The following is a 106,862-nucleotide window of genomic DNA, read 5'->3' as shown; positions in this document are numbered from 1 at the left end:
TCTATCTATCTCTATCTCTCTATCTATCTATCTATCTATCTATCTGGTCCTCATAGTCAAGATTACAAATGTGTGTGTACTGTTTAGTTTTATTTTTATAAAGGTGCTTCTTCTCATTCTGGATGGGGATGTGACGGCTCTGAGGATCGGCCTGAGCTCTGCTCATGGTGTAGGAGTCCCTGGTTTTGTCTGCTCCTCCTACACCCCTGGGGGGGGGGTAACTAGCTTAAATACCCGACATACCTGACTCCACATTCTCAGCATAGCTGTGGTGTTGTACTAGTGAGCCACAGACTAACACGCTAGTACGATGTTCAGTGTGCTGTCATTGAATACCCTTGTAGAGCAGCAAGATTTGCATGTCTGTGTGCAGAGTATTTTAAGAACTGCACAATGGCAAAGTGCTGCTGCTGGCTGACCTCACCTGGCTGAGGCTAATCAAGCTTATAGTAAAAACTGGAGTGGGGTGAAACTGCTAGATATGTTTTGGGGGTAACATGAACCCCACAGAGATTCTGAATTGATTGAAATATTTTAGGCTACTGCTGCACCTGTGGGATGGATTTTTTTTTAATTTATTACAAATATTTTGCATGTGTTTTTAAGGGAGTCAGTTATCTATTCAGGGATATCAAGATATTTGGGGGTCTGACTGGGGTGGGGGTAAATACTGGGGCGATTTTTAAAAGCTGCCCCCTAGTCGTTATACATTCCTAAAAAGTGAGAATTTTGGGGTACTGCCTCACTTGAGACGGCTTGATCTTTAAAATCGTAATTTAAAGAGGAGATGGTCAGCTCTTCAGGGATACCAAGATATTTTGTTAGGGGGGGGGGTCCTAAGTGGTTTAAAAGGGGGTAATAAATGTCCCAACTCGTCATTCTATTCAAGACTGGCACCCCCCATCATTCGATGAGGTCTCTCTGTGCTGTTCCAGTCTCTCGGTTTTATCAACAAGGTTTTGATATTCAGAATACTCGATGACGAATAGCTTCAAACACATGCTTCAAATAGCTTCTGACCCTCTCTGCTGTTGATTTTCTTTGTTTAAATAGACTGCTGAAGTTCATTTGTTTTTTAGCAATGGGTTGGTGGCTTGTCCTGCCTCTGCAGTCATCGTCCTGGGTTACAAAAGCATGCTTTGTAAAAAGTACAATGAAGCGTTTTTATTAAACCCAGTCTTGTCTAGACTGAAGTGGTTTCGGTGAAGCTCAGAACCAAGGAGGAGGCTTGGACCCAGGCCAGAATCAGTGCTGGGGGTGGGGGGGAATGTTTCCAGAGAAATAGATCTCTCTTCTTTTTAGATTTAGCACTGGGAGGAACGTGCTGTTCTCATGTTTCATTATGTTTTCAGAATTAAAACGGACTTTACAATATTCTTTCATTTTGAATTGGTCTGAAAACTAAAGTACCATATTACAGTAATAAAATTTTAAACCGGGTTACTCTATCTTCTCACTTACTAATGAGAGACACACGGTGCAGTAGAATTTATTTATTTACACATAGTTTATGCACTGGTTCCCTTTGCATGATACTTTCACATGCAGCCATTTATTTATAAATTCTGTTACAGGAATGACTCTGAATATGGTTATTTTTACCACAATACTTTTCAAACAGTGTTTGCTAAAATGTTACGATATACAACCTGGGGACTGTGTATTGGGTACCCTTTAAACAGCCCTTGAAAAACGTAACCCATGCCTCTCTCGTACGAAGACGGACCCTAAAATAAAAACACCTTCAGACAGGGATGTTTCTGTGCTGCAGACACCCTTGTAAATGCCCTTGCATTTCTGTAGCTGGCTTTTCATCCGTCCTGGTTATTTGAATATGACTCTGAAGAAGTGAAAGCCCACGACTTGCTCTCCACCACAGTCACGTCAACCGGAGGCTGGGACCCATTGGAGACTTGCCACTGCTGTTATCGGTAGATAAAGAGAATGTTTATTCTGTAGCACAGGATACAAACAGCTCATAGCGCAGCTTCACAGGATACAAACTGCAGGCAGACCACTTCAGGTACAGAGGTACAAACTATCAGTTTCACTTTCCTCTACTATTACCACCCACCCTTATTTAGTGTGACACGCTGGCTTTGGAAAACATAAGCTCTCTAAATGATTCTACTAGTTACGATGTTTAAACTGCGTAAGACGCTGCTCCTGACAAGCCGACAAACCTGAGCATCTCTCTCTCTCTCTCTCTCTCTCTCTCTCTCTCTCTCTCTCTCTCTCTCTCTCTCTCTCTCTCTCTCTCTCTCGTTCACTAAACCACTGTGCTTGTATGTGGTACAACTCCCCCCACTACTACACAGATAGTTTATTTTAACATGTTGCTTGTTTTTACATAAACTCTACCTATGTACTGTACAAAAGTACATTTTTAATAACAATAATTACAACAACTTCATAAATACAAACCCATCCTCCCGGGTAAGTTTTTTTTTTTTTTTAACCGTGATGGTTTTCCATCACTGACTCAAACTGAGATCAGGGATTATAATATTCTGAGAATGTAAAATGGATTTTGTGTTGACCGTGGTTTGACTTGTATGGGTTTAAGAGTGACCTTTCTCATCTGCAACGAGTTCCTGACTCTTCCTGTCTGTGCTTTGGGGATGTGAGTGAGTGAGTGAGTGAGTGGGGGGAGTGGGGGGGGGGGGGGGGGGGGAGGTTGTTCTAGTTGACCAGAAAGGAAATGTCAATTTTTCCGCCTGTGTTGATATCAATAAGTGTTCATCTTATCTGTTAATCCAAGGTTATGTTTGTGGATATTCACTTCAGTGTTTACAGTAGGGCAAATCAACCATGTCTTCTACCAAGGACTGGTTTATCAGATTTTACACCCTTACACACAAGCTGTATTTATGTAATGTTATACAATATTTATTTAACTATTTTTGATTTTATATAGAGATATAGATATATATATAGATATAGATAGGTAGGTGTCATAAAAGTACCTGAAAAGCTGTATTTGCAGAATTAAGTTACATTTAGACTTTTTTAACTTTTGTGGTTAACACAAGAGTAAGTTACCATAACAATTTAGTTAAAGAGAAAAGGCAAATAACAGCAGTTAAATATACGCCAAAAAATTACAAAGTAACCTGACAATGGCACTTAATGGGTTGAGAGATGTGGGGGTGAGGGGAGACCTGTACAGTACAAAGGCTATACATCTCTAATGGATTAACTGCTGTGTAAGTAGTCCTTTACCCTCTAAACTATCACATGTTAAAGAAAGTAGACTTGATTCAGTAGCTGTAGCCATTTCAAATTTGACGTTGATTTTCACAAACCGCATTCAGTTAGTGGTTTAGAATGCATAGATAATGTGAAGGGTGAAATTAAGGGCGGGCAGGGCAGGGGGTAAACATTTAAATACTACGTCATTTTGGATTTGCATTGGTGTACTGTTTTTAAACCTTTATACAATATGCATCTTGATGTCCATTATACCAAGGGATCATCTGGGACCAAATGAAGAGGTGTGGGTTGAGCCAAACACTTCTGCAAGCCCTAGCCCTGTACACGGTCTCCACGACGCAATGTTGAGCCGTTCCTTACAGCACTCGAGCGCCTTCGCGATGGCCTTCTTGACTCAATCAGTTTTGAGAATCCAAGTCATTTTGAGTATTTCTGTTGGAGCACAGTACTGTGCATGCTTGAGTGCGTTGGAATGGGGGAGGGGGTGGAGTCCTCCATTGTGGGGGGGGGGGGGAGGGGGTGGAGTCCTCCATTGTGGGGGGGGGGGGGGCGGAGTCCTCCATTGTGGGGGGGGGGAGGGGGCGGAGTTGTCCATTGTCTTTGAACTCTTGGGGCTCAGCTTGGTGCTTATTGAGGTCTCTGAAGGGCTTCCACTGTTCCTGGCACATAGCGGCTTCCCTATTGTGTAAGATCCATACGTCTGACACGCCATGTCGCTCCAGTCTCGCTCGCATGCATACAATGCCTCCCGTGCTGGATGCATGTCCAGTGGGATGGGGGGGGTAGGGTTAGCTGCAGTGCTGCGCTTTCCTTAAGTTCTGGAGCAGGCTTGGGCGACTCCCATCCCCCAGGGCCAGTCCGTACCAAATGTAATGGGTGTCTAATGAACTAGTTTAGGCGCTGGGTGGAGGTTTAATTGGTTAAATGATTAGCATGGGCGGAACAAGGACCTGGCAGGAAGGGAAAAGGTTGCTCATCACTGTATTGTAAGGTGTGATTTCAGTAGGTGGAGGTGCAAGGGGGCAGGCCTGACTATACCGTGAATCTGCCTGTACAAGCATTTCACACACAGCATCGCTGGTCACCACCATTCGTGTGTCATTTTATTTAACTGCTTATGAACTACACTTAGTCCAGCACATGTGTTCCCATTTCATACGGCACACATGTTGCACCTGACCCTAGCCAGGCTCATTACAGTTCAGTAGTTCCTCTACCCTTCTCGGTGCTTACCGGCAGCAGAGTCCTAGCAGTGCTTCATCAAGCTCTCGCTCTTTACCTGCGCTCAACTGCAGTCTAAAGGGCCGGGGCTGAACAAGTCTGAAAGGCATGATGGGACCAAGAGGGGTCATGAAGATGGGAGTGAATTCAACTGTGTGAGACCCAGCCCTGTAATAATGATGATTCTGGTGACCTATGCAGTATTTCTTGTGGTATGCAATCAGCTAACACCTTATTCCATTACTTCCTTTGCTTTGTTCTCTCTCTCTGCTCTTGCTCTCTCTCTGCTTTCTCTCTCTGCTCTCGCTCTCTCTGCTCTCTCTCTCTCTCTGCTCTGTCTGCTCTCTCTCTCTCCATTCTTGCTCTGCTGTCTTTTGTTTCCTTAACTGGCTCAACAATAACCCCCCACCCCCATTCCCTAAACCAAGTCTCCAGTGAGCTTCGATACCCGGACAGCTGGACTAACCACAGCCCCTCAATAAACAGGGCTGTGATCGCAGGGGGATTCTGGGAGGGGCTGATGGGGAAGCACAGCTGACTAGCTTCCTTTTTGGGGGGAGGGTTATGTGTGTGGTTTGGGTCTAGTTTCTCTGGATGACATGCATCCCTGTTGGTAAAGGAACAACTGAGTAAACTTTGCATTAACCATCCCCCCCCCCCCCAAGTGAGGGTCTGGTTATTCCAAACTGTTGGTTCGGCCTACATAGTTTACTTTTAGCTCTTTCTCTATTCTGATTAACATGGGTGGATGGGGCATTCATGACTTCCAACAAGCTTGATTTAGGAACACCCCTGTGTTGGGAATGGATTCTTGCAATGCAGCGGGTTTGTGCATTTGAGAAAGGAGAGGAAGACTCGTGAAATTAATTGGACTCAAGTTGATGAGAAGCAATTACCCTCCGCTGTACGAATTAAAACGGTGTACTGCTTTTTTTATACGAAAAATGAGAAAAAGCAGGTTGCGTAGAGGATTTATACTGGACCCTGACGCACCTGATAAAACGAGGGAGTGGTTGTACAGTGTTTGTATTTGTTTTTCTGTGGGTCTCTCGCTATATCACGGCCCTCGAAATATAGCAGATTTATATTGGACTCAGACACCCGCGATATATCGAGTGGGTGGTGTACCACTTATTTTATTTCCCTATGTAATTACTGTTTCGTTTTAACTTTTGAATTTGAGGGGTAGGTAATAGAAGCTTAGTCTGGTGGGATTGCATTGCTCTTGAGTTGTCCATTTCCAGCTGCTCCGCCGTACAGTCCTGCTGAAATGACCGTGTGTCTCCTGTTGCACGATTCAGTCTCTCGCTGTGTTGGTTAACTCCACGTCCGTAGTGTATTGTATGTGATTACTTGCTGTTTGTTAACAAACTGCTTTGCAGTCCCTTAGCTTATTGAATGAGTTTACAACTAGAAATTGAAAAGGTATAAGGAACGGAACCCACATTTCTGTACTTCCTTGCCTAATGCACTTGTATTTCTATTTTAACAGGTTGTTTTATCAGCTGGAAAAAAAGGGGGACTGGCTCAACTGATCCTACGAGTCAAGATCAAGCACTGCAATAGACTAAGCAAGAAAGCGCCAGGGAGATGAAATCGGATGGGGTTGCCACAGCGACGATGGAACCTGAAGCTGGTATTGGGGTGGAGCCTGTGAATGAGGCAGCACCCCCAGGGGAGGAGCAACAGCAGCAGCCTCCTCCACAGCCAGAGAACAAGCCAGCCACTGAGGAAACTACTCCCCCTGCTGAGGAGGAGGTGAACGACAAGGTCCCTGTCGCCCAAGTCAAACCCAAGACCAAAGGTGCTCCAGTCAAGGGGAAACCTGGCGCAGCAGCTGGGAAGCCTTCTGGGACCACAGGAACGTCTTCCAAGACCAATACAGCCCAGCAACGGACCAGTAACGGAGATCGGAAGACGGTTTCCAATGGAGTGGCCAAAAAAACGGTGGCGGCAGCAGTCGAAAAGAAAACCACTGCATCTGTTGCTCCAGCAAAGAGACCTGTTGGCACGGCAACATCCAAAGTGGCTGAGAGGAAGCCAGCCACAGCCAGGCCAGCCACTGCACCCGCCTCTTCCTGTGCCGCGGCCAATGGGGTGAAGCAGCCTCCGGTGAAGAAGATGGCGGCTTCAACTGGGACAACCGCCACAGCGAAAGTTCGGCCCAGTACTGCAGGTGCGTGTACGCTCACAGGAGTGTGTGTGTGTGTACACTGCAGCTCTCCACTTCTGAGCCTTTGCGTGTAGCAGCAGACTGTTTTAAAGAATGTATTGGGTTAGGTAGTCTAGTCAGGGAACACTGCCTCTCTTGTTCTGGGAAAACCATGCATGTTACATTAACAAATCATTTGTGGTTGAAATGATTAGAGCCAAGGACAGGGAGGGAAGGGAAGTTGTGGGGTTTAAAGCTGAGAGGTTGATGTATGATGCTTAATTTAACTATCTGTTTTTATTTTATTATTATTTTATTCACCTCGTGCAGAGGACCTCAGAAGTTTGGGTGTTTTCATTCCTTAATACAGATTGAATCGGTGGCACAGAAGCGCAGTAGTAGATTGTAATGGCTTCAGTTCTACAAACACATCTCCTATGAAGTATTTCCAGCTGTTGTGGGCACAACTCCGAGTACCACTGAACCAGCCAGTCATAACTTCAGTCCACATGGGTGTCGCCTTCAGTATTTGCATGTTATTTACGGTGTATTTGTTTCTCTGATAGGTTCTAAACCCGGTACGACAGTGCAGCCTTCAAGAGCAACATCAACGGCAGCAGCTCCCAAGACAGCCAGGTAAGTTGCTGGAAATAACACTCGGATTCCAGAGTGGGGAAAGTTGATAGGAAACTGGATCCCTGTGTCCGCCATGTTGGCTCTCCACATGTAGCATTCGACATAACATGTCCTTGGCGTTGGAGCCGCAATGGAGTGTCGTTGCCTTAACCCCACTTGTCAGCATCTGCAAGCCCATGTCACAATCGATGGGTAAACCCCACGAAGTTGACAAAGGAATGGAAGGTCGCGGGTGGCTAGAGGTGGCGTGGATGTTGAATTTGTTGATGTCAAAGCGTGATGTGAAAATTGTGACTTTCAATAGTGTTGGCTGCTGTTCTGTATGCCAGTGAAGCTAGCGGAGTGACACTCATGTGTTGAACTTGTGATCTGAGGGTTCGCTTGAAAACCTGCAGGTCATTGACGCACTTCAGCCTCTTGTGTGGCACTTTAGTTGCTTTCAAAGTTTCACGTGGCATGAAGTTCTCGAATGTAAATTATAAACTCAAAGCTTCACTGAACTGAGTTTTGGCTGCTCTGGAGGTGAAATAAAATACGGTATGCTTTTAAAAGAATCCAAGTCTATAACATTCCTTGTATCTTACAAATTAACAGTGTGGTGTACAAAAAAAAAAAATACATTCCACTGAGCTCCACCTTGATTAGTCATTTTTAATGTGTTGCAGCTGGTACAGACAATTGCACGATGATTTATTACTTACGAACAAGTAAAAAGCATAAAATGAGATTCTTATTTAAAGCCTTTCAGAAAGCCAAAACTGGCCTTTACAGTCAGCTTTGATCAAGAAGATTGCACAGAAGGCCAAGCTGTGGCGTTTTGTGGTCGACAGACCGCAATGAAGGATAGCAGAACACCCATGCAGGACAGCTTTCAAAGGGGTTTACTGTTGAATAAGTTATGAGAGAATCGGAGTCTGGTTAATTGAACATCACATCCCCGGGCTATTGGGTGAATCTCAGGAACACGTCTGGCCAGCAGGGACTTGAAACCCCATCATAAGAAGCCCTACAATAGAGAGTGGCGTGACTTTAAATTACTATGATGAATGTACAAGCATACAAAATGCTAACGCACATGCATATTGTAGATGTTAAATGCTTGAGCTAACCTTTTAACATATGCTAATGTTTAAACATTTTAAACTCCAGTTCGCAGCCCTGCTGCTAAGATGATAGTCTGGTCCTGTGCAAAAATCTTAAGTTTAATAGCGTAGTCTCCTAGTATTCCTATCGTGTGTGTGTGTGTGTTGTGCAGATCTGCTGTAGATACCACTTGTGCATTGCATCAGAGATCTCCTAATCTGGATGCCACATCATTTGTGCAATGTTCAACAGCAAGTTGATCTTGAACTGTGGGGGGGAGGGGTCTCTCCTTTTGAATATGGGTTTCAGGTTTTTCCTGTCCCAAATGAGATCTGCTCGTCTCGCTGTGAGAGGTAGACTAAAAAAAATCAAACAAAGCGTCTGCACTGATTCTTATCTCTGGCACTTTATAAGAGACATGAAAGCTGTTCATAACCTCCCACCCCCTTTCCACTCAAGATGGCATGAAACATTAATGAAGACATTTCCAAGCTAATATCCTGCCTCGTAAGCCATTCCCAGGCTGCTGTGCGCTCGGAGACCAGCTGGAGCTGCTTGATGGATCCTCTTAAGATGTGGAGTAGTTGGTGTCTCTGTGCACGTGGGAGCGGATGTGCAGGTCTATAGCACACAAGAGGAATGCAATCTAGTAAAGGGCCAGCAAGCCACAAGGTGAGCTGGATTGTAATGCGCTGTTCTGGCCAGCGCTTTTGTCCTGGATTGTAATTGGCTCAGGCTGTGCTTGATCAATAGAACTGTTTCTTTGAGAGAAATCAATGAATCGGTTGGTCTCGGCTTGTGGCATTCTATTTGTATTGCACAATGTGGGTAACACCTGGAATCGGACGACCGCTAGGGGGAATGAGTCTTGTTTGGCTGGAAAGTGGTCTGGTTCAGTGTGTGTGTATTTGTATTTATTTTTAAAGGGTGCAAAGTGAAATCTTCTTCTGCTTGACTTGGTTTTTTATAGTTCTTTTACAAAGGTCAGTTCCGCTTAAGAAATTGAGTAATTTTGCCTAAAAAAAAATTGAACCGATTTTTACTTCTGCCTTTTTTTCAGGCAGTGGCTTCCTCCAACCACTGCCTAAAATAGGCATGTGCGGGATGTTTTTTTTGATGGAATGGCTTCCTAGAAAAAAACTGACACCCTACAATATCGGATTCACCTAATTTTGCTTAATAGTGCAGTCAAAAAATGTTTTCTGGAAAATCTCTGAAAAATGATAGGGTGAGGAAAAGCCACAAACATTTGTTTTCTTTTCTTCATGTTTTTGGTTGGCAACAGGAAATAAGTAGAGGTTCACTATAGCAAATGAAATTGTGGGTTATCCAATTTTTCGAGGGCAACTGATCTGGGACACTATCACCCTTCATTTAAATATGCTTTATTTTGCTCTTATCTGCCCCCTATTTTACTACATTTAATCCTGTACTTCAGAATATTGTAATCTGCCAAGTGTTTAACCTGTAGTATTTTGCACTTAATCATATCCTGATGTAACTTTCACTATTATCTGCTGTATTATTGAATTGTGGTTTGTCACACTTGAAAAAAAAATTATTGTATTTCTTGCTCTTATTGTATGACTTGTATTGTAACACTTGAATGTATTTGTATTTGCTTGCGATTGTAAGTCGCCCTGGATAAGGGCGTCTGCTAAGAAATAAATAATAATAATAATAATAATAATAATCAGTAAGACTGGAGAGGCGCTGTTATAAAAATTAGATTAGGTTTCTATATCCGCATCACTCATGTTTATTATAACCTGTTGCCATTCTTTTTATACAGTACTTGTAAATATGAATCGTATGACTAATCTATATAACCGCCTGTCTTCCCTGGCACTATAAAGCAATGTCTGGCACTGGGCATGTCAGGATTCAATATTGAAAAAAGCAAAACTCTGCAGTGACTGAGGCAGAACTGCAAATCAGCTGAGGTCATGGATTTGATTTATTATACACAAGAGTGTTTGTGCTTCAGAATTCAAGGGGATTATAGGCTCCTAGTAAACTGAGCACTGCTCTTTGCAATGCCCCAGATACACTGGCCAAGACTGGGAACATTTTTAGATTCCCTATTGACTCACTTGAATCTTTTTTTTATATACTGCATCTTGTGTTCGGCACTTATTTTTTTATACATGGGGCGGGATTATCAGTAAGGGATTACATTTCTAGTTAATTTGTTTCGACCAAATGTAGTGCTCCTGGAAAGTGCCCCTCATTCATCCAGCTTGTCTTGACATTCATGGTAAAGGTCAGAAGCCAGGGGAAGAGAAGGGAGTTGATGTTGTGAATAGCATAATTACACATCTGCCCTGCGGTGATTTCTATTAATCCTCTACTGCACTGCATGCCGGACGAGACCTTGGATCATGCAGTCATGTGAAATATATAACACTGGTGTGCTTTTTTGCATAATCCCTTTGATGGAGGTAATGCATGCAAATAGATGCACTGTGTTGTTCACCTTGCTTGAATTATTCAAACCAGGAGTGTGGAAGTCTCCCTCTTTCTGAAATAAAGAAGAATGTCTTGCAGTTGATGGCGTTGGGATTTGTCCTAATTGTTTAGCAGGCTCTTGTTTTTACCAGCGACCAAAGCCTGGAGCTGCGGTTCTGTGCCTAATTAAGCCACGTGCCTAATTAAGCAAAATGTTAATTGGCTATTGAATATGTAGGAACTTCTATATCACCACTTATTATTTTTACAGTATACAGCTTGAATGGTAGAGCGTATAAAATAAAATGCTAAATTCTAAAGATGTTCATTTGTCAGCTCATTTCGTGGTTCTCATATTGGGGGTACCCAAAGTTTTACCAGGGGGTCCCCGGGAAATTCTGGAGTCTTCTCGTTTTGTAAAACATCCACACATTTAAGGTATAGAAATGTTGTGAAAATTCGGTTTGGCAGTGCAGTGTGGTGATGTGTGGTCCAGAGACCGGTCTTGTGATGCTTCCAGGCAAAATAAAACACAAAACATCTACTTGAATTGAGTTTATTACATGAGAAGGGTGTGAGGCCGGTTTTAAATCTTTTCCTCTGTTTTCCTATTCAAGAAGTTAAAGAACCTCTGGGCTAGATTATTGCATTAGTCAGGTTCCCACTGGATCTATTTAGTGCTAATCTGACTCATGTTAAATGTGCAACACTGATTCTCCTTGTGTTTTGTTCTTTTCAGACTTGCTGCTTCCTCTCGCCCAGCAACCAGTGCTGCTCCCAGACCCGCCCCAGCCAGGGCTGGAGTTTCAGCGCCATCTAGTTCCAAACCTGCTGCATCGCAGCCTAGCAAGCCAACCACTCAACCGAGCAGGACAACCGCCCTGCCCAGCAAGACCGGCTCGGCTCCTGCCAAAAAAGGTAGGCGGGAGGTGGGAAGGACTTTAAAGGGGGCTGGGTGAGAAGCAAGAGTGTTCTTTAAAGGGAGTTCCCAACTTTTTTTGTTTTTACGATTTCGAAAAGGTCTCCCAAGTGCCCTTTGATTTTCTTGTTGACTAAACTTGAAGAAATGAATCTGTTTCCATGCAAGTGATTTTGGTTATGATTTCATATTGCAATGCATATAAATGTTTAGCAGCGTTCTAGCCTGTGAAACACGAGACATACCCAGATTTTGTGTTTTTTTTTGTTTGGCACATTTTTAACTGGCCACATTTAAACCTACCTGTTTTTAATGTTCTGTTTTAACTATATTGTTATGATAACTTTCTCTAATTGTTAACCGTAATAGTTGTCAATGTTACTGTTCTGCAAATATACAGGTAGTGAACAAAAAAATGGAAACACCAATGTAAAGTCACTTAATAGGGCATTGGGCCACTATGGTATCCCGCTCTGTGGAGTTCTCAGCGGACCGTTTTTGATGAAACTGGCTGCTCGCGCCCCAGGTTGAAATTTGCAGTCAATTGATCTGCAGTTGCTCGCCTGTTTTGCCTTGCACTTCGAATTAATGCACGGATATCACGATCCTGGAGTATGCGCTTCTGCCCACTGTTGCCCTTTGCTGATGATGTCTTTCTCTCGGAGTTCCATGCCGACATCACCTTAGAGACCGTTGCTTGTGAAACATCAGCAAGTTGAACTGTCTTGGTCACCTGAAGCTCCTGCCAAACATGCCCCAACAATCACCCCTCTTTCAAAGTCACTGAGGTCTCCTCTTGCAGCCATGCTAGACATATTTATAGGCAACTAGGCCTGTCCAGCATTTTATACATGACCCTAAGCATGCTGGGATGTTATTTGCTTAATTAACGCATGAGTCACACCTGTGTGGAAGCCCTTGCTTTCAATATACTTGGTGTCCCTCATTTACCCAGGTGTTTCCATTTTTTGTTCACTACCTGTAGCCCTCCAGATGCTTTTTATTACGCCTCAATATAAAATAAGAAAATGAAGTCTAAAATGTACTAGTTTCGTGGTGTTTTGCTCCCCACAGTAATGATAAAGCTCAGTTTTCTATGTGTTGAGCTTCATAGCCGGCGTGAAATTTCACTGATCTGAAAATAGGACGCAGCAGTTTGTTACAAACGAAGGATTACTTTTTTTATGTGAAGTATTTAGAACGTATAAAATTACATATACAGCTTGTGTTCTGATTTTTTAAGAAAATTAACTGGTACTTAATGGGTTACAGAAGATGAAATGTAATTTAGAGGTGGTTTTATAGCCTAGATTGTTTTACTATTCTTATGCAATGAATATCTTTCCATGAAGCTAATTCCCTCCTTGACTGTTCTAGATGTCACAACCGCCTCCAAGAGGCCTACGACCACGGCTGCCCCAGCAAAGACTGCTGCAGTGAAGCCCATCAGAACCGAGCCAGCAAAGGTGACCCCTGCTGCTGCTGCCGTGAACAAGAACGCGGACCCCAAACGCTTGCCCTCAACTCCCAAGGCGACTGAGAAAGTAAAATTGAAACTGGATTCGAAAACCCAGTCCTCTCCGTTAAAGAGCGCCGGGAGTCCTCGCAATCCTACCAAAGCCGGGCTGATAAAAACCGCCTCCCCCAGCCCTAAGAAATCCATTGGGAGCAGCGCTCCAGTGCCGGTTAGGAGGCTGGGGACTAAGCCCACGCAGTCAGTTCAGCCAATCGTGACTAGCGTGGAATCTAAGAAAGGGTCCAAGGCGACGCCTGCTTCTGCTGCGGTTGCTGAGAAAACTATTGCTGTTGCAGCTGTTCCTCCAACTGAGCCAACAAAGCTACTCCCCCTAGACCTGAATGAGGAGGTGGTTGTTCCACAGAGCGCTGTCGAAAGCTACACTAGCCCGACAGAGGATGCTACTGAGCAGTCTGTGCAAGCTGTTCTCCCTTCCCCCGGGGCCGCAGCCAAAGAGGTGGTTGTTGGCGAGGGAGCTGCTTCAGAAATGCATTATGATGTGCCTGCAGTAGAGCTCGAGAACACAAATGACATTCCGCCCGTCGCTGGAGAGAAAGGAAATGCAGCTACTCTTCTTTCTCTAAGCGAGCCGGTTGTCCCCGAGCCTCGTGTGGAGGAGACAGCTGTTGCATGTTGTGAAAGCCAGGAGAAGGCTTTAGCTGATGAACCAGTGGTGGAATCCATGTTGCCAGAAGAACCAAAAGAAGTCCAAGTGATGCGTGAACAACGTTGGGAACACCAAGAAGAATTTAAGTTGGAGACTCCATTGTGTGAATCAGCATTACTGGAGAAGACTGAGCAACCAGAACCGGAGGAGGAGGAGGAGGAGGAGGAGATGCCTCCTTCAGGGGGTGCAGAAAGAAAAGAGGCAGTCGTGCCAACTGATGACGACAACATGGGAGCACAAAAAGACAAGGGCGAGATTGAAAAAGCAGATGCAGAAATTAACGAAGATGACGAGATTCGGTCGGAAGAAGATTTTAGTCACTCTTCGGTGTCGGAGATGGGGGAGTCCCAGGCCACCGAAGAGAGGTCCAAGACAGTGGCAGAGCAAACGGAGTACATGGAAAGGAGTGAACCCTCCGGGATAGACATGCACCAAGGGCTGACTTCCGAAATGGACTCGGAAGACGTTAGCCAGCCCTGCATGTCCGAACTGAGCGCACCACAGTCGGACGCTGGACTTATAGAAGGAATGGAAAGCATGGATGATTTGAGGGAGGTTGGCCGTGGTGGTTCCCCTGATATTGGAGCGGCTCCTGATGTTCAACAAGACTACTTCCTGCAAGAAAGAGGCGCGCCGCATCCTGTTAATGCTTTGGATTTGGAAGACCGGGAATATGATATGGATGTCGGATCAGAAAAAGCTGACCCTGAAAGCGCAGAGAATGTGGAACATGAGGACGATGAAGATGTCGAGATGGTGAGCGAGGTTGTTACAGAGAGTGGGCTGGAAAGTTATGGAAACCCTGATGAAGATGACCTGGTGGAAGAGATGTCACGTGATGTGGACCTTAAGACCCCTGATAACTTGAACTTCTTGAGTGCTGCTCCTGCGGTGGTTTTTGAAGTGCCAGAGCACGCTGCCCGAGCGGTCCAGCCTCCAGCAGAAACTAAAGTACCGGAAAACCATTTGTCTGAGAACAATCCCTTTGTTTCTTTCACTCCTGAAGCCGACGCAAGTCCTGTGCAAGAAGAGCCCGCTGGATTTCAACTAAATTCTGCTGAAAATATAATGGACCCATACAATGCGGACTTGCAAGAGGATACTACATTCAGTGCCACTAATATGGAAGGTGAGCCACAGAGTGTGGAAACTGTATTCTCAGAAAAAGGTGCAAGTGATTCAGCTTGCATGGGAGTTGAGCTCAACTCTTCAAGTCCAGATGAACTGCCTACGCCTGTATGTGAGACCCCAACGGAACAAGAACTGCTATACTCCATGGCAGCCAAGCCTCAGTCTTTGCCAGTTGAGTCCCTGGCGGAGCTGTGCAAACAAGCAGAACTTCACAATCCGCCCAAGACCGAGAAAGAGGCCACACCTGGCAGCCCCCAAGAAGAGGCTGACAAACTGCCCTTCGAGAGCCTTGCCTCACCCCCTGAGAGGGAGCCAGAGAAAGGACCGTCAAAATCAAGCACTCTGAGTGGCCCAGAACTGGCCGCCCAAAGCAGCAGCGAGACCAGCACTCCAGAGGAGCTGAAGGATTACGACAGCAGTTCTGGGGTCGAATCTAAATCGGAAGAGAAGCTTGGAGGAATTCAGCTTCATCACCAGATTATCAGCCCGCTCGAGGACCTCCCGATAGACCAGGATTTGGGGATACACCTAGAAAAGGGGGATGAGGAGACAGAGACCCTCCCCGCTGATGACATTTTGGGTGATCCCCCAACAGAGTCTGTTGCTTCTTCTGAAGATGTGACCGAAGAGGACCACTCCGACACCGAAGGGGAGATGCTGATTAATGACCCAGGAGTGGTTGGATTCATTGGGATAGACAACGTGGCTTTCGAGGAGAAAGGGAAGAAGTTGATGGAGGAGGAAGCTGCTGTGGATCCCGACTGCAAACTCCCGGCCGGGCTCCAGTCTGTAGATGAATACGAGGAGCAACATATGATGTCCACCGATGCCGGCGGGCCAGACACCCCGCATTCGACCAATTCCGTGGCTTCGTACGCCTTTGACTGCACTTCCAATGCCCACTCCATGACAGAAAGCTGCAGCAAGAGCCCCGGTATCTTCTCTCTGGAGAACGAAGATCAACTCCTGGAGGAAAGCAAGGACCCCACCTTGATGAAGGAACTGAATCTCCAGCAGGTTGAGGAGCAGACACAGGGGGCTGTTCCAACAGCGCCTGACTCCAAAGGAATGGACTCTTACCAGAACAACAAAGACCGCAACGTGGATCTCCTGCCCTTGGAGGACACATCTCCCTGCGAGACTGTCCCGCAACTACCAAAGTCCGGGAACAAGGGAGACTGCGAGTATATGTTTTGTGTGAAGCCAGCGTTTCCGAATGTGCTCGGAAACCTGGATACAGACTGTTCCTCTGCAAACACCGGCATGCCAAACATGATCAGTGACTTGCCTAGTGAGGAATCCGACCGTGATTCCCCTGACCATGCACTTAACTCTCCGGCAGCTTCGCCAAGTGATGGGGACCATGCTCCACCCTACTACTCCGCTATTTGTGAAACCACTGATAGCATGCTTACAGGTAACGTATAGTAATGCATTCGGGGAATCGCCCTTTAGACTTGACCCAGTGCCACCCTTTATAAAAGCTTAAAATCTTGTATGTGCAATAGCTGCTAGAACCTACCCTTGAAGAATAACACTACAATACACTTAATCATTTAGCCCCTATGGATTGGAAGACGTTTTCCTGTGAAGCCCTTAATAGAACTATTAAAGGACTCTCACCTTTTTGTATATTCCTTCTGTTTTTAACCTGAGACTTTTCCCTTTATAATTTGTTTTTGTATGTGCGTCATTGGAATGTGTTACACCTCTTTCAAACTTAAGGGATTTGTACTCTTCATTTCCTGTTTTGTTTGTTTATTTGGGGGGTGGAATTTCAATATAGCTTTAAATAAAAGTAGATATTTAATATGACACTCTTTGGTAGTTTTTATTTTAAAGCGTTTAACTTTTCAAAGGTTAAGATTTGCACAGCATTGTAGAACGACACTAGCTTGCCTCCATAAGGTACAAATTATGTAACCTGTGAAAGTGACCTATTTTAGTAACACCATATTTGACACCACCACCAGGATTACATTGCCGTCATTTTGTTTGTGTCTCATTGATTCCAAACTCAAACCCTCTCCCAAGATTTCCTCCCCTACTCTATGTCTGGGAAGCAGCACCACATTGTCTTGTAGACTGTCCTTGGTGAACTGGCACACTGTAGGGAGTAAGGAACACCTTGAGAATGGGATGATGGCACCAGTATCATGCATGACCACCTAAGAGTTCCAGCTTCCCTACACTGAATCTTGGGTACTGCAGCTGGTTCCTCCGTTTTAGAAGCACTAAACACACAGCAGCATTTAAACATCATGGAGAGAATCAACATATTTGATTTTGAGAAGGTCCTGTTTTGACAAGTCCAAGGTTGCAGAATTATTGACATAAAAAAACCAAGGCGTCTGCAACATTAGTGCTACTGTCTTCAATCCTTTTCTAGTCTAGGTGTCAGTGACATGGTTGGATCAAGATTGTGGACTGGAATGGATGTTCATAAGTGAGCGCCCCCCATCACACATTTATTAAATTGCATGAGTCTTGGGTCCATCAGGAGTGGGCAATTCTGGTCCTTCCCATCCAGGTCATTTTATCAACTGTGTTAAATGTCTAAATCATTTAACCATCTATCCAGCCCCTACACTTGTTCTACTTGGTGTAAAATGATCCTCTAGGACCGGTGTTGCCCACCACTGTCAACACACACCACCAAACTCTCTTTAAAGATTTACTTGGTCAATTTCATGGTCCAGGGTAAAAACAAATACATGTTCTTACACTTTTTCAATCCAGTACAATAGATATTACTGCCACAAACTTTGTGTGGTGATTTTTGAAACACAAAGACCTGCAAACAGAACTTTAAGGTATATATATTCTCAAGAGGCTTCTGCACATAAGTAAATACTGTGTCTCAGAGGTATATATACTATTCAGCTCCAGAGGAATGCTGCTGGGAATGCAGCATTGGGGAGTAATCTTTCATTTCGACCACAAAGAAATGTATTACGAAGGTAATCGTTTTTAAATGTCACAGAGACACGTGACGCAATTATACAACGCAACCTTTTTTGGGAGTTTTGGTTTAAAGTAGAACTGCTTTTTATAAAGACGTTTTTGTTATTTCATTACTATTGTGTCTTCTGCCTGTTGCGTAAATGCTGGCATCTCATACAGGACCATTGGTCAGTAAGCGGATACTTTCCACTGTTCCAGAAGATTTCAAATGTCATTCTAGAATGCCACCCTTTGTGTGTTTTGCCCCTTTTGAACATTCAGCCAAGTGACTTCATCTACCTGTTTTTTAGACTGTCTTGAATTAGAAAGGGTGATATGCAGTCTACAAGGAGTGAGGCCAAAAGATTAGTCATGTTGCCATAGCAGATCCAGAAGACGAAAGCACTCAACCTTTTTTATTTATATTTAAATAAGTAATTTGGGTATTTGATTATTTCCCATATTAATGGGATCAACACTTTTTCTTTTTGCCTCGCTTCTAACACTGAACCCTTTCTATAGACTTATTTGATGTTTCATTTTTGCCTTGTCCTGTTCGGTTTTGTGTGTGTGTGTGTGTGTGTGTGTGTTATTTAACTGTCTGTGTTGTGGTCCATTCCGCCTAGTAAAGTCCACCTTCTGTTGCGGGTTCAGTCATAGACCCTAGCAGTAGCTGTAGTAGCAGTCTTAGCAATGTCCACCCTTTTCATCGCTCGTGTGTAAAGAAAGAATAAGACAGTCAGGCGCCCTTTAACGATCCAAAGTGATGTCGACTGTTTCGCAGGAGACCCGAACGGGAAGATGCAGATGTCCGCCGCCCCTAGTCCTCCGAAACCCCCTGCCTTACCACGACCTCCGCCCCCGACACAGATGATCATCTCCCCAGGACAGCACTCCCCCTCTTCAGTCCTCAGCACCATTTACGAAGCCATGGAAACCACCGAAGACGAAGAGGAGGAGCTAGATGAGGACGATGTGTTTGAAAAGGAGCTGGGAGAGCTCGGAGGAGACTGTGAATCTGAGAGAAACGGTGACAAGGATGAACATCCGCTCCAGACCAGGAAGCGGCTTCTCCTTCTCGGCTGCGGCAAAGCAGACATGGTCGAGCAGCTCATCAACCAGACCCTGCTGATCTCTGGAGAGAGAACCCAGCTCCTGCCCCACAAAGGGGGCACCATCAGCGAGGTAGAGATCGGCCAGTGGACGCAGCTGATTTCCCCAATGGACGACTCGCGGGCCAGCATCACCTCTGTGACCAGTTACTCTCCTGAAGACATGACATCTCCACACGGGGATTGGACTGTTGTAGAGTTGGAGACCCATCACTGACATCCAACCTGAATAATCCAGTTTAACTCTCCTTAAGCAATGATTCAAGGTCTTCCAAAAAAAATGGTGGTGCAGGAATGGACGGATGGCTCTTGTTGCCTTGCAATACTTTAAATGTCTGTGTTAGGAGCTTAGACAAACGAAGGGTCTTTTTATTTTATCCCCCCCCCCCCTTCATAAACCATGCACCGTAGGATCTCCCCCAGGACAAGCTAAATGGAATCAAAGTATACAAAGCTCAATTCAAACCTGTTCGTTAATGTGTGAGTGGTGTGTGTTTTTTTTTGTTTTTTTTTCATATGCAACGTGTTTACAAATCGTCTTGTAAATGTCAAACTACTCCGCTATGGGCGTCTTACTTCCAGTCGATGGTAGAGAGGTTTAAGACGGGCTCCTAGATTTCCAACACTCAAAATTGTGTGTTGCCTGGTGTAAAAACCAGGAAAGATACTATGTCTTATAAGATGGTGGCCACTGCCTTGCGCATTGATTTGTGTTGGTTTTAAAAGCACACAGGTAAGATTTTATTTGTTTTTTTTTCTATAAAGTGACTGTGAGAAATATGGAGAACGCCAGGTCTTGCACACTGTAGCTTCTGTTAGTCTCTTTGTTCTCAGATCAGCCATGACTCTCCTGGATCTAATTGAAGTCAGGTGGACTCTCAAGAGGTCTGGAATGGATACACTGAATTCTACTCAGGTTCTGAATTGTTTCAGTTTTTAATACGAGGTTGAAAAAAGCAGCTTTGATTTACTAGATGACCAGATTCATGCGTTTGGGAGGGTTGACACTAAACTTAAGGTACCCAAATCCTTCCCATACGCCCAGCGCAAACTGCGTTGAACTCTGATGTCTAGATGGTACTTTTTTAGGTTAACAAGTATGCAGTATCTTGTGTCTTCCGGATTTTAAAATGCTGGATTTGTAAAGAAGTTTTCAAATGTTAAGGAGGGGTGGGGTTAAGATAGCTTGACTGTACTCCCGAAGGCAGTTTCTCAGATTAGAAATTAACTTTGTATAGGGCCTGCCCTGTAGACTGTAGGTCATTCATTTTGCTGCAGTTTTTGTTTTTAACTGGTTCTATTTGATTGTGGTTCTGCATTTCATACTGCTATAGTTTCCACATTTTAAAACAGATGAGCTCATTTCCTTTGTGTCGTTTATTTGTGGAAGCGGTGGTTGGATTTTGTTTCTTGGCATTACTCCGGTGATGGAAGGTAAAGGCAAGGAAGACTGCTAAGCAGTCCTTGGAGATGTGTTCTGTACTCTCACTACATTAACCAGGGCTAGGCAAAATAGATGTGTGTTCTGCAGATGTTTTGGATGTCCTTCTGACTTGCTATCACAGTCTCTGTGGGGAAGCAAGTCATTTTCAACTCTTTGTATGCAGGGAACTGTTGTATTGTGAGTGGTTTTATACATTTGTCGTTTCACTTTTAATGTGACTGCCTTTTTTGAGTTGAAAATGTGAGTTTTGAAAATGTGAATTTATTTATACTTTAGACATTAATGTGCACTAGTGGTGGGTATTTAGTGGGACTGTGTTCTACAGCTGAGATTAAATGTAGATTGTATGGTACCTCATTAAAAAATATATATTTACATTTTAAAACATAATGCATCTTTGTATTAGATTTTAAATCCTAGCCATATTAACACAGTAAGCTGTTAGTTTTAAGGTCTAGGATTGAAAAGGCAGCTTGATAATGGAAAAACAATATGAAGATTTGATATGAAGTTTTTGTGGCAGTTTTGTAGCATTTTAATTTATGTATTTTTTTGTGTGCGTGTGAATAAAATATTTCTTAATGTGAGGATTTTTCTTGTTTTTTAATATACAAACCTATATGCCTGACTGATATATTGCAATAAATAAAATTCTCAATTCTACTCCCAACAAAATATGATCTCCTTGCAACACAAACTCTCCCCTGGGATGTTAAATTATACTGAAACTAAAACACAAAAATATTTCAACAGCACACAAAAAACTGAACAGTCGTTTTTAATTTTGCCACAAATATACCTTACAGTCCCTCTGAGGAACATGAGTGCGTAGAATAACTATTGCAAACAATTCACGTGCAAGAGGTTTCAGGTAGGAATGTAATATCACAAGAAGCCCCTGGATCAGTCATTTAAACTCCTAAACAATCTTTCTGTACAGTGTTTTCAATGGACTAGTAATCAAAAAAAGAATAGGCACTTTTGTGCAGCAGGATATACTGCATTGACATTTGGCAATGTATTTTTACAACACTATGTAAGAGCAACAGGAGTAACCAATTTAGGAGGCGGGGGCTTTAAGAAGAATAATAAGTACAACTGCTTTTTAATTTATTTTATTTTTTTCTACTGTGTATTGAAACAACTACTTAAACAAATCTAACTGCTGACAAATCAACATTGGTAAGAAATATATACACGCAGCGGTTCCAAGCACCTCTTTGGACGAATCTCAGTGCAAAAAACCCAGCTGTGGGGTGGGGTGTGGTTTGCAGGAAGGCTGGCAGGGGCTTTCAGTGCATCATGCTGCCCCTGTCACCGGGGGATAAAGTCGGCTGCTCCCTCTGGTTCAGCAGGACTTCCAGAAAGAGGTCAGTGGCCTGGATCTGAGAGGGCTCTTCAAACCCAATGATCAGCAGCTGCTTGTAGTCTCCGCGGGACTGAATGCACGTGATCCTGAGGGAGGAGGCAGAAGCAGGCTTTCAATTATTAGTGTTTTGGACCATGAAACACGGGTTATTAATAAGGACGGTTGTAATGCAAGACCAAGTTCCACCACAAAGCACATGTTGGGCGGGCAATTCCTTTAATTCTGGATGGTTTTTGAGTAACTCCTCATGTAGTCGGCTCCTCTTTTGGGTCACCTCTGATATTTAAACAGTAGCTTTGCAATGGTGAATAATAAACTGGTGCTGCTGGGGGGGGGGGGGGCAAACACGGGTTTGAACATGCTTTCATTTTGAACTGTAGTGCTTCCTCGTTGATCCCATAACACTCATTCGGTTCATTCCTAGCTAGGCCATGTTGATAGCAAGAGTCCAGTATTGTACTGTGTATATGTCCTGTACTCGTTCACTGCTTTCAACACATTTTTCATGACAAATGGTGAAATAAGGGTGCAATTTTACTGTGTAATACTGCTATATTAAATAGAAGAATCTCACTCAAATATTACCTGTTAAAGAAAGGAGAGAACCCCTCTTCTGTACAGTAGAATGGGTGCTATTTATTTCAGACCTTGTCATATATGTGTATGTGTGACTTATACACATACATTTACCAGTACACTGTAAAATCATCAAGCAGTATATTTCTATAGATTTTTTTTTGAGAATCTTATCTCAAGAAACCCAAAGGAAACTTTCAGGTATTTTTAAACTCAGCACTATTGAGTGTTCAATAGTTAGAAGCAGTTTGGAGTAGTGGTTAGGGCTTTGGGCTCTTGACCGGAGGGTTGTGGGTTCAATCCCTGGTAGGGGACACTGCTGCTGTACCCTTGAGCAAGGTACTTTACCTAAATTGCTCCAGTAAAAACCCAACTGTATAAATGGGTAATTGTATGTAAAAATAATGTGATATCTTGTAACAATTGTAAGTCGCCCTGGATAAGGGCGTCTGCTAAGAAATAAATAATAATAATAATAATATATAAATTCTGCTATCTGAATGAATACACAATTTTTGCAACCAAATGCATTCCAAGCAGTGTGTGTGTGGGTATTCAAGTATTTGTCCCCGCACTGTAACTATCGTCATGTTTGAAGCTCTGTTTACATACCCTTGGTGCTGTTTTCACTGCTCCCTTATTGTGCAGTTGATTTTTCTTTTTTTTTTTTTTAATCAAATTGAAAACTTTACATTTTTAAAAGTGCAACACTAAAAAGCAGGTCTTTCCTCAATGTAGGTCCCCCTTAACTCTTTAAGGTACAAGAGACTTAAGTGTCCCGCAAATAAAAACAATGCCAACTTAATTCTTTTAGCAATGAGGTGCACGAAACAGGGTTGGATCCGGTCATCCAAATTGTCAGTTTCCTCCTCGTGATACTTAAGTTGCTCTCAAATGGACTTTAAGAAGAAACCGTTTGAACAAGCGCTCAATTTCTTGTGTACCTGAAGGGGTTACAACCACAAACCCTCCCCACCCCCCCCCAAACCTGAAATCTTACCAGGAGAACAGGTCGTCATCCCCTGGCTTGGGGTCGGTTTGGATCCACTGACCGATTGACCACACACCCAGGGCCTTGGACTCGCAGCACAGGAAGTAACTGCCATTGCAAATGAGAGAGAAGACTGGGTAATACGTCTTTGTAAGAAATCCAAATGTATAGAAATACTGAAATAAGCTTAAAATGGGGGTGTAAAGCTTCTTTTAGTGCTACTTTCTTTACAGGCGCTATCTTATAATAATAAAGGTATGTATCATTTGTAACATGACACAAGACCAAAAGCAGAACAGAGCTTGTATGGTTCTTGAATGAAGGATAAGTGTTGTCTTATAGGTGCTATGAATACATACCCTCCCTCTCTCAGTTTCTTTTAACAAAACAGTCCCTCGTTATTTGATCTTATTATGCATCATACAAGTATCGCGATGCGTGCCATATCGCAACCTGCATATCGTGATACATATCGTGACATTACAGTATTGTTTATACTTGACAAACTCGATACATCTTTCTCGATGCCGTTGAGTGTGAAAGTAGACCCTGCTGAACCCCCTCCAGCTCTCGTACTCACTACTCCGTCTCCACAGGGCTCCCATCCCCTGCGTTGGCGCTCTCCAGAACCTCCACGTTCCACCTCATCCTCTTGTACAGGCCGGGGGGCTCCCCGGCCGCGCTGTAGGGCACCGGGCGACAGTAGCGAAAGATGGAGATGTGGTACCATAGCCCCAACTGCACCTCCCCGCAGTAGAAATACGAGACACTGCCAGGGAAGAAGGGTACAGCTGCAGTTATCACAACTGTAGGCATGTGCCTTACAGCACGGGTTTACTTACACTGAGGGAATACAAAGCCACTTTGTGGCTTGGGACTTGGTTTCAGGACTGCACGGCACAGCAGGGGAGACTTGGGGTTTGATACATCAAAGTTGCCTCAAACTCAGTCTGATCTCCTGGAACCAGGTTTCAAGCCGCTGTTCCTGAAAAAGTGGCTTTGTGTTCTCTTAAACCTTTTAGTCTCAAGGCCTCCATGACATTAAGCACGCTGACAGAGGACCCCCACCCGCAATCCAGATTTGGATTCCTTTCGTGAGAGAGGGTGTTCGTTTGTACTGGCAGAAGTACTAATGCTTTCATGATGTTCAATGTCGTTTCTATGATGTTTGAGAAACCGCTCCGTCATACCCTTACGTGGTCGTGGTACGCTGTCAGCAGATGCAACTTAATTCTGCCTATAAAGGTGAGTGGGAGCGGTCTGGTTTATTTTATTTATGTAGGGGGAAGACAGTATATCAAGAACTTCTACTGTAAAACCATACATTGACAGAAATCCTGCATTTTTATTAATTTTTTTATTGAAAAATGTAAAGTGCATCAATATAATTGCCTATTTTGTTCTTACAATCACCCTCTTTTGTTGTATAATGGTACATACTGTGCTGTTAGTACAGGCATGAGCGGATGTTAATGTTATATTAAGAATAACCCCAAGTGTTCGTATAACCTTTCTTTGTCCGGGTCGTTTGGAAGAGAACACTTCTGTATGTGCTACGGCTCCCCTGAAACCAACCTAGGGGCCCCCTGCTGTACAGGTATATAACTGCAGTTCCATGTGTCAGGTTATTGAACCCTTGTGAGCAGTGTTACCTAGTCCTGTCCTGTTAACTCAGTCACAGTCGGAAGTGTAGCACCGATGGCTTCCATTAGAATTGAATTGGTTAAGGGCGCAGCGCCAGCGGCGTACCTGCAGGGGTCAGTCTCCTCCAGTGAGATGAAGTCGAAGGAGGCGTACATCAACACCAGGTGCTCAAGGCTGCTGGAGAGCTGCTGGGAGAACTGCAGCAGCTGCAAGAGGACAGCGACAGACAGCCTGTTACACAACGCACTGCACCACACCCATACACTTTCAGTGATGCAAGACTCCCCATAGCAGCTTGAGCTCAAAAACACATTCCTGAGCTTAATCTAGACACAGCCTAATTTAAGAGCATGCAGATGTTAAACGTTTAAACATGACATAATACTAAGTGTGCTGGCCAGTTTATCTCGTACAGCAGCCCCTCGCACATAGACACCATTGTGCCGTATACTGTATAGGCCTACTGTACAGATTTAGATTTTTACATAATGTAATGTGTACAGAGAACACATGCATGTTTTTTAGGACAACCTGTCTGTCTCCCAACATGTCCGGTTTAGCGAGGGACTACTGTAGTCAATATTTCATCAGTCTTTTCCATATACAGTGCTGCACACACATATAGACATGTAGCGGTCTTTTAACAAAATGTGTTTAATCCTGCAGTTTAAACGCAGATGACTGGTTTCACAAGACCCCAATCAGCACTAATCTTGATACTGTGTTATCTCAGGTCAGGTAGCCCAAGATTAGTGCTAATCAGGGTCTGGAAACCAGTCACTAGAAGATTGAACAGAAGCCCCTACCATGCCTCTATTAGGATCCCCTACGGGTACGTGTTTGCTCAGTGGCAGTGTTCCTCACCCGTTTCTTGATGTATTCAGGCAGGGGTCTGCACTCGGGCAGCAAGCTGCGGGCCGTAGACTCCAGGTACCCAAAGTACGGCTGGCACGTCTTCAGGAAGGTGGGCACTGCCCGGGCAAAGTCTTCCTTGTGCATGCGATCTCGGCTGCAGGAAAGGGAAAACAACACAGCAGCAGCTACATGTGAATTATACTTTCAAACCTGATCTGCTGCCTTGTAACTAGTTCTGCAGTATAAAGGGCTTGCTTTGTAAATGGAGCACACTATGTGTGTATATATATATATATATATATATATATATATATATATATATATATATAGTGATTGTCTGTTTCCCAGTTTAAGTTTGCAAAAAAATAATGTTTAATTAAAGGTAAATTACCTCTTTTTGACAATAGGAAAACACCCATCAGATCACAAATAATTGCAACTGTGTCAAAATCTGACAGCATACCACTTTCTTACATTACACGGGTCAAGTTTTGGTACCACTAACACTACACCGGCTCTATAGTCCAGATCACGGCTTCTATCAAAGTGAAAAACAATGTCCACAAACTTGAACTTGAAGCTTATTTATAAACTTCAGGTACATTCAAACAGTATTCCAATTCCAAAAGCAAAGAAGATGGTGACAGACAAGTAGAAAAAGGCATGCGAATAGAATGATCTAGCGAGAAAAAATAAATCAAATTCATTTTTTTTGTATTTTATTTAATTTTCATTTTTCCTGAGGGATATCAGACAACGTCTGTTAGGTAAACTGTTCCCCCACTGCTACCACTAGTTTAATGAAAATTGATTTGAGTTTATTTCAAGGACTCGTGACTCAGACTCGAATGATAGTGACTCAGATTATCATATATATATATATATATATATATATATATATATATATATATATATGCGCTGAGATGGTCGCTTATAAATTACGAAAACATTTCAAGCAGCTTTTGTTTGAATTGTGCAATATTTGCCCCCACACTAATATTTATCAAAAAAAGAAACGTATAGGTGTTTTGAATGTACTTTTTATAGCATTAGTATGGCAGTTTTCACAGTAAAATAGACAGTTCCAAAGAACCTTAACCTGACCTGTACAGAAATCATTAAGACATTCAATAAAGTCACTTTCAAAGGTCAAACAAAGTTCAACGTCAACAGAAATCAGTAACGGGTATGCCCACCATTGGCATCGATGACGGCCTGACATCTCCTGCCCATGGATCGAATCAGAGCCTGGATAACATGCCGGGGAATGGCAACCCACTCCTGCTCAAGTGCCTGGAAAAGTCCTTGTGACCTCTGTGCCTCGGGGTGACGTCGTCGCACACGTCGATCAAGCTCGTCCCACAAATACTTAATGGGGTTCAGATCTGGTGATCGAGACAGCCAGGGAAGCACTTGAACTTTGGTCTGAGTGAGGAAAGCTGTGGTGGTCTGGGCTGTGTGCGGTCGTGCATTGTCATGTTGGAAAGTGACGTTACGATGCTTCATGAATGGGATCACGAGCCGTATGATCTCATGACAATAGCGCTGAGCTGCCAGGTTGCCTTTAACGTGAACAAAGTTTGTTCCACCACGTTCTGAGATTGCCGCCCACACCATGACACTCCCACCACCAAATCTGTCAACCTGTCGCACACAGCTGGCCCCAAAACGTTCATGACGTCGCCTGTGTACCTGGGCTCTTCCATCTGCACGTCGAAGCAGAAATCTGGATTCATCACTCAACACCACGTTTCTCCATCTTTGTATGAGCCATACTCTGTGATCATGACACCAGTGAAGTCGTTGTCGACGATGTTGCGGTGTAAGAATCACTCCTCTAACTGGCCTTCTTGCTCGGATACCTGCCTCCCGTAGGTGGTTTCTGACAGTCTAGTCGGAGATTCTACGCCTGGTACTGCAGATGTTGTAGAGGCTGCAGTGGTGAACCTGTCAGGCGTATAAATCTGTCCTGGGCTGCTGTCGTCACACATGGTCTACCGGATCTTGGGCGGTCAAGTGTTGTTCCACGTTGCTGGTATCAGTGCCAAAGTCGTCCTATAGTGCTCTGGGAAACATTCAGACGCCATGTCATGGCAGACTGAGATTCTGGTTTCCAGATGTCCAATAGCATTATTCTGTTGAGCCTCAGTAAGTCTACGCATCACTTCAAATGTGTCCACAGCGAGCATCAATAAGACATGCAAGCTGAGAACCCTCCACTTTTATAGCCACATCTCGGCATGTTGCACATGCAGTGAATGCACGGGAAGTCTTAAGCAAATGGTGTTAATTCTGGGAATATTCACGTGTTTTGTCGTTCTGGCGTACATCACGCGTTTCTGAGCCTGACAATGTGACACTGTCAGCAAAATGTGTTTAAATAATATACAATTCTTTTGAGGGGCTCCCGAGTGGCGCATCCAGTAAAAGCACTCGCTAGAGTGCAGCATGCGCTCTATAGCCTGGACGTCGCCGGTTCGAGTCCAGGCTATTCCACAGCCGACCGTGAACGGGAGCTCCCAGGGGGAGGCGGTCAATTGGCCAAGCGTCGTCCGGGGGGAGGGAGGGTTAGGTCGGCCAGGGTGTCCTCGGCTCACCACGCACCAGCGACCCCTGTAGTCTGACCGGGCGCCTGCGGGCTTGCCTGTAAGCTGCCCAGAGCTGCACTGACCTCCAAAGCTGTAGCTCTGAGGCGGCTGCACGGTGAGTCTGCAGAGTGTAAAGAAGCGGGCGGCTGACGGCACACGCTTCGGAGGACAGCGTGTGTTCATCTTCGCCCCTCCCGAGTCAGCGCAGGGGTGGTAGCGGTGAGCTGAGCCTAAAAATAATTGGGCATTTCAAATTGGGGAGAAAATAATAAAAACTAATTGGCAACGACTACATTTAAAAAAGAAAAATACAATTCTTTTGATCAAGTTTTGTTGCAAGAGATTGAAGAAAAAATATCTGCTATGCTATATATAGATCAGCTATTTATATCTGACTTACCCATTTTCTGAAGCCCCTGATATGTAATGAGTGATAATAATCCTGCACATCGCAGACTTTATGTGATATTGGACTTGGAATACAATAGTGACTGTGTGATATTTGTTAAAATATGCAAATAAAAAGTATTTTAAATGTATGAATAAAAAATAAATGACCTGTAGACGAGATGCGTTTGAAACTCCTCTGCCTTCTTCAGAAGGTACTGGAGCTGCTGCTCTACTGGCTGCAGCTTCTCCTCCATAAGGGTGATGTCATAGTAGGACGGGGCTGTCCGGGGGTCTCCTGCATTCTCCTGAGCGTCCTGGAAGACGTACGGACCTTGACAGTTTGAAGGGAGTCCAGGCGAACGCAGGAGAATCGTGGTTTCAATCTTTTCTCCGCCACTTTGAGCTAACTCCTGGTTGTCTCCGTGAATGTTGTCTGGACAATACTGGCCCGTGGCTATCTCAGTTTCGGAGATCAAAGTCTTGCCGTGCTGGCTCAGTTCTTGACTAGTGGTGGCCGGCACGATAACTGAGATTGAATCTTCTGAGTGAGACATGTTGAGGCGGAAACGTTAAAAAAACCACATATTAAACACATGGTTATCAAGATCATAAACAACAATAGTAACAGAGTTATTTCCTAAACAGGAGGAGAAACGGAATAATAAAAAAGTAGGTAGCAGATATACAGTCAGCCTCGGTTAACTCGACTGGTGGATAACTCGACACCTTCGCTTAATTCGACAGACAGTCTAGGTCCCGAATTTTCTCCATATAAAATATATTCATCCTGCCTCTTTTAATTCGACACCGCGCTTTACTCCTAACGCGACACTTATTACAGGTACCGAAGGGATAGAAACTATTAAAAAGATTAGTGGATAACTCAACACTGTCGTTTCATGTGACTGACCTCTCTGACTGGAAACGAATCGTTCATTCATTCAAACACAACTATCAAGTGCAGCTGGTCACAGAGTCAGTTCATAATGCGTGAGAAGTGAAAAATTACTTCTCCTTTAATTGGTTTTAAAGCTCAGGTTATTCGGGTTAACAAGCTTGTCAGCAGAACTTTCAAACCATGTCTTTTTGCATGCGAAACAATCGACAATGCTTGATTTCTGTGTGAAACTGTAAGTTGTTTATAATTGTTTTTGTTCACCGAGTTAATTCTGTATGAAGTACATTTGTTAACTTTTACTATTTAAGTCGTCAAATTAGACAGTACAAGCCAATACCTAAAAGTATAGCCAACAGTTTTCTTGGTTGGATTGTTTTTCGTAAAAATAACTCTAGTTATTTTATTAATTCTTATTTCAATCGAACCATACGAGTTTGTACAGTACTGTATACTGTAATTGATTCATTCACTGCAGGTCTTTAAACCGTTTTCATAAGGACATTTAACTAAAAATAAACTTGTAAATACCGTAATACTGTAAAGGTGTGAGTTCTGTTACTTATATGCATGTTAATGCCATGGCTAGTGTGCACCCGTGGTTAACGCGGATAAGTCAACACTAGTGCGTTTTCCATCCAATTATCGAGCAGGTTACTTGGTAAAATTGCTAAAAAAAAAATAGTAGCAACATAAAAAAAGGTTTTCCATCCACTGCAAATTCTAAAGAGTCAAAGGGAATTCCCTGTGACATTTCGTGATGTCATAACCTAATTTGCATGTGTTGCTATGTTTTCAGGTTATTCGCAAAAAATATGACTCGAGGAGACTAGTGGCCCCAGATCAGCCAATCAAAAGCCGAGTTTTAAAATGGGAGAAAAAAATTACTGATTATGAAAAGATTAACAAATTCTGACATTATTTCTCAGTTTGTGTTATTATTGCGTACATCCGAAATGATACAAAATAATGCTGACAGTTCTCCCATTTACAAATCGCAGGTGAGGGGAGGGGGGGTGTTTACTGAGTCATTTATTTTAAATTAATATTTTTATCAAAAGGTGACGCATTCTATAAGATTTGCTTGTGTGATTGTCAGGCAAATCAGTACATTTTTGGCAGTGCCACGGTAAAATGAAATAAAAAATACTGATTCATCTGATTGGTTTATATTTGGGGAAACCCCTGATAAGTCCATATATGGATAGTATTCATCACATGATTTGAATTAAAGTATAATATGATTCAGAAGGATTCCCTAAAATAGTCAGGGAGCAGACTACTTGTTCATAGAAAACAAATTCATGATTTCAAAAGTACAGTTTGATAACATAATACACATTCAAACAACTCACACACCAGGAAATTAAGTTTCTAGCACTTTATCAGTAGTCTAACATAAAATAAAAGGTCAATTTCTTTCACATTTTATAGATTTAGATTGATAGATAGATAGATAGATAGACAGATAAGACTGATTTGCGCAAAAACGTTTCTTGCTCTTATGTTCTTAGCTTGTTTTTTTTGTTGTTTAGTTGTGTTGTTTTTTTTGCCAGGGTTTTATTAAACAAAATTGCATTTTTTTTATAGAACCTTTTTTTTAATTGAAATGCATGGGTAGAAACTTTGAACTTAAAACTTAAACAAATCAAGTGCAGAGACATCATCATATTCGTTCAGTACCGCAATTGTAAGAATAATTGTGTTTCTTATTTGCTCCATGTCTGCCAACTTGTTTTGTTTTTTTTTTATCACCGGAGCATGCGCACACAATCTGACGTCACTGGAACGTCAAGAAGGGCGTTAGGAGTAAAAATTCAAACCACCTCTAGCGAGGGAGCTTGTCACACGAGTAAAAACTTCTTAAAAGTCGACTTAAACCGTTTTCCATGGCGTTTGTCGCATTTATTTTCTTATTGGCATAAGTTTTACCGAGCTTCAAAGTTGGATGGAAAAAGGCCTACTATTGTCATCCCCGTGGGGTGTCGCGTTAACCGAGGCTGACTGAGTTGAAATTACACAACAAAGACATTATCTGAAAAAAAAGTACTTCTTCACAATCTTACCAGTCTCGCTGCTTGTCCTTGCCAGATTAAAATCCTGCATTATAAATTTTAATCGAAGTATTTGGCGTGGATAAAGCCATTCAGAACGCGAGTATACGTTAGAAGCGTTCAAACGACGCTTGCCGTTGGCGTCAACTGTCGCTTCTCGTCTCCTAATCCTATTGGTTGATGGATTCAGTTGTTTTTCAGTTAATAGATACACAGGACAATTTTTTTAGTGTGATGCAATATAAATTATAAGATAAGAATAAGGACTAATACTTAATATTTCAAATCTACGTTCGTTTTTGCTATATGTAATTTGAGAAAACGCCAGCCGCTGTGTCGTTTCCTGCAGTGCACGTGTTTACCTCTGACATACATATTCGGTTTTAATGTCTTTAAACACCGACCAGCGTTTGGCTAACCTTTGAATATCAGCTGCCTGGCTAGCATTTCTATTCCCAGGATACTTGTCCTGTAATTCACGTTTTCGTCGGTGGCTAAAGCCGCTCACACGCCCAATTTGCTCTGAATTAATAATTTAAGCAAATACTGTATAGGCGTTATTTTTTGTTACCGGTAGATGGCACCAGACTACCAGACGCTGCGTGTGAAAATAAATGACCGTTGCTACAGTACGTGGTATGGTAATCCATTCTAAATAATGGATATCCTTTATTGTGGTATTCATTTAATCAGCAGACTGTAAGAGTGCCTAACATTGCTACCCACAGATCTTTTGCTTTTATTGAACTTTCTTCATGGCAAAGGCGCATCAGTGTAAAGCATGATTTAATGTGACTAAATTAATTAATCACAGTGCCATTGCAAAGCCCCTCCACATTAGATACAGCACAACCATCTGACTTCCATATATATATATATATATATATATATATATATATATATATATATATATATATATATATATATATATATATATATCAAACTACGTTTTTTAGTAATTATACAACATGCTTGTTGGTTTTCTGTTAATTTGGGACCACTGTACACACTGTTGACTTTTTAGTTTTTCTCAATACTGTTGTAAAAATAAATGCTGTCTTTGACATCACAATCCACTGTAGTGTCAAACAGCTTTCAGGACTTAACATTAGAATGTGTATATTATAGACATGCTCATCTGATCCTATTATCAATTAGTCATTTAGCAGACACTTTTATCCAAAACGACTTACAGAGACTAGAGGGGTGAACTACGCATCATCAAAAACTGCTGCTGCAGAATCACTTACAATAGGATCTCGGTTTTACATCTCATCCCAAAATTGCAGCACAAGGAAGTTCAGTGACTTGCTCAGGGTCACACACACAGTGAGTCAGTGGCTGAGCCAGGATTCGAAGCAACATCCTGGTATTATTATTATTTGTTTATTTAGCAGACGTCTTTATCCAAGGCGACTTACAGAGACTAGGGTGTGTGAACTATGCATCAGCTGCAGAGTCACTTGCAATTACGTCTCACCCGAAAGACGGAGCACAAGGAGGTTAAGTGACTTGCTCAGGGTCACACAAGGCAGTGGCTGAGGTGGGATTTGAACCGGGGACCTCCTGGTTACAAGCCCTTTCCTTTAACCACTAGACCACCAAGTACATTTGTTTTCCTGCTACAGGGGCTAGCACTGCTCATCCTGTTCTGCAGAATTTAAATGACAACTACTCTGAGTAAGGTTACCAGATTACCAGACTGAAAAAACAAGATGTTGTCCTTCAATTCATGGATGCTGTAGCAACTCTGAAGCAGTTCAAATGACTGTATATATAATAACACAATCTTAATTGAAAATTTAAACATCGGGTGTGTTTATTGCAGATCACAACAATTCACTGTTTTCACACTTTTGTCGCCTGATCAAAACATGTTAAATATACAAAGAGCCAGGTTAGGAAAATTCAGTTTTCCTGGGACGTCTGGTAACCCTAGTTTTGAGCATTTCAGATTAACTCTGTCATTTAAAACTCAATCCATCAAACCGCAGACGAATAACAAGTTGGCTTCCATGGTGTGAAAATGCTGTTCTAGGTCTCAGACTCCACTCATGAGTTAAACGGCCTGTATGGCTATCTTGTGGCTCTGACACGCTGAAATCACCATGCCTTCCTCCCTCGGGCAGGACAATGGGATATTACTGAAAGCTCTCCATACATCACAGATCACACACACTCAGGTATTTTCACCTGCAACACCTCTAGAACTTTATCACCAGCGACACAGTCAAATATCGAATTTGCATAATGTACTCTTGCCCTGTCAGTGATGGAAACAGCCTCAAGCATGGCTGTAGTCACAAGGGAATAGCTCATAGATGACTATAGGCTTTAGTAAGCCAAAGAAACCCAGTGAGTGACAGAATCAAACACCCAGATTCAGAAACAAAGTGTCAGTGCTCACTTAAGCAGGGGTGCAAAGCGTTTTGAAAATTGGTGCTAAATTGTTTTGAAAGTTTAGCACCAGAGAGCCTACTGGTGCTTAATGATCAAACCCTGCCCCAATCAAGAAGCGTCTCCTTCAGCCGCTCCTACATGACTAGGTAACCCATTCCACACCCTCACCACTCTCTGTGTGAAGAAGAGTCTCCTTCAGCAACATGACTAGGTAACCCATTCCATCCCCTCACCACTCTCTGTGTGAAGAAGAGTCTCCTTCAGCAACATGACTAGGTAACCCATTCCATTCCCTCACCACTCTCTGTGTGAAGAAGAGTCTCCTTCAGCAACATGACTAGGTAACCCATTCCATCCCCTCACCACTCTCTGTGTGAAGAAGAGTCTCCTTCAGCAACATGACTAGGTAACCCATTCCATCCTCTCACCACTCTCTGTGTGAAGAAGAGTCTCCTTCAGCAACATAACTAGGAAACCCATTCCATCCTCTCACCACTCTCTGTGAAGAAGAGTCTCCTTCAACAACATGACTAGGTAACCCATTCCATCCCCTCACCACTCTCTGTGTGAAGAAGAGTCTCCTTCAGCAACATGACTAGGTAACCCATTCCATCCCCTCACCACTCTCTGTGTGAAGAAGAGTCTCCTTCAACAACATGACTAGGTAACCCATTCCATCCCCTCACCACTCTCTGTGTGAAGAAGAGTCTCCTTCAGCAACATGACTAGGTAACCCATTCCATCCCCTCACCACTCTCTGTGTGAAGAAGTGTCTCCTTCAACAACATGACTAGGTAACCCATTCCATCCCCTCACCACTCTCTGTGTGAAGAAGAGACTCCTTCAGCAACATGACTAGGTAACCCATTCCATCCCCTCACCACTCTCTGTGTGAAGAAGTGTCTCCTTCAACAACATGACTAGGTAACCCATTCCATCCCCTCACCACTCTCTGTGTGAAGAAGAGTCTCCTTCAGCAACATGACTAGGAAACCCATTCTATCCCCTCACCACTCTCTGTGTGAAGAAGAGTCTCCTTCAACAACATGACTAGGTAACCCATTCCATCCCCTCACCACTCTCTGTGTGAAGAAGAGTCTCCTTCAACAACATGACTAGGTAACCCATTCCATCCCCTCCCCACTCTCTGTGTGTGAAGAAGCGTCTCCTTCAGCAACATGACTAGGTAACCCATTCCATCCCCTCACCACTCTCTGTGTGAAGAAGAGTCTCCTTCAGCAACATGACTAGGTAACCCATTCCATCCCCTCACGCTCTCTGTGTGAAGAAGAGTCTCCTTTCCTCCGTCCTGAGTCTCCACTTATGGTTGTTGGTAACGTTGAACCCCCTCAGAAATGACTGGCTTTGAAATAGAAAGTAGAATGTGGGGGACTTGTCTTGTAAATAAGCATTATTTAAGGGTTGAATTTCAATCGGATTTTGATGTAATTTGATGTTGAGCTGTGCAGAAAGTGCGTCATTCGTCAAGCCTATAATGAAAGGGCGTTGATGACGACATTAGCTAAAAACGTGTGTCTGCTTGATATAGTTTCTTGCACAGTTCCAGGGTTCTTCAGTGCATGAGTGTACAGAAATAAAAATCCTGAATGGATAGAGTCTCTCATAAAAGGAAATTTGCACTGTAATCTTTTCCCATGGTTGGCCATGTGTTTTTTAACATGCATTACCATACATCTCCGGGCTTCACAATGTTTACCTATTCTTAACCATGCTGTACTACACTGTGCTGCGCTTTTACTAACTTTTATAAATACATGACCTGTAGACGAGTTAGAAATAGTAAATAAAAATATAGTGAGTCAAGGAGAAGTCTCCACAAATATAGGAATGCAAACGTGTGTGTGTGTGTGTGTGTGTGTGTGTGTGCGGATGCGGATGCGCCAGGGAGGTCGTAAATAAGTTGGCTCCGGCAGCCTCATTACACTTCAGCCATCAGCACAAGGCTAATAGGAAATCAAATTACGTGGAGGAAAAGCGCTGAAGGCTCATTTATTACAGTGAAGCTACGGCATGTTTGGTCCCCACCGCTACTATTTCATCTTGGCGAAAGCGAGTCCAATACTAGCATGAACTCAATAAACAGCTTCTCTCATGTAATACAGATCGGCAGTGTGCAATTTGGAGAACCTTGCAGAAATGTGAACAGCTTCTGTCATGCATGTAGCTGTGTGATTGTTTATTTTATTTATTAATTTTTTTAAAAGCCACAGGTATTACGGCTTCATGCAGCGAGGGAAGATACGAGCCGACCCCGTGCACCGGGGCGCCTATTCCACAGCGTTTGATTTGCGGGTCAATGAGACAGGAAGACCGAAAATGTTTGTCCACTGGACCGTGACGTTTATTTTAGTTTATTTATTTATTTATTGTTATTTAGATTTTATCTTGATTGTTTAAAGTTGTATATGGATTACATTCATCTCTGGTTCGTAAGCGTGCTGTTGAAAAGTAGCGTATTGCGGTAGATCACTAGTAAAAGCACGCTGACTATTATTAGTTTAGCCAGGCTGTTGCAATAAACCCAGTGATGGCGAATTTGTGCTTTTCTTATAGGCTTATAATAATAATGATGTAGCAGCAGAAATGACACATTCCAAATGCCACTAGCAGGTAATTACCGGTCCCTATAATTAATACATCCCCATTCAGTAATGATTTTTTATTTGAATTTTTAGAAATTAAAAAAAAAAAAACATTATGAAATAGATCCATAATAGGAATAGTGTACGGAACTGCAATAGTCGCTTGAAAGTACACACACACACACACACACACACACACACACACACACACACACACACACACACACACACACACACACACACACACATATATATATATATAATTCTTTTGAAGGACTGGTCTGTTCTATCAACCCTGGATGACGTGACCGCGGGCGCGTTCCCGTGTCCTTTCTCTCCCTTGCTCGCTCGCTCGCTCCAGCGGCATCAGTATCAGCCTCTCAGTCTGCTTGCAAACCAACTGGCCGAAAACAAAACAGAAACAGCAGCGAGAGGGAGGGAGAGGGAGATAGAGAGAGAAAGAATAAACTACATCGGGACTTGTCACAACAGCTGCCTGTTTTAAAAACACCTATTGATCTTACCCGACTACCGGGATACTGATAAACAGATCTTACTGAACGCGGAGTGGCGATGGCTCGTTGGTGCACGGAATAAGTCGGGTTTTTTTTGTTTGTTTTTTTACATTTTGTTTTGTTTTGACAAAAGGGAGGTGTTGCAGCAACTGGGAGCGAATTTTTTTTATAGTGTGCCCGAATATATTCGCTGCGGACCGATAAACCAGACCAAACCGCAGCGGTAACAGAATTAATATTGCACCAACGCTACGCCTGATATTGATTTTAGTTGAAAATAACAATAATATCACGGGAACTGCCACTCTTGTCAAATAAGTACTGCACGTTGGGTGAAGGCAATTTCACGTTTGCCAATGATAGACTGGGAGGAAGCGGTGTATCAGTAAGCTAACCCCGCTTCTCTCGTCTCTATCTCCCGTCATGAAGGATTCGTTTACTCGTAGATCGGAATAAAACACCGCTTTAAGAAGACGATTTGGGGGGGAAACCAAGGCGGTCTTCAAAGCATAACAACATACACTTTGTTCGTGGTTTCTGATAAGAAGAGAAGAATGGCTAATGATTCATTGCAAGTAAGTTAAAATAAACGGTTTTGTTTATTTATCTATGTATTTATATTTGTATTTGTTTAACGCCCGGCTTGCTGTTTGGGAGGCAGCAGCGGGCGTGTGTTGTGTTTTGTGGTTTGATGATACATGTACAAGTTTAATTTGCATTGAAAGACAATGGAAATACACGCGATCCTAAATTACTGCGCCCGGCAATGTTCAGTAACATTTCAAGTTTGTCAGTCCGTGTTTCGCCGTCACGCGTTAGTTCCAGGGAGCACGATCATGTTTTGCTGTAATGATTGGTAAGGTTGCCTTCGCTTTTATTAGTGTTATTGTTCCTTTTAAAGTCGCGAAACAAGTATTATCCCAAGTTTAAAAGCATCTGTAAGAACTGATCGGTTTGCTTGCATTGCACTGTTGTGGTATGAGCATTGAGCTGGGTATTAATTCGTTAAACCGCACTTTCACTTATTATTATTATTATTATTATTATTATTATTATTATTATTATTGCATTTTCCTTAAGTCCCTAAACCTGTATTATCATAAGTTTAAAAGCATTAAATAAATAAATAAATAAATAAATAAATAAAAACTAATCGTGTGCTTTCATTGCACTGTCCTGATACAATGTGATCAATACGCGGGGTATTTAAAAATTAAACAGCACGCGATTGCGTGTAACTTGAGCCGACGTCTGTTAGACAGTAAGCAGGTCTTTTATGAAAGCAACATGTTACCGCATACACACTGAACCACTGACCGTAAAAAAAAAGCATGGCGCAGAATATTTATGAATGTCCTTTATAACAATCTTGATAGGATTGACTCGCTTGGCAGAGCCTTGGCATTTATTTATTTCATGAATGCATTTCTTGTTAAAGGACACACTCTTTATTTAAAATGCACCTGTCTGTGTTATGGCCGTCTTTCTACCATTTATGCTTGAACGTGTATAAAAATAAATAGAGAAATAAATAAAAACACAAGCATTGCGCTTGCCACCCGTTCCTTCCTCTTCAATGGAATGGTCCTGATCGTGTCACATCACCCTGCCAGTCTTTCACGCTCTAATCCCTCCCCAGTTACGTAGTGTGTTCACTGCGCTGTGGCACAGCGTTTCCTAGTGGAACCGGTTGTTGTGTATTGCTTGCATATGCTTGCGCATTGCTGCCTGCACGCTGCTTGCGTTGTCCCTGCAGCCAATCGGGTAAGTCATGGTTTGACGAACCGGAGTGATCCGCGCACGGCTCCATTCTGTCAGTTAAGTGCGGTTTGGGAAAGGTGTGCAAGCAATGGTTATCAATTTGCATGCAGTCAACGCTTTATGAAACCGCGTGGTCTCTATGGTGAGGTGGGGAAGTAGGGCTGCCTATAGTGGCCATTCTTTGAACTACTGTACGCAGTATGAACCCTTTTTTTATTTGTAGGTCTTTCCATATTCAGTTACAGCGGTTTACAATTCATTATGGAACTATAAAAACGTTTCTGTTGGGTCCTAGTGATATATGTATATACGTGTGAGTGTGTGTGTATATGTATATATATATATATATATATATATATATATATACACACGCAAAAGCCATCTTGAGAAACCCTCCATCACAGCAACATCTTTTTGGGAGTGATTTTGTGGTCTCCAAAATACAATACCTTGCCTGTTTATTGAACAGTTTTGCCAATGCAGCTCATTCCAGTTGTGTCTTTATTTTGTCTTCAAATGCAGTGACGAACCCACAGTGAAAACTAGTTTCCATTGATGTTCCACACATTTCAACTTCATCTTGGCAATGTTTATAACCAGCCAGAACGTTTTAAGGGTTAACGCATATCTGATGTTTCAATGCCAAACACTAACACCCTTACCACAGTGGTTACCACCCCTGCCTTTGGGGTCACTGATCTGAACAGCGACTGACCAGGGCAAGCAGTAAGGGCTGAATGAATGTGCAGGGATGGGAATAAGACTCCAGGTGCACAGCAGTTAGATCCATTCCTGGTTTCACTATGAGTTTGATAAGACATACCTGAGCTTGTTACCAACACACTGTGGCTTATCAAGCTGGTAGTAAAACCTGGAATGGGTGAAAGTGCTATGCAATAGGAGTCTTACTCCCACCTCTGCATAGCAGGGTGGTTTGGTTTTACTGTAAGTTTAATTGTTACCTATACACTGTGGCTAATCAAGTTCATATTAACACCTGGAATGGGTGAAACTGCTATGCACTGGGAGTCTTATTTCCATCCCTGATTTGCCTAAATGACACAAACCCTGTGTGATTCCCTCAACCATCTCTGCAAGCAGGTTGACTCTGTCCAGGCTCAGAATTCAGTGCTCAGTCCAAGCATCCTCTCCAGTGACTGCTGGAGTCTCCTATTGTGTGCAAGGTCCGACCCGCCCTGTACACACGCTCTGTCACTGAGAGCTCAGACCAGTTTGCAGGGCGCCAGATCCTGCCAGAATGGTTATCAGCAGAAAGCTGAAGTCACGTCCTGTTTTGTTAAGTGTTGCCTATAGGCTAACCCATGCTTCTGCTCTTAAAAATGTGGCCGTTCCCACTGCATTGCAGGTCTAGCATGCCATGCAGATGGGTCTGCAGTTGGTACAGCTCAGCGTTGGTGTGCTTTTTCTGTTTCATTTGAACAGCAGGTTTAAACCAGGCGCACAGAATGCTCATAATCTCAGACTAATGTAAAGGTTAAAAAAATGTTCGCAGGAGCAACTGTTAATCAATCTATAGCCAGATGAATCTGAAAGGTGAATAGGAGGATAGGAGTCAAGTTTGGGGAGGATCTGTGAAAATTCATGGCATTGATCTTGTTCACTGTGGACAGACAGACAGACAGAATCTCTACGTAAGGCAGTCCTCTTTTTAAATGATGACCTTAAACAGGACTGGGTGCAAAAATCTTGGAACATTTTTTATTCTGTTTTTTAATTTATATATATTTTTAATATATATATTTTTTCAATTTGAATTTATACATTAGAAAAAGTTTGGTGCTTTAATTAACGTAGAATAAAGTGCTCGGATGACATCCTTGGCGTTGACCCTTACAGAAATGCACAGTGAAAGCATAGCAAAATTGTAATAAAGCATATTGAAAGCCTGGTAAAGCATAGCAAAATGTAACAAAGCATAGGTAAGCATTGTAAAACCCAGAGAGGGATGGTAAAGCATATTTAAAAAGAAAAAAAAAAACATGGTAAACCAGGGGGAAAAGCAAAGGGAAAACTGCAGCATTTTCATAGAAATCTACCATTGTAAACTTCTATAAGGAATGCCAGTGATCTACAAACCAGTGCACACCCTAGCACTGCATTAATCTGCCTAACAGCTGGATCTTGTTTTGCACAGTCAGCACGAGGGTAGGTATCCTATGATGACTAACAAAGGAGAATTTCTTTTCAAGGCAAAAGACCAGGCGTGACTGGGGTAAGCCTGTTCCATCCCCAGCGCAAGCAAGCCGTCAATAAAAGGCTTTGGAAAGTTATATACACATATATAGTCATGTACAGTGGATCAGCAGGCAGCTGTGTTTACAGTGTTAAGACAGGCCTTGGTGCTGATCTGCTAGGCGGTAGAGTGTATGCAGTCCATGCATGTGCCATGCCCTTTCTGTTCATGAGTTTTGTTAGAGGCTGGCTCTTCTAGTTTAGATCTGCATTGCAGATTGCATTTGTACTGTGTTAGGGTTAGGGTTATATTGCAGTAGCACTGGAACCTCTGTGCTAACCAGGCTGTTGGTTCGCTTAACAATAAAAAAAGAGCCTGAAATGTCATCAGTGAACCTGATAAAGATGAACCGTTTGGTTCCAGCAGCATATCGTGTTCATAGATTAATACGTCCAGTGGCAGCTGGTGGTTATTTGTGGGTGCCTACACCTGAGGTGCAGGTGAGGGGTGGGGTACAGGGGGCCCTCCTCAGTGGTAGAAGCACTAGTGGATCTGTTTCTTGTTGGAAGCGATACAAAAAGTTTGCTTGACGTCACCCCTACAGCCAGCCTGTTCACAGGCTAGCAACAAGATTTAAAAAAAATAATATAAAATATTATATAAATATTAAAAAAAACACAAATATACTGTACGGTATATTTAATAACCGATTACCCCAAACAGGCAGTAGTGGTCTGTAAAAAAACAAACAAAGAAAAATAGCCAAACACAGCACCTGCATGATGTTGGAAATCCGACAAAACCCAGCAGAGCTTAACCAAGTGTGTGTGAAGTGCTGCAAGATCCAGGACTTGCTTAACAAGTAAGCATGCTAGAAATGGAGCAGCGGGAAGTGACAGAGCAACAGGAACTTGAGGAGCTGACACACCCCGAGTTCTTGGAAGTTTTCACCCCAAACAGACAGAAAGCCACCATGGAGATAGAGGGTTGAAACAGCTGGATTCAGGTAGGCAAAGCCAGGGAAAAAAAGAAACTTAGTCAAACACAAGCACCAGAAATCAAAACATAAAAATTTAAATGATCAAAACCAACATCAAGAGAATGAAAGGAACAACATCCAGGACCCTATAAACAGTGCTGACCAGGCAGCAAAAAGAGGAGGTCATGATTGTTGGGGACTCCATATTGAGAAACACAGCAAGTTCAGTGTGCAGCCTGGACCACCTTACAACAACAGTGTGCTGCCTTCCAGGAGCCTCTGTCAAGCACATCACTGAGAATGTGGACAGGCTCCTAGAACGAACAGGAGACAACCCGGTAGTAATCATCCACATCGGTACAAACAACATTGGAAGAGACAGGCCAAGATCCCTGCAAAACAAATTCAGAGAGCTAGGAAGGAAATTAAAAAACAAGACCAAAACTGTGGTATCTTCTGGGATACTACCAGCACCTTGCAAAGGACCATATGGACAGCTGGAAATACAAAATCAAAATGCATGGCTGAAATCGTGGTGCACACAGGAAGGCTTCACCTTTCTTGAACATTGGAGCACATTCTACAACAAGGACTATCTATACAGGTGGGACGGACTGCACTTAAATAAAAAGGGAACCAATCTACTCAGAGAAAGGATCCTCGAGGAGGTTCAGAAGCATTTAAACTAGAAAGGAAGGGGGGAGAAATCAACAAAAAACAGAAGGGGGACCACATCAAAATAAGGGCAACAACTCGGGTATGATAGCCATTCTAAATGCTAGAAGTCTCAAAAATAAAATGTTAGAACTTGAAGCTACTGCACTATCAAGTAACTACGATGTGATAGGTGTTATAGGAACTTGGTAATCCGAGAGTGATGGAGACGAATATAATATTAGTGGGTACACACTGTATAGGAAAGACAGGCAGGACAGAAGAAGCGGAGGGGTAGCGTTATACATAAGAAATAGTCTTGAAGCCCAGGTGCTAAATCTGGAAGAAAAAAACAATGCAGAACAATGGACAAAAATTCAAAGGGCATAATAATAGGGCCATGCTATAGACCACCAAATTCAGACGCCGAGCAAAATAATCTGTTATACAATGACATTAGAAATGTGTGTAGCAAAGGAGAAGCCATACTAATGGGGGATTTCAACTTCCCCCATATAAAATGGGAAAACCCGGCGGGGAGCACGACAGCCGAAATTGAAATTGTAGAAATGATAAATGACTGCTTCCTAATGCAATTTGTCAATGCACCAACTAGAGGGGAGGCATGCCTTGATTTAGTCTTTTCAAATAACAAAGCCAGAATAACTAACTAAAACAGAAGTCAGAGAACCATTGGCAAACTCAGATCACATCATTAATAAGAGACTGGGGGGGCGGTCAGCGAGCAAGCAAACACTGGTAACCAACCGCCCCTGAATACGTTGTGTGTAGCGTGCTCTAGGATAAATGTTTGCCTGCCAGGCTCATCCTTTCAAAATACGCAGTCAGTTACATTTCATTATCTGTCAGTACCTGGCATTTAACTCCCCTCCCGTACTTGATTCTCAAAACACTGAGCAAAATAACAAAAACACAATCTGAGGTTATAATTAGTATTGGGCGAGACCAAGATGCATCACAAATTAAGCATTTAATTACCCCCTTACAAGTTCCTGGTAATTAGCTTCTGAACAGGTTATTATGATCAGCTGTTTCTAAACAGCTGGGCTATTGCTTAGCAGTAAGCAGAGGCTTATTTTGAATGCAAACACAGTTTCTTCCCAACTGTGTTTATTTATGTTCTTTCAAGATAGGCAAATATTTCAGTGTCAGTAATTCAACTCTATTGATAAACTGCTGCTTGTCACAAAGGCTGATTGCTGCTAGAGCATTGGACTGTGTTTGAACTACAACACATTGAAATGATTATATGGAAGTAAGCAGACATGACTTTTCATCTATAGATCAGTGGTTCCCAACCCTGGTCCTGGGGACCCTCTGTGAGCTGGTTTTCATTCCAGCTACGCTCCCAGTTACTTAGCTAGACCCTTCATTCAACTGATAATGTATTAATTAGACCTTTTTACTTGTTTTCAGCTCTTAAACAGTGGCAGCTATGACATTTTATAAGTAACTTGAACTTTGTGTTCTCTTTGTGGTGTGTTCTCTTACTATTTTAAATTAATTGCAAGTGTGGCCTTTTAAAGTAATCGATTTTAAATTCGACAATCACTATCTTGCCTATTTTGGCAGGGTTTTTTTTTTACTTTCAGTGAAGTGGTTTGGTTTCATATGCATAACATATCCAAACTACAGAAGTAAAGGGGTGATCTAATAAATTTGCACACAACTCTAGACTTCAAAAAGCCTTCAGACACAGCATGTGTTAGCTGGTAATGTAGGTTAGGACAAACCCCCAGCACAAAGACTTTGGGATCAGCAGCATGTATTTGGGGAGCATGGAGTACAATGCAAGATAAAGCATTCGGACTCGCTCGATTTGGGGGTCCATGGCTGGGCTGTTGGGACACAAGGTTGACAACAGGATAACTGAAGAAAGGTGGAGGGATGGGATTCGATGGAGAGAAAAGAGGGGTGAGTGACAGCTCCATGTATATGTTTTATCATTGGCTGAAAGGTGATGTGTTTGGGGAGGTACAGCAGGAACACAAACTCGATTGCCTATCATCTACAGCTATGGCCAACATAACTCGTTTTGCTTCATAAAGTCGAATGAAAGCTGCTGAATAATGTTACGGTAACATATTGAATTGCATACCGCGTTGTAGTTTTCCATATACTGAGAGAAATTGAAAAAATGTGACATTTCGAAATCTAACATGAAATACTGTACTACTAGTATGGCTTCCGGTGGACTTTTTGCAATATCATTTTGTAGTTTCTTTGATTAAATGCATGTTAAGTAAAACATTTAATTTATGTTCATATAGTGTCAATCCTAAAATTCTAGGTGATGGAAAACTTTTGGCCAAGCTGTACATGTCTGGCAATCTATCTTAGAGCCGTTTAATCTTTCCTCAACCCTGAACACTTCTATTCCTTTTGGCAAGAAATTGAATTAAACCAATGTGGAAATATCCTGCAGCTGAAGAACAGGGCTGAGCCTCGCTGCTCTCCCTCAGGGACAGTCTGCCCTGCTGCCCTCCTCCCTCTGATTCCTTTAAAGCATCAGCCAATTGGCAATCGAGCTGCAGTGTCTCTGTCCAATCAGAAGGGCCGGTCGAGCAGAATGTTTTGGTGGAAGATGTAGAGATGAGTAAGAACAGATTGCTAGCAGCTGTCCTTAGTGTTTATGCTTAGAAACGTTCTTTCTTTATTTCTGCTGTTGGCAAAAGGTTCTGAAATTACATTTAAACCACAAGAGCCCAACCCACCCCCAAATTTCTAACCCTGCTCAGACATCTGGCTCCTGATCATTTCAATAATAGACTTTATTGAGGGGAGTTCTGAACCCCAGGACTGGGTGAAGCAGCAGGGCTAGTGTGAGTTTCTAACCCTGCTCAGACATCTGGCTCCTGATCATTTCAATAATAGACTTTATTGAGGGGAGTTCTGAACCCCAGGACTGGGTGAAGCAGCAGGGCTAGTGTGAGTTTCTAACCCTGCTCAGACTCCTGGCTCCTGATCATCTCAATAATAGACTTTATTGAGGGGAGTTCTGAACCCCAGGACTAGGTGCAGCAGGGCTAGTGTGAGTTTCTAACCCTGCTCAGACTCCTGACTCTTGATCATCTCAATAATAGACTTTATTGAGGGGAGTTCTGAACCTCAGGACTGGGTGCAGCAGGTCTAGTGTGAGTTTCTAACCCTGCAGATGATTCCAGGGCTAGCGTAAACTCTGTGGTTCATGACTGTGTCTTATCTCCCTCCAGGTATGTCCAGTGACACTTGCAGTTAAACGTGGAATGACTCAAACTGCTGTGCAACGGGAGTCTTAAGTATTTAAGCCCTGATTTCACGGGGGTTCGTTGACGGATCCTTTTATTAAAAGGAGGTTTGCCTCCCCGAGCTTCCAGATTGCACTTTGCTACGCTAATCCAGTTAATGCATTCCTCTAAAACAAGGGTGAATTTTAATAGGCTTTTGATTGTGGTTCGGAGCCCAGAAGGTCTAGGCAACAGATATTGATGTGAGCTTCTGTTAACCCGAAAGCAGATTCATCCTTTGTGGACAGCAGTCCGTCTTGAAGCAATGTAACCTCCACCCTGGTCCATTAATCCATTATGATGTTGTTATATTATCCCAGAATTGAGCACCCCTGTTTTAGTTATCCCAATAGTGATGAAACTTGCTTAGGATGTTCTGTAGTTATTGGGAGTTCTATCCATTAGAGGTGTACTCAATCAGCCTCCTGTGTCCTGTAATAAGCAATGCATTAAAAAAAAAAAAAAAAAAAAAAAAAAGTATTCAACAGCAAGATGCAAAAAAAACAAAAAACACTTGCGTCTGCATTTATGCATTGATAAAACGTTATCCTGCATATGCATAATATATGCATTGATAAAACGTTATCCTGCATATGCATAATATAATATATGCATTGATAAAACGTTATCCTGCATATGCATAATATAATATATTAAATATTCCAGATTTTACCAAAAGCTTGGTTTAGCTTGATTAGCCATAGTGTTGAGGTACAGTAACAAACTCAAGTGTGTCTTATTACTTATTAGGACTGGGTGCAGCAGTAGGGCTATTGTGAGTTTCTAACCCAGCTCAAACTCCTGGCGCCTGATCATTTCAATAACAGACTTCATTGAGGGGAGTTCTGAAGCCCAGGACTGGGTGCAGCAGCAGCAGGGCTAGTGTGAGTTTCTAACCCAGCTCAAACTCCTGGCTCCTGATCATTTGCAAAATATGTGAAATACAGTTCAATTGCTCATCCGAAAAGCCAAACACAATGTATAAAACAGAAAACTGCAGAATGCGTTGTACGGGGGTGTGTGTGTGTGTGTGTGTGTGTGTGTGTGTGTGTGTGTGTGTGTGTGTGTGTGTGTGTGTGCTTGTGCGCACGCGTTTATGTGAGGGATGGTTGTGTGTATTTGTGGGATTGCTTACAGTAATCACAGCTGTAGATCTGTGTGTAGATAGGATTCATTTGAGCACTGCAGTGTGGTTCAGAATGCCTCAGCTTGCCGTTTCTTGCACTCTGGTATTAGTGAAGGTGAATGCATGAATCCCCCTTGTTCTTGAGAGCTGTTATTATAACAGCTGTAATGACACGCGGGGTTAATTTGCACCGCTAAGATCTTACACGAGGAGACAGTTGTTTTTGCTAGTGCCTTGGTTTGGCTTGTGATACGTTTTACTATAGTATTGACCCCTGGGCCTCACAAAGGTAGATATTTAGTTTGTCGCCCTGAAATCACGTGGCTGGAGGTGTCTGATGGTCTAGATATCGATTCATTTATTTTTATTTATGTTTTTTGTTTGAAGGGTCATACAATTGCACAATGATAAGGTCATTACAATACAGTGTAACTTTTTTTTTTTTTTTTTACTCTGTTATACAACAAAATCATTCGTACATCTGTACATACAGTTACAAAACCATCAATGCATCAAATGCCAAAAAAAAGGAAATAATTGACTGTGACATTAAAAGATCATTTTGCAAGGCCAAATTTACTGAACCTTTGTTCTAGTGCATTGTATTTAAATATTTGTATTTAATAGATATATATATGTATCAATAACAATCAATAATAACCTGTTACATGCAATGCTTTCTACAAGCTGCCTATGGCAGAAATAATTCATTTTCAGGGTCCCCGAGTGGCTCACCTGGTAAAGGCATGGCCACGCTGTGTGCAGGGTAGTCATATGGGGCAGGTTTGAGTCCTGGCTGTGTGCAGGGTAGTCATACATCTGGAGAAAGCGCTGCAGAACCCGAAGGGACAGTTTCTCCTCATCGTGCTACAGCAGACCCTGCTGGCCAGGCGTCCAGTGAGCTCAGAGTGGACATCTGCAGGGCTGGCCTTTGTCCTCCGGAGGCCAGTAGCTCGCTGACATCGGCTCTCGAGTTCCTGGGTGCAGAAGAGGAAGCTGGCTCGGCCGTGGGATTGGAGGACGCCCGCTGAACCTTCAGTTCTCCTGAGCAGCTGTGTGGGGAAAAAATAATTGGACATTCTAAATAAAAAATGTAAAAATCATAACAATTCATTTTTACAGACACCACGTTTTGTGGTCAAAAAAAATGTGTCTAAATATCAAATGAGGGATTGCATTTTAATTCACGTCGGAAAAATCCACTTTTAAGGATTTGTCAGTATATCTTGTATTGTGCCTAGAACATACATCGTAGTTCTAAAGTCAAATAGTAGTTCATTGTTTGTGATTTATAATAAGTAAACTGCATGCGATGACATCTCTGATAACCAGAAGAGACACCCTACAGTACACACCGTGCATTACTGTCCTTAGAGATCGAATGAAACACGCCAAGGTTAACATAGAGCACTGTGGCTTTTTGTTGTGCTACAGGGGCTCCCCATGTTTACTAAACACAGCACTGTACCTGTTTAAACTGGTTTCGCCAGAAACCTATATGACTTTCCATTCAATTATCCTTTCTCATTAAATAAGCAGGATGCTGTTCATAAAATAAATGAATCTGATTTATACCTGGCTGCCTCTGTGTTCATTCATTGGAGCCTGGAGTGTAAAGAACGGGTTTTGATGGGCTGTGTTTTCTTTGTTCGGTGTGAAGGGATTCCTAGTATATCTATGCATCGGGATGGTAATATAGTATGCATTTATATACAGTAGTGTGCAGATTTAGTTACATCCTTTACTACCTGCATGAAAACCTCAATTTCAATTTTCAGTCAGTAATCAGCGATATAGAAACAACAGGCACTTGTGTGTGAAAATGTTCGACCACTTTGTGCTTCAAACAACTTCTAAAAAGTCTCCTGCATGTCAGCATTTGTGGCTGCGTGTTTCTTTTCTCCTTCTGTTTTAAAGCAATTGCACATCGCAGTGGTTTGATTTCATATGCACAAATCAGAACCATAGAAGCAATGGGGTGCTCTAATTAATGTGCACGCTGCTGTAGATAAATAGCACATGGGGTGCTGCTGCCGTTTCCTGGTACATAATCGCTTTGTGCATCTCGGTTCAAATTCACTCCACTGCCCTTGTGACCTACAGCACAGGAAACACAATGTCACTGCTTATTGTTTCTGAATATTACCGTATCCTAAAGCAACATTTAACCAAACAAACAAAACAATACAAATATTGTAGGCACAGTAAAATGGGAGGTTGGGACAGTCATGTCAATAAAGCCCTTAAGAGGGAAGATAATGTTTTTTAAAAGCATTCATTAGCAGTAAGGGCGCACAGGGCAGATTAGACAGGTGGTTTTCAACACTGCTGTGAAACGTGAGCCCTGTGCTGGTGTAACATGATCAATGATGTCATGTTGTTGCACTGTGTGAGTTTCCATCTTCATTGCGGGAGGCCAGCCTCATTGCAACACTGTGTAACACTCAGTAACAGGACATAATCCAGTGGAATCCAGAGCCATTTTAACCTCTACCCCTACTGGCTCCAGAACAGCAACAGAAGACCAACACCAGTCATTTAAAAATAGAAACGAATAGAAAGCTCAGTTTGGTTTAAATAGCAAGTTTGGTGTGGTTGGGACAGCAACATTTTACCAGTGGAGACTTTATATATATTTAAAAAAGAGATAACCTTTAAGAGCAAAAGCTGTGTCCACAGAACTTTAAGGCCTTTTTTTTTAAGGACTGATTTGTGTTTTCAGAAGTTTTTAGTTGAACTGAACTTCTAACCCTAAAAAAAAAGCTGAAAAACCAGTCTTTACAGTTGTGAATAGGGTCCAGTTTTAGTTACTAGTACTAGTTGTGGAGTAGTGGTTAGGGCTCTGGACTCTTGACTGGAGGGTTGTGGGTTCATTCCCAGGTGGGGGACATTGCTGCTGTACCCTTGAGCAAGGTACTTTACCTAGATTGCTCCAGTAAAAATCAAACTGTATAAAATGGGTAATTATGTGTAAAAATAATGTGGTATCTTGTAACAATTGTAAGTCTCCCTGGATAAGGGCGTCTGCTAAGAAATAAATAATAATAGTTGTGAAACATTATTGTTTTTTTTCTTTCCTTTTACAAAATAAAAACGTGTTGATTGCGCTCTGAAATATGCAGCTGTTTCTCTCTCTCTCTCTCTCTCTCTCTCTCTCTCTCCGTCTCCCTCTGTCTATCTCTTTTTTCATCTGTGTTGTTCAGTGTCTGACCTTCAGTGTCTGCACAGCTTTGATTGCTTGTGTTGCTGCTGAGCTGAAAGCACTGCACTGTACAGATCTGTGCTGCGCTGTGCCCGTCTGTCTGCCTGCCTGCCGCCTGCGTTATCTGTGGGACTGGCTGGGGGGGGGGGGAGCAGGATGTTGAGCGCTCCCTGTTAACCGTTTTTCTGGTTCGTCATCGCTGTATTGAACTTGTCTTGCGTGTATCTATATATTACTGACCACAATCACCTAGTATGCTCTTCATTTGTGGCAATTTGCATGAGAGAGCTGAGACAGATGGAGAGTTTTCCCCCATAACCCTCCCTTCCAAACACAGGAATCTGTTCTGTTTTTCAATCACTGTATGCCTTATAAAGTTCAAATCAATAATATTGCTATTCTAGAATATGCCCTGGACTGGAGGGAGCACCCTTTCTCTTAGGCAGTGAGGGAGGGAGCAGTTCAGTCTCCATGCCTCAAGCCTGCCCTGGACTGGCGGGAGCACCCTTTCTCTTAGGGGGGTTAGGGAGGGGAGCAGTTCAGTCTCCATGCCTCAAGCCTGCCCTGGACTGGAGGGAGCATCCTTTCTCTTAGGGGGGTGAGGGAGGGGAGCAGTTCAGTCTCCATGCCTCAGGCTTGAGGCTTGAAACTTAAACTAGCTCAGTGGTAACTGCACAAGTCATTAATTAATGCCAGTACAAAACAAAAGATTGAAAGAAGGTCATTAACATTAGTCTCTGTAGTTGTGACCTGAATTGAACACGGTTTTTATCACTCTGCAGCTTTAATAGCTGGTTTGCTGGCTAACTCTTAGTCAGTGAAACTGTGTTGGGGCCACAACCAGCCGTGGTATCTGGGTGTGTCTCTTAATAGCATGTTTGGTCTGTGATCAATGAGGGCTAAAAATATCTTCAGGAAATAAAGAATTTCTCCACGTCCCGGCTGGTCTGTGTTTTCTCTTCCAAAATGTAAGGGTCTCTTTTGCTCTACTGCAGACAGACCGTCTTTTCTTTCTGTCTTTTTCTCTGCTCTTTTTAAAATCCTTTTTTGTTAATGCCAAAGGGTTAACATGACACCAATCAATGTCACTTCACTTCCGCACCGAGTGTTTTAAAAGCAGGTTGGAAGCCAATTTTCCTCTCGTCCAGGGCGCTGCCATTTTTCACTGCCATCCTCGGTTGTAAAGGTGAGGGAAGGACATCTTTTCTTTTCTAGTTTGGAAATCAACACGTTAAGAATGGGTTTATTTAATACCGGCCGACGAGCACGGGTATCAGCACAGCCCTGTTAACTACATCACTATGTGACTCGGAGCGCCTCTCTGTGTTAAAATCACTAAACAGTTGGCGGGGAGAGTGCTCTAGCAGTTTGTTACACGTCTGATTGTTTAAAAGCTGTCGGCCCCTGATCCTGTCCCGTTTTAAAGGGACAGATTCTTATTTGTATTCTGTGATCAGTTACGGTTCAGGTAGGCATGATTCGCCATAATTTCAGAATTTAATAAATGTGACGCACAGCCTATCAGGAACATCTAATCACAGCGGCATTGTTAGCTTGACCCGTTAGGTGCAGCTTAACCCATTCAGTGCCTTCGTTCTCCTTTGAGGACAGGCTTCTTCGTAATTTTTTGGAGCATTTTTAACTGGCAGCCTCTACCTGTTTTAATTTTCTCTCTAACTATATTGTTATGATAACTTACTCTAGTTTTGTTAACCGCAATTAGTCACGTTTAAATGCAATCTATCAAATTACATAAATACAACTTGTATTTGGTACTTAATGGATTAAACAAGTCAAATCTAATTGCATTTAGTAAGAACGTAAGAAGTTCTACCCCCTGATCAGAGACCAGCGATGCAAGTTAATGACACTTGAATTTCAAATACATGTGAAGTGCTAATCATGAGCTCTGTATAAGGACACACCTTTCCAAGCTAAATCATTCGCAGTTCTGTTTTGTGTTTTACACTGAGCGATCCTTGTTCTTGTATTTGTATTGGGCAGCAGTGTGGAGTAGTGGTTAGGGCTCTGGACTCTTGACCTGTGGGTCGTGGGTTCAATCCCTGGTAGGGGACACTGCTGCTGTACCCTTGAGCAAGGTACTTTACCTAGATTGCTCCAGTAAAAACCCAGCTGTATAAAAGGGTAATTGTATGTAAAAATAATGTGATATCTTGTAACAATTGTAAGTCGCCCTGGATAAGGGCGTCGGCTAAGAAATAAATAATAATAATAATAATTTGCAACCACTTTTAATCAGTTTGAAACGATAATCGTTTGAAACGATTGTTGTACAGTAGAATTCTGTATTTGTACCTGTCTGGTTATTTAGAATAAAGAGAGTAAACATGTGAATGGGTGTGTAGCTGTTTATGCTACTATTAGTATAACTGCAATTATAATTGTAATCACTGCAGCATAATCGTGTTTTGCAATTGAACACAATAGCATTGCAGTTGCAATTTACACAGAGTTATAAATGCATGGAACAGCCTACCAGCTGAAGTAGTATGATCTAAAACACTGGGAACATTTTAAAAAAAAAGACAAGATTCTGTGCTTCCCTCTGCACATGAATCGAGATGTATTCCGCTTCTCGCAAGTGAAAAAACCCTGTCGTTGGTTCAGACATCCTAAATAAAGTGGTGATTTGAATACAGAATTGCGAAATGCAGCCACGCGGTTGCAACGTGTGTTTGTCGCTCCTTAGTTAGGCGCTGTGATAGGGGGTTCATTTGTAAACTAAAAAGCACCAGAGATTATAATGAGGAAGAGGGATAGCAATTCTGTCTGTAGACCTGATGTACTGACCTGGATTTACAGCATATATGCTTCAAGCTCTCCTCTGCTTTGTTGGTTTCGTGACCTCGCTGTGTTTAAACTTAATCTTCAGGTTTGAACAACACCAGCGGCGGAGCGACAGATCTGATGCACAGGAGAGACGACACTGTTGATGTTAAGAACGCTCGTTTTCTTGTCGTTTTGAGGTGTAAGAAAAACAATGTTCTTCGTAGACGTTGCAAACTAAAATATATCATTCAGTTCATGGAGCATGCTGTGTATGTACGGTTATTATACGGTTCGTCTTTTGAAAACGGTTTCATTCTCGCCTGTCGTACAAAAAGGTACCGGATCTAGGATCCGGTGCCATCCGGCACAAATGAACTCCTGCAGTGTGGATTGTGTATAAGAAGAAAGAAGTCGCCATGTTTGTGTCAGCCTGCCTCAGTCTGTGTGAGAGGTGTTGATTAGACAGAGAGAGGTTACTAAGGTTACCTGAGACCGTGTCACCATAGCGATGGGTTCTATGAGGTCACGTGTTTACCAGATCAACAGAGCAGGCACCTGCCGTGTGGGAGGGAAGGAGGCGAGCGGTTATTTTTAGCAACAAGTAATCCTCAAAGAGTAAACCGCAGGTGATCCCTTCAGGCAAGCGCATGACGCACAATTATTATCTTTTTTTGTTTTGTTTCCTGAAAGATTAGTTAGTCGTTTACTGGAAGTGTTAGGCTTCCTGTAACAAATCAGGCCATTCTGTACCCTAATAAAAGGAATGTCAGAAGCATAGCAAAGTGTAATAAAGCTTAGCAAAAGCGCGGTGAAGCATGCTGTAGGTGAGCACTGTAAAGCCCAGAGAGGTATGGTAAATAATATTGCAAACTATGCCAAACTGTGCTAAACATGCCAGTGTCAGTAAGGGTGTCCAAAGGACAACAGCCATCATAGGAGGCTTAGTGGTCCAGTGGTTAAAGAAAAGGGCTTGTAACCAGGAGGTCCCTGGTTCAAATCCCCCCTCAGCCACTGACTCATTGTGTGACCCTGAGCAAATCACTTAACCTCCTTGTGCTCCGTCTTTCGGGTGAGACGTAGTTGTAAGTGACTCTGCAGCTGATGAATAGTTCACACACCCTAGTCTCTGTAAGTCGCCTTTGATAAAGGCGTCTGCTAAATAAACAAATAATAATAATAATAATAATAACAGCCAGATTACCACAAGAGTTAAGAAGCGTAACCGCAGTGTGGAAATCCACCACTGTTTAGATCATCTTATTTTATTTATTTTTAATTTAGTGTGCCCAATTATTTTACCCGTGATTTTCTCCCAAGTTTAGAATGTCCAATTCTTTTATTTTCCCTCACCGCAACAATTCCCCGCACAGCTCAGGAGAACTGAAGGTTCAGTGTGCGTCCTCCGATCCCACGACCAAGCCAGCTTCCTCTTCTGCACCCAGGCACTCCAGAGCGGAGGTCAGCGAGCTACTGAAGGACAAATGCCAGCTCTGCTGGTGTCCGCCCGAGCTCTCTGGGCGCCCGGTCAGTAGAGTCCGCTGTAGCACGATGTGGAGAAACAGGTACATCTGGTTTTGCTTCCCTAACCCAAGAGAGTGCCTGAGCCAAAGTAACACTCCCTGTGGAATCACCAGACAAGACTGGAGGCTTGGCACAGCCAGGATGCGAACCTGCGCTTCCCTGACTGTGTGACTCGCTGATCACTGAATCATGAATTATTAGGGGAAAACCTGGTAAAGTAGACCCAGTGTTTAATCTGTGTTCTGAATCCTCCACAGAGAAAGAGGACTCAGTTTTTTTTTGTTTTTTTTTTAAATAAGTAATAAAGAAATGACAGACGTTTTGGCTAGAAGCCTTTTCCAATGTCTTCAAATGATTTCTGTGAATCAAAACTCCTTTCAACATGAAAAAAGACTTCTAGTCAAAACATTTGCCATTTAATTTATAAAGTTTCTTCTGTTTTTTGCGCTGAATGTAGCACTGTTGAACGTTTGTTAGTTGTGGATAGAGAGCAGTTTGCCTGATTAGACGTACCTGGAGATAGATTAGACACAGACTTGATACAGTAAACCTTTTTTCATTGCAGGGCTGGGTACTCACACTAGCCCTACTGCACCATCCTGGGGTTCAGAACTCACCTCAATGGAGTCTATTATTATTGAAATGATCAGGAGAAGGAGTTTGAGCAGGATTAGAGACTCACACTAGCCCTGCTATTGCACCCAGTCCTGAGGTTCAGAACTCCCTTTGTTCAAGAGGCTGTGTGGTCCAGTGGTTAAAGAAAAGGGCTTGTAACCAGAAGGTACCCGGTTCAAATCCCACCTTAGCCACTGACTCATTGTGTGACCCAGAGCAAGTCACTCAACCTCCTTGTGCTCTGTCTTTTGGGTGAGATGTAATTGTAAGTGACTGCAGCTGATGCATAGTTCACACACCCTCGCCTCTGTAAGTCGCCTTTGATAAAGGCGTCTGCTAAATAAACAAACAATAATATATTATTGAAATGACCAGGAGCCAGAATAATCCGGATAAATCTGATAAATGGTAAATCTGCTCTTGAGTCTGAACAGAGTTCTGTAAAAAACAGCTGGAGGGGCTGATTTACATTCAATTACAAAACCTTTTGGGAAAACTAGAGGTCCACTCCCAGCAGCATCTACTAACAACTGCACTGAAAGAAAGAAAGACATGCAACCTCCAGCAATGACTTCCGTGTCATGCCTCTGGAAGTCAGGATTGCTATAATAGTCCTGCAGTGGTGTGAAAGATTGCAAGATATCCCTCAGAGGTGCAGTGTGGTGCCAGGACCCTAAAATTAGATGTAGCTGAGGCTTAGAGATTTAAAACCACTCTCTAATGGAAAAGAAAATCTCTTTCAACTGGCGTTTCTAACTCCACTGTGGTCTTTGACGCTTCCTTTGATGCCTTCGGGTTATTTTTTTTAATTTGCAGGCGCAGCTGATAAAATTAAAGTCGATAGCACTGACCTACTTCGGTCACAATTTCTTATTTACATTTTTAGACATTTTTAAACAGTTTGCGTGAACTCTGTGGAATTTGAGAAGCTGTCCTGCCATAACTTATATAAAAAAAAAACATATATGCATTATAAAATAAATATATATAGATCAGAAACTTAACGTGGTACAATTATGCACGCAGCGACTGAAGGGGATATCTGTGAAAATAAGGTGTTTTTTGCTGGTTTTTAAAACCTGCTCAGTTTACAGCAATCATACTTATTAAAGGAATCTTTTAAAGCACAAACATTTAACATGTAATGGGTGTGTAGAAATGTACATGCCGATTGCCTTGTTGTAATTATTCTTTCCCTGTGTATTGGATCATTCTTACACGCAATTTGTTCCATCTTTAAACAATATCATCTTGCAATATTTATCACACCTCTTAATGCTGAACAACATACTGAACTGTTTTTTTTTCCTTTTAAAAAGAAATAAAAAAAAGATGCAAAGTAGATTCTATCCACATGAACAAATATAAGAAAATATAAGAATGTGTCAAAATACAAGTTAATTTCTCCAAATATAAACTAAGGTTACCAGTTTTTGGCCCGGTTTTGGTATTGTATTCACGTGTTTTTTAAAGTACAGAACTGCAGCAGTTCTGGCTTTTTGATTAGTTGACAATAGAAAGAAAGCAATGAGTTGTTATGATCTGCAATAAATCCCCCCGATGTTTCATTTTTAAGCTTCAGAGTTGCTACGGTGTCAGTAAATTTAAAGGGAAAAAAAAAACATTCCAGTTTTTAACTCTTGACATTAAAACCTGCAGTTTTGATAAACATTTGATAACATTTCCGTCGTACAGATTCTGGTCCTTTTGTTCTTGAATCGGTGTGACCTGCTGAAAACCGTACAAGCAGATCTGGTACACTGTCTGTAGAGGAGAAGTCTGGTTTCTTTGAGAAGGAATGACGTTCTTGTAATGTGTTTGAATCTGCGATGGCAGATAACTGAGAATCGAAACTGATCCCAGCACACCACCACACTGCAGCCCGTCTACAGATCAGAAGCCAGTCAGATGAGCTTGATAGAAAGGTGTTAAAGATCAGCTTTTCAAAACGAGACAACATAAGAAGTGTCTTGTTCTTCTAGGCAAAAGGTCTCTCTCAGCGTTTTACACGTCTATCGAGATCTCTCTGTTAACTTTATTAGTACTGCAACGAAGCATCTTCTCAAAGCGTTAACTTTGCAGTGTCCAGCAAAAAAACTCACAACCCACATTTTCATTTTATTTAGATCTCCTTGCTTCTTATTACCAACTGAATACAGCTTTCTGAGAACTGAAATGTTTGTGGGTTTTTGAGGTTTTCCACAACAGCTTTTTTCATTTTTTTTACAATAGTGTTTGATGGTAATATTCAGAAAAATGAGGTCATTTGAGGGATACCTTTTCTTTCCCCAATTTTTTGTTCTGGTTCTGCGAAGTGAAAAAAAAATCAAAAATTGAATTTGAAGGAAAACTTCTGTGTGTATCCGGCTAGAGAATTTCTTTAGTAATACTCCGATTTTATGATTGACTTTTAATCCAGTAATTACCAATAAATGTTTCTTTGAAAAAAAAGTAATTTGATACTTTCTATTTTGAGGGCAGTCAAGTTAATCAGACCTGTGACATTTAAAGCCGGCTGTGGAGATCAAAACTGGAGCTTTATCGTCACTGTGGGGAGGAAAACACAAAGAAATGTATCATTATTCCGTTTCTAATTTTATATTGAGGCATCATAAAAGCATCTGAAGGGCTGTATTTAGAGCATTGTTACATTCAGACTTAACTCTTGCGCGTAACAAAATCATAACAATATAGTTAAAGGGGAATTTAAAGTACAAACGAAAACAGTGGCACCAAATGGGTGAAGTTGATTATGATATACAGTATATTACAGAAAACAGACACGTAACTAGTAATGTATTGTGCTGCGTTTTACCCACAGCTCTCCCTCTCTCTATCCCGCTCCGTTTACATCTCCCACCCCCACACTCATGGGGCCCCATTCCAGGGCTTGTTGTTGGGAATTCCCTGGAAAACAATTCCTGTGTAATCGCTGGCAACTGGAGTGAGTGAGTGGAGAATAATTAGAAATAAGCGGGGGTTTGAATTATGTGCTCGGTGAACTATATAGAAAGTGCAAAATGTCAAGTGGAAATTAAATGACAGTGTACAAAGTTCAAAGACGTGGTTTCCACAGATGTATTCTATCATGCGTTGGCAGCTTTGTACTGATCTATATTTAACCATCTATCATAAGGTGATGGCTGGGATATGAGCATAATGACCTGCTTGACTGAAATTGGCTTATGACCAGTTTAAGAACAGACACAAGGAAATAGTGAAGGGGCCCCACCCTTATTTTTTCAGTATAAACACCTCCAGATCTCCTATCCACCCACTGAAGTATACCGACACCTCCCGGCAGAAACAACTAACCTGGGCCTTGACCTTAAAATCTGCTGTGTGGTGCTAGTGTCCGCCTTGCATAACAAAACATCATTTTTTGCTGTCAGCATCATTTTTACTTTATTGATAATCATTGATAATGACAATAACAGAATAAATGCTGCAGTTCTAAGACACGGCCCTACAGGTGTGCATTATGTCACTGGTTACGCATTTTGACCTGCTTTGTCAAGGGCTTTTTCTCTTCTCTCCGAACGCAGTTGGCAACCAAGTAAGTATTTGTACTAAACGAACATTGCTGTTGATATGTAACAGTGTTAACAAGCACACCACCCAGTTTCAGTGGAGGAATCTGAGGATAAAGGGGAGTATTTGTAAAGAGAAGCAGTGTTTTTGTAAAGAGACGAGAGTTTCATACCTCTCTGAGTCAGGTGACAAAGGAAAATAAACTGACCGGAGAGGAGGGAGAGAGAGAGAGAGAGAGAGAGAGAGAGAGAGAGAGAGAGAGAGGAGAGAGAGAGAGGAGAGAGAGAGAGAGAGAGAGAGAGAGAGAGAGAGAGAGAGAGAGAGAGAGAGAGAGAGAGGAGAGAGAGAGAGAGAGAGAGAGAGAGAGAGAGAGAGAGAGAGAGAGAGAGAGAGAGAGAGAGAGAGAGAGAGGGAGAAGGGGGGGGAGGTGTCTGATTAAGGGGAGCATTCCTGGGATGTGTTCTCATGGCTTCAGAAAGATTAGAGAAGTATGCAGGGATGCAGTGATATCCTCAGGCTGTTACCTCAGTTTGCGATTGTTTAGTTTAATGTTTTGAACGTAAGGGATAACAAAAAATATGATTGTTGTGCCATTTTTGCGGAAGGTGATTGCCATTGATAACTCCGTTGTAAAGGTGGGGGAAGGACGGCTTTTCGTTTTTCGAAATCAACACACCTGCTTGTTCTAACTAAAAATTAAGATAAGAATGTTTAAAAAGGTAGAAAATAGTTGTTTACCATATTCCTTTGAATTTAAGATGCACTTTTAAACCACTTTTTGCATCTCAAAAATAGCCTGCGTCTTAAATTCGAGTACAGTATAGTGATGCGTGTATTAAAATCACCAACAAAAGATGTGACTACCCGAGTACACAAGCAGCAACGTGACTGACTGCTGAGAAATACAGGCAGCCATTTTCAACGTCATTAGCGTCCTGAGGAATTCAAAGAGAAGCTTTTACAATGTCAGCATTTCTAACAAACAGTACCAGCTTGGACAGATCGGAAATGCTGATCAGACTCTCGTAGTTTCAATGTGCCAAGCTATAACACAGCTCACAAACTGGGAGAAAAACCAGATGCGAGTAATCACGACTGGAAATGAGAAGCAGCACAAAACTGTAATGCTCTGTGTGACAGCAGACGGCCGCAAACTGCCTCCATATGTGTAACTGAGGTTGTGTCTTTGTAAACGCAGATTTATTTGATGTTTTATTTTTTTCCTCAAATTGAGGGTGGGAAATTTGGGCTGTGTCTTCGAAGGAATATGGTATTTGGTGATTCCTTAAGTGGGAAATGTTTCTGGACTGTTCGTTTTGTGAATATTGAATGCACTGTATGTTTTAAGTTGTCTTTCTTTTTAGTAGTGTTTTGATGGCATATACTGAACACTGATACAGACTGTTTGAAATCATGGTCAAATCAACATAGTCCTAACTCCTGTGTTGGTCTGCACATATTAGGAGTCCTCTATGCTTTCTTGTCAGTTAAGCTGAGGGAGTGGGAGGTAGTAACTTTATTAAAATAACCTCATGGCCACTGACTTTGCACACACCAGGGAAGCACAGAGGCGAGGAGATGAAAAGAGATTTGAGGAGGGATCTGGGAACGGGCGTGTCTCAGACACATGGGGTAATCAAAACAATCTGGAGAAGGGTGACCTCATTGACTAAACATTCTAACCCACAATGCACTCTGCCTTCTGGGGAGGAATGGAACTGATTGTCTGTCCTGGGGAGGGGGGACAGGAGGTGCAGGACGATCCAGACCACATTGTAGTAATAAAAAAAAAAGCACAGCAGTGTGCACATTTATTAGAACGCCACGTTGCTTCTGCAGTTGTGATTTCATGAAATCAAACCACTCTCACTGAAAATCTTGGAAAATTGTCAAATTAGGTGCATTCATTAATTTAATTGATGACTTTCATAGGCCACACATGCAACTGATTTAAAATAGCAAGAGAAAAGGAACACAGCCACAAATGGTAAAATGCAGGAGACTTTTTAGAAGATTAAGATGCCTAATTAAAGCACAAAAGTGGCCTAACATTTTCACACACAAGTGCCTATTGCTTCTATATCACTGATTACTGAGCGGAAATGTAAATTCTCACCCCCAGAGGTGTTCATGCAGGCAGGTATATGAAGCATATAAATGACACATCTTGAGGTGTTCTGATAAATTTGCACACAACTGTATGTGTCAAAAGATCAGTGCTGCTTCTGGGATTTTGGTGAGGTTAAGATCTCAACACAGATTAACTGAGCAGCAGGTTCACTCACACTAATTGGATTGTGCTCAGATCTCAGAAAGATCTACAGCTCTGGCCTGAAGTGTTCCGGTAGACTCTTGCAATTTTTCTTTGATTACATGATAAATAGAAGATATCAATTATGTTCATATAGCCTCAGTCTTAAAATTCTAGGTGATGCAAAACTTTTAGCCATAGCTGTGCAAGTAGTATGTACTGTATAAATATTTATAATAATCCCCAGCCCTTTATACAGTATGCAGTAGATCAGGTTATTGTCAGTACTCTGCTGCTAAACTCTTATTACTGTGATCCAGCACTGTCCTAAGCTCCTGGTGAATGGATTTTCAAATAACCGGAGGGGGAAAAAAAAGATTACAGATTGAGCAAAAAGGAATGAAAGGAAAACTTCAATAGTTTGGCATAAGTGGGACACAGAGAGATATGGCAGCAGAAGAATTAAGGCATTATAATAGCCTTTCAAGTGAAGAGGCTGTTGGAACAAAGCTTAAAGCAATCATTTTTCAGGCTGATACAGAATTGCTGTCAGTATTTCCTGTTGCATGCCATCAGAGCATACGAAAGCATTGTGTGCGCACAGGGTTGCTCTTGTAAAAAAGTGTAATAGTGGACTTTTCCCTCAATGCTTTTTCTGTAGTTATAATATGCATTTGTTTGCCTTTTAAAAATATGCTTTATTATACCTCTCTGGGCTTTACGATGCTTATCTATGCTTTACCGTGCTTCCACTGTGCTTTATTACACTTTGCCATGCTTTTACCAAAAAAGAGCTCTGTTGACATTGTATTGCACTGTGTTGTACTGTATAGTATTGTACAGTAAAGATTACACAAGGGCTTTGGTCTGAGAATGAGGTTCCAGTAATAGCAACCACACACTGTCATCTGCATCGCAGCCTAACTGGGTGCTGTGGAATGGGCTGGAGAGAGGGTGAATGGGAGCTTTATATTGCAGACAAGGCCGTGACAAAGGACTGGCTGTAAAAGGGGCCAGTGTGTCCACAAGCAGTGCCGCAGAGATGAAGCAGGCTGCTCTTCAGCAAAGACATTCACTTGAGGGCCTGCTGTCCCTCCCATTAAATCAGAAACACCCCCAGCAGCCGCCTGGCCGTCCTGTACCGTGCAGAGCGACTGTCCCGCGGTCCAACGTGCACGTGGAGGGCCCCCTTACCCAAATGTGACGAAACCTGCGATGTTAATCTGGGGGTATGGGGAGGAACTTGTCCTGTCTGTCTGTCACATTTACATTTTCATGCATGCGGCGCATGTAGGTCAGGGGTGTCCAATCACGGTCCTGGAGGCCATTCCAATCCGGGTTCAACAGATAAAATGAGATCATGAACTACTTCAGAGTCTGCATGGAGGTTTCACGGGTTCAATTAAACAATTTAGAACAGGGTTGGAACAAAGACCAGGAGTGGAAGGGCTGGCTTTCGCTGTAATTATGTAATTATGAGAGCAGGTTAACGATGCTGTTAAGATAATTGCGCTAATCGATTTGAATAGCGGACACTGTTTGTTACATTAGCTGTGATGTGCAAACGCTGGCTTTCTCCACAGTCGGTTCTTCGTTTTAGTTTTGCTCCCTGGCTCAGGGAAGAGTGCAGCTGCCACTTGTGAGTAGAAGAGCTTAGCCTCCCCCCCCCACCTTCCTGTATCAATGCCCTGTAATAATAACACAGTAATTCAATAAGAAGGATGTAGCTGTACACTCACAGCAGGAAAGCCAGATCAATGTGCCAGGGCTGCCTCATGCACCTGTCATATTCCCCAGGCTTCTCACACTGTATCCGCAGGGCGAGGCGAGGCCCCACAGTTAAAGCTACAGCGCAGATCAGTGTTGCTCCAAACCCTAGGATTACATTAGAATCACGATGCACTTGTCTTTTTAGCAGTCCAACCCCTTAGTTTCTTCTTTTCTCAGAAGCGGAACCTTTTATCTTGCCTTGTCAGAGCAGTAGAAATTGGAAAACCATTTTACAAACGAAAGAAAAAAAGACTGACAAAGACTGCTGTGTGAAGCTACGAATACCCTATTCACACAATCTGAAAACGTGATTGTGAGTTTCCTGACAGCAAAGCATGGCAACTGAAAACCATCTTTAACCCATTAAGTGCCATTGCCCTCATTTCCCTGTTATTTACCTTTTTAACTATATTGTAATGGTAACTTACTCCCAGTTTTGTTAATTGCAAAGGTTAAGTCTAAATGTAGCTGTTAATTCTGCAAATATAGCCCTTCAGGTGCTTTTATGACGCCTCCCCACAGTGATGATGAAGCTCCATTTTCTGTGTGTTGAGCTTCATAGCCGGTGTGATATTTCACTGCTCTGATTACGGGCACGTCTAACTTGACTCCTCAAAACAGTTTTTAGCCAAAAATTCGGTACTCGACGTGTTAATCTAATGGAGAGCCGTAGAGCATGTTTTGAAATCAAAGCGCGCGTTTGCCGCAACATGTGTTTCTTTCAAAACTGCACATTTTGAGACAAAACGCAGCCAGTGGGTTTATGGAAGCATTTTGTTAAGTGCAATCACTTTGAAAGCAGAAGGAATAAAGAGAATGTTTTCACAGCCCTCCCTGTCCCCTTTGCAGGGCTCTGCTGGAAACGAGAAGCCTGTGGAACTGAATGAAACTGAATGAAAGGCTGCTTTGTGTAGAGCTGGGCTCAGCTGCTCATGATTTGATACACTGCGGCACAGAGAGGAATGACCCACAACGAGAGGGAGAGAAGAATGAATACACTAGTGCAATACTGGCAGTGTAGCTCCCACCCTTTAAAATGCGTGTTATAAACTCATTGCATGTTACACCCTCTTCAATCACTAATATTAAAGGGTACATGAGGACCTTTCTATTGTGGTACATGCTCCCATGTGTTGCTACAACTGTTTACGTAAGGTGTATGTGCTTTTAAATTTTTTTTTTTAACAGTTTGACCACTTTTTTAAACTTTTTAAAATTGCATTCCCTGCCTCAAGATGGCTTCCCATGTACCCGCATGGACTTCTCAGAACTACATTTCCCATCTTCCTCCTGCTCACATATGTAACTGAAATGGATGTACCAGTTAGCAGGAGGATGATGGGAAATGTAAAACAGTGGTCAAAATGTTAAAAAAAAAAATGTAAGGAATACACACACCTCACGTAAAAACAGTTGTAGCAACACGTGGGAACATGTAACACAATAAAATAAAAAGGTCCTTATGTGCCCTTTTAAGAAATGTTAAAACTGTTTTTGTGAACTCCACAGGGTTCGAGAAGTTGCCCTGCCAAAACACATGTGTGTTGTAAAGTAGGTATATAGATAGGAAACTTAACATGGATCAATCACACACGCAGTGACTGATGGTATTATACAAGGTGTGCAGTCCACTAGTAATACAAATACTACACTACAGTGTTTCTCACAGTATGGACAGTAGAGGAGAAATCTATACATTGTGCTTTGGGTTGCCAGAATTCCAGAGAGAAAAACTTAGCACACTGCTGCTGTTTTGAATACAAGAGTAAAACTGGGACGATTTGAACAATTTTACTGTTTCTGATCGGGACAGAAAGTGAAGGCTGAAAACTGTGACTGTCACAGGTTCCGCGGGATGTCTGGTATCATTCATTCTGCTGGCGTGATAGAGGAGGATGTTATACAAGGGATAACTGCCATACTCTATTCCTTATAAAAGTGTCCCATTGTAAAATAAGTCTAATAAAGCATAGCAAAAGCACTGTGAAGCAAAGGCAATCATTGTAACGCCCAGAGAAGCAGGGAAAAGCTTAAATAAACATGGTAAAGCAGGGTAAACTATGGTAAATGGTATAACCATGGCAAAGTCATGGGGAAAACATCAAAGCTGGCATGCAAATTACTGGAAATGGATTCATGCATGCGTTATGCAAGGTAATATATAACAGCTGCATCTCCCTGATGCCAGTTTGGTTCAAATATATATTGTATTAGATGCCTAGTTGATGTATTTTTTAATGTGGGGGAGAGAAAACAAAAACAAGAAGTCCTTCCAAAAGTGAAAGTAAATCTCCCTGTCACAAGGACACAGGGGTAGCTTGGCGGGTCTCTGTGGGAGTGTTGGCCCTCTTCCCTCCCAGCTGAACTGCATGCCGATGCAGGCCTATCCTAAACAATAACCCCTCTGTCTCTGCGCTCCCCTCTCTCTCTCTCTCCAATCTGCTCTCTTTTCTCCGGGAGATCAATGGGCTGTGCCTTCGGGGTGAGTGGGTGCGGGGTGCAGCTCTCACTCCCACGCCTGACCAGGGCTCTGCAAGACGAGATCAAACGCAGCCCTTCTGAGACCCTGCTCTGTAGCACTGTGCATTGTGTGCGCTTTGTAGTGACCCAGAACGAATATCCTGTAACCAATCACAGCGCAGACAAAACTCCAGTACCTCTTATCCTGTGTACAGATGTTATCCCGTGCAACACCACACCCAATTCCAATATTCCCCAAAAATTGCAACTTTCTCCGGCTTTGTTTTTAATAAACATTCTCACCACCACACAGCACTTGTCGGTCTACACGCGTTAACTGTGGCAGTAGATTCTGGACTGAACCATTTCAAAACCGGGGGAGGTGGGGGGATATAAGTAGTTTACAAAAATAAAAATGTTTTATTGTCCCGAGTCCAGTCTTCATGTGCGTGATTTATAGTAAGTTAATCCGTGGGGTGTAGGGAGCCTCTTCCTGTAGAAGGGAGGTCATTTCACACAGTTTGAGTATTCGAAGTGCTCACCTTCGCTCTGCAGTCCTCTCGCCCAAACTGCACGCTATGACATCTCATACAAGAAGAGACACCCCACACACGTCGCATTAACTTATAGAGAGACTCGTTACAGGTGTGAAATATGACAGGTATTTCAGCTAATGTATTTCCACAGCATGATTGTAGGTGTTCCTTTGGCTGCCTCTGTCCATGTTGAGAGTGCATTACTCATGCACGCTTTGCTGTGTCAGGACGGAGCACAAGGAGGTGAAGTGACTTGCTCTGGGTCCCACACAGTGAGGCAGTGGCTGAGCTGGGGTTGAACTGGGAAACCTCCTGGTAACAAGCCCCTTTCTTTAACCACTGGACCACCAAGCCTCCTATGATTGGAATCATGTCTAATTTTTAAGTGCATATGGTACACCAGTGTGTAACCTTTAACCTCCCCCCCATTAGCAATACCCTAGTGCAGAGGTGCACAATTCCGGTCCTGGAGGGCTGGATCCCTCCTGGCTTTTGTTCCAACTGTGTTCTAAATTACTTAATTAGACCAATAATTGGTAATAATTGGTCCAATTAAGTAATTTAGGGCAAGGTTGGAACAAAAGCCAGGAGGGACACCGGCCCTCCAGGACCGGAATTGTGCACCCCTGCCCTAGTGTATGTGAACACAGCAGCGTGCATGTGTATTAGATTAGAGCACCCCATTGCTTCTGTAGTTTTGATTTGTTGTGCATATGAAATCAAACCACTGGAACTGGAAATCTTGGGAAAATCGTCAAAATAGGAACATTAGTCATACTCTAATTTAATTGATGACTTGAATAGACCACACATACAATTAATTAAAAACAGTAAGAGAAAAGGAACACACAAATGGTAAAATGCATGAGAGTTCTTAGAAATTATTTAAGATGCCTAAGGCACAAAGTGTTCTAACATTTTCACCCAAGTGCCTGTTGTTTCTATATCGCTGATTACTGAGCGGAAATTGAAATTCTCACAGCCAGAGGTTTTCATGCAGGTAAGTATATAAAGGATATAAATGACACATCTTGAGGTGTTCTGATGAACGTGCACACTGCTTTAATAGGCAAGCCAAGTCACATGACTCCCATCTCATGCACACCTGTCTGATTCACTCATTAGTCCTCTTGATGCAATGGAAAGAGCATTAGGAACTGGTATTACCAACTGGTTCTTTAAGAAGGCTGAAAATGCTCACGAAGACCGAATATGACTGTGGACACAAACACAAACAAAGCTCTTCCCGGAATGGCATACAGTGAAGCAGCTTCTTATTAAATAATTAGATAAATGCATTACCTCTTATGTAATAATGTGTCGCTAGAAGTTCAGTATACAAATATTGTGTTTTTGTGGTCACGTGTCAAACAAACAACGTGTTTCACAGCTACAAATTGAGTTTTCTCTTAACAAACCTGGACCGAGATGGTTGCCTTAGTTAAGATAGTGAGATTAAGAAGTATTGACCTGTATCACTCCATCGTTACAGTAAGTTCTTGTGTTGTAGAATTCACTGGTGTTTTGCTGGTTTATTAAAGGCCCATAATAGCGTGTAAGGATTGCGCTGTAAATAAAAGTTCACTGCAAACTGGGCAGAGACTAAAAAGTTCCGCTGAAATAATCAATCTGACGCCAGAACGGCCAGATAACCTCATGCTTTGCACAGCTGCATTCAAAATCATTGTTTTGTGCATCTAATCTTGCCATTGACTCTTTTACAGTCTTCCTCTGTTATAATCTGGGTAACAGAAACTGTCGGATTGGATTGCAATAGCAGTAGCGCACTGTCGCTTTAATGAAGCCGCCCGCGTGACTCCGAAGCAGGAAGTTAGCAGCAGAGATCAGGCCATGTGTGAGGAAATGAGAGAGGGAAGCAGTTTAGGGGTCTGGTGGCAGACAGGGCTTAAAGGTGCAGTGTCCCTCACAGTGTGCGCAGTTCAAGACTGTTGAAAATGCCTCTTTTCATGTCCTTTAAATGGCTACGTTTGACAGCCTGTTGCAATATACAGTAAATAAACGTACTTAATTACAGAAAGAGCACTTATTATTTTTACCATACTAAATTAACTATACCTTATTGTTAGGTCTTGTGTTGTCAATGCCCTTATTAAAGTTTGCCCTGGTATTTTTGCACAGTATTTTACCCTGCTTTTCCCATGGTTATACTATGCATTTACCATAGTTTACCATGTCTATACCTCGCTTTTCTTTACCATGCTCACCTATGTTTTACCATGCTTTCACTGTGCTTTATTACACTTTGCTGTGCCTTACTACAGTAACTTTCGTAAGGGCTTCTAAGCAGTAATACTGGTATCTGCTCTGCTGTCGTGTGCATCACTCTCTCAGCACACCCCTGTAAATTGTTGACAACCTCTTTGCTGTCTAGTCGCATCATTTCTTAGATTTTCTGTGTTTGTGTTGTTTGGGTTTAGGTTTTATAAGCAGATAGCAGATGGCACATGCTGGAAATACCAGTGCTGTAAAAACCAAAGACTGTGTAAAAGGTACAGCAGGGTGCAAATGCATTCGAACACCTCAAGATATGTAATTTATATTCTTTATATAGCTGCCTGCATGAAAACCTCTGAGTGTGTGAATTTCAATTTCCGCTCAGTAATCAGCGATATAGAAACAATTGGCACTCGTGTGTGAAAATGTTAGACCACTTTGTGGTTTTAATCAGGCTAAACAACTTCTAAAAAGTCTCATGTATTTTAACATGTGTGGCTGTGTGTTCCTTTGATCTTATTATTTTAAATTAATTGCACATGTGGCTTATTACAGTCATCAATTAAATGAGACAATCGCTAATTTGTCTATTTTGACACTTCCAAGATTTTCAGTTCCAGTGGTTTGATTTCATACGCACAACAAATCAAAACTACAGAAGCAATGGGCTGCTCTAATACATGTGCACACTGCTGTACATTGGTGATTCCATTATGAAACACTTTCATCTGACAGACCTAAAGATGTGGCAGTTCTGCTGTTCTGCACACAGCACAGGGTTAAGAGCACTGTCGCTGGCCCTTTAAGACCTGGAGCAGCGCTCTTCAGCTCTGGTGATTGAATGTGGTTAGGGCTGGACGCTCCGTAGTTTTTACCTGATCAAAGCAACGAAACGCCATGAAGCCGAGAAGATAGGACCCTCAATGCTATGGATGGGGATTGTTGTGAGTGTAGGTACCCCGTTTTTTTTCATTTGTCTTTGAGAGAGAGAGAGAGGCAGAGTATCCCATTACACTGTTTTTGGTTAATCACACCACCTATGCAGTTTGCTGGCAGGAAGTGCTTTGCTGTAAATAATGCAATTCAGGGAGCTCAGATGCTGCCTGTACAAACTATTTATTCATAAATATATTATTATTATTTGTTATTTAGCAGACGCCTTTACCCAAGGCGATTTACAGAGACTAGGGTGTGTGAACTATGCATCAGCTGCAGAGTCACTGCAAGTGCATCTCAGCCAAAAGACAGAGCACAAGGAGGTTAAGTGACTTGCTCAGGGTCACACAATGGCTGAAGTGGGATTTGAACCGGGGACGTCCTGGTTACAAGCCCGTTTCTTTAACCACTGGACCACACACAGCATGCATTTGCTTTCACATTCCAGATTATCATCTCTGTTTGTTAAAGAAATGGGTATGGCAGTAACGTGCCAGGAATGCTATTTTGGTGTTTTTGGGATATGTTGATTATACAGAGAAGCACCAGTATTGGAGTATTGGTGTGCATAATTGCCTTGCAGTGACCTGGGGGGATTCATCGGATTTTGAACCCAGAGCAGGTTTGGAACCAAGAAGAACATTCCAAAGATTTGCCCAAGGGTTGCAGATCTGCTGTGGAATGAAATGTGGAGTGCAGGGGTGGTGAATGGTTTTGCGTTAGTGGAATTTGCGCTGTGAAGACACTTCTGCAGGTGTGAAGACTGAGTATGGAACAGGACAGGTGTACTGAACCTGAGGGTTAATGTATAATGCTATGACTGTTGTTTCCCCTTCTAAAAGTTTACCATGATAAATTAGCATGGTGAATTTCCAGTTTTCCCATGCGTTGTACTATGTGTTTACCATAGCTTACCGTGGTTTGCCATGCTTTTTCATATGCTTTATACCTGTCTGTGCTCTACAATGCTTGCCGATGCTTTACCATGCTTTCACTGTGCTTTATTATATTTTGCTATGCTTTTACTGTGGTAAACTTTTATAAGGGTTACTCAATTACTCAAGCAAAAGGAGTTATCAAGCCAAGCCCCCAAACACAATGTACTGTACATTAGTGTGATCACTAAACAAACTCAGTTCAGCACCATTGTCAGCCACTGCTTGTATTGAAAGAGGCCCAGGACTGAATGGCACGCAGGCAGGTCATGATTGAGGTCTGTCTGTCTGTCTGTCTCTCACTCTCTCTCTCTCATGGCTGTGCTCTCCTAGCCCCAAAAGTATCTGTAAGAAAACAACGTAATTTAATTAGTTTCGAACTCCTGAGGTCTGTGTGCTGAGTTATCTGTTTCAAATGGACTGGCTGTGAGACCCCATTACCGCTCTGAATGCTGCACTAATTCATAGCGCAGCATCGATCTGGAGTCTATCAAGGTAGTAACTTGTACAGCAATAACACTGAGCATGTTGTTTAGAGTCTCAAGCGTCTAACATTTCAGTGCTTCCCTCTATTCAATTATTAGTTCTTAGTACCAACTTCCTGCTTTGTTTGTTGAGACTGCTGACGAGTAATTCACAGCTTTAACTTTTAACAGTGACTTCCCTGTAATATAACCTGTATGCTGGACGTGGCGTTTTCATGTTCGAATACCCTTTCAAAATTGAAACAAATGTTATTTTGAATTAGCTGCAAAGTGTGATCCATACCCTATTAAGGTAATTACAGTACCCCCTCAAAATCATATTAAAGAAAGGAGAGGAATGCTGTTCTGTACAGAAGTTTTTTTTTTTCGTGCATCAGCTTCCTTTGTAGGATATCTGGGTCGTATGCAGTGGTGTGTATATTAGAACTCCTCAAGATGTGTCATTTATATCCTTTATATAGCTACCTGCATGAAAACCTCAGGGTGTGAGAATTTACATTTCCGGTCAGTAATCAGCAAACAGTAGTCACTCATGTGTGAAAATGTCAGACCACTTTGTGCTTTAATTAGGCATCTTAAACAACTTCTAAAAAGTCTCCTGCATTTTACCATGTGTGACTGTGTGTTCCTTTTCTCTTTACTATTTTAAATGAATTGCAAGTGCGTCCTATTAATGTCATCAATTAAATTAGACAATCACACATTTGCCTATTTCGACAGTTTTTCAAGATTTTCAGTTCCAGTGGTGTGATTTCATAAGCACAACAAATCAAAACTACAGAAGCCACGGGGTGTTGTAATGCATGTGCACACTCCTGTATACACAGCAATATACAATATATACAGTAAATTCTGTTACATGTCACCATTTTTGCCACCGAATACATTTCAAGCAGTGTTTGCTCATTAACTCGAGTATGAAAACTTTCTGGTAATTGAGTAACATTTCAGCAAAAAAAGAACAGCCTGCCATGATCAAATCAATAAAGAACAGACTTCGGAGAATAACCTACTTCCTTCCCCCTCCCCCCATTTTATAAAGCCGTTGCTAAATCTGGGTGTTTAAAAGGAGGTTCAAACTTGCTGCTCATGGTATCAGGAAGGAAGTTGTGTAGCTAGCCTAGTTTGCACAGAATCCCCCTGTCTCTCTCTCTCTGTATTGAGATTAGCTAGAACAGGAAACACAGGGGTGGGGTCCAGCTATAGGAGACACCAGTACTGTCAGTTTTCCAACCGATAGCAGAATCCGGGGGAAAAAAACAGCGGGATTTCCCAGGATGTCAAGCGAGGCTCCGTCCGCTGAATCCCAAAGCAAGTTATTCACGGATCAGGGAGATACCGCGTCAGAACACGAGCATGAGAGCGAGGTATCAGCCTGGGCCTGTTTTTATAGCGGGTTTATAACTGTGTCAGTCTGTCTGTCTGTCTTTTCATCGTATGTTTCCTTTTGAGCTTCGAGAAGGGGGGCTTAAAACTTGCGTGAAAATATCACATTTAAAAACCTGAGACGTATTTTCAGTTTGTTTATTGAATTAGGTGAACGAAGTTCGGTTTGATTTGGATACGTGCGCTTTGATGACGCAACTTCGTGGTGTTTGGGTTTTCTTAACAGAAGACGTTTGTCCCTCTCTCTGTAGCCTCTGTCTTGGTTTTTATTTTATTATTATTTTTTTTATTTTTTTAATTTCTCCTTTTAAGTGACGGGTGTTAAATTGTGGTTTTACTTGGGCGACGCATTGCTCCCAAGTTTTAAATACTGTTTACTGGGAGTTTACTGCCTTACAAATAGAGTTGAAACGTTTCCTAAGCATTAAAAGTTTAACGTTTTACTAAACGTTTAATCGGTGTTAAGAGATTTGCAGGGCAAATATAACTTGTAGTGTTTATACCGCAGTAGTATGTGCACAGTGTATGGCGACTGGTTTTTAGATCAGGCATTATTTTGAGTGGCATAAATAAGTGTTTCATTAACATGCATATAACCATTTGCTGGAGTTTAGTGACATGTTAATAAGCAGGCAGTCGATATGCCATGCATGTGCGTGTCTATCATTAGGCTGCCATTGGAGCTCATATTTCATATGCATGTTTTTTGAGACTTGGTAGTTTCCTGCTCCAGTAAATAAAGACCTACAAAGTCTGGTATGTAAAGCTACTAATGCCCTATTCACACGATCATCGCAAGTTGAAATCGTGATTCTGAATGGCAATCGTGGGGTTTAAATGCGCATTACTGAGGTGGTGTGGATAGCTGAGAGAATAATATCGCTAACGCTACATACCAGTCTGTGTACGTCTGTTTGTTTTTCTTTTTCAGGAAACTATTTATTGCAGATCATAACCATTCATTGTTTTCACCAAAACATGTTAAATCTACAAAAATGACCATCTAATACATATATATATATAAAAAATGACTGTGTTAATACATAATCGGGACTAAGTGGGATGTTTAAACACACAATCAGAATTATAAACAAGTAATCCATAGGCTTGTTTAATTTATTTTTGAATGGAGCAAACACAACCTGTTTGCTCTGTAACCAGAAGGTCCCCGGTTCAAATCCCAGCTCAGCCACTGACTCATTGCGTGACCCTGAGCAAGTCACTTAACCTCCTTGTGCTCCGTCTTTCGGATGAGATGTAATTGTAAGTGACTCTGCAGCTGATGCATAGTTCACACACCGAGTCTCTGTAAGTCGCCTTGGGTAAAGGCGTCTGCTAAATAATATTAATAATAAATAATATTAATAATAATATATTAATAACCTAACGAGTGACTCTGCTGTTAACTTGCTGAGCGCACTGCTATGGTTTTGTACTTTCAACACACAAAAAAAATGGAATTCAACAGCAAAACCTGGATGATTTAACAAATGCACCTTTTGTAACCGAGACAAAAAAATGAAGGCTGAAAACACGCTCCGTCCCAGTTTCCCCCAGTTCCAGCTCGCTGTGAATACTCTGTGAAATATGCAGAGTCCCCAAGCTGATCGTTGTTTTTTTTTTTTTTTTTTTACTTGTTTCAAACCCACTCTTGCACCACAGCAGTGTTCATTCTCCTCATGGAAATAACCCTCAGCACCTCTTAAGCACTGAGATTGTTTTGCTTCTCAGTTTAAAAAGCAGAGTTTTTTTCTGTTACTAAGGCTGAAGAGTTGACGCTTTTGGAAAACAAAACAAAAAAAAAACAACGTCCCATTGTCTTTGTCACTCCGTCTACAGTGTTCACCTTGTCGACCCCGTTCATTAACAGCCTGAAGGCTGCTGTAGAGACACACTCAACACCTTGAGAATGGAGGTTCTTCACAAGTCCGTAACTCTGAAAATGAGTTTTCAGTGGTTTTAATAAATGTGGACACCTGCTATCTACATCCTCAATCTGGTGATCAATGATACAAGGATACAGCACATTAACATTAATGCAATACTCATATTGGTATGGTTTGAAAGGCTTTAAAATCGTACTATAGGCGGGGAAAAATGCAAAATTGAACTTACTATTCAGATTGTAACTGTAGCAAAAACACAGATTTAAACATCCAGGAAAAGCTGGGTTAACGTCATAAAGATTGATTGCTGAAGATACTGCTGATGCCGTTGCAGAAGTAACAGGGAGCTCATGGCAATATTCATTGGTTGTTTCAGACAATGGAGGTATTGGAAATAGACAATGCGAGGTGTAGGTTGTAAGTAGGAGTGTGCTGATATTCGTACTCATAAGTGCCTTTAAGAAGTAGACCTGCTTTATGAAAATGGTTTATGGCCTGGGTACGACAATAGAAATGTCAGAGAGGAAAATTTACTTCCAGTCGGCTTTTAAAACACTCAGTGAGAGAGGGACAGACAGAGAGAGGGACGGAGCGGGGGTAAATGTGGGCGGTAACGCCAGCCTGGAGGTCAGAGGTCACCGGGCCACATGGTAGCGCTGCTGTCAGCTGTCACGAGACCTGTCAGAACAGGAAACAGGAAGGGGTGCTTTCCGCTCCACAAGAGTCACTGCGACACCGGGAGAGCGCCTGTCGGCTTGTCTTTTTATTACTTTTCTTTCTGCTGTTGCATTTGGAGCTGAGCTGCTTCCTGGCTGTCTGTGGGGGGGATTCTAGGCAAGTGTTGTGCAACTCCCCAGAGCAAAACGTGTTTACTATTGCCAGGGTAGCAGATACACAAGTAAACGTACTTCAAAGATCTTCAGCCTCCCACATTGCAGTACTATTGAGATCACCCTTCTATACTTTATGCTACATCAGCTGTTTCCTGTCAAATTACACCTTGGTAAAAGCGCGGCAACGTGTGGTAAAGCAAAGCAGTGGGATGGTGGAAGCCTGGTATAACCCAGCCTAGCATGGTGCATCTCAGATGGGTATTGCATTGTGAAATACCTGGTTAATCATAGTAAAGGGTGGCATTGGATGAGCATAGTAAGCTGCAAATTCGCTGGTAAGGTTTCCTAGAAGGAAGTTTCCTCTCTCCTCCTTACTAAACAGACATGCTCCTGTGACTACCTACAGCAGCAGGAGGTTATTAATGGCATACGCATGGAGGCAGCTGACCATTGGATCGTTAGTTTGACCTAAAAGCTTTGTTCCTCTTCGCATTGCTGAAGATTTCTTGTGTGATTTAGCTCAGGGAAGCAAACTCGTGTCTTGTTTTTTGTACACTGCGAGAGCTTCTTACTGGAATGCACTGTACAGGAAATGCATACAGGGCTGATGTTTTGTGGTAACGGCCTTTGCAGATGTGAATGAGATAGCTGGAACCTCTCTTCACTTTTATTGAAACATTAGTTTAAGGAAGACAGTTATGACCCATATAGCTGCTCTGAATTGGTCAGACTGTATTCCAGATTGGCACACTGCCTTCAAAATCTGCCCTACTGTATGCATAGTTAATGCATGTAAAATGCGTGGTAATGCACAGGCAAGGATGGAAACTGCAAAATTACTGTGCAGGTTTTCCAGGGTCAACTTCTATAAGGGTTGTGTAGGACCCGTGTCTAATATTGGGTTTGGTCACCGTGGTGCACCTTATCACAGCCTTACAGTAACCCCTTCAGGTACACAAGGAATTAAGCGCATGTTCAAACGGTTTCTTCCTAAAACCCATTTGAGAGCGACTCAAGTATCACGAGGAGGAAACTGACCATCTGGATGACCGGATCCAACCTGTCTACATTTTAAACCCTGTTTCGTGCACCTCATTGCAAAAACAAGAAAGTTGGCATCATTTTTGTTTGTGGGACACATATGCCCCTTGTACCTTTTAAAGGATTAACGCGATGCGGTATAGACGCCACAAGGTGCTGGAAGGTGTCTTGAGAGATGCTAGTCCAGTCATCCATTAATATTTGAAGCAACTGGTGCAGACAGGTAGGCAGAACACTAATGTGTTATTCTAGGGACTGTAGTGTTTCAAAAGATGTTAATCCATTCCGTCATTAATAGGACGACAAATGTGTCGTTCAAGTTCATCCCAGACTTGCTCAATTGCATTGAGATCCAGGGTGTGGTTGCCGTGGAAGATGTCTGGAGTGCCTGCCACGCTCTTCAAACCGTTCACACACAATTCTGGCTCGGTGGATGGGTGCATTATCGTCTTGAAAGTCACAGAGCCATCGGTGCAAGTGCAGCATTGCTGGGTGGAAAAACAAGGGTAGACAGCCTTAAAAAAAAAAAAAAAAAAAAAAAGTGGCTAGACAGTGTTTATATTTAACAAACGGGGAGTTTCAGTTCTACTGTATGTTAATTCACCTTCCCCAGAAAAAAAAAAACAGTCTTTTAAAACAAGCAGAAAATCACATCAGCAAAAAATAGCTCCAGCTTGTGTTAGACGTTGACCTGTCACCGCCAGGCTCAGACAGGAAGTGAGCTGCGCGAGACTCGGTTTTGTTTACTTCCTGCCTGGTTATGTAGGTGGCATTACGAAGCCTTGCCGCGTTGTGCCAGAAACTCGATGACCTCATAAACTGAGAGACTCTGCAGGCGCTGAGCTTGGAGCTGTACATACCAGCAGCGATATGCCAAAGATACAAAACAGATAGGGAAGGCATCGCTATGCACATGATGGTCCTGATTGATTCTTTCTGTTGCCCAAAATAGCTCTTATAAAAGTTTCCCACGGTATTTTTGCACAGTATTTTTACAGTTTTACCATGATTTTCCCTTGGTCATACTATGCATTTATCATAGTTTGCCATGGATTGCCATGTTTATTATTGTTCTTTACCATACCTCGCTATTTTTTTACAGTGTTTGCCTATGCTACTGTGTTTTATTGCACTTTGCTATGCTTTTACTGTTTTTATAAGGGACCTCAAGTCACAATGTCTGTGTACCTGCATTGCAAAAAAAAAAAAAAATACAATCATTTTGTTGGAGTTTTTCAGTTCTGTGTCTGCTGATTAAGAAACTGGGAAGAATGTGCAAAAGAACTTCAAGGATGCAGTGCAATTCTAGAACCTGTCTAGTTCTTGTATTCACTTGTCTAGTTCTAAGGGTGTACTGACCATTCTCGGATCCATGCAACAAGTTGCTAGTTTACAGAAAAAGCCAGATTTGCATTGTGTGCTTTCCTATTGCTGTTTATGTAAAAAAAGGATGTAAATTGGTTGAAACCTCATCTTTGTTTTGGGCCTCCTACTTAAACAAAAGCTGATAGTTTGCACACTTCCCTTGTTTGCAAAATGCTGAGCAGTGTCGGTTCCGCTTTAGAACAGGTGCCTGTTCATTATGAAGTGCTGGATTGATGTGGAGCAAGCGTGGAGGCTTGCTTCAGTGCAGTTCAATCGGAAGTCTTCAATTGGTCCAGTTAGGAAGTTTGTAAGTTGAGTTGATGTGGTTCAGTCAGGGTTTAAAGATCACAAGAGCATTGCCAGCAATGCAGGGCAAGCCAAATTATCATTTAGAGATCCCTCAAATTTATTCATAGAGATCTCTAAATATTTAAAGAGATCTCTAAATCATGTCCAGATGTCTCTAAATATTTTAAGATTACTCAAATACATTTAGAGATATCTCAAAGTGATTCCCAGATATCTTTAAATGCATTTTCAGGTATCTCTTAAGTCATTTAAAGATATCTCAAAATAACTTCCTGTTTGTTTTAGAGAGAGCTGTAAATCATTTTAAGATATCTCAAAATAACTCCCTGGTCATTGTGGCAAAGTGGTTTGCAGTGCGCAGCTGTAGTGGAGATGCGATTGTGAAACAGAAGACAGACAACAACGTTCACGATCAAAACAGGTTTTATTGTTATAAGCCTGGTCTGGCGACCACAAAGAATAATCCCAGGCAATGTGTATTGCACTGTTTCAAAACAACGGGTTGCAGTGCTGAAATAATAAGACAAAGTTTGTTAATAATAAACACAGTATAACACACACAAAGACACATGTTCACAAGTCCAGAGTGATTGTTATTGTGTTTATGGTGATTTACAATTGATTTGTGATTAAAGGTGCAGTGTTTTCCGTGTTTAGTGCTGGCCTGTAGCGACAGCTCTGGATCATGTTAGCTGTTTAATAATAACAAACAAGTAGATTTTTAGACACGACAAAACCAACAAAACAGTCACGGTATTTCCACAGTACATCCTTCCGGTTCAGCTTAACCATAACAAAGGAACAGAGCACCTCGCTATGTCCCCTTTTGTACCATCAGTCACGCCCCCTTGGTTAGCGAGTGCACCGCTCCTCCAATCCGCGGCTACCACATTGCTTCCCTTCCGGGTCGATGACTTGGTGTACCATAGCTCCGCCCCCTTTCTAGATGGCTGACTTCCACCTAACCCTGGGAATGAATTGTCAGGCCATCCAGTCCAGGGCACTCTGTTCCCATCACACAGCGCCCTCACAGGTCGGGAGGGAGATTTATAACCAAGATTCATTCTTTCTCTGTCTCATCATTTAGAGATATGTCTAAATGGACAGGAAGTCTGTTCAAAACATAGAGCATTTTCACAGGAAGTCCATTGAGAGATCTGTAAATCCATTTGAGATCTCTCTGTTTTGGTTTTTAGATACCTCAAAAGTGAAATGAAGATATCTATCTTCCAAAGGGTTTATTTACACATAGCTCATATTCATTTAAATATATCTGCAAATGGTTTTAAGGTGTCTCAAATATTTCAAGATATCTTAAAATGCAATTTGAGATATCTGTAAATGATCGTTTGGCTTGACCTAGCAGTGTATACAGACGTGGCAGATCTTATTGAATGTTTTTAGAACGATGTTAGAATGCAGTCCTGCTTGCAGCTGAGGTTGAGAACCAGTGATCCAGAGAAGCACTGTATATCGAAGGCTCCAGTGTTGAATCTGCAGTTTTGGTGGCTAATGTCTATATTTCTACTACACTGAAGGTAGTTTCAGCCAATCGCAAAGTCACAAAACCATGTAAATGTATCCTCTACTGTATAGTTATACTGCTCAACATGTAATTATGCAGTTATACTGCAGCCACTGATAAAAACCTGTAGTTAGAAGCGTGGATGTGCCCTGGTTCAGTTCAAACACAGCAATCCTTGCTTTCGTATTACCTCATTTGTAACCTGAGTAGGCCACTGTGCCTGCACTGGCCCAGTCTCCACTGAGCTCACAACCCCTGCCCTTTCTAAAAGCACACAGACAGAAGGAACCATGAGCGTCAGTATCCAAGCTGATGCATGAATGAAGACACTGCTATTTTGTACCATGACAATTTTACAGTTTCTGACTGGGACAAAAAATTGAGGCTGAAAACTTGGACACTCCCAGTTTGATTAAGGCCTGATTTATTTATTTTTTCACGGCTAACACAGATTTCATGAAATGTATCCATTGGCGTGTAATATGAAGTTCACCGTGAAAATTCCCATTTCTGAAAGAATAGTGTAAATATACACATTTTTTGAGCTTAAAAATAATTCCAGCAATTTTCTTTACTGACGCACTAGCTGTCACGTTTAGGAACCTGGCAGACGGTTTAGTTTGCTTCCAGTAAATGCTTGAACACACTGCAGAGAGCTGCATGATTTCTTTAAAATGTCTTCAGTGAAAAAGATCGCTCTGTCCAGTACAAGGGGACATTTCACTGCCATATACAGTACATTGTTTGATAATTGTCTAAAAACTAAAGAAAAATAATCAATTTTGAATGTGACAATGCTTTTAAGATATATATAAAATAAAATAGACATTATGTTTAACCGTGAAATATCTATTTCTTAGACTGCGTGAAATAAGCCATTCTTTTACCATGAAAAAAATATAGCCCATACGATGACATGTGACTGACCCCCCCCCCCCCCCCCCGTTTCTCCAGAGTGAACCGGGCAGCCTGTCAGTCCTGGAGCAGCTGGGTCTGGACCAGAGCTCGGACTTCTCGGACACGAGCGTGCAGCAGCGCCTGGACGAGGAGAAGGAGCGCATCCGCAGGGAGATCCGCAAGGAGCTGAAGATCAAGGAGGGAGCGGAGAACCTGCGGAGAGCCACCACCGACAAGAAGAACCTGCAGAACGTGGACAACATGCTGAAGGACTCCAATCGCAAGCTGGAGGAGCTGCACTGCCAGCTGCAGGAGCTCGACGCTCACATCGTGGTGAAGGACCCCGACGACCTACGAGGTGAGGGGGGCGGGGCGGGGCGGGGGGGAGGTATAGGGTTGACACATGAGAGACCCAAAAATAATAGTGTTTTCTGATGTTAAAGCCTCGTCCTGTTTGTCTGTGCGTTGTGTTTCAGGCGCGCCCCAGTCTCCCGGCACACTGAGCCGATCCACAGCCAACAAGAACCGGATCTCAGCCCTGGAGAAGCAGCTGAACATCGAAGTCAAAGTGAAGCAGGGCGCAGAGAACATGATCCACATGTACTCCAATGGGTCCACCAAGGTACTGCAGCAACCCAGAGACAGGGCTGCCCAGCAGAGCTCTCTCTGTCAGTAGTCTGAGCCTTTAAATGATAGCCAAGTGTTAATGGTTTGCCTCTTAAATGCACAGTGAAGCACAGGCAAGGATGGTAAACTGTATGACCCGTGCCAAATATTGGGTTTGGCCACCATTGTACATCACAGCCTTATAGTAACCCCTTCAGGTACACAAGGAAAGGCGCGCTTGTTCAAATGGTTTCTTCTTAAAATACATTTGAGAGCGACTCAAGAATCACAAGGCGGAAACTGACCATTTGGATGACCAGATCCAACCTGTTAGTTCATTTTAAACCCTGTTTCGTGCACATCGTTGCAAAAACAAGAAAGGTACTATCATTTGTATTTGTGGGAGACGTGTCCCTTGTACCTTAAAGGATTAAGGACCACCAAGCTTACTGAAGCTTTCTTGGCTCAGTTGGTAGCCTGCAGTGTACAAGATGACACTCAGTAAGACTCTCAGATGGTCTGAGAGCGACTTCATGATTAATAACCCTTATAAAAGTTTGCCACGTAAGTGTAATAAGGCGCAGCATGGTAAAGAATAGGTAAGCATTGTAAAGCACAGGGAGGAGCGGTACAGCATATTAAAAAACAAACCATGGTAAACCTAACCCTTATAAAGGTTTCCAATGGTAAAAGCACAAAATAGGTAAGCTTTGCAATAAAGCAAATTAAAAACATGTCAAACCCACAGTTTGGTAAATGCATACTTTAACCATGGGGGAAATGCTAAAAGATGACATTAAGTGCTCATGAACGTTCTTGTTGTTGTTGTGGTTTCAGGATCGCAAGCTGCTCCAGACGGCTCAACAGATGCTGCAGGACAGCAAGACCAAGATTGACATCATTCGCATGCAGGTGCGCAAGGCCGTGCAGGCAGACGAGGTGCAGCTGGACTTCGAGGATGGGACGGGTAAGAGGCCAGCCTCCGTGGGAATCCAGCATCTTTTAGGAATTCTGAAATTGCTTGCTGCCTGCTAAATAATTCCATCAAGCTGTTCCCCACTTCCATTAGCTCATTGGTCTCCGATGTGCAGATTAGAACAGTTGTCTGAAGCTCATGTAACACCATGATACATCTCCTGGCAGCTTTTCAAGCAGGGAGGGGGATGTTGTCAAGCAAATTTCACGAACTAGCTCAAATAACCATACGAGCTCCAGACTGCTCACTAGCGAAAGGCCAAATCAAAGAGATGTGTTTTGAGCTTAGATTTAAAAATGCTGACAGACTCAGCATTCCGGAACGAAGATTTGGAGTTGAGTTCCACAGTGAAGGAGCTCGAAAACTGAAAGCCTGAGGGCCAGAACCATGAATAGCCTTGTAAGAGAGAAGTAGCGTTTTGAATGCAATGCTCTAGCAGCTTCAAGGCAAGCCAATGTGACCATAAAACAGGAAATACATCAAATAGACTTAGCGTGAGGAAGTATTTTTGCTACAGCATTTTGTATTCGCTGCGACCTGTTCCAAGAGGCATCAGAGAGACTAGCAAACAAGAAATTACAATGATCAACCCTAGAGGCTACAAAAGCGTGAATCCGTGTCTCAGTGTCTTAGCGTCAGTCTGGGACAGCGTAGGGCTCAACCTGGCTGTATTCATCAGGCGCCAAAAAGAAATCTTAGTAATAATAAAGCTTGTTAAGATGTCATAACTGTTCAAGTGAAGAACATTGGTTTAAAATGTCACCTGTAATCACATCAAGCCTTTCTGTTTGTGATACCTGTGTTTTATCAATAGTCAGTAGCATTTGAATCAGTACCAGTCAAGCGATTTAAATACAAAAGCAGAGACTGCTGTACATGTCTTACACACTCATCACAGAATTATGATTATTTTTTACAGGTGCAATTAGCGTGGATTTCACTATGACAGCATGGTTTTGGATTGTATGTTCCCATATAAAAGTGTATTAACGCTGTATTTTTGCAGTTTTTTTTGCAGTTTCTCATGCTTTTCCCATGGTTATACTGTGCATTTACCATAGTTTACCCTGGCTTGTCACGTTTTTTAATATGCTTTACCATACCTCGCTTTTCTTTACAATGCTTACCTCTGTTTTACCATGCTTTTACTATGCTTTATTAAACTTCCTGTGCTTATACTATGATAAACTACTGAGATTAGGAGGAGAGTCTGCAGCGTTTGTTATTTACTGTTTTATAAACTGTTGAGTTTCTGTATTTATGAAAAGCTTTTTCAGCTGCTGGTGCTGTAATCCTGTCCAAAATCAATACACTATTACTGCGCCAAAATGTGTTCCCTGAGATAATGTAAAAATCGGTGTAATGTGATGGTAAAGTGCTTAAACAGAGATTCTGAATGGCCGATGTAAAATCGAGATTGTTTTTCCCTGTGGTACAGCAAGGCTAGTGTTCTATATAGATTGCCAGAAAGTGAAGGTTGGCATCTTCAAAGTCTTAAAAGGAGTTTAACCCTATTTAACCCGAACCAATACTTTAACAGCACCAGAGAACACAATTGGAAATGAAACAGACTTGGGAGAGAGGGTCGGAGGGCCGTTCTTGGGGTGTGGAATGGGTTACCATGTTGTTGATGCTGAATCATGGGGATCCTTTAAGACCTCCTGCCCCCCTTTGCTTCCAGCGCACTTATCAAACTGTATTGCAAAGCCACAGCATATTTACAGGAATGAGGTTCGTCTATTGTGCTGTGCAATCAACAGAAAGGGATTATTTTAAAAATAGTGCTGATCAATGGCATGTCATTAAAAGAGCCTTTTTAAAACCTTTTATGCGCCATTAGCTGCCGTTCAGGGCTTGTTAAAGCCGTGGTAAATCCTGACGTTTTAAATCACAGACAGGATATTGACTGCAGTGACCAGAGACAGCTCTTACACTGGGGAGGGGAGGGGAGGGGGGGGGGGGGGTTGGCACTGGAGCAGTGTGTCCGAGCCTTCTGGGTCTCTTAATTTCTCTCTTTTGTAAAATCATTTTTATTTAATCACAGATTAAGCAGTTTGTTTTTGTTAATAATGCAAGCCATTATCCAATTAGTTTGACTGTTTTTGTTTGTTTATCCATAACTACAGGATGCAACCATAGTAGCTCTTGGAAATAATACAAAGACGTGTTTTCACAATGACTCAAATGAAGACATTGGAAAAGACTTCTAATCTGCAAAATGACTGGAGAGGGTGTCGGTGTTTGTGGACCACACAGTGCTACCATGCCTTCTCTCTGCAATAGGCTCTTAAATAAACAGACCACTGCTGGATAGTGTTCAATGTTAGATGTGTCAAACCACACAGAACCCCACCCCCTCTGCTTCGCCTCCCAGGATGGGATGTTTATCAGAGAGTTCTGTCACAGAGGAGTCTGCAGAGAAAAGCACTGCTGTCCTAATAAGGAGAGGAAAGGAGCTCCCAGGAAAGGAGTCCTCTAGTTTGTGTGTGTGTGAGTCAGTGTGTGTGTGTGTGTCAGATCTTGTAGTTAAGGAAGAGGGATAGCATTTTTCTCTCTGGACCTGTTTCCCATAGTAAAAGCATAGCAAAGTGAAACCATGGCAAAGCATAGGAAAGCATGGTAAAGCACATTAATAAACATGGCAAATCAGGGTAAACTGTGGCAAATGCATAATATAGCCATGGGAAAAGTGCAAAGAATGATGTGATAAACTTTTATAAGGGGTGTTACTGACAGAGCTGGTTTGAACGGTCCTGTGCTCTGTAACTGCATCAAGTAATACTAAAAGAAACGTAATAAATTCAATGAGACGTGTTTCGACTGCAGTCTTTCTTAATGTCTTTGAATTTCTGTGCTTCCCTGTAATCCCTGCTGTGTGTCTGCTGCAGGGAAGCTGGACCTCAGTGTGCTGGAGCTGCGAATCGAGGAGCTGCGGCATCACTACCGAGTGGAGCACGCTGTATCCGAGGGGGCCAAGAACGTGCTGAGACTGCTGGGCTCGAGCAAGACACATGACAAGAAGGCCATGTCTGAGGTGAGGACCCGGCCAGACTCACACGCGCGCAGAGAGTCCGCCACGCGCGCAGAGAGTCCGCCACGCGCGCAGAGAGTCCGCCACGCGCGCAGAGAGTCCGCCACGCGCGCAGAGAGTCCGCCACGCAGACGCGCAGAGAGTCCGCCACGCAGACGCGCAGAGAGTCCGCCACGCAGACGCGCAGAGAGTCCGCCACGCGCGCAGAGAGTCCGCCACGCGCGCAGAGAGTCCGCCACACAGACGCGCCGAGAGTCCGCCACACAGACGCGCCGAGAGTCCGCCACACAGACGCGCCGAGAGTCCGCCACACAGACGCGCCGAGAGTCCGCCACACAGACGCGCAGAGAGTCCGCCACACAGACGCGCAGAGAGTCCGCCAGTATGGCGCAGAGAGTCCGCCAGTATGGCGCAGAGAGTCCGCCACACAGACACACAGAGAGTCCGCCACACAGACGCGCAGAGAGTCCGCCACACAGACGCGCAGAGAGTCCGCCACACAGACGCGCAGAGTCCTCCAGTATGGCGCAGAGAGTCCGCCACACAGACGCGCAGAGAGTCCGCCACACAGACGCGCAGAGAGTCCGCCAGTATGGCGCAGAGAGTCCGCCAGTATGGCGCAGAGAGTCCGCCACACAGACGCGCAGAGAGTCCGCCACACAGACGCGCAGAGAGTCCGCCACACAGACGCGCAGAGAGTCCGCCACACAGACGCGCAGAGAGTCCGCCACACAGACGCGCAGAGAGTCTGCCACTCGCACAGAGAGTGGATTTTTGAGGTATTTATGTATTGATTGACTGGGTTATTGATGACTGGGTTATTTACGACTGGGTTATTGACAGCTGGGTTATTGACAGCTGGGTTATTGATTGGCTGGGTTATTGATTGCTGCATTGCCGTGTCGCTCAGGCCCAGGAGAAGCTGTACGAGTCGAGTCAGAAGCTGGACCTGCTGAAGGACTCTCTGGAGCAGCGTCTGAACGAGCTGCCCGAGGATCACCCCAAGGGCTGCCTCATCAAAGAAGAGCTGGTCATGGCCTCCTCGCCAGCCTTCAGCTCCCGCCACAGCGCCTCCTACCTGCACAACCAGTACAACACGCTGAGCAAGCCCTCCCCGCTCACAGGTACAGCAGGGGTGTTCACTCCCACCCAGCTCGCTTTCAACACACTGAGCAAGCCCTCCCCGCTCACAGGTACAGCAGGGGCGTCCACTCCCAACCAGCTCGCTTTCAACACGCTGAGCAAGCCCTCCCCGTTCACAGGTACAGCAGGGGCGTCCACTCCCAACCAGCTCGCTTTCAACACGCTGAGCAAGCCCTCCCCGTTCACAGGTACAGCAGGGGCGTCCACTCCCATCCAGCTCGCTTTCAACACGCTGAGCAAGCCCTCCCCGCTCACAGGTACAGCAAGGGCGTTCACTCCCACCACCACGATGTTCCACACCCAGCTCACTGTTTATTTATTTATTTTTTAATCTATATATTTGATCTGAATGGCTCCACTGCAGATCCACAGGCGATCTATCAGCCACAGGGGTTGCTGGTGCGCGGTGAACTGTGGATTCCACTGCCAACCTAGTGCAAACTTAATGCAAACTTACTGTACAAAAGTACCCTGGTAACCTTTTATAAGAGCAACTTATTGTAAAGCATTTTAAATAAGTTAAGCTGTTTTTATTTCTTATATTGTAACTTAAAAGGTGGTGTTATAATTTACATTCTGAAGGAAAAGTAGCTCTGGTGAAAAAGACTTGTAGCCGTTTTCAGAGTGAATGGACTGTTAGTATTTAAAGGTCTAGTGCTGTGCATTGACCCCCTGTGCTCCTCTCCCACCAGGCACACTGGAGGTGCGTCTGATGGGCTGCAGCGGTCTCCTGGAGGTGGTCCCTGGCAGGACGCGGGGCTCGACAGTGACCCTGCCCTGCTACACCCCCGCGGAGGGTCGCCCCTCGTTCATGGGGCGCAGCGGCAAGGCGCTGTACAGCCGGAGCGGCAGCCTGGGCAGCAGGAGCCCACTCAAAGCAGAGGAGCTCTCCAGTTGAGTAGCGCTCTTCACAGAGGGGAGGCGGGTATCTAAACCCCCAGTCTGGTGATTTATTACAAGGATACAGCACAGTAATGCAATACTCATATAGTTATGCGTCTAAAGTCTTTAAAACGATACTGTAAATGGAAAAAGGTTACATTTAAAGTTACCATTTTCAAATTCTAACTTATCAAAAACACAGATTGAAACGTCCAAGAAAACATTAGGCCTACTTTGGCTTGAAAAAAAGAACTGTGCTTTGTTTAAAACTAAAATGTTCCTAGTAAAATGACCTGTACTTGCTTTGAAGTGTGTGCAGGTGAGGTGAGTGCTGAGCTGAAGTACAGTAGAGTACAGCGTGTGTCTGTGTGTGCAGGTGAGGTGAGTGCTGTGCTGAAGTACAGTAGAGTACAGTGTGTGTCTGTGTGTGCAGGTGAGGTGAGTGCTGTGCTGAAGTACAGTAGAGTACAGTGTGTGTCTGTGTGTGCAGGTGAGGTGAGTGCTGTGCTGAAGTACAGTAGAGTACAGTGTGTGTCTGTGTGTGCAGGTGAGGTGAGTGCTGTGCTGAAGTACAGTAGAGTACAGTGTGTGTCTGTGTGTGCAGGTGAGGTGGGTGCTGTGCTGAAGTACAGTAGAGTACAGTGTGTGTCTGTGTGTGCAGGTGAGGTGAGTGCTGTGCTGAAGCTGGAGAACACACTGGTGGGACAGACGGCATGGAAACCAATCGGACAGCAAGCCTGGGACCACAGCTTCACTGTGGAGCTGGAGAGGGTCAGTATCTCTGTCTGTCTGTCTCTGTCAGCCTGCTGGCCTGTCTGTCTGTCTGTCTGTCTCTCTTGATGTGCCTGCCTGCCTGCCTGCCTGCCTGTCTGTCTGTCTGTCTGTCTGTCTGTCTGTCCGTCTGTCTGTCTTTATCTGTTTTACACCTTGCAAAGCTCCTGTTATGTAATGGCTAGAGCTTTCACTAGAACTCCCTCGACGTTCAGATTGTATCCACTTACTGTTATGTCCTTGTACTCTTGAAGAAGCTCTATAGCTATCACTTGTATATCTCAGATAGATGTCTATAATATGACTAACTCTCGTCTCTTTCTCTCTCTGTCTCTCTCTCTCCCCCTCCTCTCTCTCTCTCTCTCTCTCTCTCTCTCTCTTCTCTCTCTCTCTCTCTCTCTCTCTCTCTCTCTCCCCTCTCTCTCTCTCTCTCTCTCTCTCTCTCTCTCTCTCTGTGCAGTCCCGAGAGCTGGAGATCTCAGTGTACTGGAAAGACTACCGCTCGCTGTGTGCCTTAAAGTACCTCAAACTAGAAGACTTCCTGGACAATCAGAGACACGAGATCCACCTAGATCTGGAGCCCCAAGGAGTGCTGCTGGCAGAGGTAATATCAAGCACGGCACTGCACTGCATTGCATTGCACTGCATTGCACTGCGTAACATCAAGCACTGCACTGCACTCTCTCACTGTAACATTAAGCACTGCACTGCACTCTCTCACTGTAACATTAAGCACTGCACTGCACTCTCACACTGTAACATTAAGCACTGCACTGCACTCTCACACTGTGTGACATCAAGCACGGCACTGCACTCTCACACTGTGTAACATCAAGCACGGCACTGCACTCTCACACTGTAACATCAAGCACGGCACTGCACTCTTACACTGTAACATTAAGCACTGCACTGCACTCTCACACTGTGTGACATCAAGCACGGCACTGCACTCTCACACTGTGTAACATCAAGCACGGCACTGCACTCTCACACTGTAACATCAAGCACTGTACTGCACTCTCACACTGTGTAACATCAAGCACTGCACTGCACTCTCACACTGTAACATCAAGCACTGCACTGCACTCTCTCACACTGTAACATCAAGCACGGCACTGCACTGCACTCTCACACTGTGTAACATCAAGCACTGCACGGCACTCTCACACTAACATCAAGCACGGCACTGCACTCTCTCACACTGTAACATCAAGCACGGCACTGCACTCTCACACTATGTACCATCAAGCACGACACTGCACTGCACTGCACTCTCTCACACTGTATACCATCAAGCACGGCACGGCACTGCACTCTCACACTGTAACATCAAGCACTGCACTCTCTCACACTGTGTAACATCAAGCATGACACTGCACTGCGCTCTCACAGTGTGCTGTGGATCACCTCTTAGCTGCTATCTATTATATACTGCATTACTATTAATCACAAGTTAGAAATCCAGATATATTTAGTTTTCTAATCATTAGCAAACTTTATTTAATCCACTGTCCACTGAAAAGAGGTTGATGAAGAGAATACTGTTCAGTGGCTGAGGTACGCGGTATCGATTGTGATGTCATGTTTTGATCGGACTTTGCAGTTGATTGGAATCCTGCGTGCTGTCTCAGGTATGCCTTTTTAAAGCAGGGGACCTGGTCAGCCGTGCTGATATGGAGAATACAGCATGGTAAAAACTGAAAGCGTGCTTCTCTGTGATGTGTCGTGGAATACGGAAGGTGAAACATGCTCTCTGATTGGTTGTAAGATCCTGAGCAGTCTAATGATACCGACATCAGCATGACCCATACTTGCCTCTCGACTAAGCTTGCTCTTTTAGATGAATGCGTTCGTCTCTCCATTCAGTTCACTGCACTGAGGTGCCAGTCCAGTACAACTACACACCCTTCTCTGACATCCTCATGAAATCAGGCTGTACAGCTATGGCCAAAAGTTTTCCATCACCTACAATTTTAAGATTGAGAGAGAATTTAAAAAAAATAAAAAAGCTTAATGAACATAATCTAGATCTTTTATTTAACATGTAATCAACTACAAAATTATATCGCAAAAGTCTACCGGAAGCCATAATAGTACAGTATTTCATGTTTGATTTCGAAATGTCACATTTTTTAAAAATGTTGTAAGTTTTTTGTGAAGTACATGGGAAAACTACAGAGCGGTGTGTAATTCAATATGTTCACGTAACATTATTCAGCAGGTTTCATTCAGCTTTATGAAACAGAATGAGTTTGTTCTATAGGGGCGATGCTAAATTTTGTGGCCATAGCTGTACACTCCTGCAGGGTATACAGGTGTAATTGCCAGTTAAAAAACAGCTAACTGGGTATTTGATCACATTGCAGGTGACCTTCTTCAATCCCGTTATAGAAAGAATACCAAAACTTCAGAGGCAGAAAAAGATTTTCTCGAAGCAGCAAGGTGAGTTAGGAGCAGGCTGATGAGGAGCTGTTCAACGCAGAACAAAACGCAAAGCAGGGATCTACTGGCACTTCACACTGTGAGAACTGCTTTAATGAACAACACAGACAAACCTCCACTGTATACTATACACATCTACTACAATATATATCATTTATAAAATGGCTTGGTAAAATAACAACCTCTGATTGGTTAAACAGCATCACATGACCGTAGTGAGCCGCTTCACACTGTATGAATCAGTACGCACCACATTCTAAATTCCATCGCAAAATTCCATGACAAACCTGCCATTTCCTTCATTGTTATAAAACCACTACCACAAAATGAGTGACATTCCACCCATTTAATATGTTTGGAGGTGAAACTCCAGAGAACTGGTAAAGCACCAACTTTCCCTGTGAAGACAGGGGTCCATCTGAAAAAAATTAAACAAAAATAAATGCTACAGCAGCTGTCAACAGAAAACATATAAGATGAACTGAGGCACAGCTAAATGAAATACAGTTGAATAAAACACAGATGGCACAAGGGCTTTGTTAATGTAATTACAAGGCCCTGAATGGATTAGCACCTAGTTATTTGCAGGGGTTACTGACCCTGTATCTTCCAAACCACACTCTGAGATCACAGGATGCAGGGCTGCTGGTCATTCCTAGGGTCAACAAAAGCAACACGGGAGGCAGGGCTTTTTCTTGTAGAGCTCCTAAATTATGGAATGCTCTGCCTTCGTTTGTCAGGGAAGCTGGGACTGTTACAGTTTTCAAGTCAAGACTAAAAACACACTTTTATAAAATGCGTTTCTTATCTTAGTGGGTTTTAATGTAACTTTAAAATGGCTGCTTTTGTATTATTATGTGTATACTGGTATTTAAATCTGTTATTGAAATGGTGTGACTGTGGCAGTTGCATGTGTGACATGCTATACAAATGTATTGTGATTTGTTATTTTTTTCCTGCTATGTACTGTGCAGTGCTTTGCGGTACTTTCGTATATAAAAAGCACTATATAAATGCAATAAATAAATAAATAAATAAATACTTAGACTGACAGAAATAAGTCCAGAAAACCTCAACAGCATTCTGATGGAATTGTATGCCAGTGAAAGAAGTCCAGCTGGTGACCAGTGTCCAGTTTATTTAACACTGAGAGCTGGAATACATTTTTTCACAGTAGAAGTTTTAACATCTCTGTTGAGAGTGAGTGTAAGACCAGCGATAATGTCTCCCTGACGGTCATGAAAGCTTTCAGAAAAGCCGCTAAAGCATGTAGGCTACCAATTAAACCTAACACTTAAAATCAACCCTGTGCTGCCATTTAAGTCACATTTCATTTCCAAATCCATGTGCCTGTAAAACATCCCACCTGTATTTGACTTGTAAATTCCAGTTTCCTTTCTGCGTAGTTATTGTTGCTGGTTCATTCAAAGTGGATGACTTTCTATTGAACAGAATGCCAGTGCTTAGCCCCACCTAGTGGTCAAGTTTGTTTCCACTAATATCACAGCAGTTTCATGATTTAACCGCTGGTATACATTATCAACGTGCATTAATATTGTTATAATTTATTTTTTATGGATGACTGTTTTAAACACTGATGTGAGCAGATGTTATGTTTAATATATTCAACTTCTTTTTAAATGTTTAAATATTTGATATGTTGTTAGGCGCTCAGATAACCCTAACAAGAGGCAATAGAGATTAAAATAAAAGACAGCACTATTAATGTGTATAGGACTACATATGTATAACACTAATCTGTATCTGGAGTTGATTATGAAAAAATACTGAAATATTAAATACATAATTACTCTGTATAGTCAATTCTGTATAAACACCAGCATCTACAGTGTAGCTCACTCGCATATTTTTCATGTCATTTAAACTAGGGGTGTGCTGGTACTCCTACTTGTAATTCCCTTTGAGACCTATTTATCAGCAGGTATTCAATAAATCCATTCATTAATATTGTCAGCGTCCCGAACGAGAAGAAAATTCGCTCTCAATCGGCTTTTAAAACACTCAATGCAGAAGTTAATTGCTGTTGATTGGTACTCAATTGCAAAGGTGAGGGAAGGACAGCTTTTCTTGCTTTGAAATCCAGCACGTTAATGAATGGATTTATTTAAATCCTGCAGATAAATACTTCTCAAAGGCAAGCAGGAGTATCGGCACACACCCAGTTTAAACGTGAGGTCGTTATTTTGAACAGAACTATCTGGATAAGCTCTAACCTGTAAACGCTGTTAACACCCCCAGTCCTGTGTTTCCTGTGTGTCTGCAGGTAAAGCCTTCCTTCGCGCTCGGCAGTTGAACATTGACATTGCCACCTGGATGCGCTTGCTGAGACGGGCCATACCCACTGCCAACTCTACAGGCACTTACAGCCCCTCGACGCAAATGACACCTGGCACAGCTGGCGAGAGGTCTGAAAACACCACTGGGTAAGAACCTAACCAAGAGCCCTGAACCGTACTGCTGCTAGCAAACACAAACTAAAAATAGGTCAATTCAATTGAGGTCAATTAACTAACTCACTGTGGGGGACCAAAATACTGTGATTGTTTTATTCAATGGGCCGTGTCTTTTAAGATGAAAATCCAACAGTAATGTAATCATTTAAACAGTGGCTCTATTTAGATTCACTGCTGTTGAGATCAACTTTGTAACTAAGTACTGCAGTTTTTAAGTTTGCAGTGTTTTTTATTGACAGCTGGCAGCTGAACGCCTTCCTCTGTACATTATCTGCACAGACAAACCCCTTGCAAGCTGCAGAGCCCATTTCTAAAATCATTACAGTGAAGAACCTTACAGAAGTTCCCTGTAGCAAAAGCATTGCAAAGTGTAATAAAGCACAGGGAAGCATGGTAAAGCACAGAGAGGTATGGTAAAGCATAGGGAAGCATGGTAAAGCACAGAGAGGTATGGTAAAGCATAGGGAAGCATTGTAAAGCACAGAGAGGTGTAGTAAAGCATAGGGAACATTGTAATGCACAGAGAGGTCTGGTAAAGCATAGGGAAACATTGTAAAGCACAGAGAGGTATGGTAAAGCATAGGGAAGCATTGTAAAGCACAGAGAGGTCTGGTAAAGCATAGGGAAGCATTGTCAAGCACAGAGAGGTCTGGTAAAGCACAGGGAAGCACTGTAAAGCACAGAGAGGTGTGGTAAAGCATAGGGAAGCATTGTAAAGCACAGAGAGGTCTGGTAAAGCATAGGGAAGCATTGCAAAGCACAGAGAGGTCTGGTAAAGCATAGGGAAGCATTGTAAAGCACAGAGAGGTGTGGTAAAGCATAGGGAGGCATTGTAAAGCACAGAGAGGTGTGGTTAAGCATATTAAAAAAACATGGCAAGCCGTGTTGGTAAATGCATAGTAAAAATACTATACTGATGGGGGGAAGCCTATCCCATGTACAAACATGCAAATACTGCATAGATACAAAACAGATGTAATATTGTTAACTTAAAGGAAGAGTACTGTTTTGAATGGTCTTCTCAGTCAAATAAAGCCTGTCAAACGCACATGAATGTGGCATCTTACTTGTATCAGCAGGCGCGTTTCCCCTCCACCCTCATTCAAACCCAACACAAGTCTCTGTTTGTTTTCCAGTGATATTTCTGTAGAGAAGCTGAACCTGGACACTGACCTGTTGCCACGGAAACGGACGTCGGAGTCCCGGAATTCCCGTGATGAAGCCGACACTCCGGAACCATCTCCGCAGGTACAGCTTTCCGATCCCATTCCTGGTCTCGTCTCTTGTGGTCCTTGCAAGGGGGAGCGCTCTGGCTCTCCGGAGGGGTTGTAGCTAACGGAATACTTCCATGAATCTGACCTGTCCTGTTTCGATTAGATCTCAAAGGGCAGGATTTGAAAAACATGTGCAAACATTTTCATTTTCCGCCTTACTGCGTCACTTCCGAGGCCATTTCACAGGGTCTTAGAAGTTGCCCCTAGTAAAAGCATAGCAAAGTGTAATAAAGCACAGTGGAAGCATGGTACAGCATAGGTAAGCATTTTAAAGCACAGAGAGGTGTAGTAAAGCAGATTAAGAAAACATGGTATGGGGAATGCATTGGACAACTGCAAAACGACTTTATATGGGTTCAGGGTCAAAGCATGTTTCAGTGTGAAAACGTGGCAGTCAACAGAGCGGATCAAGCTATAAAACAAGAGCGAGCGAGGGCGTATTAGTGTACAGAGAACGGAGCGCAAGCTTGAAAAGCAGTGGTTTAGCTAAGCCGGAACTCGCATAAAGGCAAGCCAAGTCACATGACTCCCATCTCCCGCACACCTGTCCGATTCACTCATCAGTCCTCTTGATGCAATGGAAAGAGCATTAGGAACTTCTTCTATTACAAACTGCTTCTTTAAGAAGGCTGAAAATGCTGACGAAGACGCCGGCAACAGACAGTGCATCGACTGTGGACACAAACGCCAACGAAGCCACTGACACACAGGCACGTAAATAAAGTGAAGCATTCAGACAAGATGGACACTTGGTGGAAATAAATGCATTACCACTAGTTCAGTATACAAATAAGAAAGTTGAAGAAAGTCTCTATTTTAAGTGTGCCTTCGGATTTAGGACTCCGCTGTTTGAAAGTGGGCCTGTCTGTGTTTGCTTTTTGCACCGCCTGTACTGGAACAGAAGGAACACATTTGGGGGGCAGATTTGTTTAGAGAGGGTGACTGTTTTGATTCCGTTTCCCCCGGGACTCTGGCACGATCCCAGCAGACGCTGTCTAGTCTGCGGCAGCCTCCCAGTATGAAATGGGAGACCCGCTACCAGTTTAATTAGATTTAATTAGATTGGTTTCCCTTCCCTGCAGCGGCAGCCTCACGAGGAGATCTTGTATTAGCAGCTTCCCTGGAGAAATTCCAGTTCCAAGCCACAGCTCGGCATCTGTTACAAACAGAGTCAATTCCTGCTTTTCAATTCCAATTCTGTTTCCCGTTCCTTTTTTAAAATCAATTCCCAATTCCAGTTCCTTCAAAGGAACTGGAATTTATATTTGACAGACATAAGAAGTGTTGTGATTGTTCAACTGCTTTCACTGTGAAGCCAATTTAATTGACTTTGAGTTTAGTAATTTGTTGCCGTTGTGAGAAGCTCATTTGAACAGAATACTGCTCATTGCAATTTTGATCAGTGATGTGTTGGAATTGATTACGAGGGAATTGGAATTGGGAATTGATTTTGAAAAGGAATTGGAACAGGAATTGACCCTGACCCTGGTGCTATCCTTGCTTTGATCAGCGATACAGCCCAGCCTGGATTATCCACACTCCTCTGTTATCCAGACAGCCCCTTGGTGCCCTGTCCTGTTGTGTGCTGAGCTCTTCTGTCCTGTCTGCAAAAAAAATGCACCAACCAGCCCTTACTGTGCGTTGTATATTTAACAAATGATGGGCTATTTACTCCAAAATTTCATGAGCATGATTTTTTCCTACATAAAGCATCCCACCCCAAGGGTGGGCATTCATTTCTCATTTATCACACACTAACCCCATGCAGTATTTTTTATAATCTCTGATGAGCAATTATTTTTTCCTGGCAGAGTTCTAAAGTTGTGTGTTGCTTGCTATGGGGGGCTTACTCTAGTTGGTCTGCATCAGTGAGTTATTGGCTCACGCTGGGGTCGCACTCTGTTGCTGGTGTTAATGAGAGTGTGTTTTCCTAACCGTCCAGTTATTACAGGAAATACCAACTGCTCACCAGTTATTGTAGTTAAATAACACATGGGAATAAGTATTAGCATGCATGGATAGATAGAAAATTATTATTGACACTGTCTGAAAATCTCACTCCTTGTTTAACCAAATTAGTAAATTTATCCAGTGCTGGAATATCAAAGGATCACTGTGAAAAAGCACGGGAAAACTGCAAAATGACCGTGCAAATTTACCTGAACTTTCGGAAGTGGCAGGTTTTGAAGCCCGCCTGAGCTCTTTGTGTTTTGTGGTTTGTAGGGCGAGGGTGTGGCTGTGATCGAACCCTTCTCCCCTCCTGAGCTCTTCCCTGCCAGAGCCAGTAAAGACCCCTCGGAGCACTCCCTGCAGAGGTAAGCAGCGAGACAGAGCCACTCGGACGCCCCTGACCTGGACTGCACCCTCACTTCTTACTGTTGCCAAAACAATCTTGTAGAAGCTCATGCGTCCGGTCGACCCTGTCTCTCTTATGGTGTAAGAGGCTGTTCTCGTGAGTACTTTGGGAGGGCTAGAGGACTGTGAAGAGCTCACGAGAATACACTATTAAACCGTAAGAGACAAGGCAAGCTGGGACGGAACAATAAGCGATCATTGTTGTATTGTTGTTTTATTGAGTTTGGTCTGCTTAGGTCTTTTTGTATTTGTGCTGCACTATTGAGATGTACCTGTGCTGGCCCTGCGGACTCAAAGTGAATAAACTAAACTAACGCTAAGCGATCAGTGTGACGGTATTTATAATTGGCTTAGCTGTTATTATTTATCGTACTGAAATATTGTTATGTATGTTTCCAAGTGTTCGTGGGTTGCCTCTCATCCAGTTGAGAGTGTGCACTCTTTGCTGTGTCAGGGTCTGTCATACAAAGAGCGCAAGAGAAAGTACGCTCTCAACTTGATTAGAGGCGGCCACCGCACACTTAGAGACGCCATTAAATCTAAATAAAAAACAGACGAAGAGCTGATATGAACATGTTTAAACTGCCGTGGTTTTAAACGTTTTGAATGCTTTGACATTGGGTGTGAGATCTGCGCTAAGCGTAGTTTTTGCTAACAGGTTCCAGTGGGGAAGTGACTTGTAATAATTTGCAGCTGATTGTTTGACTGGGTCTTGTGTGCTCTCTCTAGCAAGCACAGGAAAGCCCTGCTGTCCCTGCAGGACTTCAGATTAATCGCCGTGCTGGGGAGAGGACACTTTGGAAAGGTACGCTGAGCAGGGGAGTTAACACTGTCCGCAATCTGTTCATGGGAACGAAAGAAACTCCCATCAGGGTAGAGACTTTCGCACACAGCAGTGTCTGAAAGTGCTTCACAGACTCCTGATCCTAGGAGCATTTAATATACAGCATGGATGGTAATAGGACTCCTATTGCATAGCAGTTTCACCCGTTCCAGGTTTTAATATGAGCTTGATCAGCCACAGTTGAGGTGCATCTTATTAAACCAGAAATGGATCAAACTGCTATGCAATGGGAGTCGTATTGCCATCCCTGTACAGAGACTAGTAGACAATCAGTCTCTTATATGTTTAACACAGGTGTGTATTTAGGGTTTGTCTTTTATAAGCACTATCTAACAATGATAAGTGTGAGACATTGTTTAATTAAAGTGCTGCATTCAATTAAAAAAGTTGTCTTTATCACATAGATTTTGTTACTTTTTTAAAAGGAGCTATGAGGATAGCAGTGCCTTCAATAAAACGCATTAGTAGAATAAGCCTCTGTATATTTGCTAAAAAAAGTATTTGGTTTTGCTAGTCTCTGAATGGTTGGTCAGTACCCTTACACACGTTTCCCATAGTAAGAGCATCGAAAATTGTAATAAAGCACAGTGCAAGCATGGTAAAAAAAAATAGAGAGGTAAGGTATGGTAAAGCTTAAACATAGCAAACCATTAAACTAGGGTACTTCCTGGATTGTGATGTGCTCAGATCTCAAAATAATGTTAAAATTGATACATTCTGTGTGTCCCCCCCTTACACACACAGGTGTTGTTATCGGAATACCGTAAAACCGGGAATCTGTACGCCATCAAAGCACTGAAGAAGGGCGACATCGTGGCACGGGATGAAGTAGAGAGGTATTTTTTTTTTTTTTAATTAGGGTTAGGGCTGTGGTGTTACTCCACACTCGCAATTACCTTCAAGACATATTTATTGGCAGGTATTCAATAAATCCATTTATTTAATGAGTTGATTTCAAAACAAGAAAAGCGGTCCTTCCCTCACCTTTACAATAAACGGCAGTTAACTTCGGCAGTGTTTTAAAAGCCGATTTGGAAGCGAATTTTCCTATCATCCGGGGCGCTGACATATGGGCAGCAGTGTGGCGTAGTGGTTAGGGCTCTGGACTGTTGACCGGAGGGTTGTGGGTTCAATCCCTGGTAGGGGACACTGCTGCTGTACCCTTGAGCAAGGTACTTTACCTAAATCGCTCCAGTAAAAACCCAACTGTATAAATGGGTAATTGTATGTAAAAATAATGTGATATCTTGTAACAATTATAAGTCGCCCTGGATAAGGGTGTCTGCTAAGAAATAAATAATAATAATAATAATAATAATATTTACTGCCGCACCAAGGCTTAAAAGGATTTATTTAATGCCTGCCGATTTTTAAAGTTCTGACAGAAGGGTTGTATATCTCTGAGTCCTGCTGAAGCCTGTGCTCCCGTCCCTCCCTCTCCCTCTCCCTCTCCAGTCTGATGTGTGAGAAGCGAATCTTCGAGACGGTCAACAGCTCCTCGCACCCCTTCCTGGTGAACCTGCTGGCCTGTTTCCAGACCCCTGAGCACGTCTGCTTTGTCATGGAATACACGGCTGGGGGGGACCTCATGATGCACATCCACGCCGACGTCTTCACAGAGCCCCGCGCCGTGTGAGTCTCACTGTCTGTCTCTGTGTGTGTGTGTGTGTGTGTGTGTGTGTCTGTGTTGAGCCTGTGTTTCTCTAAAATGTGTGTGATTGTGTGAGTTTGTGTGTGTCTCTGTGTGTAAGTCTGTGTGTGTGCGTGTCTGTGTCTGTGTGTGTCTCTGAAATGTGTGTGAATGTTTGTGAATGTTTGTGAGTCTGTCTTACTGTTTGTCTGTATGTGAGTCTGCCTGTCTGTCCGTGTCTACTTGTTTGACTGTATGTGAGTTAGTGTGCCTGTATGATTGTGTGTGTGTGTGAGAGTTTGCTTATGTGGATCTCGCTGTCTGACTGTCTGAATGTGTGTGAGTCTCTCAGCCTGCCTTAGTGCGTATCTCTGCCTGCTGTCTGAGGTTGTATGTCTTTCTGTATATCTGTCTGACCATGTGAGTGCCAGCCTGCCTCTCTGACTGTGTGTGAGTCTGTGTGTCCTGTCAAATTGTGAGTGAGTCAGTCTGTGTTTCTCTCTGCCAGTAGAAGTGGTGTGAGGTTTGGATGTCAGTATTGGAAAGCCAACCCACTGAAGCCTCTCGCTCTCTCTCTCTCTCTCTCTCTCCTCCAGGTTCTACTCTGCCTGTGTGGTGCTGGGGCTGCAGTTTCTTCATGACCAGAAGATTGTCTACAGGTGAGTGAGCAATTAAGGTATGAAATTAAGTACTTTGGCATGCCATAAGGATGAGACCAGACCATGTTATTAGTTCCAAATGGCCACATTACATTCTATATTGAATGTGGTTGTTTAGATGTAGTGCTTGCCACTAGTATTAACAGAACCCCTGGAGAGAGCCCTCAAACGACTCCATGCCTGGTATTTATACTATAGTAGGCTCAGAGCATACACGACTGCAGTCTGTTTTTGTTATCTTACTAATTAGCAATAGAAATGAGCCATTCAGCTGTTTCCCCATTCAAGTGCAACCAACTGCTAACTACTCTCTTTTACAAGGTCACTGTGGTTAATTGTTTGCCCTGTGTTCCTTCCCCATACATTTCTGCACACGCTTTATCATTCATCATTTTAAACCTAAGTTACCTTAGCAACTGTACTTGAGCATACCTGTCAAGGTCCCATGACACTTGACCAGGAGATTTTTTTCCCGGGGGGGGTGGGGGGTGCGAGAGCAGGTGGGGGGCGAGCAGTTCCAGTATTTAAAGCACGGTTTTAAAATGAATGCATGTCCCTGATTGCTTCAGTTCCGTCCCAGTTCTACCACTGCGTAAGCGAGTCCCTGTAGTCAAAGCACAAACTTTCAATGTTCGTTACAGGATACTGAGTGTAAATAAATCACAATAAATGAAATGCTATGAACTTTATATAGTTCATTTTGGTCATTTTTATTGTTTGTTTGCTTTGTATTTCAACTCCGTATTTTGATATACAGTACGTCTGTACAGTTAGTTTCTAGTAGTACATTGTTTTGTTGGTTAGTTCAGTTTGCTTTAGCTGAAAAATGTTGGGGAAAATACAAGTGTAATACAATAACTGTAAAAAGCATCGTAAATGCTTTCAACGTGTTGTTTTGAACGTAGAAGTAGACTGTTATGAACGTGACCTCTGTTTTTTGGTGTGCGTGTTTTGAGTGTACTACCTGAGCAGGAGAGTGAGCATAGAGGAAGAACTAGTGACTAAGAAAATGATGAAAAAATGAAAAAACGTGATGTGTCAAAGACAACTTCTGTGTCGATCTCCTGTCTTTTACAGTGGTTCCACAAATCTGTTTTTGGCGCCAGGCCCACAAAAGGTTAATCCGGCCCTGCCCATACATTTCCACTCTACAGATATGGCTAAAAGTTTTGCATCACCCTATAGAAATAAAACATTTTTTCTTCATAAAGAAACCTGTTGAATAATGTTACAATAACATATTGAATTACATAGCGGCTTTGTAGTTTCCCATATACTTGACAAAAAACTGTACACTCTTGTATAGTAGAAAAAACTCAAAAAAACTGCTTTTAGAAGAAGGTTTAATGATCGGATCAGTAGGGGTGTAAAATAGAACTAGGACCCAGCAGAAGAGCCAATCAGCTGTGGCAGCGTTGGCACGCAATGCATTCTGGGCGATCTCAACCAGACAGGAGAAAGCAGAGCCTGGTAGTAAAGTTTCTATAAGTTATTTTTTTCTTTTCCTTGTGAAGTTTCTCAGTCGTGATACCATTTCCCATGTCTCTGGTCTCAATACTATAACAATATATTTTCTATTTGAACACATTGGGATCATATTGTCGAGTGGTTGTGAAAGACCCCCTCCTGTCCTCCGAAGAGGGAGTTCACGACCGCAAAGAGGGGCCAACCTGAATGAAATGATCGTTTATTTTTTATTTTATTACTATATGCCCCAGCTACAGAAATTGCCCCCTCCGCTTTTCAAACCAAAGAGAGTAAATGCGGGTAGACTGAGTTTACCCACCTCTCATATGGATAATGTGGAGCTTACCCACTTCTCTCTTAAGGAATAAAGCGTTTATTCGCTCCTACTCTCCTGTGATAATCAAATCCTGGCTGTACCAAGGGTTCAAGCCCAGGTATATTCCAATGTATTTTATAAATCGACCCGGGTGCATTTACTGATGGGCAGAATCTTTTCCGATTTGATTTTAACCCACAATTCTGCACGACCACCAGAAACACTTGCGGGTAATCTAGTGGGCATCTCTGTAGAAACTTGGTGCCTATCCTGCCACTGCCCGGCCTGGAACACCAAACAGGATAGTTTAACCCACTTCATTTTAACATGACACCACTGCAAAATATACCTGGTACACCAGAGTATTATCCTGTCCCTTCAGCGTGGCGAGAGATGCTGCTGCAGAGTTAATCTTCTCCGAGATGCTGCTGCAGAGTTAATCTTCTCCGAGATGCTGCTGCAGAGTTAATCTTCTCCGAGATGCTGCTGCAGAGTTAATCTTCTCCGAGGTGCTGCTGCAGAGTTAATCTTCTCCAAGGTGCTGCTGCAGAGTTAATCTTCTCATTCTGTTTATTTGTTCACCTTCCCAGGGATCTCAAGCTGGATAACCTGCTGCTCGACAAAGATGGATATGTGAAAATAGCCGACTTCGGACTCTGCAAAGAAGGTTCGTGCTGCATTTTAATACATGAGAACATAAGAACGTTTACGAACGAGAGGAGGCTATTCGCCCTGTCTGTGCTCGTCCAGTTCCTAGTAGCTGATTGAACTCAGAACTTTGTCAAGTTGGGTCTTAACCCTTGAAGGAACTGAGCCGTTTGAACACCAGTTCAGTTCCTTGTGTACCTGAAGTGTCTTCTGCCCTCTGTCCTGAGTCTGTCTCCACTTAGTTTCCAGCGCTTCTTTTGTGGATGAATATAAAATCTGAACATCATGACCGAAATCATTTTATATCCAGTCGTTTCACTGAAGTACATTTAAAATAGTATTTTTTTTGGATTTTGAAATATCATTTTCTTGTGCATACAAGTAGATGAGCAAAACTACATACAAAGACACCAGGGCTCTAAAAAATGTGTCCACGTAATGATGCATAATAATCTGCAGTCTGTAAAAAAAACAACAAACTCAATTACAGCTGGCAATAAGACTCCCACTGCATTGCAGTTCGATCCACTCCTGGTTTTACTATGAGTTTAATCAGACACACCTGAGCTTGTTACCTATACACTGTGTCTTATCAGCCTCATAGTAAAACCTGGACTGGGTGAAACTGCTGTGCAATAGGAGTCTTGTTGCCATCCCTGATTACACCAGAACATGTTTAAAAAGGAAGACCGAACAATGAGAATGAAGTTATTTGTTCTCCCGGCAGGAATGGGATACGGAGACCGGACAAGCACGTTCTGTGGGACCCCTGAGTTCCTCGCCCCTGAAGTACTGACTGACACCTCGTACACCCGCGCTGTGGACTGGTGGGGACTGGGAGTGCTGGTTTATGAGATGCTGGTGGGAGAGGTGAGCTACTGCATCCTTAACTTTAAATGTGTGTGTGTGTGTGTGTGTGTGTGTGTGTGTATATATATAGTGTGTGTGTGTGTCACCTACAATACCAATATTATAGGTAAAATAAACTCACTATTTAAACTACTTCTCAGCAGTATGCACAACTTTTAGACATTTGCTGACCCATCAAATCTTTATATATCGCATGCTAATATGATACCTACAAGGTGTGAAATTATTTTCACGTGTGTCCTGAAGCCGTGTGTCTGTCTGTCTGTTTCAGTCTCCGTTCCCTGGTGATGATGAGGAGGAGGTGTTTGACAGCATTGTGAATGATGAAGTGCGCTATCCTCGCTTCCTCTCTACCGAGGCCATTGGGATCATGAGACGGGTACGAACACTCGCTCTCCGCTGGAGAATCCCTCTCCGCTCGCTTTAATAAAGATACACTGAGGCGAGGTGGCTTGCTGGTCCAGTGGTTAAAGAATAGAGCTTGATACCAGGAGGTTCAAATCCCGGCTCAGCCACTGACTCTCTATGTGTGTGTGTGTGACCCTGAGCAAGTCACTTAACCTCCTTGTGCTCCGTCCTTCGGATGAGACGTAAAACCGAGGTCCTATTGGAAGTGACTCTGCAGCAGCAGTTGTTGATGCATAGTTCACCCCCTAGTCTCTCTAAGTCGCTTTAGATAAAAGCTTCTGCTAAATGACTAATTAATAATAATAATAATAATAATAATATACTGACCGGAGAAGCGTCATTTACAAGGGGTCCTGCTCAGATAACACTGAATGGCGTGCTGGTAGTTATCTTGTCTTTAGTAAACGTATTATTTTGGAGTACTAGGTAAAACGTGTCATTAGAAATACTAAAAGATGCCTTGAAGACACTGAGAAAGACTTCTAGTTGAAATGTATGTCATTGAGTTTCATAACTTTCTTTTAATATTTCTAAATTTAGCACAATTAGGTGTTTAATAGTTATAGATAACATGCGTTGTCATTAAAAGTTGACCTGTACAATAGTGTGCAATTTCCACTCAGTAATCAGCGATATAGAAACAACAGGCACTCGTGTGTGAAAATGTTACACCCCTTTGTGCTTTAATTATGCATCTTAAACAACTTCTAAAAAGTCTCATGCATTTTACCATGTGTGGCTGTGTGTTCCTTTTCTCTTAGTGTTTTTAATGAATTGCACGTGTGTTCTAATAAATGTGCACACTACTGAATGGGCACAGTTGCAGTTCTGTATTGGCACGTTCACTTGGTTAAAGATCTTGATCGGGTATGATCTCCGACAGCTAAGCGGAACAGACACGTTGACCTGAGCTCCTTCATCTGGTCTGATCTCCTTTTTGAAAAGGTCTGTGTTTTGCTTTCTTCCCCCAGCTGCTCAGAAGAAACCCTGAGCGGCGATTAGGCTCCGGCGAACGAGACGCAGAAGATGTGAAGAAGCAGCCCTTCTTCAGGGTGAGCGAGGCGGCAGTCTGTATCAGAGGACTGTTGTTATATCAAAGCCGAGTTTAATCTGAATGTTAGCTTTGCTTTTACATTGCGTGAGGGGGTTGGTCCCTTAGACTGTGCTCTGCTTCCTTCTTCTTCTCCTTCTCCTCCTCCTCCTCCTCCTCCTTCTTCTTTGTCTCCTTCTCGTCCTCCTTCTTTGTCTCCTCCTCCTCCTTCTTCTTTGTCTCCTCCTCCTTCTTCTCCTCCTTCTTCTTTGTCTCCTCCTCCTTCTTCTCCTCCTTCTTCTTTGTCTCCTCCTCCTTCGTCTCCTCCTCCTTCTTCATTATCTCCTCCTCCTCCTCCTTCTTCCTCTCCTCCTTTTTTGTCTCCTTCTTCTCATTTCTTCTTGTTGTTCTTCATGAATTCGGCATGATCTGTAAGTGTATACTAGACTAGAGCTGCACAAACAGATTATTGACTGGGCTACTGTACCATTCCTAGTGAAACAAGAGAAGAAACAGCTGCTTGTCTTTGTGTGGATTGTCTTTGTGTGAATAATGGGTTTGTGCAGCGCTGCTGGAGCCAATCTGCCATCATTGCTCTGCGGTTGTGTTTCGCTGAACGGCGCTTCTCTTTGTCCGTTGCAGACCGTCGACTGGGACGATCTGCTGAGTAAGAAGATGAAGCCCCCCTTCATTCCCTCCATCAAGGGCCAGGAGGACGTCAGCAATTTCGACGAGGAGTTCACAGCTGAGGTGCCGACGCTGACGCCCCCAAGAGAGCCGCGAGTCCTGACCAGAAAGGAACAGGACTGTTTCAGGGACTTTGACTACGTCTCGGACATGTGTTAGCGCTTTGGGATTGGGCAGGAGGAGAGAGAGAGAGACTCACGCTTGTAAATCAATTCAAAGTCATCACCCTTGAACCCTTAAACTCCAAAAGGCTGGGTTTCTTTGTAGCATGCCCGTCCAGGGACCAATGTGAAGCGAGGATTTTACTCCCCGAACCTTTCTCAAGTTTTTTTTTTTTTTTAAAGACAAACTTATTTTATTTAGTTGTTTTATGTCTCTGCCCACTTCAAAACTCTTCACGTACAATACCTGGATCCAACAATAGCTAAACTGAAGCACAGGACTCTCTGCTATCCACTGCTGTGGTCCGAAAAAAAGAATTGCAGCAAAAACAAGACTCACGTTCTTCTTCTTATTTTTTTGGGGGGTTTTTAAGTTATGTAACACGATGCATACACTGGTAATCATAAGTTTAAAAAAAGAAAAGAAAGGAAAGTTTAATTTTATTTATAAAGAAACAGTATGTGATGCTGAGCCCATTGTGTCCTTTTTTATTTTGTGTCCTTTGCTTATTTCAGTGCTGGGACAGATATTTGAATATTCAAACACACACTGTACTATTCCTTTTGTTTCCCAGCTGATAAAGAGAACTGAAATAGTTGGTTCTATTTTGAAAGAATATTTCCATCACAGATTATTTACACCCAAGACAGCCAGGGATGGGAGCAAGAGTGGCATTGCACAGCAATTAGATCCATTTCTCATTTTACATTAATAAGACCCTCCTGAGCTTGTTACCTGTACACTGGGGCTGATCAAGCTTGCATTAAAACCTGGAATGGGTGAAACTGCTATGCAATAGGAGTCTTATTTCCATTCCTGACAGTGGCAGATCTTAATACCACCACCCTCATGGGCATAATGATTAGTGATTTTTTAAATCTATTGTTAATGCTGTAATCAAAGTCTTTTAGAATTGTTGGGAGTTGCCAGTCTGCTGGGCAGAACACTTCAGGCAAATGAATAATTTGTTTCCATGCATCACTTTTTGTAAACGAATGTGACCTTGGCCGCAAGGCTTGCTGGAAAAGAATCACTGACATCCGTCTCAAGCTGGCATTGCAAGGAAACAGAGTCTTTTCACTCAACTCGGGTAGACTATCCATGGGGGTTCAGGAGGAATGCGGGAGAGCTCGGATTGGCGGACAATCCCTGCTCATGGAAATGAGGTATAGGATGTGCTGGATAAGATCTGGCATTCTGATGGTCTGAGACTTCACAAGCAAGCTCTTTTTAACACTAATACAGCTACGCTAGCCTCAGAATCGCTGTCCTCGTTGCATTCAGATATCCTTCTCATTTTGTATTGAGGATTTTCTTGCACAGTTAGGGGTTCTGACCCTAACAGACACTAGGAGAAATCAAGCGGCCCTTTCATGATTCGGTGTGTGTTCTTAATTAAAAAAAAAAAAATGAGAAAAGTTTATTTGGTCAGTAGGTTGTCCTCTTTGCAAAAAGGTTCTGTTGGTCTCTCAAAACTATTCAAAGCAGAAAACTAGTGACTTTCACGATGTTTATTTAAAAGAATCGATGGAATATGAAACTCCAGGGTTAATGAATTCAGAGTCGCATCAGAATTAATTGGGCTACAGTGGATGGATATTGATGACACTGGAGTGTATGGTGCCAAATATGGATTCCTAGGTGCGAAGTGTCATCCACTGGAGTGCTAGTCCAGACTGTTTTCTCCAGGGAGGGGGGCATTTTGGACAATGATTGATCTGACCTAAATGATTAAAATTTAAAATCAATTAAAAAGGAAAAGAAAACAACAACACTGGTAAATTTAAAATGACATCATTGTAGTATTTATTTCTTAGCAGACGCCCTTAGCCAGGGTGACTTACACTTGTTACAAGATATCACATTATTTTTACATACAATTACCCATTTATACAGTTGGGTTTTTACTGGAGCAATCTAGGTAAAGTACCTTGCTCAAGGGTACAGTAGCAGTGACCCCCCAGCTGGGATTGAACCCACAATCCTCCGGTCAAGAGTCCAGAACCCTAACCACTACTCCACACTGCTTTGCAACTTGAATTAAGAACCCATCAATGAATGGAGTGGACATGCAATCATATACTGATAATGACAAACACCTTTTTATTTTTTTTTTACACCTCCCAAACCGTGATGTTGAACAGAAGTTTGATTTTGCGGGTTGTACGATGACTGTCGCAGGTCTGAATGTCTATTTGCGGGTCACGTGCTTGGTCTGGGGTGTTTAAGCATATGGACAGTCAAAACAGCTTCAAGCTAGATGTAACATACAGGAGCAAAGGACAACGGTGTGGTAACTAAGGGTTTCATAT

The 106,862-nt window shown here is 42.8% G+C and overlaps 3 protein-coding genes across 5 annotated transcripts in view; 2 read left to right on the top strand and 1 right to left on the bottom strand.

Annotated features, from left to right (window-relative positions):
• The window catches only part of LOC117968271 (microtubule-associated protein futsch-like), a 22,596-nt gene extending 5,795 nt beyond the window's left edge, over positions 1-16,801 (top strand). Inside the window, exons 2-5 of the mRNA XM_059007864.1 lie at positions 5,927-6,610; positions 7,153-7,222; positions 11,493-11,671; positions 13,050-16,801. Coding sequence (XP_058863847.1) covers positions 6,025-6,610; positions 7,153-7,222; positions 11,493-11,671; positions 13,050-16,414 — 4,200 coding nt within the window. The 5' untranslated portion in view covers positions 5,927-6,024 and the 3' untranslated portion in view covers positions 16,415-16,801. The remainder of the gene's footprint in view (positions 1-5,926; positions 6,611-7,152; positions 7,223-11,492; positions 11,672-13,049) is intronic.
• Positions 16,802-21,388: 4,587 nt separating this feature from the next.
• On the bottom strand, positions 21,389-31,967 carry LOC131706559 (UPF0575 protein C19orf67 homolog). Its single transcript, XM_059007865.1, has 7 exons — positions 31,860-31,967; positions 29,067-29,439; positions 25,930-26,074; positions 25,171-25,271; positions 24,002-24,190; positions 23,431-23,529; positions 21,389-21,940 (listed from the first exon to the last, which is right to left on the bottom strand). The coding sequence occupies exons 1-7, from the start codon at positions 31,897-31,899 to the stop codon at positions 21,778-21,780; spliced, it is 1,110 nt and encodes a 369-aa protein (XP_058863848.1). The 5' UTR covers positions 31,900-31,967; the 3' UTR covers positions 21,389-21,777.
• A 5,194-nt stretch (positions 31,968-37,161) lies between these two features.
• Positions 37,162-106,353, top strand: LOC117402021 (serine/threonine-protein kinase N1). 3 transcript variants are annotated; one of them, XM_059007850.1, is made up of 22 exons: positions 37,162-37,940; positions 79,933-80,233; positions 80,352-80,497; positions 81,319-81,448; positions 84,346-84,491; positions 85,399-85,612; positions 86,324-86,524; positions 87,175-87,284; positions 87,745-87,888; positions 89,651-89,726; positions 92,011-92,170; positions 93,337-93,448; positions 95,698-95,789; positions 96,559-96,634; positions 97,418-97,509; positions 98,129-98,305; positions 98,900-98,962; positions 101,336-101,412; positions 102,121-102,263; positions 102,535-102,642; positions 103,643-103,723; positions 104,344-106,353. In XM_059007850.1, exons 1-22 carry the CDS (start codon positions 37,920-37,922, stop codon positions 104,545-104,547), a joined length of 2,874 nt encoding a protein of 957 aa, XP_058863833.1. In that variant the 5' UTR covers positions 37,162-37,919; the 3' UTR covers positions 104,548-106,353. The 3 variants fall into 3 exon arrangements, with proteins under 3 accessions (XP_058863833.1, XP_058863832.1, XP_058863831.1); XM_059007849.1 differs by lacking the exon at positions 37,162-37,940 and adding an exon at positions 69,195-69,227; XM_059007848.1 differs by lacking the exon at positions 37,162-37,940 and adding an exon at positions 71,737-72,000.
• The last annotated feature ends 509 nt before the right edge of the window (positions 106,354-106,862 follow it).

The sequence above is a fragment of the Acipenser ruthenus genome, chromosome 36, assembly GCF_902713425.1.
Source record: "Acipenser ruthenus chromosome 36, fAciRut3.2 maternal haplotype, whole genome shotgun sequence".
Lineage (NCBI taxonomy): Eukaryota > Metazoa > Chordata > Actinopteri > Acipenseriformes > Acipenseridae > Acipenser > Acipenser ruthenus.
The sequence above is the reverse complement of the archived record's forward strand: the minus strand, read 5'-3'. Positions and strand labels throughout refer to the sequence as shown.

Excerpts from the sequence above, each read along its gene's own strand:
- LOC131706559 (XM_059007865.1), bottom strand. The coding sequence starts at position 31,899 with ATGCAGGATTTTAATCTGGCAAGGACAAGCAGCGAGACTG. Across the intron at positions 26,075-29,066 it reads CAAACGCATCTCGTCTACAG|CCGAGATCGCATGCACAAGG; the intron begins GTCATTTATTTT and ends CCTTTCCTGCAG. Across the intron at positions 23,530-24,001 it reads AGCCCTGTGGAGACGGAGTA|TTACTTCCTGTGCTGCGAGT; the intron begins GTGAGTACGAGA and ends TTGCAATGGCAG.
- LOC117402021 (XM_059007848.1), top strand. The coding sequence starts at position 71,911 with ATGTCAAGCGAGGCTCCGTCCGCTGAATCCCAAAGCAAGTTATTCACG. Across the intron at positions 84,492-85,398 it reads ACAAGAAGGCCATGTCTGAG|GCCCAGGAGAAGCTGTACGA; the intron begins GTGAGGACCCGG and ends CGTGTCGCTCAG. Across the intron at positions 89,727-92,010 it reads GATTTTCTCGAAGCAGCAAG|GTAAAGCCTTCCTTCGCGCT; the intron begins GTGAGTTAGGAG and ends GTGTGTCTGCAG.